A 118,976-nucleotide genomic window follows, 5' to 3' on the forward strand; every position below is an offset into this window, starting at 1 on the left:
AGAACTAATACACACTTTTTTTAGTTTTCCCTTTGATCCAGCTTCTGATCCGGACAGGTATTGAGTGCATTTCTCTCCCTGGATTGTCAGGAGAGCATTTACAATGTTTTTATTTGTTACAGACTTTGGATTTTGCTTTTAGACTCAATCAAAAGTTGTGATGTTGCAAAGCGACTGGTTCAACTTCTGCATATTCTTCACACTCTTTATTTTATAATCTGTGTGATGTGTGTCATTGTTTGAAAAGAGACCCGTGTGGTGTTGCCTTTTTCAGGATGGAGTACGGACATGATGGGGCTTTGGACGAGCTGTGTCCAGTGTGCGGAGATAAAGTCTCCGGTTACCACTACGGTCTGCTCACCTGTGAAAGCTGCAAGGTGCATTTAGTTTTTCTGTTCCATTGTTCCTGTTGCACTGGGACTGTGACAGTTATCGTTATGAACAGATAGACAAGAGAACTGCCTTCTTTAAATGGACCCTTCCTCTGCTTTCACACTTGCAGGGTTTTTTCAAAAGAACAGTTCAAAACAACAAGAAGTACATCTGCGCAGAAAACCAGGAGTGCACAATTGATATAACTCAAAGGAAACGCTGTCCATTCTGCAGATTTCAAAAGTGTCTTCATGTTGGCATGCAACTGGAAGGTAAGGAGGGCAGCTGTCCACACATATACAGAAATACATCTTGTATATTGCAGAACTTTTCTTAATGCCCATGCATACTGTAAATCCCTGTGAGACTGTAAGCTGTTTCAGGCAGCCTAGAGTTACAACATGGTTACTTTTTAAAGCCAATTCAGATAGAAAGGTAGTGCCACCCATTAGCAGAATTAGTTAGTCAGTTAGTCAGAAAAACATATTTTTTAAATAATAAACCCTAACCCTAACCCCCTAACCCTAACTATTGAATACGAAATAAAAGTGTGTTATCTCATCCTAAAAAGATGACATTTAATGGAGGCGGGGGACTTCAATGGCTGCTTCACATTTTAACATTTTTTGCAGAAGTAAAACAGTTTTAATGATGCTATTAATAATAGTTGACAGTAGAGTTTAATGTATTTAACTGAATGCACATGTATACTGTAGTACAAGCTCACTGATCAGATGCAAGTTACAGAGCAAACAGGGTGAAGACACAGAAATAAGAGAGTGTGTTCCTCCAGTGGAACAACATCGAGGTAGCCTTCTGCATTTTGCTGTGATGTTCTGAGGCGTTGATAGATACAAAGAAAAAAGATACATATTGTATCAGTCGATACAATATGAACAGCACCTGCAGGTCTCTTAACTGAAAGAGATTGCTGGGCTAAAAAAGATAACAAAAAATTATTATTATTATTATTATTATTATTATCGCTCTTCTTAGATGTGTCCAAGACGAGGTGCGGTTGATCAAACATGTCACTGCATCTTCGTCCCTGACGGTAGAAACTTCAATTGCAGGTGAGATCTTGACCTCAGGGTCTCCATGTGGAAGTTCTTGCAACATGTCCGGGTTAACAGGCCAGTCTTCTTCTGATTGCAAGAGAAATGAGGGACCAGCTATCCAAGTTTCCTTCTTTAGGAATGGCTCCGCCCTCACACCTCTGGAGGCAAGGTCTTGTGTGCAATGTTCTCATATCTCCATTGAGACGCGTTAGAAAAATCTTTGAGACCCTGTTGGGCACAAAGATCAGAAATCTTGAAGTTTCATTCTTAATGTATTTTAGTACAGAGGTACTGTCTGTCCAGAAAACAGAGTGTTGAAGCTGTAGTCTTAACCCCTTTCTACACAGTTTGTCCATGCAAGCTGCTACAACAGCAGCTGTCAGCTCCATGCGTGGGATTGTAACAGGCTTTAAAGGTGCCACCCTGGATTTTCCCATTATGAAGGTGCTGTGTGCCTGGGAGTGTTAATTGCGCAGCAGCAGATATGTAACAGTACCATATCCTTCCTCACTTGTGTCGGCGAAATGATGCGAACTGAGCAGTGGTTGCTTCTCCAAAGTTCAGTGGTTTTAAACATCGTCTGATGCTGAAGCCTTTCAGCTGATGTAGCTCCTTCAACCAGTCCATCCACTCCTGAGCAACCGCAGGTGGTATAAAGTCATCCCATCCTAGCCGGTTCCGGCACAGATCCTTAAGAATCCTTTTAGCTGTAAAAACCACAGGAGCTAGGATCCCCTAGGATCCCCCATAGAAAGAGCTGACAGTTGAAAGGATCCCTCTGTGGGTCAATGGTCTCTCCTGAATGGTTATGCTGAACTTAAAGGTGTCAGACTTGATGCACCAACGCACTCCCAGTGCTCTCTCAACAGGTAGTCATGGTCCAAATCCAGGTCTTTGACTTCCTTTGCTCTCTCTTCCTCAGGTATTAATGCCAACACATTGCGACTGTTGCTTATCCATTTTGTTAGATGAAAGCTGCCTTTGGCACAGATGGTTTTAAGGTCTTGATAGAGGGATATAACATCCTGTTCTGAGGCCACAGAAGCAAGGCAGTCATCCACATAAAAACTGTATATGATATACAGTGTACAAACACTTGCTGGCTGAAGAAGTCTTTGTTGTTTTCTGCTCACCTTCGGAGAGCAAAGTTTGCACAGCTTGGAGAAGAAGTTGCTCTGCAATTTTACGGTTTTTAGGCATGCTTATCTTTCTGTCTTTTAGAGGTAAAGCAGTACTGTAATGGCCATCAACTAGTTTCACAGTATCTTGAAAGTCCTGGCTGTTCAGAGTCAGACACAATACTACTGTCCACAATTCTCTCTTGGCCCATGGTGCGCAAAAGAATCCTTGTTTTTCTCCCAGAGAGATTCAGTCTATCCATCAGACCCATTGTGCAGAAGGATGCTGAACTACCCTGGTCCAAAAAGGCATAGGTTTCCACTGTCCTTTGAACTCTCCTAGATTTGACCTTGACTGGTACGATGGCAACCTTAAAGTCTTGTCCACCGGCCCCAGTAAGACCACTGGTTTGGACTGCAACCAAAGAACTGCACTCTCTGAATTGCTTCTGCTTTTGTCTGCATGTGCTCCCTTATCCATGTGATGAATTTGAAGCATACTAGGGTGTCTTGAGCCGCATGTTTTGCAAGAGAGACTTTTCCTGCACTCCTTACTGATGTGACCAGTACACAAACACCCGAAACAAACTCCATTCTTTTTCAGGAAATCAATCTTCCACTTTGAGCTCTCTTCTCCAGTAGAGTACAAAACTCCACCATTGCAGTACAGGCATGTCTTTTCAGATGAATATCCATCTTTAACCTTGTGTTCTGTTAGTGTCTTTTCAACTTTAGTAGCAGCAGTGGCAAAGCTACTTCCTTTAGGTCTTAAGCGAGGTGATTTTGTCCTGCTACCTTCTTTATTTGCCACCAACATTTGAGTATCCTGTAGGTTTCTAAACACAGGATCTGTTACGATTTTCACCTGGAGCTCCATAAATGTCACAATATCAACAAACATAGCTCTCCGGCGACGCCTTTCCTTTGCTACTTGTCTCTCAGTTTGTAGGGCAATCTTATTGGGATCTCTCTCTTAGGCAGTGATGCAAGACATTGCTGATGCACCAGCATTGCTGTTATCTCATTCTGTTTTTCCATTATAGACAACATGTGGTTCTGGTCACTGTTAGTATTCGTAAAAAAACATGTATGGACATCTCTGTGATGAGACACTGGAGGCGCTGTAGTACCAGTATTTAGAACTGGGCTCTTTCTCATAAGCTCTGGGGGCCTCTGCTGGAGATAATTGGTAATGTCTGCCCTTTTCTGTTTTGGCATTCCAAAGTGTAAAACAGCATTTCCAGTTGCTGATTTTCCTTGTTCATCTTTTCCAAGTTTATGTGGAACAAAAGTATCTGTGAATACTATCTATCAATGTTAAGAGCTTCAACAGTTTTTTTCCTTTTTGTTAATTATGATTCCACGCCATTAGATGGCTGAGAAGCAGCACTCCACACACCAGATCCAGAGCTCCGTTAAACATTTGCTTTTGCCATTGATGCTGCTATATCGGCTTGTTAATTTCTCTTTCTGTTCCTCAAGAGGATGCTTTTCTTTAGACGGGCAAGCAGAGCAGCTGTTTGAGCCTCTGCTCTGAGACGGGCAGATGAAGTGCTGGAAACATTTGATTTTGAACGCTGCTTAGGTTTGATATACTGTCACATGGCAATACGTCATCCTGGTCATCATGTTGAGAAGATGGATGCTCTTGTTCCTTTTTCACTTCCTCATGAATCCCACTTTCTTTCACTGCCAGAGCTTCCTGGTGCCACTCAAGATCATGAGTTAGCTCTGAAAGAGGCCTGCTGGTTTCTGGAAGCCACACTTTAACATCCTCAATAAATCCCTGATTGGATTCAGTGATGCTTGTGAACCATACATTTTGTTTTTTTATGTTCATCAGATGGGATTAAAGACATCAGAGAGTTGTGCAATGCAGCGGCATTTTGAGACAATTGCAGCAGAACATCAAACTGTGCTTTAACTTGTGAAGCATTTTTCCCATCTCTCAGGAGCTCTTTGAGAGATCGTATCTGGCCCTTTAATTTGTTTACTTCCTGTTTACGCTGGTTCTGAATTGACTTAATCTTGCTTGCCAGAACCGTTTCAGTCATTTCTTTTCTCCTTTTCAGGTGAAGTTGAACCAGCCCTTGATGCACTCATTTTGTGCATGCAGACAGATGCAAACGATCATCACTGTATGAATCCAACGTAAAGCCAACAACATCAATAGCCACAGCAATCCCATGCAGGCACGATATAATAACCAACACGCTGAAGCCACAACACAAGCAAGTCAGCTGTCTGCACAGTGGACATAAACCCGATCAACAGCAATCAACCCGCCGCAACGACAGCAACACCAAACATCAACAAGTGGCAGTAACCATAAGCCATAAGCCATAACACAGTACAAAACCCAGGTTACATACCGCTGTTCGGGTACAATTCTGTCATGCATCCGCCATTCTCCGCTAATTGTGTGTGTGATCGCAATGGCGAGATCCAGTATCTCCTCGTGTGGCTACTGCCTCGTATGAGCGTGGTTTCCTTTCCGTTTTTTTGGTTTTCGGCAATCTGAGACTCAATTTTTGTCCGCCGAGAGGCTGAGTAGGAGAATAACTTGCCAGACGCCGTGTGCACGGAGATCACTTTTGGCTCAAAACTCCACTTAAAACCAAAATGTAGCAAATGTAGCCTTAGCGAGATGCCAAACTTGAGGCTTCAGAACAGCAGTCCACAAACCGATGGCTGACATCACAGATGCTAAGTCGGTATTTATTTCCTGTACAGTCTATGAGTTTACCATAACAATCTCTCAGCATCAGATACGGACACAAACATCCCCTGTTAGTGTCTGTATAGAACGCATCGGGCAGAGCAGCAGCTCAATCACGGCGTTGTAAGATGACGTAGGGGTCAAACAACACAGGACTTTCAACCAGGAGGCCAGGGTTCATGTCCCATTCTTGTCTCGCATGTCACTGAAATGTACATTGTGTAACCCCCCACCCCCCATCTTTTCCTAAACCTAACTGTCCCGTTCTTGTGCTGCATGTCACTTAAACGCACGTCCCAATCCAGAGCGTCAAAAAGCGACGCCAAGAGCCCCAACCAAGCGCGTCTAAATATGACGCTAAAGGAGACTTTTAGCGTCAATAACAAACGCTGAAGGCACCGGACCAAGCGTCACTTTTTAACATGATGGGAGTGAGAAGGTGTTGGCCATACACAGTACAATACAATACTCAGTACAATAATCATCTGTGACCAGCTCTCTCTGTCACTTTCATTGGGTCAGCTAGCTCATCCTTGTTGTTACGTCCATTATTTTTACAGTCTATAGGGGTAACAAATTTGCATTTATGACAGACCTAGACGCTGTGTAACGCTGTGTAATGCTGTGTAACGCTGTGTAACGCTGCGTGACGCTGCGTGACGCTGCGTGACGCTGCGTGACGCTGCGTAACGCTGCGTAATGCTGTGTAACGCTGTGTAATGCTGTGTAATGCTGTGTAACGCTGTGTAACGCTGCGTGACGCTGCGTGACGCTGCGTGACGCTGCGTGACGCTGCGTGACGCTGCGTGACGCTGCGTAACGCTGCGTAATGCTGTGTAAAGCTAATACTATAAATATAACATGATAATCAGTCACACAAACAAATAAAACTCACCAGGTTAACATCGCCGCTGAGTCCCAGTTCGCACATACAAACGCCGGCATAACAGAGACGGACAAAATACACAGCGCTTAAAAAAAGAATTAGTATAAAGCATAAGTTTATGTCCCACCCCTCCTACCATGACACCTGGGGACATTTGGCTGCTGCCAAGGGCTCTATGATAACACAAAACTGTCTCCTTCCAAGAGATCATTTATTCTATATGTAACTATTTTATAACCATATGTGCACCCTTGCTCCCCAACACCAATACTCATCTATACTATATTAAAAATAACATCACTACATATTTGAAAACTTTAAAACAAAATTTTGAAAGTATTTTTGTTTCATTTATTTATCATATTTAATTTTGAAATATACAACCCCAAATTAATGATTTCTAAATGTACTTTGACTTGTATTTCATTGCAGACAATGTGAACAACAAAATATTTCATGTTTTGTCTGGTCAACTTAATTTCATTTGTAAATATACATCCTTTCCTGTCATTCAGATCTGCAACACATTCCAAAAAAGGTTGGGACAGGAGCAATTTAGGGCTAGTAATCAGGTAAATTGGTTAAATAATGATGTGATTTGAAACAGGTGATGTCAACAGGTGATTGTAATTATGATTTGGTACAAAAGCAGCATCCAAGAAAGGTCTAGTCCTTTAGGAGCAAAGATGGGCTATGTGAGATAGAAAAGATATGTGAGAAAATTATTGAAATGTTTAAAAACAATGTTCCTCAAAGAAAGATAGGAAGACATTTGCTTATTTCACCTTCAACAGTGCATAACATAATTAAAAGAAGGAATGTGGAGGAATTTCAGTGCGTAAAGGACAAGGGCGCAAGCCTAAGCTGACCAACCGTGATCTCCGATCCCTCAGGCAGCACTGCATCAAGAATCGTCATTCATCTATAAGCGATATCACCACATGGGCTCAGGACCACTTTGGCAAACCTTTGTCAAGTACCACAATACGTAGTTAGATCCACAAATGCCAGTTAAAACCGTACTGTGCCAAAAGGAAGCCCTATGTTAACAGTGTCCAGAAGCACCGTCGACTTCTCTGGGCTCAGAGGTGTCTGGGACGGACCATCACACAGTGGAAACGTGTACTGTGGTCAGATTAATCAGTATTTCAGGTATTTTTTTGGGAGAAATGGACACCGTGTGCTCCGGACCAAAGAAGAAAAGGATCATCCAGACTGTTACCAGCAACAAGTCCCAAAGCCAGGGTCTGTCATGGTATGGGGTTGTGTCAGTGCCCTTGGCAAAGGTAACTTGCACTTCTGTGATGGCACCATTAATGCTGAAAAGTACATAGAGATTTTGGAGCACAATATGCTGCCTTCTAGAAGACATCTTTTCCAGGGACGTCCAAGCATAGTTCAACAAGATAATGCAAAACCACATTCTGCACACATTACAAAGTCCTGGCTGCGGAGGAAGAGGATACGGGGACTTGACTGGCCTGCCTCCAATAGAGAATGTGTGGCGCATTTTGAAGCGCAAAATGCGACAACGAAGACCCCGTACTGTTGCCCACCTTAAGACTTGTTAGCAGCAAGAATGGGACAAAATTACACCTGAAACACTTCATCACTTGGTGTCTTCAGTCCTCTTTTAAGTGTTGTGAAAAGGAACGGCAACATTACAAAGTGGTAAATGCTTTACTGTTCCAACTTTTTTTTTAAATGTTTTGCAAGAACCAAAATAGGAATTTAGTTTTTTTTGAAAAAACAAACAAAAATCATAAGGAACACATAAAATGATGTGCTGTTGTATTTTCTGCAATGAAATACAAGTCAAAGTACATTTAGAAATCACTACTTTCTTTTTTTATTTGTGTTTTCCATACTGTCCCAACTTTTTCTGATTTGGGGTTGTAATACATAAAGCCATAACTAATTTTGATTGTGAAATTAGCACGGTTTTTACATTTCCTGTCTTATCCAGTAACAACTTTACTGCCCTCTGTTCTGTGTTCTTCCTTTACTCTGGTGTTCTGATGCTGTTCTCAGGCCACAACACATAGGAGACACAACCAAAGGAAGTTACACTTACCTTGGTGGTTACCTTGGTGAGTGGTGCATTCATCAACAAACAACATATTGAACATTAATATGAAATTAACAAATACAGAAACAAATGTATACACAATATATACCAAATAGCTACATACTACTAAAACATACTATAACATAAGGTTTTACAGAAATACTTTATTTAGCTGTGATGAATACAATGACATTATCCTTGATATTTGTGCTTTAAGATTGAGTTTTAGCATCGATATATACATAAAATATTCTAAATGGGAAAATGGGACTCCACTGAAACTACTAAGGCGCTAAAATAAGCAATCTGTCAGTTTGACAAATATGCTTGTTTGCCATTAAACCCAGGATCCGATGATAAACAGTATACCAATTTAATCTCTTTGCATTTTGTACAGAGATGGGTATGGATGTGTTTAGGGGAAACTGCTAGTCTTTAACATAAGAGAAAAACCAAACCAAAATGTCTTAGACTGTTATTTAAAACTAAGCTGTTGCCTTTGACCCACCCACACAGAAGATGTGTGCAGCTTTCTACCACATTACAGGGTCAGGATCAACTAAAGCAACATAACCAGAGCAACAGACAGGAAGGGAGATGTGAAACAGCAGCAGACAGCCAGGCTGTGATCACACTCAGGTGTTCCAGGTTACACTGACGAGCAGCTGCAGAGTCACAGAGACACGGCTGAATCTCATCAACGCAGCAGCCGTCGTCACATAGTACATACATACATAGAGTACATACGTTACATTAAATGCGGCATTTCATTGTGAAATCAGCACAGTTACAGCAGTTTTTTGATTTATATTTTTGTGTCTGTAGTTTTGTTTTATGTTTGAAATGTTTAGATCTAGTTGGAAAATGTATGGGTTACACAGTAGTGTAATAGTTTACATTCATAATCTTTTGAACTGAATCAGAAAATAGTTGGAAAGTTTCCTATCATATTGTCAAAAAGAACACTATTTACACTTTGTGAAACACCCAGGTCGGTAATATAACCAAACACCTAAATAATATATAGAAGCCATCTTTTCTTTATCCTTATAGACTCCGGCCAAGATAAATGCCATCGCATATTGGGTGCGCTCTCTTCTTTGACCCAACCAGCCCGAGAATATCTTGTTAGACAAAATGTATTTACTGTATGAGGCGGCCCGGGTTGGAAACCAACCAAACAGGCCCTCTGCTGCATGGCATCCTCCATCTCTCTCCCCCATTTCCTGTCTCTCTTCAGCTGTATGTTATACTACTGCTAAACTTCACATAGCACACTAACTAGTTTAGCTGTATTTCGTGACATTGCAATCTTTAGTCTAATGACAACTAACTAGCCTAGCTAGCTTGCTGTGTACATAACTTCCGGGTTAGGTTTGTGTTGAGGCGCTGACACACCAACCCGATTATCGGCTGTCGGACAGTCTGGCGAGGTCGGTGACTCGAGTCTGTTCGGTGTGTTCCGTGCCGTTGACAGTCTGAGGAGCCGTCGGCCTTCATTTGGGCTGATTTGACATGTTGAATCAGAAGGTGGGCATCCGGACTCACTGGCCAATCTGATTGGTGGAGTGCTAACCTGGAAATGACGAGCAGGATGAGCGTGACTAGAGTCTCTCAAAATCTGACGAAAATCTTTTATACGGACCTTTGTCGATCTGAAATGAAGACAGATTCAGCAACTGCATGGCCTATTTCTCGCTTAAAATCTTTTCAGAGACACGTTTCGGTGAACTATCTTCGTAAAATACGAGATCCTATTCTGAACGAGCCGCCATTATGCTCGGTTGTAAAATCCGGGAGCAGCCAGACCCACGTGACACATTCATCCAATCAACTGCCGGTTTTAATTTTTTGGGCAACAATACAGATTAGCGCCACCTGCTGTTATGGAGACATATTATGTCTCGTGCATGCGCAGAACGTACGCTCAAGTCGGAGTCGCTTCGGTGTGTTCCGAGGCACTTTTTTGACCAACTCGGGGAGGCGGTCAGTCCGACTGCCTTTTCTGCCGAAGGTCGGCCGTCGGGTTGGTGTGTCAGAGCCTTTAGGGTTAACCAATCAAAACACATCAGCTCCGGAGGGTGGCAACAGCAGTGTGCCTGGTCTGTTGGAAATCCAAAGAAAAAGAAAAGAAATACATCATCTCTGGGGCACTCTAAAATTTAAGTTCAACAGTTACATAAAATAAAACAAATAACATAACAGCTCACATGAATACACAACACAAATAAAATAGAAAAGAAACCACCATGAATTCCAACAATTTTCAACAAACTAAAGATCACACACATTCACTGAACAAGATTATGAAAATAAAATGCACATTTCTCGCTAGTTTCCACTTTTTTTGTTTTTAAGAGAAACAAACTTGACATTGACTTAAGGTGGATGCAGGTCGATAAAACAGAAAAGAACAGGCCAAGAAAACGCAGCTATATTGCAGTTTTGGGCTGATATTGTAAAAGTACTACGCTTTGCGTTGTGGACCAACGTAGCTAATACACATGATGTGAGACTGGGTTACTCACCTTTAGAATAAGCAATATACGTGGTTATCTTTAAAGTTAACTTTAATCAGTTTTTACCCAAATTGGACCAACATTAGCCTCCAAAATCCCTGTGTTTAATGAAAGTCCCCTCCAATTTATAACATCACCTACTACTACCGGATTTAATTTTAGCCCTGTCACCTCCACTGAAGTATGCAAGATAATAGGATCTTTAAAAGATTCTGCTCCTGGTTATTACAATATTAATGCCATCGCCGAACCACTGACCCATATATTTTATTCATCATTTACCAAAGGAATTGTGCCACAGGAATTAAAAACAGCCCAAATAATCTCCATTCACAAAGATGATCCGTTAAACTACAGACCTGTCTCCATTTTACCGGCCATCTCAAAGATTCTTAAAAAGCTTTCCTACAACAGATTGCTTAATTATCTTGACAACAATAACATACTATATCAACTTCAGTATGGTTTCAGGAAAGCCCTCTCTACTTGCATGGTTATTACTCATCTTTTAAATGAATAAAGCAAAAAGGACAAGAAAGGATCCACAGTAGGAATTTTTTTAGACTTATCAAAAACGTTTGACACTTGACCATCATATTCTACTACTAAAACTTAAACACTTGGGACTGGGAGATCAGGCACTGTAGTGGTTCACTAGTTATCTTAATCATAGACTATAGTTTGTTGCATTTAAAGGAGTGAATTCTCCTCCTCTTGTAACGAACTGTGGTGTCCCCCAGGGATCAATCCTTGGGCCACTGCTGTTTAATATATACCTTAATGATTTGGCCAATCAGGTCTCCTATCTAAAATTATAATGCTGATGATTTTCAATTCAATTTTCAATTCAATTTTATTTATAGTATCAAATCATAACAAAAGTTATCTCGAGACACTTTACAGACAGAGTAGGTCTAGACCACACACATTAGCAGTGGCTATTGCGACAGTGATAGGAGTCTCTTTTATTCACACGCAAATCCTAACACTATCGTGAGTGTTGTTAACTATCATAGTGTGTCGATGTCCTGTCATGAGCACACTGAAGCAAATCCCTAGCAACTTGTTGTTGCTATGGCAATAAAGTATTGAATCTTGAATCTTGAGGAATGAGGAACTGGTAAAAATCTCAAAATGGTTCAAAATCCACAAATTATCTTTACACATTCAGAAAACTAACTGTGATAATTGACAGAGTTAGCCTAGAAATCTAGACGCACCCTAGCGGCAGCAAATGTAATTTGCAGCCAGGGTCATCTAGCAACTCTCCGTTGGCTTGCGAGCTGGAAAAACCAAACTCTGGTCAGGCCAATCACATCATGTATAGAGTCGGTGGACGGGCTTAACATAATGACGGCAGAGTTGCAACGGTTCCGCGTGAATTCCCTCCTACTTGAAAACAAAGAAGATGGCTGCTGCTGCTGGCGAAGAGCGGCCTTTTGAATCAGCTTTGGCCGTGACTCTGGAAGAGTTGGAGTTAAGCACTGAAGTCAAAAAAGGAAGATGTGTTCGGAGTTTTGCCGACCAGATACGGCAAAAGTTTAATCTATCAACTAGCGTTGCTCTGGTTGGTTGTAGCATTATCCTATTGCGTGCAGAGGGAATTTGAAAGACAACCGTTTATCCCGCCCCTCAGATTGAGCCCTGCCAATGGTGTGTTCCCAGACCCAACATCTGGATGTGGGTCTGGCTTGTCAGGCTATGACAGAGTAGTAGTTAATGTAAAATGAAATTGTTTCCTTAGTGTACTTATTCATGAAAACCTATCCTAGAAACATCATATTTTACTTATTACATCCAAAATAGCCAAAAGCATTGGAATAACTGGACTAATTAATTATCTCCTTAAACAGAAGTCTCCCTCAGTCTCTTATTCTATGATTTATCCTTTTATTAGTTACTGCAATATTGCCTGGGCTAGCACGCACCAAACTCAGCTGCGACAGATTTTTTGTCTACAAAAGCCAGCAGTCAGGATCATTGGCTCCTCAGTTTCGCAAATTTGGCATTGTTAGTATTTACCAAATCAACAATCTTCAAGTTGCCCAATTTTTTCATGGATCGTTAAACAAAACACTACTTTGCTTCGCCCCCCTCAACGCGAAGCACTTCATCCCAATTCAGAATTAAAGGGAAATTTCACCGCTGGAAAGCTGAATATATCTTTAAATTGGGTCACTTATGTAGTAGAAATGTGAAAAGAAAATTTAAATTGGTGCCTTCTAGGTCAAGATAAGCCAGAAAATGTGTTTTTGGCTCATATGGATGAAAGACACCAAATCCCAGAATGCACTTGCTTTGCTGCTGTATGAGGCCACTCCCAAGCCACGCCTACCCTTTACAGACAGACAGTGAGACGATCAACTCAACAAGTGTTTTTTATTGTCATTTCAACCATATACACGAAAAAAACATTTCACTGTGGCGCAAGTTGTGTTACACATTTAAAACATGCTTTTTTCTGGCCACAGCTGATACATTATCTGCACTTCTTTCAGCGGATTGATTGATAGCTCCAGAGTGAACAGAACTGTGTCCATGGCAACGCTCTGCTATGCATGGCAACGGTGTGTTATCCTTAGCAGCGGTCTGTTGTCAAGAAATAACAGACCGCATTCTACATTAGAATTCAACCAAGCCATGTAATAAAAGAAGGCTAACACATAGCTACTAGCATTAGCTCTTGGTGGGCTGTGGTATAAACATCAAGTATAAACACAGCCGTACGTTTGCGTGGGATGTAGCTAGAATTGTCGTCATTTTACAGTCACAAACTCCACCAGCAGTTAGCAGTTAGTTGGATACAAATCACCCCATTTCTGCAACAGGCAGTCCGGGGTAACACAGCCCACCTCCACTAGTAGTCTTACCCGGTGACAGAGCAGCGGGCTGGATTTTCCACAGCAATGTTTCCACAACAACAAAAACACAGCACAGCCGTCTCTGAACTCGCGTTGGGAGTTTGGTTGAAGTTGGATGTTGTCCAGTTTGTTTAATGAGTGGACACTTGCAAGCAGGATTGGTGAACAGATGGCTGGCTAGCGTTAGCTTTCCACCGGCACACTCGTTCAACGCTCCCCACTGATGAGTTCTCTTTACCGGCCAGAGGCATCAAGGCACCACCGCTGGTCTCCGTGCAGGCGAAGCTCGCGTAGTGTGTGTCAGTATTGCGTCTGTAATAAAGTGTCCTGCATATTCTCCGATGTGTTCCAATGTATCCCGGTGGTACACGTGTGTGGTAGTTTGAATGCACATAATTGTTGTTCTGAAATTTCCGTCGTGATGAACAGTTTCTGCTCCTGCTGAGAAGCTAAGCGAGGATTCAAGATGGCTGACACTCGTTTTTCCTCGTCAATCTCCGGAAAAAGCCGACAGTCCAACCCCCTTTGGGCTATGCGGAAGTGGCTCCTAATACAGGCTGTAGTCTTTTGCCTCTGGGCAAAAAAGCCTCAGATGACGCAAAAATTGTCATTTTGCGTCATCTGAGGTTTTTTTCCGGACCCACAATACAGAGATCTCCCCTCTCAGGGGGACATGAGGGAGGGAAGCATCGTCATTCAAAAATACTACCAGGTTTCTACTTATACAAAGCTTAATGCTAATCGGTGAAGTTTCCCTTTAATTACAGAGGTTCTAAGATATGGAATTCTTTCCCTCAAAGCCTACAGAAACTTCCTCCTCTATCATTTAAATACTCTGTGAAAAATATTTTACTGTATCAGTAGCCTAACATGTTTTTTCTTTTGTATTTTCCTTTTCTTTTCCCTCTTCTTTATTTTCTCCCCTCATTTAATTGTTAATTTCTTAGTCCCTTTTTTATAGACTGTGTTTTTTATTTTTTTATTTTCTATATGCTATGTTTCGTTGAATTATTTTAGGGAACACAACATGCCAAGCCCCTTGAGGGTTTTCTGGGTTTCCTTTGCATGTCTTGTTTACTTAATTTTTCGTAATGTAACACTGTTGTTTTTTAAATGTGCTAAATTAATGAATCAAATCAAAACGGAGCACATTTCAGTGAAAATCTGCTTGAAAAACTGCTCTAAACAAATCAACTGTTCCCGTCAGCTGTTCGTGCAGATCGGATGCGAGGTGGCAGAAACAAGTTTGGCCCCATGTACAAGCGAGATCGTGCTCTGAAGCAGCAGAGAAAGGCTCTGGTGCAAGTGATGGGACTCAGAACAGACCACAGACCACATCTGGGCTACTCAGACTTGACACTTCACAGCAGCCCACTGCCCCCGGCAAAGAATGATCCTATCAGCTACCAGCCTCCATCACTGTGTTCACTCTCACTGTCATCCAACTCTCCTGCTGCGCCCCAGTATCAGTGTGCTGTCTTCTCAAACTGGACTAGGAAGTCCGAGCACAGCAGCAACTGTGCCCCAGGCTCTGCTACAACAGTCAGCTCAGACCCAGGACCCTTCTCTCCACATGGCCCCAGGATGCCTGAGCTAGTGATGGAGTTTGTGCGATGTGATCCAGATGAGCTCCAGCTGCAGAGTAAGATCAGTGCTGGTCTCCTGCGGGAGCAGCCAGCCAACCCCAGCACCTTCAGCCTGCTGTGCCTCGTGGCTGACCACACACTGCTCTCCATTGTAGAGTGGGCTCGCACATCAGTCTTCTTCAAACAACTTAAGGTCAGACTGACTATTACACCAAACACACACTCAGCTCACATCACCCTGCTTAAGTTTTACACTATGTTCATCATATGTGTGTCCATGTTGTTCTTCAGCTTCATGTTTAATATGGTTTGCAGTATTTTACTTTCATTTTCTGAAACTTTCCACGTTTGAGATGACATCTTACAATCACATTTTAGTTTGATAAAATCATTGCTACTGAATAATAACACCATACCACAATAATACCAGTTCCTCAAATTCATGCTAAACCTCTGCGCATTAAAGACTTTATTCAGCTTCAGAAGGAGAAGATTCTCAACACATAAAGGAACACTTCATCCTTCAGTTTTTTAAAAACATTCAACATCAACACATCTAGAGAATCGTGGTTTTCACTGGAAAGGAAGGGGAGAAGCAACTAAAGCTGTCAGACAAATGTAGTGCAGTAAAAAGTAAAATATTTACCACTGACATTTAGTGGAGTACAAGTAGAAAGAACATGGAAATATAGACCAAACATAATTGTCTCTGATCTGTTTAAATCATTTCTATATTTGATGCAACTGTACTCCACTCTTATGACTCTTTATTTCCTTAATTTAAGTTGAGAGTAGCATAGGACTTTGCAATTGGTGCATTAAAAACTCCAGAATGCAGGAAAAGAAGTTTCTGAAACTCAAAATCACATAGACGACCCCCAGACCTCCCACTCCAGGGCCTTGTTAATGAGAATGACTGCAGAGGGGAAGAAACTGTTGTTATGGCGTCAGGTGTTGGTCCTGATGGACCACAGCCTCCTGCCAGAGGGGAGAAGTTCAAACAGTTTGTGTCCGGGGTGAGAGGGATCCAGCCTGCCTCAGCCTCCTGGAGGCGTACAGGTCATGGAGAGATGGCAGATTGCAGCCAATCACCTTCTCAGCAGAGCAGGTGATAAGCTGCAGTCTGCCCTTGTCCTTAGCAGTGGCAGCAGCGTACCAAATGGTGCTGGAGCACCTGTAGGTGGACTCATCCCTACAAGAGATGAGTCCAATGAGGGTGGTGTCGTCCGCCAACTTCAAGTGCTTGACGGACTGGTGACTGGAGGTTCAGCTGTTGGTGTACAGGGAGACGAGCAGAGGGAAACCGGTGGTGATGGTCAGAGAGTCAGAGACGTGTTTCTCCAGCTTCACGTGTTGCTTCCTGTCAGACAGGAAGTCTGTGATCCACCTGCAGGTGGAGTCAGGCACATGCAGCTGGGTCAGCTTGTCCTGTAGCAGGGAGGATGGTGTTAAAGGCAGAGTTGGTGGGGAGGGGGTTGTAGTTGGTGATCTGTCTGAGCCCCCTCCAGACAAAAAACAAGTCATTAGCTGAGAACTGTTGTTTCTCAGAGTACAGTCTTTTAGCATCGCTCACTGCCTCCCAGTCCCGCCCCTAAATGTGTCTTCCTCCAGCAGCCTTAGCTGTCTGAGTTTGGCTGTGAACCAGGGCCTATTATTGTTGTACCTCACCGTGGTACATGATGGTATACAGCGGTCCTGTGAGCAGATGATGTATGATGTCACAGCCTTGGAATACTCATCCAGACTGTTGGTAGCAGTCCTGAAAACATCCCAGTCTGTGCAGTCCAAACACGCCCCGGAAGATCTGCCACAGCTTCACTAGTCCACTGCGTAGATGTCCTCACAACAGGTTTCTAAAGTTTTATTTTCTGTCTGTGTGAGGGAATCAGGTGGATCATGACTTTTTTTAATGAAAAATGTATATCAAATAAATCAGTATAAAAATTCTTCAAGTTGTCTGCAGACTAAGCAACCCCAAATGGACACTGTGTGTCCATTATGGAGAAACCAAGGTCATGTTTAAACAGGAAGTTCCTACACTACACCATACTAGCAGTACAACTTTAGGAACGGAAATGTATGTCAATCCAGACTGAAATCTCAACAACTTTTGTCCTTGTGAGCGTGCTAACAGAGCAACTGTTTAATTTAGAGCTAGCTCAGATGAAAGAAGAAAAGAAAAGGGTCTTGTCTTAAAAAGCAGATAGGTGATGAGCATCTTCTCTCTGCTCCAAGGTGAATGACCAGATGAAGTTGCTGCACAGCTGCTGGAGTGAACTGCTGCTGCTGGACTTCATCTCCAGACAGGTTCTGTTTGGCAGAGAGGGCCGCCTGCTCCTGGTCACTGGGCAGGAGGTAACTATGCTCTGCTTCTCTCTCTCTTTTTTGTCATTTTTATTTGTACCAATGAAAAGATATTTTGTATTACACTGCTGTCTTCTGTCTTTAGGTCAATATTCTATTTTTTATATTATCATTAGATTTATCCAGATCCAGATATGATAGCATCTGTGTTGTTTGGAGCAAGGTGACCCAATTCTCCCATTTCCCTGCCTTACACACTTAATTGTAATATTCAACTACATTTCATTTCAATTTTATTTATAGTGTCAAATCCTCACTAAGTTATCTCAAGACACTTTACAGATAGAGTAGGTCTAGACCACACTATAATTAAGACCCACACACACACACACACACACACACGCATGCACGCATGCACACACACACACACACACTCTCAGACACACACACACACACACACACCTCCAAAAGCAAGCATTCGGTGTGGCAGACATCTTAAGTCCCAGACATTGAATATGAAAGTTGTGCAGTACTAAGGGACATGTCTGTTCTTTGGTTCAGATAGAGCTGTCCGACATAGCCTGTCATGCTGGTCTTAGTGTGGCCAGCCTAGTCCAGAGAGGACAGGAGCTGGTTAAGAAGCTCCGCTTCCTAAAGGTGGACCGCCAAGAGTTTGCCTGCATCAAGTTCCTCACGCTTTTTAACCCAGGTAAGTGACAAATTATGCTTTTTATTTATAAAGCTTCATATTGGTAAAAATGTCCATATGGATCTGATGGATTCTCTGTGAATAATTTCTCAAGTGTCTTTTAGCCAAGGTACCTTTCAAGAACTTACAATGCAAATGAAATATTAGGGCCTGCTTCCAACACAAAAGCTTTTCCAGGATCACAGAAGTCATTTAGGGAACTGTACCTGTGTTTGGACTAGAGGACCTGGGGTCTAAATGTTGTTCCTCAGCCATGGTTCCTGGTGTCAAAGAAGTCCCTCCTCTGGGGCTAGTACTTTCCCATAGCCAAGGAACCATGGAGAAGGAATTTTTAGGACTGAAGTTTGTTCACTTGTTAAACATAGACAGCTGCTTCAGCTTGTGTATAGCTTTATTCACAAAGACTAGGGACACCCAGTGCTTGAGATCCAACAGGTGAATCAGACAACATGTTACCTGTTTCAATGATAAATTATTTGGTCAAAATGTGGCTGTGTAGACTACTCAAGGGCTTCCAGGGGTATTATTTTTAAATGAACTGTGCCAGTTAGAGAAAGAAGAAGGTACTTCTACAACTCTTTAGTACTTCACTCAAACATATGAAAATGTTTGCCAACCTTTGTTCTATGTGCATCATTGGTTGTGGCTTTCTCTTTTGCCCCGCTGAGCAGATGTGAAACAGCTGGAAGACCATCAGTTCATAGAGAGCATGCAGGAGCAGGTTGAAGGAGCCCTGCTGGAGTACACTCTGTGCACCTCTCCTTACCTTCTTGGACGCTTTGCTCATCTGCTGCTGTGTTTGTCTGAGCTGCGCTCTCTCAGCGCCCTGGCTGAAGACTACCTGTCCTGCAAACACCTGAGTGGGGAGGTGCCCTGCAACAACCTGCTCACTGAGATGCTCCACGCCAAGCGCAGCTGTGTATGAACACTCCGCGGCTCCGGGACGGCCTGCACATGTTAGCATATGGATGTGCATTGAGCTGTGATGTATGTCCAATACAATGAGAATATCCTTGATATTTGTCTGTGCTTTAAAACTAAAATATTGTAAATGGGAAAATGGGACTACTAAGGCGCTAAAATAAGCAATCTGTCAGTTTGACAAATATGCTTGTTTGCCATTAAACCCAGGATCTGATGATAAACAGTATACCAATTTAATCTCTTTGCATTTTGTACAGAGATGGGTATGGATGTGTTTAGGGGAAACTGCTAGTCTTTAACATAAGAGAAAAACCAAACCAAAATGTCTTAGACTGTTATTTAAAACTAAGCTGTTGCCTTGTGTGTGTGTGTGTGTGTGAGAGACAAAGCATATTAGGATCAACTAAAGCAACATAACCAGAGCAACAGACAGGAAGGGAGATGTGAAACAGCAGCAGGCAGCCAGGCTGTGATCCCACTCAGGTGTTCCAGGTTACACTGACAGAGACACGGCTGAATCTCATCAACGCAGCAGCCGTCATCACATAGTACATACATTGGCCAGTGTTCCCAGGCTACTAACCCCGCCTGCCCAGAGCCAGGGTGTGTCGGCCCCTTCACCAACCTGCGATGCCTTTTGTTACTCTTTGAACACTGACTACGTTTACAAGCTGTCAATTTTCGGGTTATGGTCGGGTTAAGGTCATTATTCGGGTTTCTGAAACATTCGGAATAACCCGTTTACATGCGTGAGCAGAGAGAGTTACTCCTGTATACATGGAATTTGTAATCAATTGGCAATATCCGATGTAAAAGGCGACGCACCGTTAGCATCTGGACGTACGGACAACCTTAAGACGCAATAACTTTTCGGTCACCTTCTTATAAATCTCACTATCTCTGTACTTTCTGCCGTCAACAAAAGACATTATATTCATAGTTTTCACCACACTAATAAAGAAACTGGTTTCCTCCTTGCTCCAAAAGTGGGTTTCGGGTTAGAAAAGGGGTAACCCAGGTAGCATATTCGGGTTTTTAAAAACCGGAATATGAGCATATTCGGTTTTTTGCCGCTGTTTACATGGCCGTGTGCGACCGGGTTATTGCTAATATTCCGGTTTTGAACGGGTTATTGGCTGCATTTAAACGTAGTGATAGACAACATTTATCTCACATTGTCCATTGCAAAATGCATACACCACTAAGCCTGACTTCCACACCCCATTGTTCTTAAACTTGCAATTTACTTTAATAATTTTCAGTTTGTCAACTTCAATTTTGGCGTGCATCTTCCTCCTTTGTTGTGGCCTGCAAGACGCTCATAACCCTCCACTATATGTAAATGTCACAATATTGGGATTAGAATTTTTTTTTTTTTTAAATTGGGATTGTGAGGACAGTGCAGTCTGTGTCCCTTCATCTCTGTGTCCCATAGACGCTCTTCAGCTATACACAAGCAAACAACATTTTGTTTGTGTATTGTTTTATAAATTACCAAATCACACTTTTTTTTGGGGAATCAATGCATGATTGTAAAGATTTAGAATTTCCAGTGTGTTTAATTCCTGCAGTTGCTACATTACTGCTCTGTACAAGGGTTCTGCTCAGACATCATCACACACAGTCCAACTGTAACTTAGGGTTAGGCTTAGTATCACTGGCGTTCAGAGATGAGGCAGGGAAAGTTAAAAGTTTAGTGTTACTTGTGGTCAAAAACTGGCAAAAGTCAAAGGTGAGGCAGAATTATCCAGTTAGGATCAAGCAATAGAGGCAGAAGTCCTAAAAGCAGGAAGGGGCTCATGGGAATGGGCAGGTATATTGGGGAAGTGGGAACAGGTGGGTGGGGGGGTTTAGGGCAAGGGAAATGGCGGGAACACAGGGGTAAGGAGAGGAGTCTTACAGGAGTGGCAGGATCTGAAATGACAGGAGAGTTCATATTTAGCAAGGGAAAAAAGCAACATCTCACAATGCAGACACATTTTAAAGCAATTTAACATTCTGACATGAATTGATTTTATTGTAACTAATGTCAACACATTCCAATACCAAATCATCACATACTGACCTTTTGTCATTGGCGTGCGTCACTTGTCAACGCAACGGGTAGCCCTTCACGTTAAACTGTGATGCTCCACTGTGATTGTTTTAAACAAAACTACGTGGTTAGGGTTTGGGCAAAAAAACAAAATGCGTTGCAAATTCACATCGCTGCTGGTATGAATAGTTTTGATGCGAAATATTTTTGAATATGCCAATATTTTGCATTTTCATGTTGTTTATTCGTCATGCCCCGACCTTTACTCTTGACTTTTCTGGAAATGACTGGACATGGATGCTTCATAATGCAGGAATTCCTTTCTGAAACTCTCAGCTAACACAATATGAGTCATAACGGTGCATTAGGCTCATCCGCAGGACGATCACGAGGACGCCATTTACTTAACAAGACTGCTTCTTGGAGAAAGGAACCTTCAGCTTTGTCTTTCATGTCCTTAGCACTAGCAGCTGTTTGCCTTTATGGAGCTATAGAGGGATTCTTTTCTTGCTCTGATATAAGGGCTTCCTGAGAAAACTGGGAGCAGGGGGACACCTCAGGTAGCCTAGGGAAAAAGGTATCAGCCAATTTCCCTTTTCATCCTGCTGCTGAAAAGGGAAATTCCAGCAGCACGAAGCTTGTGTCACCATACAGACCGTAAACACCTTGGGGTGTTCTTTCTTTGATGCTTGGGTCTTTAGGACCTTGCAAGTTTTCTCACTTACATTAGGTGTCAAACAAACGTGAGTACCCTCTATATGGTTTTCCAACAAAAAGTCAATATCTTCAACCAGTAAGGAATGGGCTATGACCACCACTACTGGCCCATTTACAATGTCAGACTCCAGAAATACTTTGTGCAAAGAAGCACTAACAAAACCATCCCCTACACTACAAACAGATGGATATCGGGACCATTTCCAACTGGTATTTCCCATGAACAATCTCAGACGTCAGTCGTCTGTTCATTTGTTTGTTTCTTTGTCTTGTTCAGGTTTTTGTGGGAGTTAACTCTCTATAACAACTCTTTTAGCCACAGAAAGAGAAACAAGCTGTAAACACACAGCATATCATCCCCATGTATGGAGATATGGTGGACTTGTTACCCTCCTGCGTCAGACTGAGACCCTGAAGGAGGCTTTATGAATCAGAAACAAATGCCAAAGGTACCGGTCCCTTTATGGCGCGCTGGGAGGGAGAATGTGTTGGTCTTTTATGAGGGCACTATTATTACATTACATGTCCAGTGTATAATTTCCTCTCCAATTCAGCCTGACATGTGTTGTATTATTGAAACCTTTGGGTTATAGAGTAGAGTTTTAAATGAAGGTCTGTAGGGAGGTTGCTCATGCTGAGGTCAATAGGTGTAGCAAAAAAACACAAACTTTAGTTTTTTGGAAATAAACTCATATTCAACATAACACATCGTAACACATCCCTGAGAAATATACATAATGTGCTACATGAAGCCATTTATTTAATGCAAGATAATGTATGGAACATGAAGGAAGTGTTTGATGAAAAAACAGACACATTTCCTGCAGGTTAAAGTCCGAGCACATGAAATCTTTGTTATCAGTGACTGAGATCCAGCGATACACCTCCAGCCACCTGTTTTGCCCACTCGGCTTTAATAAAAGGCTTAATCAACATAATGCACTCATCTTGTTGTGGAGGCATCATATCTGATCTTGTCCATCTCACCAGAGCCCATTCCCCAGTCGACCTTGACATCCAGCTGGCATGGAGTTGGCATCCGTCCTGTTCAAGGACAGCCCATCATGATTAAATACACAGCGTTACAGGCCGGAACCGGCCTTTTGTTGGGACCAAGCATCTGATTTTCCAATACAGTTAACTTCCTACAGAAAGTGAAAAATAAAGACAAAAATATATATGCTCGTAGTGCATTGAAATAAATTAATTAAGGGAACCTGTTGAAATATACTGTTGTATGTTAAATTATACTTTGTTTTATTGCAAAGTGATTTGTTAGAAAGTGAGTAAAGAGTACAGGGAATTATCAGAGAATTCTAGAGTTTATTGCATCAATACAGCCAAGTCCAAATTCATTTAAAGTGCTTATATTATGCTTTATGGCTTTTTCCCTTTCCTTTATTGTGTTATATATCTTTTTTTGTGCACGTTATAGGTTTACAAAGTGAAAAAGCCCAAAGTCCCCCCCAAAGGGACTTACCATCTCCAACAGAAAACACTGTTCACCAACTGCTCCAAACAGCTCTATTGTAGTCCAGCCTTTACTTCAGAGACAAACGTGGTCACTTTGTAACACACGTTATAATGCTTGCCTAGATGCTAGCATGGCACGCCCTCATACTCTGCTTCTGACTGGCTAGTAGTCCTTACCTAGGTACTGTCAGGACACGCCCTCATACTCTGCTTCTGACTGGCTAGTAGTCCTTACCTAGCTACTGTCAGGGCACGCCCTCATACTCTGCTTCTGACTGGCTAGTAGTCCTTACCTAGGTACTGAGCATGTGCGACTCCCAACAAAGATGTAACAGAAGAGAGATGTCTCACTCTGTAGCTAAAACAGAGAGCTCAACACACAGGTTGAAAAGAGGAGCTGCAGCAATGTGCAGTACAACAAAAATATGGTATTTTTTTGAAAATTAAACCATGTAAACCTATTTTAATATAACCTCTAAATACAATTATGAACCTGCAAATGAGCATAATATGAGCACTTTAATACTTCAAGAAAATGCCATTCATTCATTTAAATATTTTGCTTTGCTTTTGATTTGTACTTTAACATTGTGCTATGCTGGTGAATTTATTATTTATTTAAATACATTTTATATATATATACAAGCCTTAGTGTTACAGTTTTTTTTCGATTGCTAAATGACAGTGGGCACAACTGGAGTCACATGTGCAAAACGCTAACTCCAGTCTGCACAGCAGCAGTTCATGTGGACCCTCTAGTGGGTTTTTCATTGCTTGAACACAGTTTTCAAAACTCTACACACTTATCCCATGACTTTAACCACAATGTGCACAACACTGTAGATTTACAGCACTTTGTTCAGATGCTAACACACTGCTGTCAAAACTGTTAACCACACATTCAACACAGAATAGATCTCAGTCTGGTGCCTATCAAACACTGCTGATTGCAATTTTAGCTGAAATCCTAAGTAGGTGTCTTATTTTAGACTAGTTAGTGAACATATATGGTATTTATACAGAGAAAGCTCAGAAAGACTTTTTTTGTATACAAACACCAAATAAGAATGAAACAATTCTACACTGTACTGTTTGAGAGAAACAGGTAAAAGATCAAAGATACCAATATGTCCAGGTAAGATGTCTGAGGTTATGTACACAGCTATAAAAAAAAGTGAAAAACACTATATCTTTACAATAGTAAAACTGTGTTCTTACTGTTTTTCAGAAAGTAATGGAGGTGAAAGCAATAGAAACACCACATTCATTAGTATTTAGAGATGATGAAGACATCCAATGTGATGAAGAAAACTTGCCACATGATGCTGGAGAGAGGCAGGATTAGTCACACTATTCTCTGGTACTGTTATGTACCTTTAGTTTTTTTTCCCAGTAATTCCATAAATTACTAGAGACAAAATACTTTATTGAAGAAAACTGCTGATTTTCATTCCTTCTTGTTTACCTTATGTAAAAATTGGTATGTTATACAATCTATATTTTTTCCTTAACCCTTATGTGCTGTTGGGGATGTTTTCAGCCACTAAGGGGTAATTTTGAGTCTAAATTTGGCCATAACTTTTTCCGTGATACAGCAAATGGAATGATTTTCACTGACAAATCTTATTTTAACACATATTTTAGGAAAATGCTTTAAAAATTTTCCAAAACCCAATAGTACACTGTGGGCAAATTCACCACCCTTTCGTTATGTTCGTGGCTGAAAACAGCAACTACTTTAAACTGCTGTAAAAATGTATCAGATAAATATTTTTTTCACTTTTTTTTGCATACATCTATTAATCAACCTCAGTCCTGATCAAAACTACTACATTTTCTAAAAAAAATCTGGATTTTAACTCTTTAATTGCCAATTTCATAAATGATGTCACAGATTTGGGAAAAAAAAACACACAAAATGACTGATTTTCAATATAAAATGTGATTGTGGACTGGATTTATTTTTTAACCTTTGATCACAGTCTTGGACATGTCAAAGATAAGAAACAACATTGGTTTTGATTCATTGTTAGTTTTTGTGCAGGATCAGATTTTAACTTTTTCTCCCTCATTTACTGTTCGTGGCTGTTTTTGCCCCATTGACTTCCATTATAACCACATTTTTTGATTGCAAAGCCATGACACCATATAATCATGCATTTTTGATTGTTAGTGGTTTTCCCTGTTGGGAAGAGGTAAAATTAGTAATTTGTACTGCTGATAACCAGGTGGCACCATTAACCCTTTAGATATGTCTGTGCAAAAAAAAAAAAATCTACTCAGCATCTGCATCAGATTTATGAACAATTTATTATGAACCAAAATGCAACAACAACTTCAAATAAACTGAACAATGGTTCAAGAGTTGAGGATGGATGAAGAACTAAACAATTAAACGAACCACAAACTGTGTGTGTGTGTGTGTATTTTCAATCTTTCCAGCAGGACTTGCAGCATATCACTTGGTGCTCTTTGCAAGTGTGCCCACCACAACGGATGCAAGTGCTGACTGTTCTTCTTTTTTGTCCTGTGCACCACTTGCATGTTCCCCTCTTCCCTTCTGAGCTCCTGGTGCCCACTGGTGTCTGTGGATCTGTGTCTGGAGGGACAGCTGCAGAAGACTGAATCTCTCTCACCAGCGAAGCAGCAACTGGTGCACGAGGGAGGTGCTCTCTCCTCAGTATTGCTGCAGAGACCAGAGAATTTCCCAGCTCTTCTAGGAAAAGCCTTCTCCGAAACAGCTTCGCCTGGTTCCAGGAGGGATCCACAGCTGTGAAGATGACATATGCATTATATACCGAGACGTCCACCATATTGAAAAATAACATCTGTGGCCACCGATTGGTCCTCCTTCTGCAACTGTAGGTGCCAACAACCTAAAAAAATAAAAGAACAAGAAAAGAATTTAGTACAGATTTCATAAGTATTTTTGAAGCTGCACATGACAATGAGAATAATCATGCAAACATTGTCAAAACACAAACAGTATCTCCTACATTTATCCCTACCAAGCACATGAATTCAAGTAACAAATCATGTAGTAACAAATGTGTAATGGCACAAACCTTGTCTAGATTGTCGACACCTCCCTTGCAGCGGTTGTAATCTGCGATTATCTCTGGCTTCTTTTTTGGTCCCTCTGTCACCACTGCTTCGTGGTGCCTTGTACTGATGAGGATCACATTCCTCCCCGTTTCAGAATGTACCTCACAGCCGTGGTGTTCTTCGTGAAGGCGAAGACGGTGGAGAGGGCAGGTCGTCCTTTAGCCTGCACCAGGTTGGGTGGCAGCTCTGGTTTATTTTTCCTGATCGTCCCGACCAAGGCTATTTTCTTCCGCAGAAGCTCCTGAGCAAGTGGGCAGGAGGTAAAGAAGTTGTCACAGGTGACAGTGACGCCCTGGAGTCCTTCTGTCATCTCCATGACAACACACTTTCCCTGACCCACCTCTGCAGCATTACCTGTCTTACCCAGGTAAATGTCACACCTCCAGGCATAGGATGTGCCAACATCAGCAGTCACCCAAATTTTTAGCCCGTATTTTGCTGGTTTTTTCGGCATGTATTGCCGAAAGCTGCATCTCCCTTTGAATGGCACAAGCCAAGGGAGTTGTCTCCGCGTTGGTAGAAAACCACACTTTGCCGTTTCTTCCAATCCACCCAGATCCAGGATCCTCCGAATCATCCTCGCCTTCAGTGGAAACTAGAGAGGATGATGAGGGTGGCACATCCAAATCAGGATCAGACTCTCCTGAGTCTGTGGTGTCAGAGGGAGACAACGATACATCCTCCAGCTCGCTGGAGGAATCAGGCTGCATAATCACATCTAAAACTTCCCTGCGAGTCAAGCCCTTTCTCATGTTGCTTGCTGCTCTTTTCACCATCAAATGACCAGCAGGCTTGCATGCAAGTGTTGAAATCCACTCGCTTTGTTTTTGTTTAGTCTGCATTTCTCGACATCAAAAGGCAGCAGATGCATAAATACACTTACTTTGTTTTAGTTTACTCAATGTAGTACTGAGAGCTGAGGTGCATGTTTTGATTTTCTCAGGTCGCATCAAGGTGAGTTCCCACACTCTCACTCTCTCTCACACACACAGACACACACTCACACACACTTTAATATGCTATTATACTCCATATAACTCCATGTACAATCCAGAATCTAAGCTTTTTTTTTGCATAGGCCTATCTAAATGGTTAATGGTGCCACCTGGTTATCAACAGTAACAATTACAATCAAAAATGCATGATTATATGGTGCCATGGCTTTGCAATCAAAAAATGTGGTTATAACGGAAGTCAATGGGGCAAAAACAGCCACGAACAGTAAATGAGGGAGAAAAAGTTAAAATCTAATCCTGCACAAAAACTAACAATGCATCAAAACCAATGTTGTTTCTCTGTGACTGTGATAAAAGGTAAAAAGAAATCCAGTCCACAATCATATTTTATATTGAAAATCAGTCATTTGTGTGTTTTTTTTCCCAAATATGTGACATCATTTATGAAATTGGCAATTAAAGAATTAAAATCCAGATTTTTTTTAAAAAGAAATAGTAGTTTTGATCAGGACTGAGGTTGATTAATAGATTTATGCAAAAAAATTTGAAAACAATATTTACAGCAATTTAAAGTAGTGGCTGTTTTCAGCCACGAACAGTAAATTAGGGAGAAAAAGTTAAAATCTGATCCTGCACAAAAACTAACAATGCATCAAAACCAATGTTGTTTCTAATCTTTGACATGTCCAAGACTGTGATAAAAGGTAAAAAAAATCCAGTCCACAATCACATTTTATATGGAAAATCAGTAATTTTGTGTTTTTTTTCCCCAAATCATTTATGAATTTGGCAATTAAAGAGTTAAAATCCTGATTTTTTTTTTTTAAATAGTAGTTTTGAACAGGGCTGAGGTTGATTAATAGATTTATGCAAAAAAAATATTTATCTGATACATTTTTACAGCAGTTTAAAGTAGTGGCTGTGTTCAGCCACGAACATAACGAAAGGGTTGTGAATTTGAACAATCCACAAGGGTTAAATAAACTATTGAGTAGTGTCAAGTCACTCAAATTGTTCAAACTGTAAGAAGTTTGTAATTTGTGTATTGGTGTTTGACGCTAGTGTTTTTACCCTCAGTGTGTTCTGAGTGACAATGGCCCAATCCCAAAGTGAGCCCTGAGGACTAAGGACTAAAGACTCACAGACTTAAGTGATCTCAGGTACTAAGTGAGCGAGTGTGTGAGGCCACATGGGCTCAGATAGGTATAAATGGGATTGGGACAGCACTTCACGAGATCACATGTTACCTTGGCGACATTTAATAACAAAGATGTTGCTGACACTTGCCGGTTTGAGAATCTTCATTTTAAGTTTGTTGCTTTCCACACGGCCAAGGCCCAGGAGACGGCTGCCTGATTCCAAACTCTTGTTTTACAAGCTGGACAACAGGTTGGTCTGTTCCGTGGCCGTGTGTCGTGCTGTTGTTTACCTTTGTAATTTCCGGATTTCCATACGGTCTCCGCGGTAAACGTCACAACGCTTTGAACTGTGGGTAATTCCCTTTGGTGAAGTCTGCATCGATGCAGACTCACGGAAAGGGCTCGGTAAGTGTGTACTCTAACCCTCACGCCCTTTGAAATTCGACATTGGGACAACCCTAAGCCCTTACGAATTTCACGAGAACGCGCACCAAAGTCCGTGAGTCTGTGAGTCCGGACTTTGGGATTGGGCCAGTGTGTGTGTGTGTGTGTGTGTGTGTGTGTGCGTGTGTGTGTGTTATCTCAGTGAGGCCTGTGCATAGTGTTTGGCTGCACTGAGCCTGTTTTGAGACGTATGTTAAGAGTTGTGTTGCTGTGAATGAGTTTTGCAGGTGATGTGACTGTTGGTAGTGCAGATTGGAGTTAGAGTTTTGCACATGTGACTCCAGTTGTGCCAACTGTTGTTTAGCAATCGGAAAAAACTGTAATTGTGCACTAGAACCAAACTCCATCCAAATGTAAAACCTCTTTAAGTTCTTCTTTTTTCATAGCTTTGATTTAAGTAATATTATCTTCCCCCCTTTTTTGTTTTCTCTCCTCTATATCTCTTTTAATTTGTCTACCTTTTTTACTTTTATCTTTTGGATGTTGTGTGTCTTACTGGTGTGTGTCTGGGTTGGTGGGTAGTACTGAGTGCTGATCGGGCCACATTTTTCTGTCAGAGCCCAGTTTGTGTCCGACAGAGCAGTAACCGAACCCGAGCCGAGCCCAACAGGCATTAAGATATTTCTGTCTGAGCCCGACCCAAGCCCTACACAGTTAAAATCTCTTTTTTTTCTCATACTAATGACACATGTTTGTGTTGTGTTTGTTGTGTGTGTTTTATGGGGGCATTAACACACAGGACTTTCAAGCCAGAGAGCAGAGTTTGCTTCCCAGGGGAAACTTAAGCCTTTCACTCAGGAAATGCTTCTTACTTAGGAGTGTTTTAATCCAAACCACCATTTTTTTCCTAATCTTAACTGGTCATTTTGGTGCCTAATCTTAACTTTCTTCTCAGCAAAACGCTCATATGTTGTGGACTAAATTTAATCGTAATGTCTGCCGAAACGACCGGCAGCTCGCGGTGCTCTGTACCCGGCTCAAAGTCACCTATTCTCAGGTAACCAACTATACCGCTGATACAACTGAGGTCTGTAGCCAGCGTTAGCGTTAGTTTTGGTGTGCATACATTTTGGTACCATATCATACCATATCATAGCCATTATTGGTTTGCAGTGGGTTAAAGAGGTCCGACCTATGCTCAGACTCATTGCAAGCATACAGTCACAACAACCTGTTGGGGAAGATTTATTCATTGATTTGACCTATGTTTGCTAAGACTTCACAGAGGTGTATATACAGAAGCTGGACTGTTGAGATTTACATCACACAAGAAGAAACACAGGATGTGATTATTTGGACAAGCTGAGCCGAAATCATAACCTCTTTGGCGGAGGTAATAAATAAAATAAAAACAAAGTTTGTATAAAAACCAAGCCAAATTTAGTTTGAGATCATGTAAACAGAAATACATAAACTCAACTGGAAGATTCTAACTGTTAAAAGACCAACTGGCAACTGGAGTTTCTAATCTTCCCACTCTAGTTAATCTGGATAGGTGGAACAATATGAAGAAATTGATGTAATATCTACATAATACTGGATTTTATAGAATGATACAGACAATTGACATTGACAAAGATGTGAATAGCAAACAGCAATATGTCGTGGATGTGTCTAGTCTGCCAGATAAATGAATAAGAGGAAGAAGAGCCTTTTCCTCTCAGAGGAAAAAACAAAAGCGGTGTTCTTCACAAGAAGAAAACTCAAACAATATAATCTGAAACTTAATTGAAATAACTTGGAGAAAGTTGATCATTTTCTGTTCTTGGGATGACATTGACATGGAAAGAAAATATTAGGCACGTTGTTAATAAATGTAAAAATGTGATGAGATGTGTGTTATGAGATGTCTTGCAGGATTGGAGTGGGGAGCAGATTTTACATCGCTGAAATATATTTATCAAGTCTTAATAAACTCAAGGTCAGATTATGACAGTATTGTATATGGATCAGCACCTAAATCTGTTCTGTCAGACCTTGATATCATTCAGACCTGTGCTCTGAGTTCAGGGTCAATAAAAACTGCTCTTCAAGTTGAGGCAGGAGGAGTCTGGCGTAGCCAGACCTTCCTCCACAGCGCTGCTGAGGAAGGTCTTACTAGTCCACACAGCATTCTGGGATAGGAGAAAAACGTGCTCTGGTTTTTGGCATTTCTTTAAACCAATCACAATCATCTTGGGCGGTGCTAAGCTCCGGACGGAGCCACGGTGCCTCTGCTAAATAGTTACTTGTTTTGGTTCAAAAGTAGTTTTAGTCGTGCAACAGAAAACTCCGATTGGACAGATAGTCTAGCTAGCTGTCTGGATTTACCCTGCAGAGATCTGAGGAGCAGTTAACCATAGTCCTCACAAATCCACCGGAGGTTAGAACGCCAACACAGAGGAGGGGGACGGGACATCCGGCTGAAAATAATAACTTATTTATATAGCGCCTTTCAAGAAACCCAAGGACAAAAGGAAGGACATCCGGCGGAATTTCCGGTGGCACCTGAACAATCCTGGAAGTGGAACGTCGTGGGTATAGACTAAGGCCGGAGAAATGCCACTTTGGCTCCGTAGGAAACAGCTGATAGACAATTATTGGATAAACTTAAGGGGCCACGATGAATGGCATCCTACTAAGAAGGTCTTAAGAGACTTGCTGGGAAAGGGGTAAAGCACAAACGGCAAGTTTTGGGTGGATAGGCAAGAACATAGCAGAACAGATGGAAGTCCAAGAAATGGAATTTTGTTCAACTGTGCTGTGCACTGTGCTACAGAAGATCTAGTTAAAGAATACTACAGTTATAAGGTTAGAAATTACAGTGATTATGTACAAGTTTTTACTGATGGATCACGGCAGATTATTGAAGGGTATACACAGTTGTGTTACTTGCAGTTCTGTTAGCATTACAATGCGTGAAAAAGGTGACAGAATGTATATTGCCCTTGTTAAAAATTAACTAAATTAATTAAATTAGTTAAAGCTGCCTACACAGGATAGGCAGCAAACCGCTTTGTGCCGGCCGTTCCATTGATTTCCTCCGGGGGTGGCGCCCACCTATGTGCTGCACTACCCCTGGTGTCGCACACCGCTCAAAGTTCAAATTATTTCAACTTTGACCTAGATGCCGCTGACCTTTTGAAAGCGCAACCAATGAGATAGCAGCATGTTGTTACCTAGCAACAGGAAATAGCTTCTTTGCCACCCTTGATGACCAATACCTGCGCTGCGCTTTGCTCTCTGCGCTTTGCTCTCTGCGCCCTACCCAGCGGTGCGCAGAGAGCAAATTGCTTATCATGTGTAGGCGGCTTAAGAGAAAAAAAATAAAAGGTGAGGTGACAGCACGTAAACTACTCATCTGTAGCGACTCAGTGTCAGCACTATCAAAGCAGGATCAACAAGAAATCATCAAGACCTACTATGAAATAGTTTTTATTAATTCAAGGATCGCCAATCAGGGTAAAAACGTATGTTCACGTGGGTACCTGCACATACTGGAATTCCAGGAAATGAGAGAGTGGATACATTAGCAAAGGAAGGCGGTCAAGAAAGGAAATTAATATTAAACTGTCAAAGTTGGAGGGGCAAAGCAAAGTATGGAGGGAAATATCCAAACAGTAGCAACAATATTGGGATAGTGCGGAAAAGGGAGACACTTACATGCAATACCAAATAAAGTAGGAGGAGTCAGAAACAGTAGGGCTAACCGAAAAGAGCAAGTCATTATCAGTAAATTAAGACTTGGTTCAGTTCAGTTCAATTTTATTTATATAGCAAGTTTAAAAACAACCTCAGTTGACCAAAGTGCTTAACATGCTCCAAAAGCAACGAGACAATAAACACAAACAAAGCACAATGTACAATACAAAATAACTGACAGTAGAAAAAGAATAAGGTCAATAAGGTCAATATATCAAAGCTCAACTTGAATTGAAAGCCAATGAATAATAGTGGGTCTTAAGCATGGACTTGAACGTTTCAATGGTCCGAGCTGTTCTTACATGAACAGGTAAACTATTCCAGAGGTTTGGAGCAGCCACTGAAAAGGCTCGCTCACCTTTGGTTCTTAACCTGGATCTGGGCACATTGAGGAGCATCTGATTGGACGACCTCAGTGCTTTGACAGGCGTGTGGACATGTAAGAGCTCTGATAAGTAAGAAGGCGACAACCCATTTAAGATCTTAAAAACAATTAATACAATTTTAAATTCAATCCTGAAACAAACAGGAAGCCAGTGGAGCGTGGCCAAAACCGGTGTAATATGGTCACGCTTTTTAGTCCCGGTTAAAAGTCGAGCTTCTGCGTTCTGGACTAACCGTAACCGACGAAGGGATAACTGATCCAATCCAACATACAGTGAGTTACAGTAGTCTAAACGGGACGTAATAAATGCATGTATGACTCTTTCAAAGTCTTTACGTAGCAGGTAAGGCTTGACCTTAGCCAAAAGTCTCAGCTGGAAGAAGCTAGTTTTAACAATAGAACTAATCTGTTTGTCAAATTTAAAAGTACTGTCAAAAATCACTTCCAGATTTCTGGTAAAAAGACGAATTTGGGAGCCTAAAGTACAGAGAGTATCTACACAGGCACTGAAATGTTCAGCAGATTGAACAAGACACTTTTTATAATAGGAAAACACCCAGTGGGCACTGCAGTCAGTGTGGAGTGGGACACTTTGGGTCATGTTTGCAGGGCTACATGAGTCAGGACCAGTGGTCATCAGGACCAGAGATGGCCTTGATAGTCGGGTCACCATAGAAGGGAGGAAATATTTCTTTCTTTTTTTAAATCACCGGTCAAACTAAAAAGTTGTAATTGGATAGAATATTAGCTGACAGTTAATACCAGTAGGAGGCAGTACTAAAACATATGGGATGCCAACTGCCGTAAAATCCTAAAGAAGAAGAAGAAGAAGAAGAAGAAGAAGAAGAAGAAGAAGAAGAGCCGTTTCCTTTACTTCCCGGAAACACACAGCTTTTATTCACCAAGATGGCGACATTAGTAATGAGCCAGGCGCCGGTCGGGGGTTTCAGTTTCGAAAACTGCAAGAGGTAAGCGCTTCTCAGTGAATAAAAATGGGATTCCAATAACTGCATGAGTGAGTTTAATGAGCTGGTAGTGTTTGGCTTGAGATGTTGTGTGGAGTAGACATGTTTGATAGGCTTCTCTCAGTGATGCTAGCTCATGTTAACTTCCCCACCATGACTCAGGCTTTTCCCCGCTAACGTTAACGTCAACATTGTCCCGTCTCCTCCTTTTAACAGTAGAAGCTACATGTGTTCTTATGAAGACAAACAATAGTTCTCTATCGTAGCTACATAACGTTATTTACTCCCAACGTCTGTAACGTTACAGGGTCACGTAACGTTGAAGTGTAACGTTACCGTTAACTCAGTCTATAAAGCAGCATCACCGCATTGACATGCTGCCAGGTAACCGTAGCCAAGATCTAAGACTGCTTTCTATGCAGTACCAACCAGTGCTAGAGCATGGGAAGGGCTTCATAAAGCCTACATACATCCAGCCATGAGCTCCATATTTAGAGGCTTTAAGGCGGAGAGAGGGCTGATTAGTTTAAATGTACGGCTTCATTTCATGAATAAAACCTTTTGTGTTAAATATTGTCTGTTACAGAATTTACTTTTGTTAATGTGAACTTTGTGCTAAAATGCTGAGATGTATAATAAAACCCTGTTGTTCTGGTGAAATCATACGAACCAAACGGCACATATTTGTTTATAATTATGAAAAATTCCCAGAAATGTTACAACAAATATATTTGGCAAATTCTTTTCCCAAAAAGGAGGGAACCCTTTTATAAGGATGGCTATGAAACAACAGTGAGTCAACAAGAGCTGACTGGGGCCTCAGGTTATTAACAGTAGCTGTGTTTCCATCCACACATTTTTATCCGAATTAAGTGATATCAAATGAAAAATGCCTTATGGAAACAGTAAAATTCGATTGAATTTCATGAATAGCGACTCAAAGGAAATACGTTCGGTCTCATCGGATTTTATCTTGATCGATATACGGCTTATGCGATAAACGCTGATGGAAACGTTATTTGCAGAATAAATTAATGAATTGCGATTAAGTTTTAGCTCATTTTATGGTTGCAACCCGCCACAAAACGAAAAAGTTCTAGTTCATTTCTGCCCAGTATTTCCGCTGTGTTTGCACACATGACGGGTGTCAACAAAAACAGATGTAAGTGGAAGAACGAGGAGACAAGAGACTTTACGAGCAAAATATTTGCTCGTAAATTAAAATTAAAAAAAAAGCAAATATATTTGCTATTTTAGATAGCAGAAATCTAAGAAATGTCATAATTTATCAGGAACTCGCGAAGGAAATGGCCAACAAAGGTTACGACAAGCCGTGGGACGTCCTACGGAGTAAATGGAAGGCGCTCTAACATCTATCTATCAGATCCTCGGCCAAAGGCCCATCGGAGCTTCCTCGCCTTCTAATATTAACAGCTACTTTTGTCTAGCAAAACTTTGTTAGCAAATGTTTGCTTGAATGTTGTGCGATTCAGTGCGAAAATGAATGGAAACATCTTTTTTAAAATGTATCAAATCGATTCGATATACCAATTTAATCGCAAAACGGCGTGTGACGTCATTACGCAACAGGTTTTTATTCGCTTTAAAGCTGTTGGATGGAAACACACTTTCACCAGCTTTATTCACATGAGTTTTTTTTTACCGAACTTCAGATAATTCGATTGACAAGTGGATGGAAACTTAGCTAGTGAGACAGTTATAGGTGCTTTATTATACAAAATGTATTTTCAGAAATGCTGTTTTGGAAGGAGAGGCTAACAAAGTGGGATGCAGCATGCCTGCTGCTCGGAAAACAGGAACCACCATCTGCGGTGTGGTATTCAAGGTGAGTGACAGAAAGCAGACTTGAGAGATTCTGAATCAATGCAGTCGCCTTATGAACATGAAGAGGAGCAGGTGCTCGTGTCTACTTTACATTCTTGTGGATTGTGGATTAGCCCATAGTGCAAATGACTATTCAATCACCTTAAATGAAATCTAGGTCATTGTGTGTTTACACCACGTGTCAAACTTAAGGCCCGCGGACCAAAAGCAACAAAAAGGACAAAAAAAACAGTCAAGGATATTTGATTTCTCTCAATAAAAGCATCTCAAGCTATAAACGTCTGTCCCTGGATGTGATTTTAATTTTCCAGGTTGAGTTTGACACCCCTGGCTGACACTGGCCAGCATACATACACACGGTGATACTGTCATTTCTTATCCAACAACTCCTTCTATCAGTCTTTTCACAAAAATACTCATGAAACACCTGGCTGTTTTTTGTATGCATTGTATTGTTTCTCCTGATGCGTGTTGTGGGTCCCTGTACCAGCAGACATTTTGACTTGCCATAGCATGAAAGGCACAGCTGGTCAATGGACGTTAAAATAATCATTGTATTCCTTTCTGTAAAGAGTAATGCTGTGTGATTTAGTGGAGTGTGGGTGTACTGAGTCTGAATGGTTATGTGTGTTTCCCTGGGAAGGATGGCGTGGTCCTCGGAGCCGACACCAGAGCCACCGAGGGCATGATAGTGGCAGACAAGAACTGCTCCAAGATCCACTACATCTCCCCCAACATCTAGTAAGTGACAGGAACCTGACCGTGTGTTCAAATGAGCAAAGATGAACTCTGGTGATATGTCTTATAGATTAAGAGTAGAGTCTACATGATCTCTGTGCACCATGGTGGGTGGTAAAACTTGTTTTTGACTTTTCTATTGCTACACACTATCGGGCTTTGTGATTTGTAGAGTTTTATAGTTTAGGAGCTTGATGTGATGAAGCTGACAAATGGCTGTGTCACTGTGTTGTTGTCCAGCTGTTGTGGAGCAGGAACAGCTGCAGACACAGAGATGACCACTCAGATCATCTCGTCCAACCTGGAGCTGCACGCGCTCTCCACAGGCAGGCTGCCACGCGTGGCCACCGCCAACCGCATGCTCAAACAGATGCTCTTCAGGTAGACGCCCATTATAAGTGTCTGTCTGTCAAATGAATGCAAAGAAAGTTACTTTATGAACTTGACTTTAAGATTTGTATTAGTTTATTATTTATTTACTGTAAACAAAAGAAGAAAAAAGAAGGGTACTAAACAACAGTCAGCAACTTGTTTATTGTTAAGGCCATGGTCAAAATAAAAGAATAAAAATAAATGAAGATTTAACAATAATGTAATAACAATAACTTATTTCACCAGTAAATTGCTGTTGAACGACAAAAACAACCACCAGATGGGAAAATGGTATTTTACAATTACTGTGAATGCACCACGAGGCTACCTGTTTTAAGTGAATGCACCGTCTGTGTAGTTTAATTCCGACAACCGCAGCTGCTGCGCTGCAGAGCAGACTGTTACATCCTGGTGTTGGAATCCTCTACAGTGAAATACAGTCACACTTTACACTGTTTAATGTTAGCTGTCAGCATTTTAACCCTGTTTAATCACGCTGCTAGCTAACGGTAGGCTAACGTTACCTACTCTCAGGTGTAATGTAAAGTCAGGCACCGAAATTTTCGTTCTTATTCGGTTTCGTTGCTACCGTTTTTAGGTCGGCACGTTTCGGTACCCAACCCTACTTACCAGAGTCAATATAGTGTGCAGTAACTTCTAAATCATTTTGATGACTCACTGACGTCCAGTGATCACCGGTTGATTTGAGAGCGTTTGCACTTTGCGCTTTGGTTTCAACAACAGGTCGGCGAGTAGCACTCTCCAAAATAGTGCTTAGCTCATAGGTGGTAGCTCAAGCTTGATGTGCTTTGTGATATTTTACGCCATCACCCAGAGATTACCATTAAAGACCAACAACAAGCTAAAGTACCCAACATGCCATTCTTTCAATGTTCCAAACTCCACCCAACTCAGAACCAAAAGCTCTTTTTATTTAACAGTTTTATTTTATACTTGAATTAAATGTATTTGAAAGCTGGCCAAAGCTTGGCACTTTGCAGTTTTTAGTTGCAAAAGTTTTTATTTTTGTATGAAGACATATAAAGTAATACCAAACTACATTTAACTGCAATCACATGTGAAAAGTAACTACATTTACATACTGTGAATCGTTTTTTTTAATCGAGAATCGTTTTTGTTAAATTGATTTTGTTAATCATATCATAACATCCCTACCAGCAGTTTTGTGATGTATACAAAACAAAAAAGCACATTTTAATATTTTGGCCAGTAAAAAAAAGTGTGTGTGTGTTCAGGTACCAAGGCTACATCGGGGCTGCTCTGGTCCTGGGGGGAGTGGACTGTAACGGTCCTCACCTGTACAGCATCTACCCTCACGGCTCCACTGACAAGCTGCCTTACGTCACCATGGGTCAGTCACACACACACACACACACACACACACACACACACACACACACACACACACACACACACACACACAGCTACGTTACCATAGGTCAGTCTCACACTCACACACACACAGCTACGTCACCATGGGTCAGACACACACATACACACACACACAAACACAGCCACGTCACCATGGGTCGGGTCAGACACACACACTTTCTACACTCCAGAGAGCACACACGTTTACCTCCATGGGGTTATTTTAATGGACCTAAACCTCTTTACATTTCTATACAATTATGTAAATAACCCCTCTAAAACGAGATGATACATCTCAAGGAGTTTATCCTAATAAACAAATTTGAACCCATAGACAGATTTGTGATGAGTTGTGTGTACCTCCTGTACATGTTTAAAACCTATTTTATTTAATCAAGAAGTGAAGAGGAACAGGACCTGAGTTCAGTGGTAGAGAAGGGTTAGTGTCCTACTAGAACAAAGATTCCCATGGAGTTTCTTTAGTTGTTGGTATCCGTTATTCTAAAAGCACACACTTGTTTTGGGGTGAAGGACCCAGTTGCCCCCACACCCACCCAGCCACTCCAGAAGCACACCTACACCTGGTTTGTTCATCATTAGTGTGTAGTAGTTAAAGGGGGACAGTGTGTTGTGACAGAGTTGAGCACTGGCTCATGTCAGGCTGCTTCTCTTTCCTCAAGGTTCTGGCTCCCTGGCTGCCATGGCGGTGTTCGAGGACCGCTACAAGCCTGACATGGAGGTGAGTACACCACCCACATGGGAACAGTGGGGAGTTCCTGTCCGAGTGTTCTGGTTCTCACGCTGGTTTGTTCCCAGGAGGACGAGGCCAAGCAGCTGGTGCGAGACGCCATCGCTGCGGGAATCTTCAACGACCTGGGCTCTGGCAGCAACATCGACCTGAGTGTCATCACCAAAGGCAAGGTGGACTACATCCGGCCCCACGATGAGGCCAACAAGAAGGGTGTCAGGTGAGAACTAGACCACTTCTGTTAGTCTTTCCTTCTAGCTTTACTTTATCTTAGATTCATGTCCCCCACATGCTATTCCTGATGTGAAGGAGAGCAAACACCTGTGGTTGTTCCAGAAAGCCGGTTTAGTGAAAATGGAGTTCTTAGTTCCAGATGCTCAGGGTCTGTTACTATGGTAGCTGACTCTGAGCTTGTGTGTGTCTGACAGTGTTTATTTTCCCTCTGTAGAGAGCACAGCACATGGTAGATTGATCTTCAGTGTTGAAAATTAGCAAGTGTGCTAAAATCATTTAAGCAATGCATCTGGTTGGTCCAATGGAACTGTGATGTCCATGTCATATTAAATCTAATCTAATTTGTTGCACTAATGGAACATTCCTATCACAGTTATTAGGGCTGCACAATTAATCGCAGTTAAAGTGATTGTTCGGAGTAATTTCACCCTAGGGTCCTTTGCACCATGACCTCGAGCCAAACACCCCCCCCAGAAGCTTTTTTCACCTGGGTCGAACATTGGGAGAGTTAGCGTAGAGTAGCGTTATCAGCTGAATAGCTTATTAGCGCAGGGGCTAATGGATCCAGTGATGTATCTCGTAAATGACCCCACTAATAATGCCCGAAACGATGGATTGGAAAGTTTGTAAGTACACCAGAAGTGTATGTAAATAACACTTGCCTATTGGCTTCTGCTCTCTGCTGTTGTTGCTGCTGCCGGCAGTTAGAAGAGTGCTTAGGGCCGTTTTCAAATTACAACACCGAAAAGAGATGCAACAAAAATATTGCCGATTAATCGGCACCGATAGTTGATTGATGGAACTATCGTTATCGGCAAAAATCCATGCCGATAGTTTTTCCTGGTTGCGCCGTTGCTGGAGCGGCTGAGAAGCGCACGCTGTCATTCATTCCACAGTACACAGAGCTGAGAAGGCTCTGCTGGCATCATGTGTTACAATAGCTCCTCTAGAGGCAGAATAAAAACTATCACTGATGCCACGTGTTGTTTATTTTCGACACGTGTTACTGCGCGCTGCACGGAGAACACATGCTGTGCGACATCACATGTGCGTTTAAAGCATTGACAGCAAAAAGGTATGTATGCAGTACATTTTGTCATATCATTATAAAGTTATTAATTTGTTGAATAGATGCTGCATTAGTAGAGAAAGAACAGCACAACAGTATGTTTGTTTGCTTTCAAGGCTGATATGACGCTAAACATTAGTAGTAGGCTAACTAACCTCAAACGGTTAAAACACTGACAAAAATGAACGCCAAAGTCCGACCCAAATCGTCCACGATCCGTCTAGTGGCTGCCGCTGGAGAATTGAGATGTGTAGAATCGACAGCGCATTCATTTTAAAATCCTCAGACGAGGAGCATCAACAACTGCCCGAAAGCACGGTAGCGTTAGCTATATGGTGGAGAGAGATAGAGAGAGAGTGAAGAGAGGGAGCGCCCAGCAGCGCTAGAACAAAGCCGTGAATCAGAGATATAAAACGTGTTTTCGCCGATCCATCTCTAGAAATGTGACTGTAGCGAGCATGTCACTATCACTAACGTTATCCACATTTATATTTACACGCAACAAATGATATATCCAGCTTAAAAAAAGTCTAAAAGTTGGAAGTTAGAATGAATGCATTGTGCAGAGTGGTTGCTATGGAGACGATACACAGTGTTGAGTTCCGTTGCTCTGATTGGTTGTAGGTCTACATTGGCATACATTTGGGCCTTTTTTGAAGAAATGTAAATAGTTTGTCCTTTATATGAATTATAATGCTCATCATGTTTATTTTGCACTGGATGACTCCAAATATGTAGGAGAACTGTTTTAGACAACACACATGCTTGTGTAGCATTGCTATGGGTGTAATATCAATAAATATGACATTATTATTTAGATTATTGGCAAAAGCGTCAGGACTTTTTTTGAAAAAATTTATGTATTTTGTCAACTGTTTTATCCAGTATCAATTCTAAATACTATCGGTCGATTAATCGGTTATCGGCAAATATGGCCCAACTTAACTATCGGTATCAGTAAAATCCACTATCGGTTGACCTCTAACCAACATGCTACTGATATTGCAGTGACTCTAGACACCAGTGCTATTATGCAAATGAGGAATTCAGAAGAAAAACATCTGACTTTGTTTTTGATGTAGTCCTATAGGTCTTACATTTCATTCATAATGGTCATAAAGGTCTTTAAAAGTCTTACATTTGACTTGGTGAAAGCCTGGAGCAAAATGAAGCTGCAGTTTCACACGGGACACTCAGTCTAGATATGTTAGAAGAGGTTGTTCGGACTGGGACACCTCTGCTCTACCACAATGCATCATTCCAGAACATGTTGGGACAATGTAACTCTGATCTGAAATCATCTGGTGAACTGGTGTATGACTTTTTGTCTTGTTGCTTGTTCTGTTTGAAATAGAGTAAATGAGCATGAAGCCATGCAGCTGTGAGTACAGATGGAAAGTGTTGTGTGCACGCTCTCAACACAGACCTGAATTTGCTACTAACCAACTTGTGTTAATCTCTCCACTTGGCTTTTCCTGATTACCGTGCTGTGCTGTGCTGTGTCTGAGGTGTGATGCTGTGCTGTGAACTCTCTGATGTGTTGAACTGAAACCCATTCTTCCATGTGTGTGTAGAACTGGGGACTACAAGTACAAAAGAGGAACCACCGGTGTGTTGACGAAGCTGGTGACCCCGCTGAACCTGGAGCTGGTGGAGGAGACTGTCCACACTATGGATACCTCCTAAATACATTGGAATGTGTTTGTTGTTGTAACTCATTATACCCCTCAGAATTCCTAAAGTGGCATGTTTTTCCATGATTTACAATAAAAGTGCTTGAGTTGATTCCTGTTTTGTTCATGGCTACAGACTGATCTCATGATGATCTCAATTCGTATTTCATGTTGGCGTGTTATCAAGACGCATAAATGCTTTTTAGCGTGTTTATCAACGCCGTTCGGCCGCCATTGACCTACATTACATGTGAATTTTCGAGTAGTATGAAAGGACGTAAGTCTGCGGATGGGACTTTCACCCAGGAGAGTGGGATCATGTCCCATGTGTGAAGCTTTTCAACTTTTTTTTATTTATATAAAATAACTTCATACTTTTACTTTCATAAAAATAAATAATATAAAAACAAAAAAAATCTATCCTTCCCCAAAGTTTCTTTCCTAAACCCCCAACCAGACATAAAATTCGCCGTTTTGAAACCAAAATAGGTGACCTACGTTAATCGTGTAGATTCGATGAGAAAATGTTTAAGGAGGGGGTGGAGGGGGTCTGTTTTGTTTCGATGCGCTGGATTCAACCAATCATCGAACTTCCACATACCAATGAAACGAGTTCTAGCCAATCAGATGCAAAGTAGGGCGGGTCTTTGCCGAAATTTCTCCGTGGTAACGCGGCTAAATAAACGGAGGCAAAGTTTATCAAACTTGGAGCATGTAGATACAGGCAGCTTTAGTTGAGAAAGTAGTTAAAAGAATGGCGCTGGGCATGAATAGAGGACAAGAGGAGAAGGGTGGAGACGGGAAGCCGTTTAGCACTTGGTGTCTCAAACTGAGGGAGCCGGGTGGTGCTTCTGCAGCGCATGTTGAAGGAAGACACCGTACGACCGCAGCGGTAAGACAGGGCTGGCTAGCTAGTCATTAGATGCTAGTCACAAAGCTCTGTCATAACGAGTACGTTACCGGCAACGGCCGCTACCGTTGCGACTTTTCCTTTACTGACCGACCGTGATACAAACAATACGTGTGTTCACGTTCATAGCGGAACATGATTTGTCATTAACGAAGGCCCCTATGTAAAAGCTATCTGAAGCCCAAACTGCCTTGATAAAGCTGTCTGTTTGGAATCAGCATGGCAGGTATTTAAACATAATGGAGTTTAGATGTCTAGCTATATGAAATGTTTTTAATAAATTTACATGACAACTAAATTCGCTTTTTTGATGATGACTTTGCCAAAGTAGTAAAGTTTAGTTTTCACAATGATTCATTGTAGGATTATGATATTATGGCAATATGTAAATCCACATGCATTGACTCTTTATTTATGGTTGGAAGAAGTAAAAATGTATCTTTTTTTTTTTTTTTTTTTTTTTTTTTTTTAGATTTTAAAAATTATGACTTTTATTATTGTGTAATGTCAGAAGTACTTTAACTGTTTTGCCAGTCAAATTAACTTTAATGAGTGCATATTGAAATATTACACTGTTGGTTGGCAAAAAATGCATCTCAAAATGCATCAGATTGATGCTTTAAATATGGAATATTTAAAATTTTCTTCCGGGGGAGCATGTCCCCGGACCCCGCCTAGAGGGGTAATATCCTTCTCACCTTTTTCATCCCTGACCAGTTTTCATGCCTGCCCCTAACCGTTTCTTGTTTTCCTAAGCGTGTGACGTTGGTCACTGTTGTTTTTGTCGTTTTTTTTATTTGTTTGTTTTGTTCCTAAAGCCTTTCCCAAAGTTCAAATAGTTTACACATTTGTTTCAAAAGTAGTTGTATATGCTGACTGAGAGAGAGTCCAGAAACCAAGCAGGGATGTGTGCTTTGGCATGGGTTGAGTCTCAACAAAAGACTGTTTCTTTAAAAGGTTCCGGAGACGGATAGAAATCTGCCAGTTTAACAAGTAATGACTTAATTTTTGCATCATGGTGAATGAATATTTTGGAATATATTATGAATATTTATGTCAGGGAAAATGTGCTCGCTGGTGTTTTAGCTCTTAAAGGACACAATTGTTTAAGTTTAAGGCTGTCAACCTGGGGTTAGTACCCAGGGCTGATCACATAATCAATTAGTCTGGCTATGATCTCATTAGAGATGGCTCTCCTTCCTCCTCTTCTTCCTCCATCAACTTGTCCCAGTTATCCCCTGCCTCTCCCTCCTCCTCCCCTTGCTCTCTGTTTATTGTTGGTAAATCAAAAGATATTCCCATGTTCAAATTAAGAGACATTTTACTCAATGAGGAAATGGCATCAACTTCAAAATCAAAGCCCTGTGGCTAGCTGTGTCAGCAGATTTAGTTTCCTTGCAGTGGAATCATTCAGCCGTGTGTCGCTTCTTCTGCATCTACAATTGTTTCATCTTGAATGTTTACTACAAATGCAGAACTTGACAGTGACTCCACAGAGCTACATTTAATGTAATGTTGGAACAAACATAATGGCACAAATCGACTGTACGACAGGAAGATGAAGAAACTGGACATGACGAAACCTCTCCCCTCCTGGATATAGAAAACATGTATTATTATATCAGCATAGAATACAAGCTGTCAAAGATAATGTTCAGCTGTTCTGCATGATAAGGCACGGTCCATTATGAGCTGCTGACATCTTTAAACATATTCTTGTTTCATATCTTGTATTATAACATTGACTCTCACATCATCTTATCTCTCTCACAGTTTGACAGTAACAAATGTCGACGTGAACTCACAGAAACACAGAATCAGGAACTGCAATCAATACTGGGCCATTTAATGATGACTTACAAAAAAATGGTTTATGATGTTTTCCTTCTTACATCCACTATCAACTCTGAAAATTATATGAAAAGTATTTAGGTGACATAAAAATCGTAACAAATTCAAAATAAAGTGAGCTAAGAGTCAAAAGGTAGGCCCAGTTTGGGAGTCTTCCATTCGGGAGCAAGGACGACGACTTCACAATGAGACAAAGACAAGTCCTTCTCAAAAGAAGACCAAGACATTTGGCTGAAAGCTCTGGAAAACGGTTGTGAGTAGACCTTGAATCAAGACTATTTCGTCCATTGATAGTCTGTTTTGGCAAAAACTACGTAAAGAGCTTTACAACCTGAAGATGATGAAATGATGAGAGAGTGAAGTCTCTAGGATGTTCCTCGTTGTAGTCATTGTGTTTCAGTTTTCTGTGCTGGCCCTGTCTGTCCCTTCTGTGTCCCTGTAGCCCCACCCTGCATGTCTTCCCTTGTCCACCTGTTTGGTTTCGAGCCTCGTCAGCCTGCGTTTGTGTCGTCTCGTTACCCAATCAGTGTTTCTCTTATTCCTGCTGCTGATTGGTTCTATGAGTTGTACGTCGGTTTGTTTGCCACTGTGCCCTGTGTTGCTCCTCATGGTCAGCCTGTATCAGCTGTCTAGTCATGGAGAAGAACTAGTTTAATCTTTAGCTGCTGGATCCTGCCTGTTGCAATCTCTGCCTGTTGGTCCAAACCTGCACAGCCCCCCTGGCTTCCACACAGAAGACCTTACTCTGATAGATAGAAATGAATCATTAAATATATATGTATTCACATCAGGTTGTTGGGCTGATCTCCCCTGCAAGCTGACAGTGAGGCAAAGCTGCATTCTCACATAGTAATCACTAATACATTTCTACAATACAATACAATTCTCTACTCGATGGACTTAAATTGACAATGTAAAAGAACAATTTTGATTAGAATAATAGATGATAGATATTCAGATTCTTAATCTCACCCTGCCCACCCTCAGCTGACCCACAGACCCAGGGCCGGAGCATGGAATGAATCAGCAGAGAGGATCTGTGGTCAGAGTGAGTCACAGCTGTCTGTCCTCGCTCAAAGAACATGGAGCTCCACTTTCCCCGAGAGCTACAGCATTAACACAAGTGTTCATCCTCCATGACAGAAAATAAGTGGGAGTGCATGTCTTTCCAGGGCTTCCTCCTGTCCAGAGGAGGGAAAGGCAAAGCGTTTTGTGCTCAGACTGAGCAGACGGGAAGCGTAGAGCAGAAATGGCACTCAGGTGCTGAACGTCCACGTGTGCATCTGTTTGGCGATCTGCAGCACGAAAACAATGTCCGGCCGCTGGTCTGGCTCTGGCTTGATGCACATGCTGACCAGGCTCCGCAGCTGGGGAAATGGGGGTACATTAGTTTCATTGGTCTTATTATCAACAGATCCAACCAACAATGTGTCAGTCAATCTCTCTATACTGGCTCACTGCCTCTCTGTCTGGGCTATTAAAAACTGAAATAATTCCATTCTACAAAAAGGTTCTGTAATCTCCTCAAAACAGCCATGCACTGTAGTTTTTATTAAAGGTCCCATGACATGGTGCTCTTTGGATGCTTTTATATAGACCTTAGTGGTCCCCTAATACTGTATCTGAAGTCTCTTTTATATAGACCTTAGTGATCCCCTAATACTGTATCTGAAGTCTCTGTGGCCTTGACCAACTGCCACTTTGCTCGTTTGAAAGCCATGATGTCTCTCTCTCTCTCATGGGTGGGCCAAATTCTCTGGGCAGGCAAAGCAGAGAAAGGGGAGGTAACGTTGCTCCTTATGACCTCATAAGGAGAAGATTCCTGATTGGTCCATCTGAGCTTTCATTTTCTCAAAGGCAGAGCAGGATACCCAGGGCTCGGTTTACACCTATCGCCATTTCTAGGCGTACGGCGTACGGTCGGTATCTACTCGTAGCCACGGTGTACAGGTCGGTATCTACGCGTAGCCACGGCGCGTAGCCACGGCGCGTAGCCACGGCGCGTAGCCACGGCGTACGGTCGGTATCTATGCGTAGCCACGGCGTACGGTAGGTATCTACTCGTAGCCACAGCGTACGGTCGGTATCTACGCGTAGCCACGGCGTACGGTCGGTGTCTCTGGCGTAGCCCACGCGCTCACGGTGGGTACCTGCAGCGCCCGCGGCTCGTAGCCACGGCGGCGTAACCCGCAGCCCGGCGTAACCCGCGGTGTGCGGTCGATATCTACTCGGCCAACCCGCGCGTACGGTCGGTATCTACGCGTAGCCACGGCGCGTAGCCACGGCGCGTAGCCACGGCGTACGGTCGGTATCTGCGTAGCCACGGCGTACGGTCGGTATCTACAGCGTGGCGGTCGGTGTCTGGCGCGCGTAGCCACGGCGTGCGGTCGGTATCTCACTGTGAGCCATCGGGCGACGGTAGGTGTCTACGCAGCCACGGCGACGGTCGGTACTTACGCCAGAAACAGCGCGAACACGCGTAGCCACGGGCGCATAGCCACGGGCGCACACGGCGCGATAGCCACGCGCCAGAGCCACGCCGTGACGGTCGGTATTCACGCAGTAGCCACGGCAAGACGGCCTGGGTATTCATCAGAGCCACGGCGACGGGGTCGGTATCTACTGCAGCCACGGGCGCACGGTCGGTATCCACGCCGGTAACCACGGTCGTATTCACGGTCACGGCGATCTACCTACGCGTAACCACGGCGTACGGTCGGTATCTACTCTACGCGTAACCACGGCGTACGGGTCGGCATCTACTTTCCACGCCGTAACCACGGGCGCACGGTCGGTATTCACCACGCTGGGGTAACCACGGCGTACGGTCGGTATCTACTCGTAGCCACGGTGTACGGTCGGTGTCTACGCGTAGGCACGGCGTACAGTCGGTATGTACTCGTAGCCACGGCGTAAGGTCGGTATCTACTCGTAGCGACGGTGTACGGTCGGTGTCTACGCGTAGCCACGGTGTACGGTCGGTATCTACGCGTAGCCACGGCGTACGGTCGGTGTTTACGCGTAGCCACGGCGTTGATTTAACGCTGAAGCCTAAATCCCACTTTAAACTGTTTTAGCTGATTGCAAGGTGGATTATTTCACTCTTAATCGTGCAAGGCTGGTAGTCTTCTCTGCTTCCAGTCTTTTCACTGACCTGGGCTAAACATGCAATTGCATTTGTGAAATATGTCAAAATATGACATTTAAAAAAAACACATTTAAAAAAAACGTTAATGTTCCCATACAGTAATAGGTTGAGTAAATATCTGTATTCACGGTACATTTGTTCTTCCTGAGACTGACGTTAATCATTGCAGGGGTCGGTTTGGTGTTCTCTACCTTGTCAGAGTAATGGTCAGCTGGGAGGGGGGGGTAATCACACTGCTCAATCTTCTGGCAGAGGGACAGCAGGTTCATCTTGTCCCCATAAAAGGGACTCTGCAGCGCCGCCATCTGGAGGAAGAAAGGAGTTGTGACAGGGAGACAGTGAACACTGGAATCAGACACAATGCAAAATCAGTCAAACTAGGACTACTAGGTCCTGATAGCAAGGTGTAAGACATGAAGGCCTTCAGCAACAAGGAAGAATGTTTGTGAGGGCTCCATTGGATGCCGGGTAGTCTGTGGTACCGGTGCCGCTGCACCGCTGCCTGGCCCAGTCAGGACTCTTGCTACATCTGTACAAACTCCAACACAGTTGGTCCAGTCAGGCTCTTTCTCCTTAAATAAATGCGTTCTCCTCAAAAATAACCAGTTGTCCTAGTCGGTAAGTGCTTCCAGAACAAAAAAATCCTTGCGTGACGTTCCCTCAAACTCACATCCCACGTAGACCAGCCACCTTCTGCCAGACCCTGTACTGTTGGACGGGGGGACTCTGACTCCTCTTCAGAGTTAAAAGGTTTGTCTGACTCCTCCTATATCCACCATGTTCCACTTCGGGATTGTTTCGGTGCAGTCGGAAATTCCGCCGGATGTCCCTCATTTAGGACAGATGTCCGTCGTCTTCCTCTGTCTCTGTGTTGGTGTTCTAACCTCCGGTGGATTTGTGAGGACTATGGTTAACTGCTCCTCAGATCTCTGCAGGGTAAATCCAGACAGCTAGCTAGACTATCTGTCCAATCTGAGTTTTCTGTTGCACGACTAAAACTACTTTTGAACGTACACATGTTCCACCAAAACAAGTTCCTTCGTGAGACTATTTAGCAGAGGCACCGTGGCTCTATCTGGAGCTTAGCCCCGCCCAAGATGATTGTGTTTGGTTTAAAGAAATGCCAATCAACCAGAGCACGTTTTTCTCCCATCCTGGAATGCTGTGTGGACTAGCCAGACCTTCCTCCAACCACTGAGGAATCGGACTGCGTTTAGCTGCCCTGCTTACGTTAACTTGACAAGTCAGAGGTCACGTCCAGCCACCCAGCGTGGCCATGCACAGGCAAAATATTTCTAATATGATCATGATCATCATTGTGATATGATGTGTATGTAATAACTGTTGGGACTTGGGCCAGTTGGAGTGCAATTGTTAGGTCTTTTTAGCAAAGTTAAATAAGAGTTAACAAGAAAAAGATGAAGAGTGAAAAGGGGTCTGGTATCTCCTGTGGTGGATGTGCTGATGCAGCCAGAGAATAAATGACAAATAATGCTGCTCATTCAGTCTAAACCTCTCCCATGTACAGAGAGGAGACTGTGAAACCATTGTCTCTGAGATGACTCAGCATTCCAGTGACATACGAGGAAATCAGAGAAGAATAGAGTTATTATGTCCTCAGTGATAGGAAGACATGCTGGGGAAGTAGTTAATTAGTTATAGCTAACTAGATAACTAGAACCAGAGGCAGCTACACAACGTTTAAAACCAGACAGGAATGATTAACCCAATGATCATCAACACAAGCTATCATGAACAGCGACCACAACATTTGGGTAGATGTGGACCTGTGAAGACAGCTGTCATATCTGTCCAGATAATCAGTATTCTTATATCATTTTCTCCCTGATCATCCCGTCCCACTGTCTGAGCGGCTTGTCCACTGAGTGCCACAGCTGTCCAAAGCAGCGGCAGGATGTCTCCCTCTGCTGCTGCAAGTTTGATCTTCCTTCTTAAAAATCTGTCTGTTTTGAGTCGACCAATACTACACAGCTGGAGTACTCCATTAGGGATGGCAGTGTCCGTCCATCAGCCTGTCTGTCCATCTAAGACTAGAAAACGCAGTTGTTGTTAATATGTTGGGATGCTATAAACTTTGCAGCCTCCAGGGGCCACTAGCAGGGTGAGGAAGTCATCATTTATTTCAATCTTTCACTGTCAATAAAGGTCCAAATGACTGTGAGCTTACCTCGTACAGAAGACATCCCAGGGACCAGATGTCAGACTTAAAATTGTATCCGTTGGCATTGATCCTCTCTGGTGACATGTAGTACGGCGTCCCCACTGAGACAGACACAGTCACACACCAATCAAATGATCATTTCGTTCAAAAGTTTAAAAAAAACAGTTGCTCATTGCCTTAACACTGGCACAGAACATGAATACTGATCATAGCGTCAAACAGATATAAGGTATATATAAAAAACTCTTTCAAATAGTTTGGTCATTATTTTGATTTTTATAGATTCGTTTTGGGGCATTTTGGGCCTTCATTTGACAGGACAGCTGAAGACAGGAAAGGGGGAATGACATGCTGCATGCACTGAGCCTCAACCAGGGGAGTTCTGTCATTTCTACAATCAGCACTAAAATACACAGCTGAGGTGTGTCCATTGTTTTTGGATGAACATGACATTCATGTACAGTATATTGTACATGTATTCATATGTATGTATGTTCTGTATTGACGTGTACTGTATGTGGACCTACCTAAGGAGTGTGCTGCGGTGGTTTTGGAGCTGAAGAAGCGGCCTAATCCCAGGTCCCCCAGCTTCACCTCGCCTGTGGCTGTTATGAACACGTTGGCTGGCTTGATATCTGCTCAGGATATATATTAAGAACAGAGTTTAACTGTTAAAAAAATGCTAGGCAGAGCTTCTGAACATCGTAATGCGTAGAGAAAGATGAAGACAGCCGGGTCACAGTATGTACACCATGTTATCTGTGTTTGAACATTGACTGTGGAATAGAGGAAAATGAAATGCGAGGATGTTTGGGTAGAGAGGATGGATGGATGACAGGATGGATGACAGGGCTAAATTCGTCAGTAGAAAGCAATATGGAGGTGAAGAAGTGTGCATCAGCTTACCTCGGTGCATGACTCTGCGTGAGTGCATGTGCTCCAGGGCCCTGCACAGCTGCACAAAGTATTTCCATATGGTCCTCTCTGGGATCAGGCGCCTCTTCTTCTTGAAGTACTGCACAGATGGAAGGTTACAATGCTTATCTGGAAGATGCTACGGGCGGCATATTTATGGGATAAAGCACTGCTCCTATCTCCAGCAGTAATGCACCTATTGTTGGATGAATCATGTGTTGAGTTTGGGTCTACGTGTTAAGTCTGAGCGAGGCCTCTGTGAGTCTGTGACTCCTGACCTTTATCATCTGTGACAGATCTCCAGCGTCCGCCAGCTCCAGAACGATGTTGAGCTCGTTGTCTTCGATGAAGGAGTCGAGGTATTTGATCACGTTGGGGTGATTGAGCTGCTGCAGTGGACAAACCCAACACTCATTTGTCCTTTGTTCATTTCAACACAGAATCAAGCAGTACAGCTGAGCTCCCAGTGATATTTTCCTCTAAACAACACTGGAAACCCGTTCAATCATTCCCAGTGAACAGGCTGGTTCCACTTACCTTTAGTAGATCTATCTCTTTGATGCAGTCCTGGCGAGCCTTGGCATCCATCATCCCAAAGATCTGCGGGGACAAAGAAACGAGGAAACAGCACATGTATTCTTTAACTTAGAAAGACAATTTTTTCACTGTAAAATGTTTCCTGGTCACAATTCTCTAATATAAGAGCCAAACATCTTTTTTATACGTAAAAAAAAAAGTACATCAGCCAATGTATCAGATTATCAGATGTGTTTTAAACTTTCTTTTTATTGTTCAGGTTCTAATGTGAATGACATAGAGTGGACTTTAGTAGAACCTGAGCCATACAGGCCTCACAAGCCCAGTATCAATATCATTATTTCAGAGTTTAAACAATACAGTAACCAAACACCTTTAATGAGAAATCTCTAAATGTGGTAATTAAAAAAAATTGTAACTAAAATGTATGGTGAGTGGGACCTTTCACAGCGCTCTCTGCTGGACAAACTGTGTAGTGGTGACACTGCTTCTCAAACAGATCTTTGGCATGTTGGTACCATTAGGCTGTATAGGTTGGGACGCCCAACCAATACATCCACGAGGAGCTCAAAGCCATCAACACTGTACCCACAATGCCAATATGTCAGTTTTGCCCCCCAGTCTTGTTGAAACATAAAATATTTACAATGATAAAAGCACACCCTCTGTGCTAATACTGTTGAGAGTTTAGCAGACAGCAGAGGCGTGCACCTGGACTTTCTTGAGTGCGACCAGCTGTCCCTCCAGGAGGTACGTGGCTTTGTACACCTCGCTGAACTGGCCCCGGCCGATCTTCTTCTCGATCCGCAGGTTGGCCAGAGTGCAGCAGTACTTACAGCTGGGCACGCTTCTCTGCACAGGAAAACAATGTAGTGCATTACATAGCATGATTAAGCTTAGTGGTGTCTAGTAAAGCTCACTCTCTAAAGAGTTCCTAACTATGTCCTTCAATCAGCCAGACTACAGTGGACACTGCAGCAGTTTATTTCTATTTCCCCCGCCCACCCCCCTCCTCTCTGACTACACACTCAAGGGCAGTGTCTCAAACCGCCTACTTGCACACTTCAAACACTTAGTTTTAAGTATATAGTGGAGATAACGAAAAAGTCAGAGCACTGAAAGTACCCGGATGACCCCCTAAAAACGGTCAAAAAGTTAAGTGTGGAACGATGGACACTACGCGCACTAAACGGGCGCCATCTTGACTTCGCAGCGGAAAGAGGAGGGGCCAGGGACGTCGACCGGCAGCTGATTGGACGAACGCGTCACGTGGTTCTGGCTGCTCCCGGATTTTACAACAGAGCATAATGGCGGCTCGTTCAGAATACGATCTCGTTTTTTACGAAAATAGTTCACCGAAACGTGTTTCTGAAAACATTTTAAGCGAGAAATAGGCCATGCAGTTGCTGAATCTGTCTTCATTTCAGATCAACAAAGGTCAGTTTAAGAGATTTTCGTCAGATTTTCAGAGGCGGCGGAGCGAGCCGACCGCTCGTCATTTCCGGTGAGTGTTTTAACGTAAGTGTTCCGTTTGGGACAACACTAACCATCAAAAGTGGGCACTACGGCAGGAAGTAGTCAGTGCACATTAGCAGTATACTGACAGAAGTGTGCGGTTTGAGACACAGCCAAGGCTAACTAGCTTCCTTTTAGGAATCTGAACTGACCTCCATGGTGACGGGCCACTTGGAACCGGAGCCCAAATACAGTCAGCTGTACTCAGTGCCAACTATGTGCATTGTCAGTTATTGTATTCTTGATGGATTAAATTCTTAACAACATTAGTTCATCACTGAGTAGTCATCAATGTCTCAATGTCTGGGTCTTTTTTGGAAAATAATGGGGAACATTTTGCATTGTCCAGATGTCCAAACTTTAAGCTCATAGGCCTACAGACAGAACAATTTATAAAATTAAATGAATAGTTTGAAATGTTATTGTCTCAGCTTTTTACTACAGATTTGGTAAAGATGAGGATTAAATGTTTAGTTTAGTTTATTATAGGATGGCCATTAGCTGTGACTTCTGCGCACGGCGAGTCTTCCTGGGCTCCACAGTCCACATAAGTAACAAACATAAGACATGTATTGGAGAATGAGTAAAACCACACTAGTATGTGTGTGTGCATCATTCTAATGCTCTTAAAGTACCCTGCAAAAACTACAAATCCCCAAAAGCAAACAAATCAGATGTTCCAAGGTGTTTCTCTGTGTTAGTTTAGTCAGTAAAGGTGGAAAACAATCATCGCTCTACATGCTACTGAGTATTTGCCCTGGGGATGGAATCTGTTAGTGAGTGTTAGGCCGGTTACACACTGCACGCGTCTCGCGAGCGTGGCGTTTCTGTTGCGTCTCAGCTGCGTGTCAGCTGCGTGGATTTTTCTGTGTCCTACACACCAGAAGCGTGTCTGACGTGGCGCTGCTCCTGCTGCTAGGTACAGGGGGGGCTGATCTCGGGACATAGTGCAGACAGATTCAAACTCTGAAAAATGGGTAGTGGGCTGTCTGTGTAGCTGTAAAGAGCCTATACTATATCTGATGTTGGACCGTCACTCACGTTGTTAGCATTGTTAACGTACGCTCAAGTCGGCGTCTCTTCGGTGTGTTCCAAGGCACTTTTTGGACCTCGGGGAGCCGACTGTTCAGTCCGACTGACTTTTCTGCAGACGGTCAGCCATCGGGTTGGTGTGTCAGGGCCATTAGAGGTGCTGCTAGGTAGATTTCCAGTCTTCATGCTAAGCTAAGATAGCATGCTGCTGGTGTAGCTTTACATTTGCCATACAGACATGAGAGAGGTATCAATCTAACTCTCAGCAAGAAAGGCAAGCAGCACATTTCACAAAATGTCAAACTATTGCTTTTAAGTCTCTTTTATTTCTAAAGGCACTGTGTTTCCTGCTGTCCATTTCCCCAGTGTGTATGATCACAGTAATGACCGATCACACCATCATTCAGCACAGAGCATGCTAACGTGTTAGCCTGTTCCTTCAGCTTTTATCAAACATAGGAAAACGTGTGTGAGCCATACAGTAGGATTGTCAGAGTTTAAAGGACAGGGAGGGGGGGATTGTGTTGACATCCATCTTATGGAACCCTAACCCTAACCCAAACAACATTTAGCTTTTCTCCATCATCAGCACTGTCAACCGAGCTAATAATACACTGCTTAAAGCCGTACCTGTTCCTCCTGACCAGGGGTTTTGTACAGATTGTTGTGGTTGTCCAAGGCGGGCTGCTTGATGTTCTGAGCCTCCATTGTATCATCCCACCCGCCCTCCTGTAACACACAAGAGAAATCAGCCTTTATTGACACACAAGTTTAGGCTGAGTGTGGCCCACATGAGTTAAACTGGCTGAATTACAGTTTTAACCTAACCCTAACATGTGTATGCCTTTTAAATAGCCTTTTAAATAACTGAATCAGGTTTTTTAAGAAGTGTGTTGAGTGGTTTTCCAAATTAATGGTCCCCTTGTGCCTGTGCCTCTCATAGTGCTAAATTTGGACGCTACGTTTTATCACAAACCTAACCCATAAAGACACACTACCCCACCTAACCCTAACCCTAACCACTAAAGGATTAACAGTTGGAAATTTGCTCTGTAGCACTCACATTTTCTAAAGAAAAGCCTCATTATTAACTGTGATTCTCTGGAGTTACTTTTGCCAAGTTCTGAAGTGTTAATAACTTGTTTTGAAAATGTCTAAGATAGGGCAAGTTGACACTTGCTCCTTTTCCTGAAACCAAACATTACAAGCATTAGTGCCCCCCCCCCAACCCTAATCTCTGCTGAGTCAGCTTTAAGTATTTAGCTGAGTGAACATGTGCTAACTTGCGCTCACCTCGGCTCTACTAAGCATTAAAATGTTAGCAATGCCTCCTGCCATGATAAGGTTACAGCGCAGGGACAGATCTGAGCTGCTCTTAATGAGGACTGTGCTGCTGTTGGCTTTCAAGGCCAGGAAATCTCTCAGCATATACCTGTCTGACTCAGATTCATCATTTCTTTCTGAATTCTCAATTTCTAGTCATAGTTCCATTATCTTTATTGTGACTATTATTGCCACTGTTCATCACACCCCCAACCAGCACCGTCAGACACCGCCTACCAAGAGCCTGGGTCTGTCCCAGGTTTCTCCCTAAAAGGGAGTTTTCCCTCGCCACTGTCACACTAAATGCTTGCTCTTGGGGGAATTGTTGGGTTTTTGTAAATGATAGAGTGTGGTCTAGACCTACTCCATCTGTAAAGTGTCTCAAGATAACTCTTGTTATGATTTGATAGTATAAATAAAATTTAAATTGAATTGAAATTCAGGGCCAGATGTACGTACATTTGCAAATGTAGCGTTATCCAGACTGATCTCATAAAGTCTCATAAAGTGGCGTATGTATGACACGTCAATTAGTATGCCGTTTTGGCGTGTTATCAAGACCCATAATTGCTTTTTAGCGTGTTTATCAACGCCGTTCGGCCGCCATTGACCTACATTACGTGTGAATTTTCGCCGTAGCGACTAGTATGAAGGGACATAAGTCTGCGGATGGGTAAAATACAGGACTTTGTTACTAAAGTCTTTCCCAATGTTCTTTTCCTAAACCCAACCTTTATTTTATTTTTTTTTTTATTTAAAATATATAAGCGTGTGATGTTGTTCTGACAATAGTATGGCACGTTCTCGCGATAAGATGCCATGTGTAGACAGCGTAGACATACACGTGGATAGCTTAAAACGCGTACAGATAACACGCCATTTGGCTTTAGGAAAGTGGTGTGTACGTTTACGCAAAGTCATGATGTCATGTTGCGTTATCGGCGCCATGGCAAACCCACAGAAAGCGCACACTGTGATACTTCAGCTCACGTCGTATTTACCAAACCTGCACTTCATCGGGTAATCAGCGCCTTTCTCCCCCCACTATACCATAAATTGCGCACATCTTTCTATCATGGATCAGCCACCAAGTAAGTCAAAACAGCGAAAACAAAGATTTAGCAATAACAAAGTTGATCTACTTGTTTATGAGGTAACAGCTTGATCAAATCAAATCAAACTTTATTTATAGAGCACTTTGTAAAATGTAAAATGTAGCACAAAGTGCTTTACAATTAAAAACAATTGACCCCCCCACCTCCCATCACATAAATACATCCCCAGACACCTACAGACACACACCCACCAACAACATCCACAGACACCGTCTCATACACACAATAAAACTAACATGTCACTGGGCACGGAAAAGCTAAGTTAAACAGGTGGGTCTTGAGCCTGCTCTTAAAAATCTGAACATTCTCTGTCTGAAGCCCTGAGGTCCGACGGCAGACTGTTCCACAGACGGGGGCCGTAGTACTGAAACGACGCTTCTCGACCTTGGGAATAGTCAAAAGGCCAGTACCAGAGGACCTCAGGGTTCACGAAGGCTTATATGGTAAAAGCAGTTCAAAAAGATAAGAAGGCCCAACACCATTAAGACATTTAAAAACTAACAAAAGAACCTTAAAATCGATCCACACAGGGAGCCAATGCAGTGATCTTAAAACCGGTGTAATATGTGCCTGCCTTCTGGTCCTCGTCAGCACACGAGCGGCTGAGTTCTGTAACAGTTGAAGTGGAGAGATACTCTTTTTGGGGAGACCAGAAAGCAGGGCATTACAATAATCAATGCGACTGGTGATAAAAGCATGCATCAGCATCTCCGTGTTGGCCCGAGAGAGAATAGGCCGGACTCTGGCTATATTTTTGAGGTGATAAAAACCTATTTTAGTTGTATATTTGATATGTGGGATGATGCGTGTTATTTCGGCATTATTGGTGGGGAAATGTATGTATTGACTAGTGCGCTGTATCAAAGCGTTAAGTCCTGGTGATATGATAGGGCTGAGTGCAGACTGCATAGACTATTCCCACTGCTGATGCTAGGACTGTTTGAAATGATCCTGATGCCAATATCTGTAATGTAGCGAGGAGTTTAACAACTGCTGGGATGGAATGTGAACGCTGAGTCGGAGATTCAATGTCATCTTTGATTTCTTCCAGTAACTGTAATATTCAGGCTGGGAAATTAATTAATTAAATTAGCCACAGTGGCTGGTGGATGCCCAATTTTACCAGCCACTTATATTTTTTACCAGCCACTTTTTCCGGAATTCAAATTTATAAAAGAAAGTGCACTAGCATATTTTGAATTGCTTCAATACATTATTTTTTATTATTAATACATATGTTATTAATATAGGCAAATAAAAAGTGATGTGAAAAAAAGCCTGTGAGACCATGGTTAAATTGTGTTTGGTCAATCATAATCTACAGTAATTGTAGGCCTACATGTTTAATGAACAGAAAAAATATATCGTCATTATCACACACCCCTACTTACTCTTGTGGGAATGGTTGGGTCTCTGTTAATTATAATGTGGCCTAGACGTACGCTGTAATCTGTAAAGTGTCCTGAGATAACTTCTGTTAGGATTTGACACTATAAATAAAACTGAATTCAACTGAATTTGAGGCTTTGGTTCATAATTGGCATGGGGAGCAACGAAACAATAATTACACAATAACACTTTGAATTAGTAATCCAGAACAACAAGTTGTTAAAAAAATTGCATGAATTCATCAAATCAAAGCAGTCCTCAAACGTATCTTAACAATGTCATGTAATGTGCTGCTTCAGTACGCAACAATATATTCCTGGGACCAGGGCTGGACATCTGGCATACAGGGCATTTTACCGGTGGGCCGATGCACTTTTGGGCCGAATCGCCGATATAAATAGACCTTTTTTAAATTTTTTGGCCGGGCCGGCCCATAAAGAACTCACAGCGGCCCATTGGTTTATTTTCTTTATTGGCACTGGCCTGACCCAATCAAATCCAGGAACCCCCTTCCCCACTCCGGGCCGCAAATTTACTAATCCCACTATGGCCACGCCTCCCGGCCCTGAGACACGAGCTGTAATAGTTATGCTGGAAGTTTAGCATCCACGTTATAATGGACAAACGAGCACCAAGTGCAAGGGAGGTGCAGAGAAATTAGAGGAGAAAAAGATTAAGAATCTACAGGCTGAGTCCTCAAAATGTGCCAAAATTTCTGACATGTTTGGGGCTGTAGTAGCTGCTTCAACATCAGCATTACCTGAAGCCGAGGAGGAGGAGAGGTGGCTGGCTATACAGAGAAGCAGAAACAACTTCATGACAGGGAAGAAGCCGAGGAGGAGGAGAGTGACCATGACAGGGCCATGGGAGCGAGGGAAGAAAAGATGGAAGAGAGAGTAGATGACGATGTGGTAAGGAGTAGGCAAATTAAGAGGCACTCGAGGTGTGTGTGTGTGTGTGTGTGTGTCTGTGTGTCAGCTTTTGGGAAGGGTTATAGTTATGGTTACAGTATTTAGCAGACACTTGTGTCCAAAGCGACAAAATATGAATCTTACAATAGTTAAAATTAACAGTAAACAGTTTTTAAAGTTGCTAAGCCAATATAAGCAAAATAGTAATAATAACAATAATGGCAATACAATATCAATAATAATAAAAATACCATAAATATACAAATCATAACTCTAAGAATGAATGAATTACTTAAGTGTAAGATCAACAGATAAGTCTTGAGACCCCTCTTGAAGGATCCAAAACCATCACATGAACGCTGAACACTAGGCAACTCATATCATAGAATGCACGCGTATTTTAAGAGGACTGTCTGCAGGGAATGTGTCTGACCAATCACGGTGGGTGTGGGCCGCCTGGGCCAAAAATGCCAGGGCCAATTTGTTGTCCCAGTCCAGCCCTGCCTGGGACCACTACACATGAACATTTAATATCCAGGAGTTCATGTTCTACACACTGCTGACTATCCCTCTAACAATTCAGCCACAATGAATGACATTGACCATACGCTGTCCAGCCATGTAGTTTTGTGTTTCATTTGGGGAGGTTTTTAAATCGGTTTTTCAGCATTTTTTTGGTTACACTTCCCCACCTCCCTTTCCAAATTCAGAATAATACCAGGAAGAAATAATGACTGAAGCCAGACCCTAAAGAGTGCTTTCAGTTCACCCTGCGCTAGCGCCCCTCATTTCAGACATTATGTCTACATGAACCCTCGCAGCTGTTTCCTCTTCCTGTCACAAGGAAAACTGCTCTGAGCCTCTCAGAAATGTCCAAAGAAATAGTAGCACGGAGGTAGATTACAATGGGTCAGACCAAAAAACAAGGTCTACTTTTCTAAACTCTTAGATGGCCCTCGGTGTGACTGTGAGTATGAATATGTTGCGTTAACACTGGGATGGACTGGTGTACACAGCCTCCTGTCCAAAGCATGCTGGGATATACTTCAGCCTCCTGCAGTGGGCCAGCATGCTTCAAACAAAGTGTTTGACTAGCAGCTTCTGCAGCTTCCCCCCAACCCCCACACACCTTTCTGACATCCCAAATGGGAGTGTTGCGTCTAAGAATTGTAACTTTCCAAAACAGACAATCTGAATCACCACCTGGTGCTTAAATGAATACAAATTTGTGCAGCAGAGCTATTTTCCCTCTCTTAAAACAAGGATGGAAATTGATGCAGCAGAACCAGAGATGTCATCTTTTTTATTCCATGAATGCCTGCAGAGCAGAAGGCTATAGACTTATTTCTAACTCCACCCCTCCAGATGTTTCTACTTTTCAAACTTGTAGTCTTCAACCAACGCTGCCTCGAGTGACATCACTTGAGGACATTTATCAGACTTTCTACTTCTGGGGGATTTATACAAATTAAGTGGCATATGTGTAGGCAGCTTTAGTAACCTAACCAACATTATAGGCCTATAGTTGTGTTTTAAGTTAACACAATATCAGAATCAGAAAAGGGTTTATTGCCACATACAGCTATGTGGAAGTGCCTCGGTGAATGGTACATACACAAACAAACAAACATATTAAACATTGATAAGAAAATCTATGTTCCAAATGTTTCATCGGCAGGCCGATATTAGGGATTTTCCAAACTATTGGTATCTGCATTTATAATGGCTGATAAAAAAAAAAATTATATTTTTTTTAAATATTCATTCATCAGAATCATTTATAATGACAAATGATTCTGATAATTAAATATTAAAAAAATAAAATAAAAACGGACGAAAACCCCCTTCAATGACTGTTGGCGTCCCCCAGAGGGCGCTCTACCCTACAACGATTTTTTTGTTGTTATTGTCTATTTGTTTAAAGGACTTTAAGTTTCATATCTTAAGTTTGTATTTTTATATACGTTTTATTTATCTCACTTTAATATATTTTGATGTTCCTCTGTTCTGTTGAGACAATAAAACAAACTATCATTTTTAAACTGCATTATCATTATTTTAGTGAGGACTCATAAATAACTACAAATAACTAATGCTAGGGAAATCTGTTTATGTTTTGTTACGCATTTCTGGATAAAAAAAAATATATATTTCAGCCGATATATCGGAATATCAGATTTTTATTATTATTATTTTTTATGTGAAAGTGGACATTGTTATGTTTTTCATACAACTGAACTGTCAATATTAAGGTTGGTTTGGTCTAGAACTAGCATAGTACTTGGAACAAAGTTGAATATTTGACCATTTAAAATGACTTTTAGCTAACTATTTCAACCGTTTATACAGTACCTTTTACTAATCATTTGATTTGTTTAGCCATTACTTTTAGCTAGTTGTTTCTACTAGTTATTTATTACTTTTACCTGTTTTTATTCTGTGCTTGCCTGCTAACTAGTTTTCTCTTACATAACTGCAACATGTAGTGTTCAAATGTGACAGTTGACTTAATGTACATATTCCTTTCATCAAATCATAATGTCTATTTACTACCATGCTGCCAAATAACCCAGCATTCAGCTTTTTTAAACTTTGGAGAAACTTCTTCCAAACCTCAAATATTCCAAAGGACAGAAGGGACGTGTGAAGACATGTCTTCCTGCTGAATGGACACAAAGCAGTCCTCCAGTCCCACAGGACACGGCTCCCTGTCACAGCTGACACGTGACTAATTTTAGCCACATATTTGACCTTGGATGCCCAGGCATCCTCATAACCCCCCCATGTTGCTGCTATAGTTCACCTAATGCCTGTAGAAACAGAGCTGTATCCGTGTGTGTCTGTGTAACATTGGGGTCTCTAAATGTTGTTTCACATTGTATTTAATCACATTTCACACCAGAAGCTGTATTTAATAGGGTATCAACCAACTTCAAACTTTGAGAAAAAGGTAACTAAGTTGCAGTAATTGAATGGTAATGCAGTTACAAATTTGTTTTATTAAAAACTTATATTTTTAAACGCCATTTTGAGAAACTAACCTGCAGAATTTATGAATGTCTCGCAATGGTTTCCTGTTATGAAAGAGAAGCCTCCAGAGAGGAACTACATGTGAGTCACTCAGTAAGTAGCCTATCTGGCTACACCAGCATGCCTTCATTCAGCAGGCTGACAGGCAGACAGCTTTACACTGACTTGGCAGTGGCCACATGTTTATGAAAATATGTTAATAATGTGAGCGGAGGACATGGAGGGGAAATTCAGTCTCAAACAATGCTTTGCAGTCAGAATGGTGTGTGAGTGCTGCGTCCTGCCCTGCCCCACACAGACAGCAGGAACCAATCAACGTCCACAGCGGGAAGCATCGTTTCCATACGGTCCTCACAGCTGTATGCTAACGTGCTCGCTAGCTTTGTGTGCTAAGTAGCTTTTGCAGCTTTTCAAACTTAGTAAAGAGACTTTAACGTTACCGTGGCCCAACACAAGCAGTACATGGCAACAAGTAGCTCGAGCATACACAGCTTAGAAACTGTCACGTGTTTAATGTCTTCTTACCTTAGAGGAGTCAGTTCTGTCCTGCTGCTCACTGCAAACCCTTCACACAGCACTGGTCCCTCCTGCTGCTGTTGTGCAACTCCCCCACAGACACACACACACACACACACACCTTCTCTCTCTCTCTCTCTCTCTCTCTCTCTCTCTCTCTCTCTGTCTGTCTGTGTGTGTCTCTCTCTCTGTCTCTCTCTGTCTGTCTGTGTGTCTCTCTCTCTCTGTCTCTCTGTCTCTCTCTGTCTGTCTGTGTGTGTCTCTCTCTCGGAGCTTACTTTGGGAAACAGACGTGTAGCCTACATTGCAAAGCAAGTGTGAAATAAAACAATAAGTAAATATCTAGAATAGAAAGTAAACAGAGCTGTGTAACATTGTAATGATATATGAAAACGTGCAGTTTACCAATGTATATTCTACATATGACTGATCAACATGAAAAAGTGTGGACACTACAGTTAAAAATATGAATAGCAATAAGTGATAGGTGTGTCTGATTGACAGATAATTAACATTGTCTTCAGTCTTCATTTACTGGTTTTATTTGGTTGGACGTCCTGTCCATGTCCCAGCAGCTCACACATGGCGCTGCTGTAATCACCCAGCAGGTATAGACGTTCTGTATCTCTGTCTGTGGTTCTGAGGATACTTCAAAGTGGTGGTCAGGTTGTGACAAGTGTTTGTTAAAAAGTAGGTGAAACGTCCCAGCTCCCTCTCTCTACACTCAGCCTCTTGCACTGCGATGGGGCCATTGTTTCCTGACAGAAAGTAGAAGAGACGCTTCAGTATTAGCGTTTAAGTCTGAGTCTGATCTCACAGGACACTCTTGGACCTTTTGTAACCATCTTCAGATGTAGTAACACGTTTTACTATACCTGCTTGCCTGCTCAAAAGGGACAAAAGTAAGACGAGAGCAACCCCAACACATGACATCGTAAAGCCCTATCTCCTCAGGAGAGAAGGGGGAGGTGGAGAGTTTACCCAGCACCCAAGCAAAGCATGTGATTTCATCAAAGTGGAATCATTTATTTTCTGTTTACATTTGGTATGATACTCATACTCATGTACTGTATATAAACTATACGTACAGACAAAGGAATGCCTCGATGTTTTGTTAGGTAACCTCATCCTTGTAATGTGATACTGTTCAATGGATTGATGTTACAGTAATTTGTATTATGCTGAATAATAATCTTCATAATATTTATATTCTACTTGTAGCTAAATGTCTCAATATTTCATTATGGGGGATTTAGATAAGTGAGACTAGAATATTCAAAATCAAAAAGAGAAAGTTTAGTTCAGATTTAGTTAAGTGTCAGAACGTGTGATGGGAGGGATTAGCAAGCTCTGGATACAGCTTTTCACCCTGTGTGTTGAGCTCTCTGTTTTAGCTACAGAGTGAGGCATCTCACCATCTTTGTTGGGATCTTTAGCTGGGACTACTAGCCAGTCATGTGCAGTAGCTAGGTAAGGACTGCTAGCCAGTCAGAAGCAGAGTATGAGGGCGTGCCCTGACAGTACCTAGGTAAGGACAGCTAGCCAGTCAGAAGCGTGGTATGAGGGCGTGCCCTGACAGTACCTAGGTAAGGACAGCTAGCCAGTCAGAAGCGGGTATGAGGGCGTGCCCTGACAGTACCTAGGTAAGGACAGCTAGCCAGTCAGAAGCGGGTATGAGGGCGTGCCCTGACAGTACCTAGGTAAGGACAGCTAGCCAGTCAGAAGCGTGGTATGAGGGTGTGCCCTGACAGTACCTAGGTAAGGACTGCTAGCCAGTCAGAAGCGGTGTATGAGGGCGTGCCCTGACAGTACCTAGGTAAGGACAGCTAGCCAGTCTGAAGCAGTGTATGAGGGCGTGCCCTGACAGTACCTAGGTAAGGACAGCTAGCCAGTCAGAAGCGGAGTATGAGGGCGTGGAGTCAGAAGCAGGGTGAGGGCGTGCCCTGACAGTACCTAGGTAAGGACAGCTAGCCAGTCAGAAGCAGAGTATGAGGGCGTGCCCTGACAGTACCTAGGTAAGGACAGCTAGCCAGTCAGAAGCAGAGTATGAGGGCGTGCCCTGACAGTACCTAGGTAAGGACAGCTAGCCAGTCTGAAGCAGTGTATGAGGGCGTGCCCTGACAGTACCTAGGTAAGGACAGCTAGCCAGTCTGAAGCAGAGTATGAGGGCGTGCCCTGACAGTACCTAGGTAAGGACAGCTAGCCAGTCAGAAGCGGAGTATGAGGGCGTGCCCTGACAGTACCTAGGTAAGGACAGCTAGCCAGTCAGAAGCAGAGTATGAGGGCGTGCCCTGACAGTACCTAGGTAAGGACAGCTAGCCAGTCAGAAGCGGAGTATGAGGGCGTGCCCTGACAGTACCAGGTCAGCTAGCCAGTCAGAAGCGGAGTATGAGGGCGTGCCCCTGACAGTACCTAGGTAAGGACAGCTAGCCAGTCAGAAGCGGAGTATGAGGGCGTGCCCCCTGACAGTACCTAGGTAAGGACAGCTAGCCAGTCAGAAGCGGAGTATGAGGGCGTGCCCAGTACCTGACAGTACCTAGGAGGGCGTGCCCTGACAGTACCTAGGACAGCTAGCCAGTCAGAAGCGGAGTATGAGGGCGTGCCCTGACAGTACCTAGGTAAGGACAGCTAGCCAGTCAGAAGCAGGCAGTCAGAAGCGGAGGGCGGGCGTGCCCTGACAGTACCTAGGTAAGGACAGCTAGCCAGTCAGAAGCAGGAGTATGAGGGCGTGGACAGTACCGGTAAGGACCTAGCCAGTCAGACAGGGCGTGCCCTGACAGTACCTAGGTAAGGGACAGCTAGCCAGTCAGAAGCGGAGTATGAGGGCGTGCCCTGACAGTACCTAGGTAAGGACAGCTAGCCAGTCAGAAGCAGAGTATGAGGGCGTGCCCTGACAGTACCTAGGTAAGGACAGCTAGCCAGTCAGAAGCGGTATGAGGGCGTGAGGGTCAGAAGCGGAGTATGAGGGCGTGCCTGACAGTACCTAGGTAAGGACAGCTAGCCAGTCAGAAGCAGGAGTATGAGGGCGTGCCCTGACAGTACCTAGGTACTAGCCAGTCAGAAGCGGAGTATGAGGGCGTGCCCTGACAGTACCCAGGTAAGGACAGCTAGCCAGTCAGAAGCGGAGAGGGCGTGCCCTGACAGTACCTAGGTAAGGACAGCTAGCCAGTCAGAAGCGGAGTATGAGGGCGTGCCCTGACAGTACCTAGGTAAGGACAGCTAGCCAGTCAGAAGCAGAGTATGAGGGCGTGCCCTGACAGTACCTAGGTAAGGACAGCTAGCCAGTCAGAAGCGGAGTATGAGGGCGTGCCCTGACAGTACCTAGGTAAGGACAGCTAGCCAGTCAGAAGCAGGAGTATGAGGGCGTGCCCTGACAGTACAGGACACCTAGGTAAGGAAGAAGCAGAGTATGAGGGCGCCCTGACAGTACCTAGGTAAGGACAGCTAGCCAGTCAGAAGCGGAGTATGAGGGCGTGCCTGACAGTACCTAGGTAAGGACAGCTAGCCAGTCAGAAGCGGAGTATGAGGGCGTGCCTGACAGTACCTAGGTAAGGACAGCTAGCCAGTCAGAAGCAGAGTATGAGGGCGTGCCCTGACAGTACCTAGTAAGGACAGCTAGCCAGTCAGAAGCAGAGTATGAGGGCGTGCCCTGACAGTACCTAGGTAAGGACAGCTAGCCAGTCAGAAGCGGAGTATGAGGGCGTGCCCCTGACAGTACCTAGGTAAGGACAGCTAGCCAGTCAGAAGCAGAGTATGAGGGCGTGCCCTGACAGTACCTAGGTGCCCTAGCCAGTCAGAAGCAGTACCTAGGGTAAGGACAGCTAGCCAGTCAGAAGCGGAGTATGAGGGCGTGCCCTGACAGTACCTAGGTAAGGACAGCTAGCCAGTCAGAAGCGGAGTATGAGGGCGTGCCCTGACAGTACCTAGGTAAGGACAGCTAGCCAGTCAGAAGCGAGTATGAGGGCGTGCCCTGACAGTACCTGAGGACAGCTAGCCAGTCAGAAGCCCCCTGACAGTACCTAGGTAAGGACAGCTAGCCAGTCAGAAGCGGAGTATGAGGGCGTGCCCTGACAGTACCTAGGTAAGGACAGCTAGCCAGTCAGAAGCGGAGTATGAGGGCGTGTGCCCTGACAGTAGCCAGTAGGTAAGGACAGCTAGCCAGTCAGAAGCGCCAGTCAGAGTATGAGGGCGTGCCCTGACAGTACCTAGGTAAGGACAGCTAGCCAGTCAGAAGCAGGAGTATGAGGGCAGACAGTACCCAGGTAAGGACAGCTAGCCAGTCAGAAGCGGAGGAGGGCGTGCCCTGACAGTACCTAGGTAAGGACAGCTAGCCAGTCAGAAGCGGAGTATGAGGGCGTGCCCTGACAGTACCTAGGTAAGGACAGCTAGCCAGTCAGAAGCGGAGTATGAGGGCGCGCCCTGACAGTACCCTGACAGTAGCCAGTCAGAGGTGAGGACAGCTAGCCAGTCAGAAGCTAGCCAGTCAGAAGTATGAGGGGCGTGCCCTGACAGTACCTAGGTGACAGTACCAGTAGGTAAGGACAGTACCTAGCTAGCCAGTCAGAAGCAGAGTATGAGGGCGTGCCCTGACAGTACCTAGGTAAGGACAGCTAGCCAGTCAGAAGCGGAGTATGAGGGCGTGCCCTGACAGTACAGGTACCTAGCCAGTCAGAAGGACACAGCTGCTACAGCCAGTCAGACAGCCTAGCCAGTCACAGCTAGCCAGTCAGAAGCGAGGGAGGGTGCCCTGACAGTACCTAGGTAAGGACAGCTAGCCAGTCAGAAGCGGAGTATGAGGGCGTGCCCTGACAGTACCTAGGTAAGGACAGCTAGCCAGTCAGAAGCAGAGTATGAGGGCGTGCCCTGACAGTACCTAGGTAAGGACAGCTAGCCAGTCAGAAGCGGAGTATGAGGGCGTGCCCTGACAGTACCTAGGTAAGGACAGCTAGCCAGTCAGAAGCGGAGTATGAGGGCGTGCCCTGACAGTACCTAGGTAAGGACAGCTAGCCAGTCAGAAGCGGAGTATGAGGGCATGCCCCTAGGTAAGACAGTACCTAGGTAAGGACAGCTAGCCAGTCAGAAGCAGTGTATGAGGGCGCCCCTGACAGTACCCCTGACAGTCAGAAGCCTGAGGTACAGGACAGCTAGCCAGTCAGAAGCAGCCAGTGAGGGCCACAGTACCTAGGTAAGGACAGCTAGCCAGTCAGAAGCGGAGTATGAGGGCGTGCCCTGACAGTACCTAGGTAAGGACAGCTAGCCAGTCAGAAGCGTGGTATGAGGGCGTGCCCTGACAGTACCTAGGTAAGGACAGCTAGCCAGTCAGAAGCAGAGTATGAGGGCGTGCCCTGACAGTACCTAGGTAAGGACAGCTAGCCAGTCAGAAGCAGTGTATGAGGGCGTGCCCTGACAGTACCTAGGTAAGGACAGCTAGCCAGTCAGAAGCAGAGTATGAGGGCGTGCCCTGACAGTACCTAGGTAAGGACAGCTAGCCAGTCAGAAGCGGAGTATGAGGGCGTGCCCTGACAGTACCTAGGTAAGGACAGCTAGCCAGTCAGAAGCAGTGTATGAGGGGCGTGCCCTGACAGTACCTAGGTAAGGACAGCTAGCCAGTCAGAAGCGGAGTATGAGGGCGTGCCCTGACAGTACCTAGGTAAGGACAGCTAGCCAGTCAGAAGCAGAGTATGAGGGCGTGCCCTGACAGTACCTAGGTAAGGACTGCTAGCCAGTCAGTCAGAAGGGCGTGCCCCTGACAGTAGAGGACAGCTAGCCAGTCAGAAGCGGAGTATGAGGGCGCCCCTGACAGTACCTAGGTAAGGACAGCTAGCCAGTCAAGAAGGGCGTGCAGACAGTATGAGGGCGCCAGTCAGAAGCCCTGACAGTACCTAGGTAAGGACAGCTAGCCAGTCAGAAGCGGAGTATGAGGGCGTGCCCTGACAGTACCTAGGTAAGGACAGCTAGCCAGTCAGAAGCGGAGTATGAGGGCGTGCCCTGACAGTACCTAGGTAAGGACAGCTAGCCAGTCAGAAGCGGAGTATGAGGGCGTGCCCTGACAGTACCTAGGTAAGGACAGCTAGCCAGTCAGAAGCGGAGTATGAGGGCGTGCCCCTGACAGTACCTAGGTAAGGACAGCTAGCCAGTCAGAAGCGGAGTATGAGGGCGTGCCCTGACAGTACCTAGGTAAGGACAGCTAGCCAGTCAGAAGCAGAGTATGAGGGCGTGCCCTGACAGTACCTAGGTAAGGACAGCTAGCCAGTCAGAAGCGGAGTATGAGGGCGTGCCCTGACAGTACCTAGGTAAGGACAGCTAGCCAGTCAGAAGCGTGGTATGAGGGCGTGCCCTGACAGTACCTAGGTAAGGACAGCTAGCCAGTCAGAAGCAGTGTATGAGGGCGTGCCCTGACAGTACCAGCTAGCCAGTCAGAAGCGGGTATGAGGGCGGCCCTGACAGTACCTAGGTAGGACAGCTAGCCAGTCAGAAGCGTGGTATGAGGGCGTGCCCTGACAGTACCTAGGTAAGGACAGCTAGCCAGTCAGAAGCGGAGTATGAGGGCGTGCCCTGACAGTACCTAGGTAAGGACAGCTAGCCAGTCAGAAGCGTGGTATGAGGGCGTGACCTGACAGTACCTAGGTAAGGACAGCTAGCCAGTCAGAAGCAGTGTATGAGGGCGTGCCCTGACAGTACCTAGGTAAGGACAGCTAGCCAGTCAGAAGCAGAAGCGGAGTATGAGGGCGCGCCCCTGACAGTACAGGTAAGGACAGCTAGCCAGTCAGAAGGACTGGGCGTGCCCCTGACAGCCAGGTCACAGCTAGCCAGTCAGAAGCAGAGTATGAGGGCGTGCCCCTGACAGTACCTAGGTAAGGACAGCTAGCCAGTCAGAAGCGGAGTATGAGGGCGTGCCCTGACAGTACCTAGGTAAGGACAGCTAGCCAGTCAGAAGCAGGAGTATGAGGGCGTGCCCTGACAGTACCAGTCAGGTAAGGACAGCTAGCCAGTCAGAAGCGGAGTATGAGGGCGTGCCCTGACAGTACCTAGGTAAGGACAGCTAGCCAGTCAGAAGCGGAGTATGAGGGCGTGCCCTGACAGTACCTAGGTAAGGACAGCTAGCCAGTCAGAAGCGTGGTATGAGGGCGTGCCCTGACAGTACCTAGGTAAGGACAGCTAGCCAGTCAGAAGCGGAGTATGAGGGCGTGCCCTGACAGTACCTAGGTAAGGACAGCTAGCCAGTCAGAAGCAGGGTATGAGGGCGTGCCCTGACAGTACCTAGGTACAGCTAGCCAGTCAGAAGCAGAGTATGAGGGCGTGCCCTGACAGTACCTAGGTAAGGACAGCTAGCCAGTCAGAAGCAGAGTATGAGGGCGTGCCCTGACAGTACCTAGGTAACAGCTAGACAGCTAGCCAGACAGTCAGAAGGACAGCTAGCCAGTCAGAAGAGGGGGCGTGCCCTGACAGTACCTAGGTAAGGACAGCTAGCCAGTCAGAAGCGGAGTATGAGGGCGTGCCCTGACAGTACCTAGGTAAGGACAGCTAGCCAGTCAGAAGCGGAGTATGAGGGCGTGCCCTGACAGTACCTAGGTAAGGACAGCTAGCCAGTCAGAAGCACAGATGAGGGCGCAGACAGTACCCTGGTAAGGACAGACAGCTAGCCAGTCAGAAGCAGTGTATGAGGGCGTGCCCTGACAGTACCTAGGTAAGGACAGCTAGCCAGTCAGAAGCAGAGTATGAGGGCGTGCCCTGACAGTACCTAGGTAAGGACAGCTAGCCAGTCAGAAGCAGAGTATGAGGGCGTGCCCTGACAGTACCTAGGTAAGGACAGCTAGCCAGTCAGAAGCAGAGTATGAGGGCGTGCCCTGACAGTACCTAGGTAAGGACTGCTAGCCAGTCAGAAGCGGAGTATGAGGGCGTGCCCTGACAGTACCTAGGTAAGGACTGCTAGCCAGTCAGAAGCGGAGTATGAGGGCGTGCCCTGACAGTACCTAGGTAAGGACAGCTAGCCAGTCAGAAGCGGAGTATGAGGGCGTGCCCTGACAGTACCTAGGTAAGGACAGCTAGCCAGTCAGAAGCGGAGTATGAGGGCGTGCCCTGACAGTACCTAGGTAAGGACAGCTAGCCAGTCAGAAGCGGAGTATGAGGGCGTGCCCCTGACAGTACCTAGGTAAGGACAGCTAGCCAGTCAGAAGCGGAGTATGAGGGCGTGCCCTGACAGTACCTAGGTAAGGACAGCTAGCCAGTCAGAAGCGGAGTATGAGGGCGTGCCCCTGACAGTACCTAGGTAAGGACAGCTAGCCAGTCAGAAGCGGTAGAGGGCGTGCCCCTGACAGTACCTGGTAAGGAGGGTCGAAGCGGGTGAGGGCCCTGACAGTACCTAGGTAAGGACAGCTAGCCAGTCAGAAGCAGAGTATGAGGGCGTGCCCTGACAGTACCTAGGTAAGGACAGCTAGCCAGTCAGAAGCGGAGTATGAGGGCGTATGACAGTACCTAGGCAGCTGCCAGTCAGACAGTACCTACAGTACCTAGGACAGCTAGCCAGTCAGAAGCAGAGTATGAGGGCGTGCCCTGACAGTACCTAGGTAAGGACAGCTAGCCAGTCAGAAGCAGAGTATGAGGGCGCGTGCCCTGACAGTACCTAGGTAAGGACTGCTAGCCAGTCAGAAGCGGAGTATGAGGGCGTGCCCTGACAGTAGGTAAGGACCTAGCCAGTCAGAAGCGGAGTATGAGGGCGTGCCCCTGACAGTACCTAGGTAAGGACAGCTAGCCAGTCAGAAGCGGAGTATGAGGGCGTGCCCTGACAGTACCTAGGTAAGGACAGCTAGCCAGTCAGAAGCGGAGTATGAGGGCGTGACAGTCCTGACAGCTAGCCAGTCACCCTGACAGGGTAAGGACAGCTAGCCAGTCAGAAGCGGAGTATGAGGGCAAATAGAGTGGAGTGGAGATAGGCACCGCAGGCTCAAACACACAAGGCTGGTGGCGTGGCTGGAAGCGAAGAGTAGGTAGACCTTCAGCGTCTGCACATAGATAGACGACAGTGTTAATTAAAAGATAAACACTGAGATAGCAACAAGGTTAACTAGAGACTAGCGAGATAGACCGAGAGTAGTTACCACTTGACGGACTGAAACGAACTGGCGCTGGCTGCCTGGATCACAGGAGTACTAGTGCTGGAGCCTGATTAGTAATTTGCCTGCAGCTGCGATGGAGAGCCAGGTGCCCTGATGGAAAGACTACGCCTACACACACACACTCACTCCACACACGACCAAAAAAGGAAAACTGCAGCCTGAGTCAGACAGGCCGTGACAGGACCCCCACCTCAACGAACGCCACCAGGCGGTCGGCCTGGCTTGCACGGGTGGTCCCAATAAAAATCCTGGAGAAGATCCGGATCCAGAATGAAGCTCCGCGGCACCCAGGAACGCTCCTCCGGACCATAACCCTCCCAGTCAACCAGGAACTGGAAACCCTGGCCCCGACGGCGAACATCCATGACCCGGTGCACAGTAAAGGCCGGATGGCCACCCACGAGGCAGGGAGGCGGAGGGAGCCCGGCCGGAGGGTTCAGAGGACACTCAGAGACAGGCTTGAGAAGGGACACATGAACCACGGGTTGCACATTCATGGACACAGGCAACCGCAGCTTCACAGCAGAGGGATTGATCACCTTATCAATAACGAAAGGTCCCACATACCGAGGTGCCAGCTTCTGGGACTCCACCTGCAGCGGGAGATCACCTGCAGCGGGAGATCACGGGAGGACAGCCACACCTCCTGACCCGGTGCATAAGCGGGTGCAGGTACACAACGGCGGTAAGATGTAAGATGTAAGATGCTGGTTCCGAGCCGCAGTCCGCACCAAGGCAGCCCGAGCCTCCCACCACACGTGCCGGCACCGACGGAGGTGCTCCTGGACCGACGGGAAAGCCACCTCCCGCTCCTGCTCAGGAAAAAGGGGAGGTTGGTAACCAAACATAGTCATGAATGGGGACATACCCGTAGCAGAGCAGGACAGAGAGTTATTCGCATATTCCACCCGGGCTAGGTGCATGGACCAGGATGCAGGTTCTCTTGACGTCATACACCGCAGAGCCGACTCCAAATCCTGATTCGCTCGTTCCGTCTGGCCGTTTGTCTGAGGGTGATAACCAGAAGAGAGACTAGCAGAGGCACCCAAAGCTGTACAGAAAGCCCGCCAAACCTGAGATGAGAACTGTGGACCCCGATCCGACACAATGTCCCGAGGTATCCCATGCTATCTAAAAACATGTTGAACCAACAGCTCAGCAGTCTCAAGGGCGGAAGGCAGCTTAGCCAGGGGGATGAAATGCACGGCCTTAGAAAACCTGTCCACTACAGTCAAGATGACTGTGTTGCCGTCCGAAGGTGGAAGGTCGGTGACGGAATCCAGCGCGATGTGAGACCATGGTCGACTGGGAATAGGTAGGGGTTGCAACAAGCCTGCCGGAGACCTGTGAGAGGCCTTGCTTCGGGTGCAGATGGTGCAGGCCATCACGAAGCGAACCTGACGTGCTGGATGTGTTCCTCTATATTCTGAGAGAATACCAGAATGTCATCTAAGTAGACAAAGATGAACCGGTTGAGCATATCCCTGAGGACGTCATTAACAAGGGCCTGAAAAACAGCTGGAGCGTTAGTGAGACCAAAAGGCATGACCAAATATTCAAAATGGCCGAGCGGGGTGTTAAAAGCGGTCTTCCAGTCATCCCCAGCCCTGTTCACCTGCCTGTGACTCGTGCCTCCTGTTCAGCCAGAAGATAGTGGAACTTGAAGCCAGAATATCGACTCTCCACCAGATCAAGGCAAGTGAACAGTTCCTCGACTCCATTATCATTGGAAGTTCCCCTCACACATACACTGTCGGATGTCTTGATTCCACTGTGCCCTGCAATACTCTCACCCTACCACGCACTAATACAACCTCTGACCCTGTTGTCTCTCCTTGGCTTCTGCCGAGGACCCAGCCAGCTCTGCTGACCAGCTCCACTACACACCAGCCTGAGCCATGGCGTGTAAGCAAGCACCAGAGCAGGCGGTCAGGACAACGCTCAGCCCCAGCCCAACCCCTACAACTAGAAAAACGCTACAGCATTCCGATGAACGACGAGGAGTTCCCTTCTCTGCCACGTCCCCACGCAGCTCATCCTGGTCCATCCACACAGTCGACGCGCCCATTGAGGGCGGACTCTCCCCCCTGGACTCATCAACCTCCACGCTGGTCATCGGAAGCTCCATGGTAAGGGACCTCCACATTCCCCCTTTACCTAGCGGTCCCTCCAAGGTCTACTGCTTCCCCGGTGCCAAGGTCCGTGACATCCAGCACAAACTTCCCGGCATCCTCGCCCGCCACGCCAAGATCGACAACATCATCGTGCATGTGGGCACAAACGACATCCGAGAGAGACGGACGATAGCACTCCAGGAAGATTTCACCACTCTCCTCTCCATTCCATATGTTGGCAACTTCAACTTGTTCTGGGAGATGCCCAACCTGCTGAAGCGTGATGGTCTCCACCCAAACCGACACGGAGCCAGGATGCTATCTGACAACATAACGACCACACTGAAAGGCAAGTATTGACATTCTGTTGAAAATATCATAGATTCATGTCCCCCAGATATTGATCCTGATAGCACAAGTGGATGAATCTGAAAATGTTTTCTGCAGGATAACATGTAGTACTAGTATTATTCCAGTAACATGTAGTACTAGTACTATTCCAATTATAATCAACAACAGACCATACAAAGTGGTGAAGCCCCTAAGTAATAAGAAGTTGACTGCAAACATAGTCAATTTAGCATCCAGTTCACGTCAGCCACAGCCTGTCCCAAAAGAAAATGAGACGGTGCCATCTATTCCTCTAGCTCTGAGTAGTGATGACTTCATGAGCTTCTTTAATGATAAAATTATAACAATTAGTGATAAAATTCATCACCTTTTGCCCTCAACTTCTAATGGTTTACCTTTCAACGCAGGACTGCTAGAAAGAACGACTAGTCCTGACATATACTTAGACTGTTTTTTTCCTATAGACCTTCAACAACTAATGGTAAAGGTATCTTCAGCAAAGCCATATGCCTGTCTCTTAGACCCCATCCCAACGAGATTACTCAAAGAAGCATTACCCGTGGTTAACACCTCTCTACTAGATATGATCAATATGTCTCTATTAACAGGTCATGTACCGCAGTCATTTAAAGTAGCTGTGATAAAACCTCTTCTGAAAAAACCCACCCTCCATCCTGAGGTCTTAGCAAACTATAGACCTATATCTAACCTTCCCTTTCTCTCCAAGATCCTTGAGAAAGTAGTTGCTAATCAGTTATGTGATTTTCTCCATAGCAACAGCTTATTTGAAGACTTTCAATCAGGATTTAGAAAGCATCATAGCACAGAGACGGCACTGGTGAAAATTACTAACGACGTTCTAACTGCTGCAGACAAAGGACTTGTCTCCATACTTGTTTTATTAGATCTTAGTGCTGCTTTTGACACTATTGACCATACAATCCTGTTACAGAGATTAGAACACTTAGTCGGAATTAAAGGAATTGCACTAAGCTGGTTTAAGTCTTATTTCTCTGATCGAGCTCATTTTGTTAATGTTAATGATAAATCCTCTGAGTACGCGAAAGTTAAACATGGCGTTCCACAAGGCTCAGTGCTTGGACCAATTTTATTCTCCTTATATATGCTTCCTCTTGGTAATATCATTAGGAAACACTCAATTAACTATCACTACTATGCGGACGACACCCAATTATACTTGTCAATCAAACCAGACGAAACAAGTCAGTTAGCTAAACTTCAAGCATTTATTAAAGATATAAAATCCTGGATGACCTATAATTTTCTGATGTTAAACTGTAACAAAACTGAAGTTATTGTGCTGGGCCCTAAACACCTCCGAACTTCATTATCTAAAGACATAGCTACTCTGGATGGTGTTGTCCTGGCCTCCAGCACTACTGTCAGAAATCTAAGAGTTATTTTTGATCAGGATATATCCTTTAATGCCCATCTAAAACAATCATCGAGAACAGCCTTTTTTCATCTTCGTAACATTGCCAAAATTAGGAATATCCTGTCTCAAAACGATGCTGAAAAACTAGTCCATGCATTTGTTACTTCCAGGCTGGACTATTATATAACTTTATTTACAGACTCAAGGTCCAAATATAAAAGTACACACAACATACCACAGACAGAAGGGTACACCCAAACACAAAAAACATACAGACACACTGTCCATCACATAGTACACAGAGGGAACATACAAAAAATACATACCTACATACATACATACACAGACACAAAGATAGTTATACACAATACTTAGAACATATGCAAATGCGTGTGCCAGTGTTTCCAGAGTTTGGAAGTAAATCTTGTATCACTAAGTGCAGGGTTAGTTAAGTCAGTTAAAATTGTATTCTTTGACTCTGTTAATTGGCACCTAAATTTGTACATAAAATTCCTCAGCACAGCATGGAAGGTGGGAACATTACTCGTCACAAACAAATGACTAGCACTGGTCCATCTTGGATACTTCAACAAAGTTCTAAATGCATCATTGTATGCCACCTTTATCTTATTTATCTTTGCTTTACTATAGCTGCACCATAGGTGAGCTGTATAAAGTGGTGTACAGTATGCTCTAAAAAGAGACGTTTTAACTTCTTCAGTACACATATGAAATTTACGTGCCAATATATTTGCCTGTCCATATAATTTACAACACTGGTGCTGTATGTCATCATCATCACAGAAATCATCCCTAATAATGTGGCCCAAATATTTTGTTTTAGTAACTACGTTTAGCTCTTGCCCTGTCAAATAAAAAGATTTTGATATTGTAATTCCCTACTGTCAGGTTGCTCAAATAAGTCCCTTAAGACTCTCCAGCTGATCCAGAATGCTGCAGCACGTGTTCTGACGAGAACTAAGAAAAGAGATCATATTTCACCTGTTATAGCTTCTCTGCATTGGCTTCCTGTAAAATACAGGATTGACTTTAAAGTCCTTCTCCTGACCTACAAAGCCCTAAATGGTCAAGCACCATCCTATCTAGAACAGCTCTTAGTACCTTATTGTCCCACTAGAGCTCTGCGCTCCCAGAATGCAGAGTTACTTGTGGTTCCTAGAGTCTCCAAAAGTAGAATGGGAGCCAGAGCCTTCAGCTACCAGGCTCCTTTCCTGTGGAACCAGCTCCCAGTCTGGGTTAGGGGGGCAGACACCATCGCCTCATTTAAGAATAAACTGAAAACTCTCCTCTTTGATAAAGCTTATAGTTAAGAAATGAGGAGTTGCAGCGTCCGCCTAACCCGGCCCATAGTCATCAGATTTATTGATCATATAATCAATAATATAGTGTGAGTTGAGTGTATGCATCCTGTCTGCTGCACCCACCCGTGCTCTGCAGCGCCACGTTTCATCCCGCAACGTCCTGCTGTGACATGAACTACAATGACTACCTTCAAAGTCACTGTTCCACTGTTCCATGCTAGCAGCTAGGCGAGCATTATAACGTTTGTCTCTGAAGTAAAGGCTGGACTACAATAGAGCTGTTTGGAGCAGTTTGTGAACAGTGTTTTCTGTTGGAGATGGTAAGTCTCCAACACTTTGGGCTTTTCACTTTTGTAAACCTATAACGTGCACAAAAAAAAAATATATAACACAATAAAGGAAAAAGGAAAAGCTAAAAAGCATAATATGAGCACTTTAAGTTCTAAGCTTAAACTCTTAGCTCCTCTATGAGGAAATAACCAGCTGAGGAAACCGAGTTCCGAGTGTCTTTATCAATTCATCCACCCATTCCAGTGGTTCAAACTTTGTTTGCCTGTAACTGGGTTGATGCTCTGGTTTGTGCAGGGAATATGTAGTAACTAGGGCCATCATGGTGTTAATCTTGCTTAGATGTAAATTATTGTTTATTTGTCTGATTCTGCATAATAGGTTGCTTCATTCACTGTTTGCCATTAATGTGTTAATTCTGTTTCCATTCATTCCCTTCTTTCATTCATGTATACTTATTCTGATTTAGTAGTGTATATTCTCAGATAAATAAATTCTTAATGTATTACGCCACTGAACACAGAGCTTGAAGAGGCCTGGTTTATCAGTTTCTCTTTATTGAGATGGTGCCCCAACTTTATTCTTTGTTTCAAACATTAAACAGCTTTTGCTGAGTGCAGGCATTCTATGATGAATTAAATATTAATTAATGTCAATTAATGAACTACCCATATACGCTTTTGAACGTTCCACCAAAACAAATTCCTTCCCGAGGCTATTTTACAGCAACACTACGGCTCTGTACGGCTCTTAGCACCGCCCAAGACGATTGTGATTTTTTTAAAGAAATGCCAAAAAACCAGAGCACTGTGGACTAGCCAGACCATATATACCATATTTAACACAATACGTTATACATAACTTTGTTTTGTTTTTTTAATGTATAGTTCAAAGCTGTATCTTATTTTATAACGAAATGGTCTAATAAAATCAATCAAGCAATCAAACCCCCACTGACATTGACTCTAAACCATACAGCCTCTTTTTTGTTAAATAGTTATCTGTAGGCCTATGTGCTATTTGTTTCTGTTTTTATTGTTTGTTTATTTCATTTTATAGTTTAAATATGTTTTTATGCATCAACTCAAATCAACACACACACACACACACACACACACACACAGTATGGTAGACTACAGAAGCAGTAAATAACGGCCGACCCTCCAATGGTGTTGAGCGGAATTGTGGGAGCTGTAGTTTGTGGCTTTACACGGACCAGTCTACAGACATACAATATACTCAATGTCCCATGGTTCAGCGCGGCGCGGAGCGTGATCTCCGCGTCACCTCAGACAGACATGGCGGTGTGTAGCTCTGTGTGACAGCTTAGCATCAGGTTAGCATCTGAACACAGCTCCGGACACACTCCGTTGCCCGCCGCCGCTTCAGGATGGGCTCCCGGATCAGGTGAGAGTGTCCGCCCTGAGGCTGCCTGCAGCCGGCTGCCGCCAAACGCAGCCTCTGTTAGGGGAGATAGAGTAACGGTAGGCCCGCTGGACTTGTTGCGACACAGGCTAAAAACACTGACTCCACAAAGCGTTCAGGTGGCTCTTCTGGTCTGCTAACGGTAGTCACAAGATGTGACATGTCTGTACCATAGGTGTGTCCAGAGCAGAGGTGTGTGCCAGTGTGTGTGCGTGTATGCAGCCTCCAGATGTTGGAACATAAAACCTCTGTCAGATCACATGCTGCTGTGCAATGTCACTCCTCTGCTCCATCATGTAGTCTGACTCCAGCTGTCGGTGAACTGGGGCATCCTAGTCCGTGGTTTTTGTTGGTGTGTTTATGTGTATAATGAGCTCATGATATGTCATCATAATGGTAGGAAAGTGACTGTGGCGTCTGCACCATCACAACATCCCTGACCACTGTACAGGTCTTCATGAGGCTGTGCACTGTGCTTCTCTTTTGAGCAGCAGAGAGACAGTGATACATTAGACACAGTGGTCAGGAGTGGTGATGTCTACAGACTCTACACACACATGTGGGGTATAGATAGATAGATAGATAGATAGATAGATTGATAGATTGAATACACTTTATTGTCCCTGAGGGGAAATTTGTCTTGGGCATAGTGCTACAATGTGTTGCTTCACAACACAAACATGTAACAGAAAAAACATTCTAAAATCAACCTAAACATGAGAGCAACAAAGCATTTTAGGACATACAGTAAAGGAAGGACTTTACAGACAGTACAACATCTTAAAAAGTGACTGTCATAATTAAAGCAAAATGTGCTGATGTGTTTCTTGCACTTTGCTCTGTTTTGCTAAGATCTCCTGTTGGAGTTCAGCAGCTTGTTAGAGGTTGGGATAAAGGAGAAGTGAAGTCTGTTGGTTCTACATCTCGCCACACGGACTCTTCTCCCTGATGGCGGAAGTTTTAGATTAGGGAGGGTCCCAGCCTTGTGTGGCGCATGTTGATTCCTAGTAAACTTATGTTGTTGTGGGCCAAACATCAGCATGCAGATTATTGGGTTGGGTTGTACAAAAGTGTGAACTAAAGCAGACTTTAAGTGTGTGGTTTGGAGCCCCTTCTCAGTGTCCAGTGTGCTGTGTTACAGGGAGAGCCCTGAGTCCACCTTCGAGCTGTATGTGGAGGTGGCCCACCCAGGCACACACAGCGCCGGTGAGTATCTCAATGCTCTGCACACACACAGCTTCTCTTCTGGGGGGGGCAGGGTCAGGGTGGGGTGCATTTCAACTGTCAGACTTATTATCACACATAAACAATAATACGAAGACACAGAAATACAATAGATACAGTATATTACATCAACATGTATGTTAAATATATATCATTTTAACACCATAACAAAAAGTGTTTCACCTCACTTCAGGTTAAAAAAATAAGATACATAACATAAGATAATATTAACACTGTATCCCAAAGTTTAGCAAGATCGTTATCGCGATATTTAACAATCATTTTCTTTACATTTCATAATATGTTTCTCTTGAAGATAATAATCTTTGAGAGTATAAATAAAAATCCTTAATATTAATTCTTTTGTGCATTTCAATATATAAATGTTGCCAAGAATTACAATAATATGCAATAACATGTCTGGTGTCTTCTTAAAAAAAGCCCAAATAATATTGTGTGTTCAGCCAGCCCATCTGCCACCTGCTGCCAGAATGATGCAACAATAGACAATACCAAAATGAGTCATAATGCCCTCCTCCTCACAAAAACTTAGTTTGATTTGTATTTGCATACATAAATCCCATGTGTTCGCATGATCCAATACAAACCCATCCAAACATTATTAATGACGGCTATAGTCACCCTGCTTTTCGCCCTGGTTAGGAGTGGGCGGGGCTTCATTGGAAAAAGATGATGTCACGTATGCCTGTGCACCAATAATGCCGTTTTTCCATCACATGGTACCTGTTCAACTCGCCTCGACTCTACTCGCCTTCCCTGGTACCTGCTAACGGGTACTTTATTCGTACCTCCGTCGAGGTTCCAAGCGAGCTGAGGCGATACCAAAAGGTGACGTGAAAGCGACAGAGGGGGGTGTCCTGAACAAACCCGCCGTTTTTAAATAGTTTAGCCAACTGTGGTTTTTTTGCTGCCTCCAGCTTCTTTAGAAACAACATTTTTCTTCTTGCTGTGGCAACAACAACACACCTTCAACGTTCTGTGTGTGTGTCGTGTTAGGACACGGCAGTTTACTGCGGCGCCGCTATGATGACCAGCCACGCTGAGGCCGTACTCAAATCTGCAATGGAAAACGGACGCACAGTGCGTTGAGGCGAGGAGAGGCCAGCAGGTACCATGTAATGGGAAAACGCCATAAGACTTCAAACGCACCCATCAGAATCTGGTAACAGGCGTTTCTTAAAGCTGTGAATCCAACGTGACCTATCGTGATGAGGCAGATTAATTTCAGATGAAATTATTTAGTATTTCTTTGGTCCGCACCTTTTGGCGCCGCAATAAAACCTTTCAGGTGTTACCTTATTGGTCAGTTTCCATACACATTGTTAAATGTTTGTAAATGGAATGAAAGGTGCAGAGCAATGCCTTCTTCTTTATTAAAACACACACACACACACACACACTGGTTGGTTGGTTGGTTGGTTGGTTGGAAGAGTTTATGAGTCATAAAGGTTGCAACATGTGACTCATTTCCGGGCTACTGAGGTTGTCGGTTGTATTTCTAAGAATTTCATAATTTCCTGTTGAGTGTCCACATTAATCTTCTTCTTTTTGACTTCCTCTGCTGTTTTAAATGTGGAACATTGTGGTCTAATGGCATTTACCACAGAAGCACACATACAACTGGAGAAATATATGGCTTATAGATCTAGATATTTAAATGAATGAATGAAATGTATGCACGCATGATTACATGAATTACTACAAAAAGATGCTATTCCCTCAAAACCTGAGGAATACAACCGAGTGTTGAAGTAGAACAAAACTTTCTCCCATAATGCAACAGAGTGAAGCTGTCCTCTCTAACAGTCCTGTCCTCTGTCTGTCCTCTCTAACAGTCCTGTCCTCTGTCTGTCCTCTCTAACAGTCCTGTCCTCTGTCTGTCCTCTCTAACAGGGCCAGAGGTGCGGAGACAGTATCCTGAGGACTACACAGAGCAGGTTAGAGTGACTTCTCTGTGTCCCAGTTATTTATTCAGTTTTCTTGTCCTTGAATGTAAACTCTAACCGGTCACGTGTCCCTGCTGTGTGCTCTTGTTAGTGGTAGTATGTCCCAGATGGACTGGGTCATGTGTCCCTGCTGTGTGCTGACTGTAGTCATGTCACAGATGGAAATACAAGTGGAGCTTTTCAATTAAATTTTATTTACAGTGTCAGATCATAACAAGAGTTATCTCAGGACACTTTACAGGTAGAGTAGGTCTAGACCACACTAAAATTTACACAGACCCAACAATTCTCCCTATGAGCAAGCATTTTGTGCAACAGTGGTGAGGAAAAATGTCCTTTAAGCAGGCAGAAGCCTCTGACAGACCCAGGCTCTTGGTGTGCGCTCATCTGCTGCTGCCGGTTGGGACACAGAGACACTGATGCAGATACACAGAACTATAATTCATAAAAATTATAGCAGTTGGTATAAACAGTGGCAATTATAGTTAGAGGTCGACCGATAGTGGATTTTACCGATACCGATAGTTAGGTTGGGCCATATTTGCCGATAACCGATTAATCAATTAATCGAATCAAAAAAAGTCCAGACGCTTTTGCCAATAATCAAAATAATAATGTCATATTTATTGATATTACACCCACAGCAATGCTACACAAGCATGTGTGTTGTCTAAAACCGTTCTCCTACATATTTGGAGTCATCCAGTGCAAAATAAACATGATGAGCATTATAATTCATTAAGGGTGTGACGAGATTAAAACGTGACGAGATTTCTCGTCGAGGTGAAAAGTTGTCTCGTGAGGCGATGTTATGTCATTTTCTGTGGTGGAAAATGTTGGATTTCGGCGACTCCTCCACACACTGGAAACGAGGTACGTCATCCCATCACGCGCGCATTTAACTCGCACTGTAGTCCCAAACCTCTACAAAGAAGCCAAGGTCAGTTGAATAAAAAAACTATTTTCCATTCATATATTTCATCATTGAGGATTTCTTTACATTTTTTTTTTAAAAATCTTGTCTCGTCTCGTTCTCGTGAACCCAATCTCGTGATGTGTCTCGTCTCGTGGAGTAAGTGTCTCGTCACACCCCTATAATTCATATAAAGGACAAACTATTTACATTTCTTCAAAAAAGACCCAAATGTATGCCGAATCTCCAAACAGTGGCGCTATTCTTCTCTGTAGAACGGTTTAGACCTAGCCTGACGTGGTCCTACTCCGATTCTAGTCAGAATGTGAGTCTGAAACCGCTCCATTGGGCTGGGATTATGGTGCGTGTTCCAACAGAACCAGGAAAAAAAATGCCTCTGCATACATTGGATAGACCTACAACCAATCAGAGCAACGGAACTCAACACTGTGTATCGTCTCCATAGCAACCACTCTTTGCACAATGCATTCGTTCTAACTTCCGACTTTTAGACTTTTTTAAGCTGGATATATCATTTGTTGCGTGTAAATATAAATGTGGATAACGTTAGTGATAGTGACATGCTCGCTACAGTCACATTTCTAGAGATGGATCGGCGAAAACACGTTTTAGGCACGGCTTTGTTCTTGCGTCGGCGCTCACTCTCTCCACTCACTCTCTGTCTCTCCACCATATAACGCTCTCTCTCTCCAGTCTCTCTCTATGTCTCTCCACCATATAACGCTCTCTCTCTCCACTCACTCTCTGTCTCTCCACCATATAACGCTCTCTCTCTCCAGTCTCTATGTCTCTCCACCATATAACTCTCTCTCTTTCTTCTCCACATCTAACTCTCTCCATATTCTCTCCAGTCTCTCTCTATGTCTCTCCACCATATAACGCTCTCTCTCTCTCCAGTCTCTCTCTATGTCTCTCCACCATATAACGCTCTCTCTCTCCAGTCTCTCTCTATGTCTCTCCACCATATAACGCTCTCTCTCTCCACTCACTCTCTGTCTCTCCACCATATAACGCTCTCTCTCTCCAATCTCTCTCTATGTCTCTCCACCATATAACGCTCTCTCTCTCCAGTCTCTCTCTATGTCTCTCCACCATAAAACGCTCTCTCTCTCCAGTGTCTCTCTCTATGTCTCTCCACCATATAACTCTCTCTTTCTTCAATCTCTCTCTATCTCTCTCCACCATATCTCTCTCTCTCTCTGTCTCTCCACCATATAACTCTCTCTCTCTTCAGTCTCTCTCTATGTCTCTCCACCATAAAACGCTCTCTCTCTCCAGTCTCTCTCTATGTCTCTCCACCATATAACTCTCTCTCTCTCAGTCTCTCTCTGTGTCTCCACCATAAAACGCTCTCTCTCCAGTCTCTCTCTATGTCTCTCCACCATATAACTCTCTCTCTCTCCAGTCTCTCTCTATGTCTCTCCACCATATAACTCTCTCTCTCCAGTCTCTCTCTATGTCTCTCCACCATATAACGCTCTCTCTCTCCAGTCTCTCTCTATGTCTCTCCACCATATAACGCTCTCTCTCTCCAGTCTCTCTCTATGTCTCCACCATATAACGCTCTCTCTCTCCAGTCTCTCTATGTCTCTCCACCATATAACGCTCTCTCTCTCTCCAGTCTCTCTCTATCTCTCTCCACCATATAACGCTATCTCTCTCTATGTCTCTCCACCATATAACTCTCTCTTTCTTCAATCTCTCTCTATGTCTCTCCACCATATAACGCTCTCTCTCTCCAGTCTCTCTCTGTCTCTCCACCATATAACTCTCTCTCTCCCAGTCTCTCTCTATGTCTCTCCACCATATAACGCTCTCTCTCTCAGTCTCTCTCTATCTCTCTCCACCATATAACGCTCTCTCTCTCCTCTCTCTCTCTATGTCTCTCCACCATATAACTCTCTCTTTCTTCAATCTCTCTCTATGTCTCTCCACCATATAACTCTCTCTCTCTCCAGTCTCTCTCTATGTCTCTCCACCATATAACGCTCTCTCTCTCCAGTCTCTCTCTGTGTCTCTCCACCATATAACTCTCTCTCTCTCAGTCTCTCTCTATGTCTCTCCACCATATAACTCTCTCTCTCCACTCACTCTCTGTCTCTCCACCATATAATGCTCTCTCTCTCCAATCTCTCTCTATGTCTCTCCACCATATAACGCTCTCTCTCTCCAGTCTCTCTCTATGTCTCTCCACCATAAAACTCTCTCTCTCCAGTGTCTCTCTCTATGTCTCTCCACCATATAACTCTCTCTTTCTTCAATCTCTCTCTATCTCTCTCCACCATATAACGCTCTCTCTCTCTGTCTCTCCACCATATAACTCTCTCTCTCTTCAGTCTCTCTCTATGTCTCTCCACCATAAAACGCTCTCTCTCTCCAGTCTCTCTCTATGTCTCTCCACCATATAACGCTCTCTCTCTCCAGTCTCTCTCTATGTCTCTCCACCATATATAATGCTCTCTCTCTCCAGTCTCTCTCTATGTCTCTCCACCATATAACGCTCTCTCTCTCAGTCTCTCTCTGTGTCTCTCCACCATATAACGCTCTCTCTCTCAGTCTCTCTCTGTCTCTCCACCATATAACGCTCTCTCTCTCTCCAGTCTCTCTCTCTCTCTCACCATATAACTATCTCTCTCTATGTCTCTCCACCATATAACTCTCTCTTTCTTCAATCTCTCTCTGTCTCTCCCACCATATAACTCTCTCTCTCCACTCTCTCTCTATGTCTCTCCACCATATAACTCTCTCTCTCCAGTCTCTCTCTATGTCTCTCCACCATATAACGCTCTCTCTCTCCAGTCTCTCTCTATGTCTCTCCACCATATAACGCTCTCTCTCTCCAGTCTCTCTCTATCTCTCTCCACCATATAACGCTATCTCTCTCTGTCTCTCCACCATATAACTCTCTCTTTCTTCAATCTCTCTCTATGTCTCTCCACCATATAACGCTCTCTCTCTCCAGTCTCTCTCTATGTCTCTCCACCATATAACGCTCTCTCTCTCCAGTCTCTCTCTCTGTCTCTCCACCATATAACGCTCTCTCTCTCAGTCTCTCTCTATCTCTCTCCACTCACTCTCTGTCTCTCCACCATATAACGCTCTCTCTCTCCAATCTCTCTCTATGTCTCTCCACCATATAACTCTCTCTCTCCAGTCTCTCTCTATGTCTCTCCACCATAAAACGCTCTCTCTCTCCAGTGTCTCTCTCTATGTCTCTCCACCATATAACTCTCTCTTTCTTCAATCTCTCTATCTCTCTCCACCATATAACGCTCTCTCTCTGTCTCTCCACCATATAACTCTCTCTCTCTTCAGTCTCTCTCTATGTCTCTCCACCATATAACGCTCTCTCTCTCCAGTCTCTCTCTATGTCTCTCCACCATATAACTCTCTCTCTCTCCAGTCTCTCTCTATGTCTCTCCACCATAAAACGCTCTCTCTCTCCAGTCTCTCTCTATGTCTCTCCACCATATAACGCTCTCTCTCTCCAGTCTCTCTCTATGTCTCTCCACCATATAACGCTCTCTCTCTCCAGTCTCTCTCTATGTCTCTCCACCATATAACGCTCTCTCTCTCCAGTCTCTCTCTATGTCTCTCCACCATATAACGCTATCTCTCTCTATGTCTCTCCACCATATAACTCTCTCTTTCTTCAATCTCTCTCTATGTCTCTCCACCATATAACGCTCTCTCTCTCCAGTCTCTCTCTGTCTCTCCACCATATAACTCTCTCTCTCTCCAGTCTCTCTCTATCTCTCTCCACCATATAACTCTCTCTCTCCAGTCTCTCTCTATGTCTCTCCACCATATAACGCTCTCTCTCTCCACTCACTCTCTGTCTCTCCACCATATAACTCTCTCTCTCTCAATCTCTCTCTATGTCTCTCCACCATATAACGCTCTCTCTCTCCAGTCTCTCTCTATGTCTCTCCACCATAAAACGCTCTCTCTCTCCAGTGTCTCTCTCTATGTCTCTCCACCATATAACTCTCTCTTTCTTCAATCTCTCTCTATCTCTCTCCACCATATAACGCTCTCTCTCTGTCTCTCCACCATATAACTCTCTCTCTCTTCAGTCTCTCTCTATGTCTCTCCACCATATAACGCTCTCTCTCTCCAGTCTCTCTCTATGTCTCTCCACCATATAACGCTCTCTCTCTCCAGTCTCTCTCTATGTCTCTCCACCATAAAACGCTCTCTCTCTCCAGTCTCTCTCTATGTCTCTCCACCATATAACGCTCTCTCTCTCCAGTCTCTCTCTATCTCTCTCCACCATATATACTCTCTCTCTCCAGTCTCTCTCTGTGTCTCTCCACCATATAACTCTCTCTCTCCAGTCTCTCTCTATGTCTCTCCACCATATAACTCTCTCTCTCCACTCTCTCTCTGTCTCTCCACCATATAACGCTCTCTCTCTCCAGTCTCTCTCTATGTCTCTCCACCATATAACGCTCTCTCTCTCCAGTCTCTCTCTATCTCTCTCCACCATATAACTCTCTCTCTCTGTCTCTCCACCATATAACTCTCTCTTTCTTCAATCTCTCTCTATGTCTCTCCACCATATAACTCTCTCTCTCTCAGTCTCTCTCTGTCTCTCCACCATATAACTCTCTCTCTCTCCAGTCTCTCTCTATCTCTCTCCACCATATAACTATCTCTCTCTCTGTCTCTCCACCATATAACTCTCTCTTTCTTCAATCTCTCTCTATGTCTCTCCACCATATAACTCTCTCTCTCTCAGTCTCTCTCTATGTCTCTCCACCATAAAAGCAGCTCTCTCTCTCCAGTCTCTCTCTATGTCTCTCCACCATATAACGCTCTCTCTCTCAGTCTCTCTCTGTCTCTCCACCATATAACGCTCTCTCTCTCCAGTCTCTCTCTATGTCTCTCCACCATAAAACGCTCTCTCTCTCCAGTCTCTCTCTATGTCTCTCCACCATATAACGCTCTCTCTCTCCAGTCTCTCTCTATGTCTCTCCACCATATAACGCTATCTCTCTCTATGTCTCTCCACCATATAACTCTCTCTTTCTTCAATCTCTCTCTATGTCTCTCCACCATATAACGCTCTCTCTCTCCAGTCTCTCTCTATGTCTCTCCACCATAAAACGCTCTCTCTCTCCAGTCTCTCTCTATGTCTCTCCACCATATAACGCTCTCTCTCTCTCCAGTCTCTCTCTATGTCTCTCCACCATATAACGCTCTCTCTCTCCAGTCTCTCTCTATGTCTCTCCACCATATAACGCTCTCTCTCTCCAGTCTCTCTCTATGTCTCTCCACCATATAACGCTCTCTCTCTCCAGTCTCTCTCTATGTCTCTCCACCATATAACTCTCTCTCTCTCCAGTCTCTCTCTATGTCTCTCCACCATATAACGCTCTCTCTCTCCAGTCTCTCTCTATCTCTCTCCACCATATAACGCTATCTCTCTCTATGTCTCTCCACCATATAACTCTCTCTTTCTTCAATCTCTCTCTATCTCTCTCCACCATATAACGCTCTCTCTCTCCAGTCTCTCTCTATGTCTCTCCACCATATAACGCTCTCTCTCTCAGTCTCTCTCTATGTCTCTCCACCATATAACTCTCTCTCTCCAGTCTCTCTCTATCTCTCTCCACCATATAACTATCTCTCTCTGTCTCTCCACCATATAACTCTCTCTTTCTTCAATCTCTCTCTGTCTCTCCACCATATAACGCTCTCTCTCTCCAGTCTCTCTCTATCTCTCTCCACCATATAACGCTCTCTCTCTGTCTCTCCACCATATAACTCTCTCTCTCTTCAGTCTCTCTGTATGTCTTTCCACCATATAACTCTCTCTCTCTTCAGTCTCTCTCTATGTCTCTCCACCATATAACGCTCTCTCTCTCCAGTCTCTCTCTATGTCTCTCCACCATATAACGCTCTCTCTCTCAGTCTCTCTCTATCTCTCTCCACCATATAACGCTATCTCTCTATGTCTCTCCACCATATAACTCTCTCTTTCTTCAATCTCTCTCTATGTCTCTCCACCATATAACGCTCTCTCTCTCCAGTCTCTCTCTGTCTCTCCCACCATATAACTTGCTCTCTCTCTCAGTCTCTCTCTGTCTCTCCACCATATAACGCTCTCTCTCTCCAGTCTCTCTCTATCTCTCTCCACCATATAACGCTATCTCTCTCTATGTCTCTCCACCATATAACTCTCTCTTTCTTCAATCTCTCTCTATGTCTCTCCACCATATAACGCTCTCTCTCTCCAGTCTCTCTCTATGTCTCTCCACCATATAACGCTCTCTCTCTCCAGTCTCTCTCTATGTCTCTCCACCATATAACTCTCTCTCTCTCAGTCTCTCTCTATCTCTCTCCACCATATAACGCTATCTCTCTCTATGTCTCTCCACCATATAACTCTCTCTTTCTTCAATCTCTCTCTATGTCTCTCCACCATATAACGCTCTCTCTCTCCAGTCTCTCTCTATCTCTCTCCACCATATAACGCTCTCTCTCTCTATGTCTCTCCACCATATAACTCTCTCTCTCTTCAGTCTCTCTGTATGTCTTTCCACCATATAACTCTCTCTCTCTTCAGTCTCTCTCTATGTCTCTCCACCATATAACGCTCTCTCTCTCCAGTCTCTCTCTATTTCGCTCCACCATATAGCTAATGCTACCGATGCTCCTCGTCTGAGGATTTTAAAATGAATGCGCTGTCGATTCTACACATCTCAATTCTCCAGCGGCAGCCACTAGACGGATCGTGGACGATTTGGGTCGGACTTCGGCGTTCATTTTTGTCAGTGTTTTAACCGTTTGAGGTTAGTTAGCCTACTACTAATGTTTAGCGTCATATCAGCCTCGAAAGCAAACAAACATACTGTTGTGCTGTTCTTTCTCTACTAATGCAGCATCTATTCAACAAATTAATAACTTTATAATGATATGACAAAATGTACTGCATACCTTTTTGCTGTCGATGCTTTAAACGCGCATCTGATGTCAGCCTTCTCCGCACAGCATGTGTTCTCCGTGCAGCGCGCAGTAACACGTGTCGAAAATAAACAACACGAAGCATCAGTGATAGTTTTTATTCTGCCTCTAGAGGAGCTATTGTAACACATGATGCCAGCAGAGCCTTCTCAGCTCTGTGTACTGTGGAATGAATGACAGTGTGCGCTTCTCAGCCGCTCCAGCAACGGCGCAACCAGGAAAAACTATCGGCATGGATTTTTGCCGATAACAATAGTTCCACCAATCAACTATCGGTGCCGATTAATCGGCAAAACCGATGAATCGGTCGACCTCTAATTATAGTAACAATTAGGATAATATAACTATGACTAGAAATAATAGGCATAGCAGGGTGATGAGCAGGACCACGGCAGCAGCTGCAACCATGATCCAGGGTATAAGGGTTGGTAGATGAATCTGACGACTATGAAGAGAAGCAGAGAAGAGAAGGGGGGCCGTGTCTGAAGCTATACACCCTCCCCCACTGGTCTAGGCGAACATTGCAACCCCTCACTATCTAACTACTCACTGTAATCTATTACATCTGTCCCCACAGGAGACACTTCAGACTGTGCCCAAGTTCTGCTTCCCCTTCAGCATGGACAGGTATACACACACACACACATACACACACACACATACACACACACACACACAAACACAGGGAAATGTGTTGATTTTTCATTTGTCTACATGTATTTTTGTATCAAAATGCCTCTCTCGTCTTTCTCTTCTTTGTGCTGACTCATTTTGAACTCAGAGTCAGTAAATCTTTGTGCTGACTCATGTTAACTCCGGAGCAGTACACTGAATGCGTCCAGTCAATGAGCCTCGCTGTGGGCAGCTCCTTATCTCTCTACAGCTCTGTTCACAGCCACGCCCCTTTTTGAGCCATCCAATCCCATCTAACATTGTAATCTCTCTAGCATCTAAACCCCGCCCCATATTCCACATGACTGAAGAAGTCTTTCAGTTCAACAGTCAACACACAATCTGCCATCTGATCGCCACAGCCACACCAACCAATACAACCATTTGGGCTTTGTGTTTGTCTATGTTCCTTTTGAATTGTAATTCTCTGCGCCACCTTCACAGCTTTATCCTAACTGCTAACTACACACACACACACACACACACACACACACACACACACACACACACACACACACACACACACACACACACACACACACACTCTCTCTCTCTCTCTCTCTCTCTCCCTGTCTCTCTCTCCGTCTGCAGTCTGACAGTTAACCAGGTGGGTCAGAACTTCACCTTTGTGTTGACTGACATCGAGAGCAAACAGAGATTTGGCTTCTGTCGCCTCTCCTCTGGCGCTCACACCTGCTACTGCATCCTCAGGTCAGTGTCTCCGTCCAGTCTATGGTAGAAACACACAGTAATGAATACATTTCATGAATGTCTGTCTGTGTTTCTGTCCTCTCAGCTACCTGCCCTGGTTTGAAGTCTTCTACAAGCTGCTTAATGTACTCGCAGACTACACCATCAAAGGCCAGGTGAGCTAAAATACATCAGACTACACCACAGGTCACATTTCTCACCCAAAGTGTAGCTCTCATCAGGATCTTTCTTTTCACTCCCGTTTTCACCCAAAGAGTTGTTGCTATGGAGATCATACACCGTCTCGTCTCGTATTGTTGGTGTGAACTGGCAGGTTTAAGAACGCTGCAAACCGACGCGTTGCAAATAGTTGCAAGATTACACTCGCCTCGTTGCGAATCTTTGGTCAGAACTGGGCTTAACTGTGACTTTGGAGTTGTGTTTCCGTTTCTGGCATTACATCATGTCTTTTTGGAATTGCCAGTGCGTGGGTTTAGAATCTTGTGAATGTTTCAGGAAAGCCATTGGCAGGAGTTCCTGGTGTCCCTGCATACGCTGCCCGTCCCCGAGCCTGGCATCCCGGTTCATCTGGGCGTGGTGAGTCTCTCTGATTGGTTGGTTGGTTGGAGGATGATTCCTACACTCACTGCTCTGATACAGCACCATGCATGTAGTAGAGGAGACCTCTGTGGCTTTTACTGACCCTCTGCTCTCTGTTTCCTGCAGCACTCCTTCTTCACTGTGCCTGACATCAGGGAACTGCCCAGCATACCTGAGAATGTGAGTACAGACACACACACTCACACGCATGCATGCACACACACACACACACACACACACACACACACACACACACATATACATACACACAGAGACACACACGTGCACACAAGCATGCATGTACACACACACACACACACACACACACAGGGTTCAGGTCTTCGTCCTGCAGCTTGAAACAGATTAGGTTAGATCTAAATATTGTGACTTTTTTTTTAAATGATGAAAGTCATGTGTTTGATCTAGAAAGTGATATTTTTGGCCTTTATAATTGGTAATAATGAGATGGAAAGTGCTACCTTTGCTCTACTGTGTTGTAATTATGAGGTATGAGAATTCTGCACTTGCAGTCTTCACTAGCCCAGGATTGAAGTAATACATATCTGTTGAGCTGATACTGAGTTCTCTGATCATACTGAATCCTGGTCCACTGGTCATTACCCAACAACTAACTCTCTGATTTGTTTTTCTCTTGTTGTGTTTGACCCTGCAGAGAAACCTAACCGAGTACTTTGTAGCAGTAGATGTCAATAACATGCTTCATCTGTACGCTAGTATGCTTTATGAACGTCGAATCCTCATCTGCTGTAGTAAACTAAGCACTGTAAGTAGAGCTCTTTCTCTCTCCCACAGCCCTGTGTCTGTCAGTCAGTCTGTCAGGAAGCAGCAGTCCTTAGATACCACAGCGTTTACCCTTTGCCCTCTCTGGAAAGGCTTTCTTTGTTTCTTTTTGTTACTGACGGGAGATCAGCTAGATTCATATTCACAATAATAATAAAACCGATAGAGGAGAATAAGGACTAGATACTAAATCCTAGTCACATATTGGTAAAATTTGATAATTTTACCATGTTGTTGAGCCCTAATTATATATTACAGATAGTATGTCAATATCCAAAAGAAAATGTGAGGTGTTCATATGACTTGGCCAGCTAATGCAAGAAACCCTCTGACACATGCTGGGCTCGCATCCTTCTGTTGGATGGAAAAGACTCATGTCTGTTTTAAACACTTAAACATATTTTATCATATATTATAATATTTCATATGTTTTCTAATTGCTGTTTGAATGATGTGATATCACCCCTCATGTGTTTGACACTTTGTCTTTGTCCACAGTTAACAGCGTGTGTCCATGGCTCCACAGCCATGCTGTATCCCATGCACTGGCAGCACGTGTACATCCCTGTCCTGCCACCACATCTGCTGGACTACTGCTGGTCAGTATGCACATGGCATGGAATGTTATGTTATGTCATATTATGTCATGTGAGCAGGGACAATGAAACGTTAACCTTGTGTAGGACCCAGGAGAGATGCATTTCAGGGTCTCCCTGCTATAAGCTATATATTTCCTACATTAAGTCAGTGCTAAAAGCTGACTGGAGATTCGAAAATATGACTATGTCTATGTTTTAAACCAAACCGCCCCACTGTTACTGTAGTCTCAAAATACATTTACATTCTGAAGTCCTTGGGCAGGTAGGAAGGATGGATGTCCCACCCTGTCTGAGAAAGTCTGCATGCTATGATGCTTTTATATTCAAAGGGCTAAAGTTGAGACATAAACAATAAGTGTAACTCTCAGGTAGTGTCCCTTTGTTCAGCTCCGGTGCAGAGAGAGGCAGCCTCGCTACCCTAACCGCCTCAGTCTGAAACCTCTTGTCTCACTTCAGGATGACAAGTAGGATGTCGGGCATTACAGAAACATGTTTTCTAACTGCATTTAGAAAACAAAATTTTTTTATCTTAGGATAGGAATCCTAGATTAGGGTGGCATAGACCCTGTCCTAAATGAAGAAAGCTTGACATGCTTAGAGTTGGGAGAGAGTCTCAGGTATTAACTGTTGTATGAAACTGGCCTTTTTTTCCCAGCGCCCCCATGCCCTACCTGATCGGAGTCCATTCCAGCCTGATGGAGGTGGGTGTCATCCAGCAGATAAAACAAAGAATGTTTCACCCTTCTTCATCTGCTACTGACTACTACTTGTTATCATGGTATCCTGGTGACTCTGGGACTTGAGTTGACTGTGTGTGTGTTGCTTGTAGAAAGTTCGAGGCATGGCTCTGGATGATGTGGTGCTGCTGAACGTGGACACCAACACCCTGGAAAGCCCCTACGATGACCTGCAGAGCCTGCCCAGCGACGTGGTGAGGGGCTCCTGTGCAGCACCCCCTGGCCCAGAGAAGCGCTCAGGGTGGGAACACAGACAGATAAACGTGTTGTCGTAACCACTGTGACTTCATGTCCCGCAGGTCTCCTCTCTGAAGAGTCGTCTGAGGAAGGTTTCTACAACCACCGGGGACGGCGTGGCCCGAGCCTTCCTCCGCAGCCAGGCGGCGCTGTTCGGCAGCTACAGGAACGCTCTGCAGATCGAGCCGGTCAGTACACCCTGTAGAGCAGTCACACGGGGAGCCGTCCTTCACAAGGGACAGAGGGTAGATGCTAGATCGGATCCGCCAGACGTGTGGATGTCAAAGGACATGCCTCGTGGCCCGCCTTATTCTGCCTCTGATTGGCTTACCCTAGTGATCTTACCCTAACCCTAACCAATCCCCACTCCTCTTGCCTAGACCTAACTGCGTCGATCATTCTAGCAGATCCAATTTAGGACACAGAGCCAGATCAGTGTGTTAGCAAGCGCTGTTGAACCTGAAGCCAGAGTTTCTGAGTCGCCATGGGCAACGCAGACCTCCCCTGATCCTCAGCCGTTCAGGATTAAACAGTGTTTTTCACACTGTTGGGATAGAACTTTGTTGTTTATTCTGGTGAATGTCTTGTGGATGTGGGTGTGGTTTAGGCAGGCGGTAGGAGGCGGGGTCAGTGCTGACATCACACTGACTCATTAGCCTGTGTGCTGGATGGGCCACGCCAGAGGAAGACACTGATGCTGTCCCTTCATGATGGGACGGTGTCAGACTCTCCTGCATCACTTTAAAGTGTCAGCGTTGTTGAGTGACCAACTGTTACGTTACAGACAAATAAAAGTCAATATATTCACTTATGAATTTACACGAGTCTTTTTCTGCCAGCATTCCTTTATGGCCGTATCTGTAGCAGTAGTGTTGCTTTGTGATGTGAACTGTTCTTAGAGTCTTCATAGCTCTCCATTTTAACAATCTGTTCTTCTTGACTGAGTGAGCTCCACCGATCGGTCCATCCTGTGTGGTAGAATAGTCACATGACACCAAACGCCCACTTTTCTGAAGAATGTGCTCAGCCTACTGAAGAAGCCTGCTTAGCAGAGAGCGCGGTGCCCGTTATCACTGCCTGGCTCTGTCCAAACCCTTCGTACTGCACCCCCCTCTATGACATGTTGACTGTCTTGGAGTCAGCCATCACTGTGACAGCTGTTGTGTTCTCCTGCACATACAGGGAGAGCCAATCACATTCAACGAGGAAACCTTTCTGAACCACCGATCCAGCACCATGAGACCATTCCTCCAGAATGCCATCCAGCTGCAGCTCTTCAAACAGGTCACACACACACAGAGACACACAGACTGCACGCACACACACACACATACACACCCACACACCCCTTCACTCCGTTGTATCTTGCTGCAGTTCATTGACGGGCGCTTGGATCTGTTGAACTCCGGAGAGGGTTTCAGTGACGTCTTTGAGGAGGAGATCAACATGGGCGAGTATGCAGGTGAGTGGCTTAGTGCACGTATACTCTAAAGAAGGACAGAGTGCACATATACTCTAAAGAAGGACAGAGTGCACATATACTCTAAAGAAGGACAGAGTGCACATATACTCTAAAGAAGGACAGAGTGCACGTATACTTTATACACGTTATAATTAAAAGAAGGATTACTCAGCACACAGTGTGTTTCCATGCACAGCAGTAACAGGGCTATGTGAATAGTATGGTGAATAACCGGTTTCTGCCAGTTCTCCCCGTATACATGAGCGGGGGAGTAACTCTTCCTCCAGTACAGTAGGTGACGCTCTGCCAACGCACAGCTGGCTTTTCTTCTGGTTGACCGATGATCTCATTAAAGCCATGTTTGTCCAATCATTCCAATGCTGCAGCTCACATTAAACGCTGAATGACATTGCTCAGTGGTTGGACTTCAGATTGTTACCTGTCCCACTACTTGTTGTTGACCAGTTACGTGTGTGTGTGTGTGTGTGTGTGTGTGTGTGTGTGTGTGTGTGTGTGTGTGTGTGTGTGTGTGTGTGTGTGTGTGTGTGTGTGTGTGTGTGTGTGTGTGTGTGTGTGTGTGTGTGTGTGTGTGTGTGTGTGTGTGTGTGTGTGTCACCCAGGCAGTGACAGGACCTACCACCAGTGGCTGTTCACTGTGAAGGTGAGAACACAGAACCAGCAGCCTCAACATCTGGACATGGCATGCTTTCTATTTCTGTCTGTCTATGAACATATACCTCTGCTTCCCTAATTGTGTGGTAGACTCTAAATAACCCCCCTGTCCTTTACCACCACCACCAATGTCCCTCTGAGCTAAGACATTGAGACATCCGGTGCTAAGCAACTTGATTTACTCTTTTTAGTAACTACAAGGTCTTCATCAGGACATATCTCACACATCTCTTAGCTTCACTTCTGCCTCTAAGAATCCTAAAATACATATATATACATATGTAGTTTATTCCAATCAAACTTTGGTTTTGCTTCTGTAGGCTTCAGAGCTTTACTTGTGTCCTTCTACTGTCGGCCCATGTGCTGTCTGAGAGCAAACCTTCATGTTACGCTGTCTCCCTCTGATAACGTGTCACTGTTCTCTGACAGAAAGGAGGCGGGGCTATCTTCAACACGGTGAAGACCAAGGCCAACCCAGCCATGAAGACCGTGTACAAGTTTGTAAGCACGTCTCTGGCTCTCCTGTTGTACATCACAACATGAAGCGTCAGCTGGAAATGAGAACCATGTGCTTGTGTTTGACAGGCTAAGGACCATGCAAAGATGCGTATCAAGGAAGTGAAGAGCCGGCTGAAGCAGAAGGTACGTAGCTCTACGCTGCTGACAAACCATCCAGAACTATTGTTGTTGCTATGGTAACTCTGTTCCCCTGCTGTGTAAATGTGACAGTTTGAATCTAAAGCTCCAGTAGCACTAATACTGCTTGAACCCCCCCCCCCCCCAGTGCCATCACTCCTTTCTCCTGTGCCCCCTGTGCAGGAGCAGGCAGAAAACGGCTTCTCCACAGTGGGCTCAGCGGTTGCCTATGACGACAACACAGCCAGCGGTGCTGTCAGGAGGGAGAGGCCTCTGCAAGCCCTGGACGACCACCGGCCAATCACTGTTCACTTTGGACAGGTGGGCAGACATGAGACGGGGGATTATTCCATACTATTTATGCCAACTACAGTTCCCATAATGCTTTGGGTATGTAAAAAGGAAGCATAAAGTTACCTTGCAGTCAGAGAGTTAGCCCTTTCGGTAATGTTTACACTGGAGCAGTTCTAATATTAATAATAAGGTTCTATCATTTATGTATGATGTAATATCAACAGGAAGTGTAAGTCACTATCTAAACATTTTGAGGCAAATTACAGAAGTATGGCACTAATGTTATTTTATAAATAAAATAGAATTGACTGGTTAATATTATATATGGTTAAGCTAAATATTGTCCACGAGGTAAAGGTACTTTATTGTCACATAGCGAAATTCATTCTCTGCATTTAAGCCATCCCTCAAGGGAGCAGTGGGCAGCCATTTACAGCCCGGGGACCAACTGTTTTTTTTTTTATGGTGGGGGAAACTGGAGCCCCCGGAGGAAACCCCTACAAACATGGGGAGAAACAAACTCCTCACAGAAAGGCCTGGAACGAGCTGGATTCAAACCCAGAACCTTCTTGCTGTGAGGCCACAGTGCCAACCATTGTGTGTGCCAGCCACTGCCCCCCCCTCATGTTAACTCACTCTTTGCATCCACCACACACGGTGCACTGCTGCCTCTATCTGAACACTTTGACATTGTCGACTGCAAGGTTTAACAGTTTTATCTTTCTATTGCCATAAAAAGTCTCTCAGTATTCCTGTGGGGCTCTCTGATGAGGAGGTAGCTATGCTAAATGATTGTTCCTGTGTTGACATCCTGTTTCCTGCACCAGGCTCGGCCCCCTACACTGCTGAAGAGACCGAGCAGCAACGCGAGTCTGGAGAGCAGCGCGGACCAGTAAGCCTCCCTCAGCCCACTGGCCGCACACTCACTTTCTAGAGTCACATTTGGCCAATGCATCAACTGTCAGGCACATTCTTTAATGTAACATTACAGCCCATAATAGATGGAGTTAACTAGTGAGCTATGAGGACCGGGTGTAATCTGCCGTTATACTTCACTCCAGAGAAAGTCTGCTTTTTCAAATGTGCTTTTATCAAATAGAACATAGACAATACAAAATATGAAAATATGATGGACAATATGTATGATACATTCCTATAAGACATAACATATACAAGGTTTTAACCCATACCAACAAGAAAAAGCCCTATGTTAGTAGATCATGAATTTAATGAGAGAAACAGCCAATGAGTTACGAGGTTTAGCTGCAGAATGCTCTGGAACAGATCTACAGAACAAAAGACTTCAGTCGCATGATGTGACCTATGAAAGGTTACCATGTTATTCTAATTCATTAATGTTTTCTCTCATTCTAAGTATTCATAATGAATTCCATCCATTTAGTAAGAAGAGTGTCTGCTGCTCACAGACACTTCGGCACATATTCTAATATTTTATAACTAAGGTCTTTTTATTAAAGATTTTTAGGGTATGCAATATATAGACAACATACAACCAATCAAAAATAATCCTGGACATCTCCCCAACCACCAGGCCAAAACTGCTAAATTAAACTTTATATGTTTATGTTTAGGAGAATGAGATAAAGAATAAACCAAATAATGAGAAATCAATAACTACAAAGCAGTATACAATGGCATTGGGTAAGAAAGGTTGCCAAATGGCATAAAACCTCAAAACAGTCCCTGCGGAGAGAATATCGTATCTGCTCTGGTTTAAGATATTGCATAACTTCTCAGACATTCTAATATCGGACTCCGCTCACTGTGTCCATTTAATTTTGGTTGATGACAAATATTCTATGGAGACCTTTTACCAAGACCGTCCTTAGTGCATTTCCAAAGGAAGAATTTCTTTGCTTTATTTAGGTGAGTGAACTCCTTTATTTTCAGTGTTTTCGTGTTAGTTTAAACAGAGATTAGTTTTACTGGGGATTAGGGGTGTTGAAATGAGTCATTGTATCGCGATGCGGCCGTGGACGATTCTGCATGGATGCAGTGACCGACCATAATCGATTATTGCCTGCTGATGTTTCTTGTTGATTTTCCGGTTGCTGCTTTTTTTGTTTGTTTTTGCCTTTTGTCTGTTGTGTTCAGACTCATTCAGGAAGTGTTTTTTTTTTTAAGAGCAGATACAATAAAAAAGGGAGTTAATATATATCTGACTGCTTGAACTTGATGAAAACCATGTGTAGCAATAAATAATAATATTGAGGAGGTGGCGCTTCGTGATGCATCGTGGTATTGAATCGTATCGAATTGTTGACAGGATAATCGTAATCAAGTTGAAACGTGAGACCAGTGAAGATTCACAGTCCTACTGGAGATAAAAACACTTGGTGCACGGAGATTGCTTTTGGCTCAAAACTCTGAGCAAACACATTGAGTTAATTGGTTGGTTTGTCCATGTGGTCTAATTTCCTTTTCAACCATTGTCACAGCTTCCTTCAGGTCCGTTCAAATGAAGTGTAATGAATGAACAGTAACAAACTAATCCTGAAAACTCTTAAGATTACTAATCCTCAACAGTCCTTTTCTTCATTTCCCTCTTCCTTCCTGCTCCTTTGTAATGGACTTGATTAACATGTATGTAATGAGCTGAGCATTTCCTGTTGTCTTCCTTCTCCTCACCGTAGCTCTATGCGTCCTACTCGCCACTACACCGTCTTTCTGTCGGAGGATTCGTCCGGAGACGAGCTCCAGTACGACGAGGACTCCATCTCTGGCTTTCCTGACAGCTTTCTCTTCTCCGTCCCGTTTGAGTGGTCGCCTCTGTATGCATCTCTCTGATTGGCTTTGCACTACTGAACTCTTCTCTTTTCTTTCTGATGAAATGTGTGTGCATGTGTTTTAAAGCTTTACATTACGCTCATGGCATAGGAGAATCCTGGGATTAGGTTTGGTTTAGAGGGCTAAGAGAAGAACTGTGATTGCGATGAGGCACTGGTGGATCAGGTGTGTCTCGTGTACAGGGTGGAGGCTGTCTTATAGCTTTTTAAATTCACAATTCCATCCATGATTCTGTTATCACAGAAACTATTGGGCTCTACATTAATGCTGCCATCAGTCTGGGACTGCCACCGGGCTAAACAACTTTTCTGGGGGAAACCCTGTGTGTGTTTGTGATAGGGGTCTTCATTAGGCAAAAGCCCAGCGGAGCTCAATCTCTCAGGTTTATATAAAGCCAAGTGTCAGTTTTGTTAGGACCTGACTGTAGTTTTGTGTGATAAAGACTTGTCAGGCGGTTGAGATTTTGCTGTACTATTTTCCCAAACAATTTGCTTGATCATGTTTATTTATATCAATGTTGTGATATAAAATGACTTATCCCAAGACAGAAGATTGTATCATATGGCCCAACAGGTTTTAGGCCTATTGCGTCACAACAACACTTTTTTTCTACACTTCTCTTAATGCTAACTAATCCCATAAAAAGACCAAAACTAAAAATACAATACATTCCCCCTTCCATACACAGTGTGAACCACTCAGCCCTGAGCCCGCTGACTCCTACTGACGCTGGCAACAGTTCCTAAAACATTACTCAAACAGAAGTAGTTAGCACATTTGTTGTGGGCTATCTTAACCTGTGGATTAATAAACATATAGTGGGGTAGTTATTTGGCTCCAAATAAACTGCAGTGCCCATGTTCATCATAATGAAGAAATATTAGATTTCATGGGATTTATTGACAATAAGACTAAGAGAGATACTAAGTTGGAGGAAGTGCAGGATTAAGCCTGGCATGTTCATCATGGACTCTGAAGAATAAAACGTAGGTGCATCTTTAGTTGGGGTGAATGGTCCTATTACAGGTTGGATACAGTGTCCCCATGAAAAGAAGAGAAGTGAATAACCGTTGCACTGTCCCTGCAGGCCACAGCCGTACCGCTCCCTGAAGGAGGTCCAGTTGATAGAAGGGGACGATCATGGTTTTGGGGCAGAAAGTCACACTGCCCCTCCCAGCCCAGTTAATGACAAGTTCTCCAATGTCCACCTGCTGGGCGACATCTTCGGCTGCCAGGACGAGCCTGACAGCCAACTTGTCACCTCAGCTAAAAGCCTGGAGGACCTGAGGACTCCCAAAGACTCCGAGGAGCTACAAGCCAAGTTCACCTACCAGGTCAGAGGTCCAAATGCTCTATAGCCAAACGCTGTTTAATACTGTCTACCAAAGAGACAACATTTGGTCCAGAGGTTTACATGAGTTTACTTTATTAGTACCCGTAGGTAGATCTGTCTTGCAGCAATGATAAGGATTGTTGTTGACTTAGCTATGTTGATTAGTTCCAAGTCTGTGGTTGGATTTTGATATGTGAGTGGGCCCCTGGACTTGAGAAAATGGTAGGAAGAACAGATGAATTAGGAAGTGGTTGTCAGTAGTACGAGTTGTAAACTCAAAGGATTTAGTGGTCCAATTGTGAAAACCCACTGGTGTGCTCTTTTTAAGGTCTGAAAGATGTCTTGTGTTTGCAGCGGATGGACCTGAGTGTCAGTGAACACTCACGAACCCTTCCAGGCCTCAAGCTGTCCAACCCTTACAACAAGCTGTGGAGTGTAGGGCAGGACCAGAGCACCAGAGCGTCTGTTTGTGTGCCTCCTGCCTGCGACAGACCTCCACCTGTCCAGCCTTCCCACTCTCCAAGCCGGGAAAGTTCTGGCACCGACACTTTGGACTCTTTGGATCCTTCCTCCCCCGGCAACATCACCATTCCGCGTCCCCACGGAAGGAAGACGCCCGAGCTTGGTACTGTGCTAGCCCCCCCCGCAGCCCAGTCACGCTCTAAAACAGCTGGCACGGCTGACGGAGGGACTACATCAGGGGGACAAGAGTTTAGGCAAGCCCTGAGCATGAGCACAGACGGAGAGCTGCTGAAGCCCAGCAGGGCGGCTGAGGACAGTCTAGATCTGATCAGCCTTCTGGACCCCCTCAACAGCTCAGCAGCCAGCTGTTCCACTTCATCGAGTGACGGGCTAGATATTGGCCTGTCGTCCTCTTCCTGCATACCAACACTAACCCCCCGGTCTTACCCTCAGGGCCTGCCTCCCTTCCCACTGCATCATCCTCACATATCACTCAACCCTTTTGCCCAGTCTCTGCAGCACTCTTCCCCTCAGATGCGTTACTCACCGACTGTAAGTGGCAATCCTTTCAGTGTGGTCTACGGGCCTGCCCCAGGCTCTTACCACACACAGTCTTATTCTACACTACCAGGGCTCTACAGACAGCATTCGCCAGGCAGTTCCACTCTGCCACCCAATTATGGACTGCTGCAGCCAGCCTTCCCCCCCTCAGCCCCCTCCATGCCTCACTTCTCTGCCAGCAATCACGCTCTGTCCAGTCTGGCGGACTCCCCGTCTGTCCCCAGTCACGCTGTGAACATTCTGGCAAAGCCACTTCATGCTGAGGGGGACAGCCAGAAGACTCAGGATCCTTTTGGGGATCTGCTGACTATGGCCAAGCCAGCTACACCCCAAAAAAAGAAGGTGGAGGACCTTCGGAGGAGGTGGGAAACATTTGACTAAAACCTGTGAATATGTACTGAGGTGCTCCTCTCTGTCCCGAGCCAATCTCCCCTCACTACTGAATCAGGACCTTCTATTGCATTTAATACTGCATTAGCTGTCAGACATGCTGCTCTGCTTATGCAACTCACAATAGTAGAAGAATAAAAGCTTCAACCTAAAATAAGTTAGTGAACATGAACTAATCAGCCTTGCATTATTTCCCCTGCACGCTAGCGTTAAAGATACTTTTGCTGACTGACGTCTTGATTTCAACAACGTGACGTAATGAAGCGTGTTTGGCTGTGCTGTTAGTTGCTGACCCCAGTGGTTGATACAGGTGTCTTTTCACTTGCCAGTCCTACAAGTAATAAAAAGCTTTTATTACCAAAACACAGCTTGTCAGTGGTACGTAATCAATGTACATAAATGTTTTTATTGATTTCTGAATTCTGTTTTATAGTGATGTGGTTTTCTTCTACTCTTGTGTGTGTGTGCATATGCATCAGAGATGATATAATTTACTGTGTCAGAAGGTCCTGTTTGCCCCCCCCCCCCCATCCCCCCCTTCATCAGCTCTGCTGCTGACCAATGACAAACAGGAGTGTGAACTGTGTTGTCCGCCCAAAACCTGCACCTGAATTTGGATATTTTGTGTTGTTTGATTTTCCCGCCATTCTACCCAGGAAATGCCACTCAAAGCCAGCCTTGCTTCAACATGTTCAGATGCCACGCATTAGCAAATTGCTTAGAAAGTTCTTTGCACAGCAGCCTTGTGTCGTCAGGCTTTAATGGCAGCACATTAGCGTAGTGCTCAGTATAGATTTGTGACTTTAAATATAGCACGCAGTGTTTCCTGAAAGAGGATATATGTCACACTCGCAACAGCATATGTCTTAATGATGTCGACTTCTACAGGTAGCTAGTAGCTAGCCTGCTAGTTAATTAACATCCCATTGGCATTATGCTACTGTAGCTACAACGTGTGGTGAATCTGATCACGCAGTTAGTTCCCCTGTACATGTTTTTTGGAGATGCACAGTATTTTAGTTGAGTTTGTTTGGCATTCATGATGAATCCCATCCTTGGCTTCTCTCACTGACTGTGAACATGTTCTGCCTCATACTGTTTTCTAAAGATACTTTGGAAGAAAAGCTGCAAGCCTCCAAAAGCCTGTAATGTCCCTAAATGATTTGAAGCATTTCTGTTTGATTAAATATATATATGTGTACTTTGAAACACTTAATTGTATATTCTGTTGTTTTAAATGGTTATTTCACTAATTCTGACACTGATATATGAACTCTATGATTTCCTCCCGTCTGTTTTTGCCTTAGTCAAGTCTTGTGTGTGTGTGTGTGTGTGTGTGTGTGTGTGTGTGTGTGTGTGTGTGTGTGTGTGTGTGTGTGTGTGTGTGTGTGTGTGTGTGTGTGTGTGTGTGTGTGTGTGTGTGTGTGTGTGTGTTTTGACACTTTATTTGTTCTAAGACTGATTAAAAGCTGGGGACTAGTCCCCTTTTGCATTTGGTTGAAATACAAATATTTCATAATAACATGTAAGCCTCACACAACTGACACTGGATTGTGTTGAGCTACGCAGGGCATTTTTCTTAATCACCCTGTTACTTTTGCCAATGATGACAATGTCCATCTGCCTGTTGGTGCATATATCTTGTTTACAGCTTCATGTTCCCTTGACATTTAATATGGAAATGTATGGTCCCCACCCAATGATTCCTGATTACTTTAACTTGTAATCCCCTGTCCTTTCCCTTTTCCTAACTCTTAATCCATAAAGTAAATCCATAGTTTATAATGAAATGCATAAAAAACATGGTCCTCTGTGGCAGTGGTTCTTAAATTTCCTTCAGTAATGTACCCCTTTGGAGTATTTTTTCATCTAAGTACCCCTTGACTAGCACAAAACATTTTTGGTAGAAATAAAGTGGCACAATACAGAGCTGCACCATTAGTGTTTGATTTCCTGTAAAAACTATACTATCACTTTAAAATACTTAAATGCTACATTCCAAATGTTCAGAATAACTAAACTTAGGTTTGTGGTGACTTAATCCTTTTCTTTAGCTTTCTGAGTGGTTTCTTAGACATGTTCTAACTGCCGCAGTTAGTTAGGAGACACTACGTTTACAAGCTGTCAATTTTCGGGTTATGGTTGGGTTAAGGTCACTATTCGGGTTGCTGAAACATTTGGAATAACCCATTTACATGCGTGAGCAGAGAGAGTTACTCTTGTATACATGGAATTTGTAATCAATTGGCAATATCCGATGTAAAAGGCGACGCACGGTTAGCGGATGAAGGTGCGCAGTCAGGACTGGTGGGAACGGGTTGTAATGATGGAGTTCACCGACACGGATTGGCGTGACAATTTTCGTATGTCACGTCAATCTTTTGCTAAACTTTGCCGTATGATGGAGAGAGTGATGGAGCCCTGTGAAGTAACCATTTGCACACCAGTGCCTACAGGGATGCGTCTCGCCATGTTTACCTCTACTTCTTGTTTACTTCCGGTATACTGCGCTCAGGTTTTCTGGCGCATACAAGAAGTTCCTCTACTCAAAAGACCAAGATTCCTTGCGAATAGAACATGCGCAGAACACAAATCAATGTTCCTTTTGATGGGGATATACCAAAATTTCGGGTTAGAAAAGGGGTAACCCAGGTAGCATATTCGGGTTTTTAAAAACCAGAATATGAGCATATTCGGGTTTTTGCCGGTGTTTACATGGCCATGCGCGACCGGGTTATTGCTAATATTCCGGTTTTGAACGGGTTATTGGCTGCATGTAAACGTAGTCACTGTCAAGCTAAGCTAACCCTGTACAGTTTACAGTGTACAGGGCTGGGTATCGTTCCTCAATACCTTTTTAAGGTATCTACCGAAATAACCATGTAATATTGAAAGTTCTCCAGTCAAACTATACCACGGTTTGGTTTTGCTCCCAATTACCATAAGTGTTCTTCTGAACAGCCACACAGTTTTGTTCAGTTCTTCTGGCTGATTAGACTCTGCTCAGGTTGAAGGTGGGCCAGAGCTTTGATGGGAATGTATTACGTCACAAATCAAGATGGGTCTGGAGCTATCATGGCTAGCATGCTCACAATAACACACTACAAACAGAAACGTATGTACTTTATTAATCGTAATCCCTGTCCTCTCTGTACTCCTTCACTTGAGGGCAGACACCGAGGCCACTTGAACTCTCATGGCCATTTATTTTTAGAGGTGAGCCAGTAGAGATGTGGGGGACTTACGTAAACAGGTAGAGGCCTTGGTCAGGCTGCTGCTAGTAGTACCAGTGTCCCCCAGAGAAGCAGAAAGGAGCTTTATGCTTTAAGAAAGGCCGATCAATTGTCGCAAGAGCATCTAAAGCATGCTGCAGTCTGCCATCTACATAGAAACATGATGGACAAACTGGATCTCAAGGCAATATGTAGACAATGTGTGTCTATCAGTGAGGGGCAAAGACATGTATTGGGTCATACACATGAACTTGTGGGTGCATGTATTAATATGGGAGGGGGAAGAAGACCGAGACATGGGGCCATGTTGAGGTAGACAACGTAATCTGTTGATTTAAAACTGCTGTACAGAGCTGGGATTTTACTGATAATTTCTGATAATCTTTTTTTGTGTACTATACTTTGTATATCGTGTAGAATTGCTGGGAATCCAATGGAATATTTTCTGTGGGAGGATCCCCTGCCAAATTTATGTCCCCACCACTTCTCAAATCTAATCTACACCATGTGGTGCTCCAAAATAAACAATTTTGGAAAAAAGGAAAACTGCCAGTGGTAAATTATTCAAATATTTTTATTAATTAACAGGGTTTATGTGTGGCAAGTTTTGATTGAGCTGACAGTTGACTGAGCCGTGCCTTCTATTTGGCCTTGGGGCCATTCATCGGCGGGTATGGTGGAATGAGGCACTTCCATGACTCATCCCAACCTGAGAACGATTTGACAGGCATCTGCTTTTTCAGACCACCAGACCGGACTGAGAGCCTCCAAGATTCTACCCACTCCTCAAAGAACTTTTCTGCGGTTTTGTCCTCCATCTTAAGTGTCTTTCCGGAAGCACGACCTCTCTTGGGAAGTGGTTGTGTTTTACCCAACAGGTGGCATCCTGCCCACTTCTTCTGTGATTGTTTCTCCTTCTCAATGTTAGAGTACAAATGCTTCCTTGATTTGGCCTTGTTTGGGATAAGCACCCTGGGGTCAACCGGTGCCTTAGACGTTTGGTCTTTGATCTGTGCACTGGCCCCCTGCAGGAACCGATGGGAATTTCCCCATAGCTTGAAGGTTGCAGGGTTGTTGCTTAAGTTTTTGTTGTTGTTCTGTATGTTCTTTCCTCTTGACCACATTACTGTATAGTGACATTGGTTAGGAGAGGACTTCAGCCAGGGTTGCTCCATGTGGGGCATGGGGTTGGCGATCCTGAATGACCTTCCCCACTTAGATCCATGCCCATTGTCAGCGGTATGTTGCTGCTGAGTAATGCCGCTCATGCTTTTTCCAGGTATCCCTGAAGATCCATAATGACTTGTTCGATGGCTCAGAAGTGACCCAGCTCTCCATGAAGCCTCCCACTGTTTCTCAGGATATCTTTCCCTGAATATCTGGTTGTCAAAAGACCGGCTCATTTTAGCTTTGGCTCTCTGCAAGGAAATCTTCTCTCTCTTAGGTTGAATCTCCATTAACACATCCACTTCATTCTCTCCAGCCACTTGCTCAGTCCAGTGCTCTGTGTGAAAGACAGACCACCTCCAGGCTTCCCTCCACTGGGTTAAGGAGGGTCTGTCATGGTGGAATTGAGTTTCTGAGACCATCCAGGCCACCTGCCAATCATTAACTGACCTAGCATACCTTCTCTGTGCCTGTGAAACACCAGGATGTTGGGAAGCCACACTTGAACTTGCTTGGCTACTTTGTGCCCTTCCCTGCCCAGGTTCTGATTGGTGCTGGCGCCTCAAGAACCTCCATGATTCTCCCCAAATGCACTCCACGGTTGGCCCATTCTTAGGGAGTTCCATAGGCGCAAAGTGGTTCTGAACCCTAGCATGATCTACTCTGATTTGGGGCGCGGAGGACCAACCCTGCTGCCAAGGCTCCGGCTCCTGGCGCAGGGGCTGAGAGGTGAATTTCCATGAGTCTTTCCACTCTGAGGCATTGGGCTTCATGTCTCCTCCTTGTTCAGATCCCCTGAAAGGCCTTGAAGGGTCACGCCTCATTCTTCTTCTCTCCATTCTCATTCTGTGTTTCAGTGTCTTCCAGGAGTCAATCCATTCTGTGGCAGACATAACATTTTCCAGATGTTTCAGATGGCGCAGCTTAGATTGAGCAAATTCTTTCTTTGGGTGATAGATCACATCATGTTTCAGTTGCTCATAGCATGAGTCTGCTTTCTCCAATGTTGAATAATGCTCCTTTGTGTTGTTATCCACCTTTTGAGTCTCCAAAGCAGTCTTCATCCTTGGTGGCGAGTTCTTCAGAACTTTCTCTATTTCTTCACATGGTTTTGAGTTGTTTTTGGTCACCTGCCAAGACTTGCTCCACTCAGACAGAGCATTAAATTCATTGCAGAGCTGCACAAACAGATCTCTATGCTTCTGCTCACGAGACACAAGCATGACTTTGTGGAGATGTGACTCTCTCAGCTGGCTGTGATCCTCATAGGTACCACTGTGATCTTGCCTTAGAGAGGGATCTGAATTCTTGTGGTTGTTGAAGACCACCATGGCTGCTTTCCACGAATCGGCCCACTCTGGATTGTGAGATTTTTGAGGCAACTTGGCTTTGTTGCAGCCATGGTGGCTGACAAGCCTCCAACATTCTTCCCACTTGGAGCTCATCCCTCTATCATTATCCTGCTTTTTAGCAATAGACTCATTCATTATACGATCATTTGAAACAGCAAAGGGATCCTGCTCTCTTGCTGGCTTGGTGGATTTCCATGACTCGCTCCACTCTGATAAGGACAAGGCTTTATTTTGGTGCTGAGTCTCCACTAGTGAGGTGAAGAATCCAAATTTTGCGACATTTTCTCCATTTGTGACAGATGCATCCTCCATCTTGTTTTTGTCCGATTTTCTCCAGGACATCTGCCACTCGTCAGTGGGAATACTTAAGTCTAGCTCTTGTGATTCCACCATCCGGTAGTCAGGTTTCTTCCAGAGATGGAGGCTGTCAGCATCCATCAAGTTGGGGTTGGGTCCATTTAGCCAAGGGCTGCCTGCTTCAGTGTGAGGCTGCTGGGTAGCAAACATCCAGCACTGGCCCCAGTCTGATCTAGCTTCATCGCCCTCTGCTGGTAATGGCAAGCATTTGTTGTACTTCCATGATTTCCCCCACACCATAGAAGAAGGTTGAGTCTGGCTGATAAACATAAGTAATTGTAGCCTTTTAAAATGATTGTCCTGCCCCTTTTTGTCCTTGTAGTTGGGGGCTGGAGTGGAGAAGCCTCTGCTTTGGCCTCCTGGTCTGCCGATTGAACCTGAACCTTTACCACGTGGAAGAGTAGGAGTAGCCTGTGGTAGCTTGCTCTTCCAGACGTTGTTGTTGGTCTGATTCTCAGCAGGTTTAGGTTTCCTCTCCACCCTTTTGTAATGCCCCTGTCTAGCAGCCAAACGATTTGCCCAATCCTGGTTAATACTGTGGAAAAAATAAGATAATAATATAATATAATAACAATATAAGAAAAAAGGTAAAAATGTCCACAGACAATATGAGTACATGCAACGACAATGTCTCTTAATTACAGAAAAAAAATGTGTACTTTATCTTCCTTGCCTTGCCTTGCCTTCCTGGAAACTTAAAATATATTTAATGGCAACCTCATTCTTGCACTAAAAACGCTATCGTTTAATGGAAGTGTTGCCTGCCCGCTGTCCAAAATGATTGACCTACATCGCCGTCTTTAGACCATGCTGCTGACAGGGGAAAGATATTTTTGTCAGTGATGGCTATCAGAAGCTAATGTTGTCCTCCCCCTCACACTTTGTGATGCTGTGTTGTGTAACAGCTGTACAGTAGAATAAAAAGGGCTACAGTACAGTATGTTAAATGTATTAATATGCACAGAGGAAGTCCAAAGGTGTGAGGGCAGCAGTATGTGTGACTGTACTGTTTCTATTTAGGCCTGTGGCGACACTGTGTGTAGGGGGGAGCTAATGTTTCTGAGTGATGGTGCAGTGATACTACAGTACAATACTGACAATAATAGCACACTCTTTCTATGAGTATACAAAAAAACTGCCACTGCCATGCTTAGTGGGTTAGGGTTAGACATTTTAGGTAATTGTATATATCATCAGAAATACATTTGAGAACCTTATTTTTTACATGTGGATTTGTGTTACATACAACAATAAGAATGTGTGTGTGCATTGAAAAATATTCAAGTGGAGTCATTTGTATATAAATCCTGAAATACATTTGTGAATCCTTAATATTTTTATATTTTATGTGATTAATCTAGAGCAGGGGTCTGCAACCTTAGGCACGCGTGCCACCATGTAACAACGCGTTACCTTAAAGGTGCTGTAGGTAGGATTGTGAAGATCCAGGACACCAGCTAAACGGTGTAAAAGTGTGTCTGTATTTCACTGGAGAGGATTCTAACACCAGACTATAGCTGCCGTTGTCTGAAAAACAACACAGAGTTGCGTTAACTTGAAATTCGCTTCGCCAGCCTCGTGCTGCATTCAACGTTGTTGTAAAATACCCTTTTCACATCCAGTGGTTGTTTTTGTCGGAATTTACTGGTGAAATAAGTTATTGTTATAAGTTATTATTATTACATTTTTAATAAATCATTTAATTTTGACCCTGTGGCCTTAGCAATAAACAACCCGTTCCTTAATGTCGCTGACTGTTGTTTTGGGCTCATTTTTTTTTTTTCTATCAACTTTTTATTTGTTTATTATATTTTTGAACATACAGAACAGACAAATACAATTTAACAAGGTGCTCTTTTATTTATAATATATTATTTATATACTTTTTATATATATATATATATATATATATATATATATATATATATATATATATATATATATATATAAAAGTCGTTTTAGCACCAGGAAAATTTTCCTTTATTTTCTTCTCGGTGGGGGGGGGAGATGATGTGTCACCTTTTTCAGCAGTATGGGGAGTGGTGGATTTTTGCAAATCACACTACAGGCTGTAGATGGAGCCAGAGGAGCTGGATTTTTTTTGTTTAATGACCTGCTTCATGTAGTTCTACTGGAACATAGGGTCAGTTTCATGACAGAAAGCTAGTTTTATAAGTCTTACCTACTGCATCTTTAACCAATGGTACGCTGTCAATATGTGTGCAAGAGAATTGAAATCATGGTTGAAATGCTGAAGCAATCTCTCATCCGCATGTCAAATTACAACATTCACAGTTGCGCAACCTGTTATTTATGGTAGTTTGATTGAGTTGTATCCCCGCCATAGACTGTATAAAAACCATCCCCATCCGCGTGCAGCAAAGACGCACCCCACACCCGCCTCTGCTCTAGTAAGCTACTAGTAACGCTGCTGGCTGACCGTGCTCGTAGCGGGATGTCGGAATGGCAGGCCCGCTAGCTAAGAAGGCTAAAGTTAATGTTTGGGCATTCCAGCACTCATGGACAGAAGAGTGGGGTTTTGTGTTTCAGAAGGACCGTGCTGTTGCTTAAAGCCAATGCCTGAAACATCAAAAGGTGAGGACATAGCCAGAGTTTTTCTGGAGCATTTTGAGGAGCGAAGGATTGACATTAGCAAGATTTTTGCAGTGACAACAGATGGTGCTCCGCCATGGTCGGGAAACAGCGCGGAGCAGTCACATTAATCGAGGAACAAGTTGGTCACCCCATCATGAAACTTCACTGTATAATACACCAAGAAAATATTTGTGCAAAATTGTCAAATTCAGATTTTAATGAGGTTATGGTTACAGTGGCGAAAGTTGTTAACTTCATAGTTAATCGATCTGATCTAACACACCGACAGTTCACGTCTCTGCTCGAGGAAATGAACTGCGTATACAAAGATATCCCTCTCCACACAGCAATGAGGTGGCTAAGCTGCGGGAAGGTTTTGTAGCGGTTGGTCAGCTGCTTTGATGCTATAAAGTAACCTGACTCCACCAGATGGATTGCTTCGCATTTGCTCGGCATATCCATCTGGGAACTTTGCGTTGGAGAACTTTTCGGAAGGGGCGAAAATACTGGTTAGCTGATTGGATAAACCATCTGTCTATCACCACCTATGTTGGTGATAGACGGGCCAAATCAGAAAGCTGATCATTTTTTCAAGAGACATTGCCACCTCCACTTTCTGCTACTTCAGACACTTAAGGGAGCTGTCACAGCATTAGCACCGCTGAAATATGCAAATACATCAGCGGGCTTGAGTCGGAGTTTACAACACGATTTCCGGAATTTCAGAAGAATGGACCCATGTTCTCATTCTTGATGAAACCTGAAAGCTTTGATGGACATGAACTGGATTTATCTCTGATGGGCTGGCTGGATATACAGGAGGTGGAAATGCAGCTGATTGAGCTGAAGAGTTTAACACTGGGTGACAAAGTTTGCAGAGCTGGAAACAGCTGGGGCTGGGATCACATTGGCTGGTAGGCATCTGTTTAATGTAGCACATATGACTTTACATACAAGGGCTCTGTCCCAGTCTCTTTTTTTTCATCTCAGATGTGTTTTCATGGCAGCATTCTTGTATAGTGTTTGTTACACTTAATTCTCCCTTTGTGACATTTTCTGCCATTGCAACCTTTTTTGAAATGAGGGAATATCATTGCAAGCAGTACACTGAGGGGAACTGTGCATATAAATCTGTCAAATCATACAAGTATTAAGTGTATTGCTGACAAGATTAATGATTTCAACTCAGATGTGGAAGTTTCATAAGCATGGCAGCATTATTGTATAGTTCTCATCTTTCTGTTTGTTACTCTTAATTCTCCTGTTTTGACATTTTCTAGCCATTATAACTGAGTGAAGTTTAAGATGATAAACAAGATTGGTGTGATGTTGGTAAGGTTAATGATTTCAACTCAGATGTGGATGTTTTCATATGGAATAAAATTACAGATTCCCTGGATATTACATTTTAATGTGATGTTATAATTAAACTTAATGCTGACATGGCACACTAATAAACAAGACATTTTGAAAAGGGCACTTCATATCAAAAAGGTCGCCGACCCCTGATCTAGAGAGTAAACTGACTTCATATTTATGAACAGAACTCCACAACTAAACCTGGTTTTTGCTGTTATGTAACTCCACTCTGTGCAGACTGTAAAAACATTAGTTGTCCGTTTATCCAGCTATTTATTACACCTCTCAGTAAATCTGTTCAGCTGTGAAATCACAAGACACAAGAGTCGTGATACATAATCTCTTGTAGTATGTAGCTCACTCTGATCTCTGGTGTCCGGGTTAACTGCTGACCTTTATGTGGATGGATCAAATTTCCCTCACAAGACACCTTCATTTTTTACCTCTTTGAATCTAAGAATTTTATGTATATATATATATATGTATATATATATATATATATATGGTCCAAATAAGGACATATAAGATTTGACCAAGCTCTTTCAGAGCGGTGAGTCGACAGATGGCTGAAGTAGAAGAGATTCTGTGATTTATTTATGAATGTATTTTTTATGAGGGGATGCAGGAAGACTAGAATGTCTATTTCTCTGTATGTACATTGAGAGCAACACAAAACTGAGTCAAATTCCTTATATGTGTGCACAAAAAAGATTCTGATTTGGATTATGGTCTTTATTGTTCTAGTACATTCAGCTCTGTAAATTCAGATGAGTGAATCTAAGTTTCCTGACTGGCATGTATTTCTCTGTGCAGGTCAGTAAAAAGAGACCTGGGTTGACACCTGAGGAATGTAGAAAGGTCAGTATCATGTTCAAATCTTATCCTGCTACTGAAGATATTCAATAAAATAAATAAATTATAAAGAATAAAAAAGATTTGCTAAAAAAGTTTGGGATCTGAGCAGTCTCTCACCAAATTTCCTATTGCTCTACTACGAGTGGCTTCTATTCAAAGAAGGCAAAATTTCAAGACACTCTTGAATGATAATGAAATGTTGATGCAGAGACTAAGATTTCCTAAAGCCCAGGCCGTGTTAAGGACTTGCAGACACACAGACAGACAGAGTTTGTATCCTTACGAGGGCAGAGCGCTCTTCTCTCTTCGTTCGTGCTCCTGCAGCATCTTCTGGTCATACTCTCTCGCTCGGATCTCCCACACGTTCTTCATGATAGAGGCCTCGCAGCCCACCACCTCCGGGTTCTTCTCATTCGACATCTTCAAACTTGCTTCAAACTTCCTGCACACACAGAAAAAAAGATAAAGAAGCCTCTGATGAGTTATTATCTTGTCAACAGTTTGTGCCTTTTGCAGATGGCGATAGTCCTATCCTAAAGCGTGCAGAGGTGGACAGCTGTAGCTTACAGGGGTAATGCTGTGTAGGATCTGTGGGAGATGCTGCAGGCAGCTTTGCTCCTTTATACTGTCACCCCCAGAGTCATGAATCTGCTGCTGGATGTCTGAGGGGCTGTCCTAGCTCAAAATAGAACAGCGTCCAACTCACATACAGAGAGAGAGAGAGAGAGAGAGAGAGAGAGAGAGGAAGACCCACTGCTTTCTCTAGGAACGCATTACTGTTCGCTCCAATAAGAGATGCAGGTTTGGACTGAATAATGTTACGGGATCATCAGTCATAACACATGACCTCACTCACAAAGGTTTTATTTTCTTATCCTGTAAATGTATTGCAAAATAGGGTTACAATAAGACATATAACACATCTGATTTGTTGGTGAATCCTGATTGTTCTCACACTGAACACAAAGTTCCCTCCTATGAAACTTTATATGGGACGCAAGTGAATCTTCTTCCAAAGCATTGTGATTTGCTGAAAAAAAGAAGAAAACAAAGTGATGCGGTTGGGGAGCGATTTAAGAGATTTTCTCACCACTAGGGGGGCAGCAAACATGCTGAAAACACAAAAGTGACAAATGATCACCTTCTAAAGATGTTCTGGCTAACACGTTAGCACACAGCTGCCTACTTCCACTCAAAGGTCAAAGGTTTTTGAAGTCATGTTGCTCTTTTCCCAGGGAATTATTTCTATAAATTAAGTTTAGTTTTTTAAACAGAACTGCACATAATCTATCACAGAATGACATGTATTCTAGTTTTCAGGTTTTGTCACATAGCAGAACGATAGTTACGTATTGTAACTCCAGATTCTATGAGTATAGGCGCAGCCCTCTAAGAGCTATCGCTATTGGGTTTATCCCTTCGCGCATGCACAGTGGTGAAGATTTTCTTTCGTGCCCTGTGCCCTGTACGGGCCTCTCTTACGTCCGCAGATACTGTATATTACAGTGGCGCGACCAGAGATCTGCTCCCAACATCAGCATTTTTCTGAAATGAAGCAAGGTGGCCCGAATCTTAAAGGGCTGTGCCTATACTCATAGAATCTGAAGTTACAATACATAACATAGCAGCATGGTGGCCCAGTGGTTAGCACTGTGGCCTCACAGCAAGAAGGTTGTGTGTTCGAATCCAGGTCGTTCAGGGCCTTTTTGTGTGGAGTTTCCATGTTCTCCCCATGTTTGCGTGGGTTTCCTCCGGGTGCTCCGGTTTCCCCCACCATCAAAAACATGTACTAGGTTCTCCAGGCAGTGCCCTTGATAAAGGCACTGGCTCTAATCTGGAGTTGGTCCCTGGGCGCTGTCATTGGTTGCCCACTGCTCCCTTGAGGGATGGGTTAAATGCAGAGAATGAATTTCGCTACATGTACGTGTATGTGACAAATAAAGTACCTTTTCCGTTAACTATCGTTCTATTTCGTATAGGCTTCGCCCTCTAAGAGCTATCACTATTGGGTTAAGGGCGAAGCTGACGTTGTCAACGCCACCTGCGACACAAGTTCCACAAGATGAATGTAGACTAATTCATCTTCCTATTTCCACTGAACAAGGTTTAATGAAGCAAAACATTATTTTGATGAGAAAAAACCCTGTCATCATCATGAGTAGGCCTACTGATCGAGAGGCCCATGCTCCGAAAGAGTCGCACCTTGTGTGCATTCTCTGTAGTTAACGAACAGCCGCTGTGTTCGTCTGATGTCTGTCGTGCTTAAAACGTACTGGAATAACATGCGCACCAGGCAGGTCGGTGAAACACCTCCTCCGGAAAACTCCCTTGCCTGAAGGTTGTTAAAACGTGTTAAAGTGGCCGCGCTCCCGTCCCCTCTAATGGAGAGGAGAGCGCATAAATCACACACCCTCTTAGCCGACGTCAAGGCGAAAGAGGAGCGCTGTTTTTAGTGACAGCATCCTGAGAGGGGCTTGTGCCAGAGATAAAACTTCTCTCTCCGTAGCCACTATGTAGGCTTTAATCATAGACGGAGCCAAATCGTTATCCACCAATGTTTGGAGGTAGTTAACACTAGGGGCAGAGGACACAACGTGGGCTCTGCACCTTTCTCCGTGCACTAGCGCTGGAAAGCAGACCAACGCCCTGTGTAACACGCCGTAGTAGAGGGGGCTCTTGCACCCTGAATAGTGCGCACCATGCCAGGGGGCAAGCCTAGTCTCTGCAAGCATTCCCGCTTAGCGGCCAGCCCCACTGCCGCTGGCTTATCACCGGGGGGTAAAAATTTGAGTCTTTCAGTTGTGACAGAGCGTCCTTGTACCACGGTAGTTGCCAGGGGACTCTAGTAGCTGAACCAGAGTTGGGTACCAGGATGCGCTTGTGCGCTCCGGTGCCGCTAGAATGACTGACAGATTCTCCTCCTGGATGCGTTCCAGGAGGCGAGGGATCAGAGGGACCGGGGTGAAAGCGTATAGGAGGGTTCTGGGCCAGGGTTGGTGGAAGAAGGCGCTGACGGCTAGAGGTGGATTGTCCCGTGTGCTCGAGGAAAAACTACAGTGCGCATGTTCTCCTGTGAGGCGAACAGATCCACCTCCGCTTTCCCAAACCTGCTCCACAACTTCTGAACAATAGTGGGACTCAATTTCCACTAATTGTGAGAGGGCCCTCCCCTCGACATTAGGTCTGCCACCCGGTTCAAATAACCCCGGGGATGTAAACCGCTTCGAGGGACAACAGATGACTGTGGGCCCACAGCAGGAGGCTCCTGGCTATCTCCAATAGCCGGGCAGAGTGCATGTCGCCTTGACAGTTTATGAAGCAAAAAGCATGCTAGCAAAAAACAGTATTGTTCAGCGCCGCGGCCACCTAGGCAGCACACTGGTACGCGGGGTCAGTGAGCGAGCATGGACAGTGCAGAGGAGAGAAAGAGGAGCCAGTGTGGTGCTCCTCTCCTGGGACGGAGACAGTCGCCGTAACGGGACTCGTAGTCCTCCCCCGTTACGAGCTTCAGTCCTCCCAACGGGGAGGAGGGAGAGCCGGCGAGGGAACCGTCTTCGGGGGATCGAGTCAGCAGACTCGTGCCAGGCCAGCTATCTGGGTGCCGCCACAGGCGGTAACCTTACCTTACTCAACTGTCCGCTCAGCTGCCATCGTCTGCTGCTTCAGTTCCTCCGGCGGTAAGCGACTGCAGAACTGCCGGTGGCCGGCGGGGTACCAGCAGGCCGGTGGCAGGATGTAGCCGGTCGGTGGTCGGTACACGACAGACACCACTGTTCTTCGAGCAAATCTCTGGTCGCGCCACTGTAATATACAGTATCTGCGGACGTAAGAGAGGCCCATGCGGGGCACAGGGTGAGAAAGAAAATCTTCACGACTGTGCATGCGCGAAGGGATAAACCCACTAGCGATAGCTCTTAGAGGGCGAAACCTATATGAAATAGAACTGTAAGCTGCCATGTAAGCATGAAAGATAATCAGAAGAAAGCCCTTCAGCTGAGAAGATGATCCAGCTCCACAGAGTCGTGTTTGTGTTCGCTTGCTGGATTTAAGTCCTATGTTCACTCATGTTTTAGCTCTGGTTTGGTCTTTACCAACTCACACTCGTGAGCCCCGAGAGGTTCCACTTCCTTCCCCAGACTTGGTGAGGATTCTCTGGGTTCAGAACTCGCAGAGACACCGTCACACGTTTGTCATTGGATTCATTGATAATATAACAATATTGATTAAAGTTAGTAATGAAGATAAAGTTAAAGATGTTGCTGTTCCCTGCAAATAATCCTTTCATACCGTATGCAAGTAATAATGGAACGTCAAAGAAAACATATAGTCGTAGAACAATAAAACATTTGTTCTGATGATAAGGCTTGAGGAAAAGTATCCATAGCACATTTAGTGGAACTTTGGTCAGTACCTTCTTGTGAAATCTCCCTCTGAACTGTGAAGTATTTGCCAAAAGCATTGACAGCCATCTTTGAGCCTGCATCAGAATGAGCTGTCCTGTAGGATTTGAAGTTGAAGTTTGATGGTGCATGTATCCAGCTCACACCTCCTGCTAAATTTATGGCCGGCCGCGTGGAACGGCATGCTGGGAATGTCAGCGCTTCTGGAACTCGGACACGCTGACATCAACCAGCGATGACCTCAATATTCTTTCAGGGCTCTGGGCTCACCTGAGACCGTTGTCGACGCATATGCAGGACGCAAAAAACAAAAATTTATGTTGCACTAGTCTGGACATCTTACCGTGCCAACATTGCAATAAAGTTGCCTAAATGCCATGTATATACATTTGATGTCAGCTTACTAATTGATTGCACGTTTTGTGTAGATTTGGACTTTCATACATTTATTCCACATTTTTTGGACCATGACTCTATTTGTGGATCTACTGATCGCTGTGGATAACTTTTTTTGTGCTTTTCATACAAAACAATGGCTACATGACCAGTATCGTTATGGAATTATTTTGCAAAGTGTCTGAAAAGTCCCAGATGTTTCAGGCTGGATTAAAAAAGCTTCTGGAAGGGTCAGGATCGCACCAAAGCCCTTTTTGGAAATGCCCTGGTATTAGCTATCATGGCTAAAAACCACAGAATGAGGCTAGCTTAAAGCCACTTGGAGATATTGTAGATTATGTGACTTTTGGATTCATAATTTATTTATTTTATGAAGACGCTGAATGGCTTCTTGATGGTCACAATCACATCGTTATAACGGCACATTTCTTTGGTTTTAAACAAACAAAGTGAGTCCCTGCACTGTACAGAGCTGGAGATATTACATAAGAGTTGGCAGTTAAGTCCCCAACACATAACGGGACATCTCACAAGCCCCATAATCTCATCAAATTCAGATACTACCAATCAAACTGATTTATTGGACTATGATTACTCAAAACTTCCACTGCCAAACTGGAGCTCATATCAAGCCTCCTTTACTGGAGAGCTGACTTAGAAATGCAAAAAGAGATATTGGATAAGATAATGTGAAACACTGGGCCCTGTAAGACACTGGGCTCAGCTGTGTGTG

At 44.0% G+C, this 118,976-nt stretch overlaps 5 protein-coding genes across 7 annotated transcripts; 3 read left to right on the forward strand and 2 right to left on the reverse strand.

Moving 5' to 3' along the window:
• Positions 1-266: 266 nt before the first annotated feature.
• Positions 267-19,125, forward strand: LOC114570894 (steroidogenic factor 1-like). The gene is made up of 6 exons (XM_028601512.1): positions 267-377; positions 503-644; positions 14,809-15,380; positions 17,423-17,542; positions 18,053-18,200; positions 18,872-19,125. Exons 1-6 carry the CDS (start codon positions 276-278, stop codon positions 19,123-19,125), a joined length of 1,338 nt encoding a protein of 445 aa, XP_028457313.1. The 5' UTR covers positions 267-275.
• Positions 19,126-33,906: 14,781 nt separating this feature from the next.
• psmb7 (proteasome 20S subunit beta 7) lies at positions 33,907-42,207 on the forward strand. Its single transcript, XM_028602327.1, has 8 exons — positions 33,907-34,027; positions 35,777-35,870; positions 36,513-36,610; positions 36,848-36,988; positions 38,236-38,351; positions 39,052-39,110; positions 39,188-39,339; positions 41,997-42,207. Exons 1-8 carry the CDS (start codon positions 33,966-33,968, stop codon positions 42,106-42,108), a joined length of 834 nt encoding a protein of 277 aa, XP_028458128.1. The 5' UTR covers positions 33,907-33,965; the 3' UTR covers positions 42,109-42,207.
• A 2,623-nt stretch (positions 42,208-44,830) lies between these two features.
• Positions 44,831-62,556, reverse strand: nek6 (NIMA-related kinase 6). Its single transcript, XM_028602360.1, has 10 exons — positions 62,479-62,556; positions 54,816-54,914; positions 52,350-52,490; positions 51,639-51,701; positions 51,380-51,490; positions 51,093-51,201; positions 50,714-50,821; positions 50,193-50,287; positions 48,196-48,309; positions 44,831-46,223 (listed from the first exon to the last, which is right to left on the reverse strand). The coding sequence occupies exons 2-10, from the start codon at positions 54,891-54,893 to the stop codon at positions 46,113-46,115; spliced, it is 930 nt and encodes a 309-aa protein (XP_028458161.1). The 5' UTR covers positions 54,894-54,914; positions 62,479-62,556; the 3' UTR covers positions 44,831-46,112.
• A 15,771-nt stretch (positions 62,557-78,327) lies between these two features.
• dennd1a (DENN/MADD domain containing 1A) lies at positions 78,328-103,812 on the forward strand. 3 transcript variants are annotated; one of them, XM_028601300.1, is made up of 23 exons: positions 78,328-78,463; positions 79,623-79,687; positions 81,620-81,663; positions 90,153-90,202; positions 90,839-90,958; positions 91,044-91,113; positions 91,454-91,534; positions 91,664-91,717; positions 92,211-92,321; positions 92,837-92,937; positions 93,593-93,638; positions 93,767-93,868; positions 93,974-94,099; positions 95,094-95,195; positions 95,286-95,373; positions 95,994-96,034; positions 96,475-96,546; positions 96,631-96,687; positions 96,865-97,002; positions 97,803-97,867; positions 99,630-99,767; positions 100,871-101,117; positions 101,471-103,812. In XM_028601300.1, the coding sequence occupies exons 1-23, from the start codon at positions 78,447-78,449 to the stop codon at positions 102,518-102,520; spliced, it is 2,985 nt and encodes a 994-aa protein (XP_028457101.1). In that variant the 5' UTR covers positions 78,328-78,446; the 3' UTR covers positions 102,521-103,812. The 3 variants fall into 3 exon arrangements, with proteins under 3 accessions (XP_028457101.1, XP_028457103.1, XP_028457102.1); XM_028601302.1 differs by lacking the exon at positions 99,630-99,767; XM_028601301.1 differs by lacking the exon at positions 92,211-92,321.
• A 2,506-nt stretch (positions 103,813-106,318) lies between these two features.
• On the reverse strand, positions 106,319-114,100 carry LOC114571063 (uncharacterized). The gene is made up of 3 exons (XM_028601844.1): positions 114,015-114,100; positions 113,731-113,889; positions 106,319-109,173 (listed from the first exon to the last, which is right to left on the reverse strand). The coding sequence occupies exons 2-3, from the start codon at positions 113,865-113,867 to the stop codon at positions 106,404-106,406; spliced, it is 2,907 nt and encodes a 968-aa protein (XP_028457645.1). The 5' UTR covers positions 113,868-113,889; positions 114,015-114,100; the 3' UTR covers positions 106,319-106,403.
• Between the last annotated feature and the right edge of the window lie 4,876 nt (positions 114,101-118,976).

The sequence above is a fragment of the Perca flavescens genome, chromosome 16 (assembly GCF_004354835.1).
Source record: "Perca flavescens isolate YP-PL-M2 chromosome 16, PFLA_1.0, whole genome shotgun sequence".
Classification (NCBI taxonomy): domain Eukaryota; kingdom Metazoa; phylum Chordata; class Actinopteri; order Perciformes; family Percidae; genus Perca; species Perca flavescens.

Excerpts from the sequence above, each read along its gene's own strand:
- LOC114570894 (XM_028601512.1), top strand. The coding sequence starts at position 276 with ATGGAGTACGGACATGATGGGGCTTTGGACGAGCTGTGTCCAGTGTGC. Across the intron at positions 378-502 it reads TCACCTGTGAAAGCTGCAAG|GGTTTTTTCAAAAGAACAGT; the intron begins GTGCATTTAGTT and ends TCACACTTGCAG. Across the intron at positions 645-14,808 it reads TGTTGGCATGCAACTGGAAG|CTGTTCGTGCAGATCGGATG; the intron begins GTAAGGAGGGCA and ends TGTTCCCGTCAG.
- psmb7 (XM_028602327.1), top strand. The coding sequence starts at position 33,966 with ATGGCGACATTAGTAATGAGCCAGGCGCCGGTCGGGGGTTTCAGTTTC. Across the intron at positions 34,028-35,776 it reads AGTTTCGAAAACTGCAAGAG|AAATGCTGTTTTGGAAGGAG; the intron begins GTAAGCGCTTCT and ends ATGTATTTTCAG. Across the intron at positions 39,340-41,996 it reads GCCAACAAGAAGGGTGTCAG|AACTGGGGACTACAAGTACA; the intron begins GTGAGAACTAGA and ends ATGTGTGTGTAG.
- nek6 (XM_028602360.1), bottom strand. The coding sequence starts at position 54,893 with ATGGAGGCTCAGAACATCAAGCAGCCCGCCTTGGACAACCACAACAAT. Across the intron at positions 51,702-52,349 it reads TCGCACTCAAGAAAGTCCAG|ATCTTTGGGATGATGGATGC; the intron begins GTGCACGCCTCT and ends TTGTCCCCGCAG. Across the intron at positions 46,224-48,195 it reads CTGACCATTACTCTGACAAG|CTGCGGAGCCTGGTCAGCAT; the intron begins GTAGAGAACACC and ends CCATTTCCCCAG.
- dennd1a (XM_028601300.1), top strand. Across the intron at positions 90,959-91,043 it reads ACCTGCTACTGCATCCTCAG|CTACCTGCCCTGGTTTGAAG; the intron begins GTCAGTGTCTCC and ends CTGTCCTCTCAG. Across the intron at positions 99,768-100,870 it reads CCGTTTGAGTGGTCGCCTCT|GCCACAGCCGTACCGCTCCC; the intron begins GTATGCATCTCT and ends CTGTCCCTGCAG.
- LOC114571063 (XM_028601844.1), bottom strand. The coding sequence starts at position 113,867 with ATGTCGAATGAGAAGAACCCGGAGGTGGTGGGCTGCGAGGCCTCTATC. Across the intron at positions 109,174-113,730 it reads GAGAAGAGCGCTCTGCCCTC|TATTAACCAGGATTGGGCAA; the intron begins GTAAGGATACAA and ends TTTTTTCCACAG.